Raw genomic sequence first — 144,179 nt, forward strand, 5'->3', positions numbered from 1 at the left:
TTCCAATTCAATTCCAATTGTTCAATTCAAAAGTTCAATTCCAATAATGCATTCTTTCTTATGGATACTCCTATCACCTGCCAACTTATTGGGTAGAGATTTACTTTGCAAACAAAGTATTGTCATTCATTTTTTGTCTAATAACAAGCTTGTATTGAATGCACCTGATGAAAAAATTGTTAACTCTGATTTTGTAAAGTGTCCCAAGTGAATACTTTCCTGTTTTTGTAAAGGTTTTAAGGGAATACTGTACTGAGGATTTGTCTGATACCTCCTCTGAGAAGGATGATAATTTGCCTGACCTCCCTACTCCTGATTCCTTACCTTAAGAAGTTTGTGCAACTTCCTCTACTGATGTTGGGTTGTTGAAATCAGCTAAAAATCAGTCTTTATTGCTACTAGAGGAGTGAAACCACCATCTGTGCCTCAGTACCCTCTATCTAAAGAAGCAATTGCAGAAATCCCTCCCATAATTAATTCATTGATTAAACAAAGACTTCTTCCATTCAGATCTGAAGCCAATACCTCTATACTTCCAGTAAAATAAAACAAAACAAAACAAAAAACAAAGAAAAAAGCCCCTAAAACTGACACTGAAGGTAAGCCAATATATATTGATTTGGTCAGGATTTGAGAGTGAATAATAATGATGTGATTCCTCTATACCCTGTTTTGTCTAACCCCAGAACTACTGTATCTTTTATTCCTTGTGATATGTTAAGGGGGAAAAGGAGTTTAATTTTAAAAGGGTTGGACTTATATTTTCTGAGTGTGGACACCAGGAATTTCATTCAATTACACAACAAAGCATGCACTAGAAGAAAACATATAAAAAGATATCTCCTCCACTCCTTTGTAGAAGTGAGGATATTACAAATGTTGTCCGTGATAGAATATAAGGTTAGATAAAGAACCAGGAAGAATACCCACCTTGAGAAGCTGAAAAGAAAAATCAGGATTAAATGAAAGAGAAAATACAGTATTCACCACACACACACAATTCTTGAAAACTCTGCATTTTTTAATGTTCAGTCTAAGTATTACCATCCTCAAAAAGAGATTTGATTTACCCAAGTAATTAATGCCTCCTAATTACTTTATATTTAAATTGTTCATATTTTGTATTTTTTAACCATTGATTTGTGAACATGTTATATCTCTGTACTTTGCAAAGAATATAAGCCTATTCAGGCAGGGACTATATAAATTTGTATTTGTTACATAGCACATAGCACTGACTGACAGGTAATTGGGCTTACTAAGTCATTGTTAACTAATTAACAAAGAATGAAAGAAGGAAGGATGAGGAAGAAAAGTCATTTTTCCTAAATGTTACATGGCATTCATGTCAACCAGGATAACTTTTAAGAAAGGGGTCATTAGATTTCAATGGTGGCCTTCAGGTGGCTTTAATGTTTAAGAAATCTCATAATCTTGCAAGATCAAATCAGTGTTTGTATACATCACTATCATCTTTCCCTCTGATTGAAAGTTGGAGTCATGGATTTCTCAATCTCCATTTAAGAAGAGGAAATAGGAAAAATATTTCTTTAGACCTCTCATTTCCCACCCAGATGCATTCATTTTGGATTCTCTTAATTTTTTTTCCACGCTCTCAGGCCAAGTTCCTTTTCCCATCCTTAGCTTTATTTCTGTGCTATCTTCTTTCTTTAGATTCTAAGGTCTTTATGGGCAAAAACTTATTTTTTTTAACATTTAAATGTCAACTACTTGTTCCAGGAACAGAGTAGGTATTTAATAAATGTTTACTAACTAATTGCCTGAAATTTTAATTTTTTAGAGTGGTAGAGAAAGAAAAAAATTAAAAGGATTGATGGGTGAGCATGTGATAAGGAAGTAAACATTTGTGGACTAAATATTGAAGAAGTTTGTGAGTAAAAAAGATGGGGTTGGTTATGTATTTCAGTGGAACTAAAAAGCTGAGTGTTTTGTTTTGGATTGATAGAAGTGAACCTGTTGTTGTTAAACATAGAAAGGGAAAGTGAAAAATAGTGAGAGAAAGAGAGAGAGAGAGAATAAAAGTGGTTAATTTTAGATATGTTTTAGCTTTATATAAGATATAGATCACTACTTTCTTTAAGAGTAAAGAAATAAAAAGAATAGCTAAAATATATCAGCTATTTGCTAAGTTATATTGCTAGAAAGTAGAGGAGATTCAGGGTAATGGTCTCAGACTTTCCAAGAAGTATGAAGGGTGGTCATCTGTTGTATGCAGAAGATAAGAAAGAATGTGGGGACATAAAGAAGAAGGTAAAGATTCACAATAGTCTGTGGAGAATGAATTATATAATAAATGAGAGTGGAATAAAGGCATACATTTCTCACTAGTCAGGGGGAAATTTAGAGAATTTAACAAAAATTTATAGTGAATGAAGTAAGTGTATTTTAAGACTTTCTTTATCTTGAGGTGTTTGTTCAGTTCAGTAACTCCTTCACAATTTTAACTTTGGAATCTCTTCATTTATGTGAACACTTCTCATATTTTCTCCCTATGTGTTCCAAATATCCAGTTATAAATCACATTTCTGTCATTGTCCTGTTCAGCAGCTATCTATTGTAGGATTAAATGTTAAGCTATCGTATTTGAAGGCTGTAGTCCACTTCCAAACTATATGTCTTCATTATTTTACATTACTCTCTTACACACTCAGCATTCCAACACAAAGGGTATTTTTGTTATTTTGTATATATATATATATACATATATATATATATATGCATATATATATATATATTGTAAGAGAATAAAGCAGATTCATCATGCTGGATGACCAACTTGAATGGGGGAAGGGCAGGAAGGATGGAGAATTCCAGTGAAACAACTGAGGAGCTGAGAGAATCCACGCAGTTAACTCACTTCTCTTTGGGGAACCCTCCAGAGAGGTTGAGTTGAGAGAACCCCTGAGACTTGATCGTGCTTCTGTGAAGCTAGAACCTTTGAATCCAGTGGAACTCGACAGGAGTGGATAGGACTTTGACATAAAGCTATGCATCCTATGAAGATCTCCTCTCTCCCCCCAAAGCAGTCCTTGAACTTTATATTAAAATTATGACTGTTAGAAGTCAGGGCAACTATCACAGTTGACCCCAGAGGGATTCAGGCAGGCAAAGCCTGGCCCTGCAGGATTTGGGGAGAAGGGATTCAATTGTTAATCCTTAGGGACTTCCTATTTCCTACTTTCCTATTACCTTATCCCACAATCTCACCCTACCTTTTGTGTGTTCCTCAAGAATAAATAGCTATTTCTATAGATCAAGTGCCTGCTCATAATATTTAGGGATAGGGACCTGAAGTTTTGGGGAGGGGAGCTATATTTCCTCCCCAAGGAAGAAGAAGCAATTCAGTTCTGGATTTTACTTCAACCCATTATCTCAAGAAATTATAGTTGGTGTATCTGAAGACTGTGTGGGTTTTACTAGGGAACAAGAGGGGAGAAACAATCTATCCCCTCTCACCACATTTTAGCTCCATTGCATCTTGACCACACTCTAGTCCTGAATTGAGTGTTGGGGGACTCTGTTTCTCCCCTTCCATTACAGTGGCACCCCAGATTACAAAAGAATCCATTATCAAATGTCACTCCTGGCAATTGGAAGAGACTGAATAGAGCAGCCATCTTGGGGATATGAAATTCTAAACAACTACCTACAAAGATCTAAGTAGACACCTTGGTCCCTGTAAAGAATAAAGACTAATACAAATAACTGAGTGGTGGGAAGTACAGAAAAAAAGAGACAAAATGTTTTAGAAAATTTTATGGACTTTATTGGTGGTAGCCATTTTGGCACACTAGTATTAGTCTATATTTTGCATTATCATTAACATGTTTAGTGATATAATAGGGGCCACAGTAAGCATCACCAGATATTGGGATTATATAACCATGGAAATATCTACAATGTGGCCAACCTTCCCAGCTCTTTATGGTACCATTGTGGTGATCTGGCTACAGCACCATCAAGAAGGGAATAAAAATAATAATGGGCATAGATATCATCAACAACAACATAGATAACAGACTAGATAAATTATTTTCCCAAATGGCAACAGTTACTGAGATATGCCAGGAATTCACACTGAAAAAGAATGAGAAACTGGGGAAGGAAAAGGAGCTAGAGACCCGTGATAATACTAAAAATACTGGAAATGGCAATGACAATAGCAGGGACACTAATGCACCTACAACAACAACTTTAACAGTAGGGGTGTGCACTGAAAAAATAATGGTAGATGAATAAACAAACACTGAATCCATGCAGCCTGAGAAAGTCCCAGGGCACAAAAGATCATGCCTCTCAGGAATTATCTAAAGTGGGAAGGGATGACAAAAAGAAACCAGTGAGAAAACTATTGTGATAATTTAGATAAAAAGTGATGAAGATCAGGTTTCAGATTTGTGATTAGGAAAAGGAGACAATGTGACAGATCTTAACAAGGTAGAAATTGTCAGTATTTAACCACTGTGGAGGTATGTAGGGCAAGAAAGAAAAGTGCAAGTCTGAAAAGATTGTGATATCTTTGAGAGAAATTGTGGAGTTATACGTTAGGGGGATTTGAGTGGGAAAGACCCCGAGCTTGATTTTTGACCTACTGAGTTAAAAATGTTTCCTACACATTTAGATTGAAATGTCCAATATATATAGCTTGTTTTGTGGGATTGAAACTTAATGTCAAGCCAGGAACTGGATATGTAAGTCCCAGAAGAGATATATTAGTGAAAACAACGGGAACTAAGGAGCTTTTTGAGAGAGGAAGTTCAAAGGAGACAGGAAGACTTAAGATAGAATCGTTACGCAATACCCACAATTAATTAGCACAATATAGCTGATGATATAATGAAGGAGAAGGGATTAGACAATCTGCAAAATTAGGATTTAATACTGTTACAAAAACCCAGAGGGAAAAGATAATCTATAAAGAAAAAAATAATGGTCATTTCAGATTTACCTGATAGTAGAACAAGATGAGGTCTAAGAAAAAGTCATCAGATTGGGTAACACACAGATAACTTCAGGGAGGTATTTTCAATCATGTGATAACATTGAAAGCTAAATTTCAAAGTTTTATGAAGTGAGAGAAAGAAAAAAATGGAGAAAAGATGTGAAGATATTTTTCTTCCCTGTCCTCAACCCTCCACAGGTCTACTACTATGATTTGATGGGAAGGTAGGGCTAACAAAATAATTTTTTAGGGGGGGGACTTTGACTTTTCTGAATGAATCAGAGAAGCAACCAGTAGAAATGGAGTGACTAAATATTTAAGAGAGTGGACAGAAGATAAAATACTATAAAGAGCATCAAGTAGGTCAATTTCACTTGAACACCGAGTCAGAGGAATAATGAACGAAAAGGGTCTTAAAAGAGAATTTGTAGTCGGATAGTGAAGGGCCTTAAATGCCTAATGGTAGTAAATATAATAGAAATTCTCACCCAAAATAGTGTTGTGCTTTCACTTGTAAGTTGTCATTAATAAGCTCCAGGTTTGTTGTAAAGAAATTAAAGACAGGAAGACATAGGAATTTATTTTACTAGTTCAAGGAAGAGACAATGAGGAACTAGACAAGCATTCACTATGTGACTATTAAGAAGGGATGCATTCAAGATAAATTTTAAAGGCATAAAAGATAAGATTTGGAAATTTATTTGATTTGCCTTTTATCAGGAACCATTAGTACATTAGCCAAAAGCTATCTGATGAGGATTTCAGATATTGTGACAGTAAAAGATATGAATTACAGGAAACCCTTAGGTACTCCTCATACCATGCCCTTTAGGAAAGTGTTTACTTAGTCTATCCATAAAGCCAACAATACGAATACACATTACATATAAATATTATATATTATTCATGATTTATTGTGTAATTGATTGTAATTAAATTTTAAAACAAAATAAGCAACTTATAAAGTGTTCTTTGTCCCAAGATACTGCAATGTCTTACTTGAATGATGATTTGCAGAAATGAAAAGACTAATAAGCCACCCTGCCATTCCACATATACCCATATTTATTCTCCAGTAGAGTTTGGCTAATACATATGGCGGGGGGAAGAGATAGTAAATTGGTTTAATGGAAATAAGGAATTTCAGATGAGGAAATGTATTCTGATAAAGCAAGTGGATTCTTGTTTTGCAACTTATAGTCATGTAAAATTACCAATGAGAATGAGAGAAGAAATTACTTGTTCATAAATATACAGCCAGTATATCTAATTGCAAAGATCTGAACTTGGATTTTTCAAAATCAGAAGATAAAATTCTATTAACTAAATGATCCTGATTTGTATCCTTTGTATGTATATATTCAGTGGGAAGCCAGGAAACTGCAAAGCAAGCCCCTGAGAACATAGCCCTCTGCTCCCTCTTGCTAACCCCTTTGTGTGACTTCTCTCTCTCTCCCTTTCCCTACTAATGGACTTGTTATGATTATTACTCTCTCCCCAATACAGGAGAAATAATATGAGAGCAAATACTTGTAGGATCATATAGATATATTCCACTTTAATCCCCCTAGATTATTCCAAAAAAGATGGCATTTACAGAATTAAAGCCCAAAGATTATTGCCCAAGACCCCTCCTCTCACTCAAGTACAGATATGCTCCAAGGCCCTATAATAAACACTGGCCAAATGCTTGAGCATCATAATATATCTTTCCTTACAGTTATCACACTCCAATGAATTTGTTGATGAACAGAAACCAGGCAGCTTTGCTAGGCACTTCAAAGTAACACAGGAAAAACAGAACTTGTAAATCAAGGAAAACCCCCAAACATGCCTACTTTGTCACCTTTTAACTTTACACCTAGATAAGACATATATATATATTCATCTCCTAAGCAATTGTGATTGATAGAGAAAGCTGATGAAAAGCATAATGATCCTCTCAGCAGGTCAAGGGGTACTAACCTACAAAGGTCTTTATTTATGTTATTCATATACATCACAGAGTGTTGTAGAAATGTAAATTATCACAGAATTTTTTCTTGTAATAACATCACAAGAATGTTCTTTAGGTGATTTGATAATTTCCAATCAGAATGTACAATGTCACATATGTAGAAAATTGATTGTGGGTCAAAGAAGTATGTAGCTGAAAACCTATATAATAAAATGAACCACTGTATATGGCAGAGCACCATGTGTGATGCCTGCATATGTGGTTTTGAACATATAGTGTTGCTCATCTCCATTATTTGACCAGAAAGCCACACCTAGAAGGAGATAGACCTTGGACCCTCAGAGAGACTGCTGGATGGATCTCAATATTCTCCAATCTCAATATTCCCCAAACATGCACATATATGAATTTATACATATATTATATAATCAGATTACCCTTCTAAATGTATATTGTTTAAATATTTTAACTTATCTTCCATTTTCTGTGTTGTTCTGCATTTTCACATATGATTCTATTGAAATGAGATATCTGTTATATCTCATGACAAGTTTTGTTTCTTTTTTTTTTTGGTAAATTTGGTTTTTACTTCCACTGTTTTTACTGTTTTGTGAGGAAATTATATTCATAATCTTCTAACATGTTCTGTTCTTTCTGTAATTTCACAAATGAGTACATGTTTTGAGAAGTACACAAAAGTCCCTCAGTTCCTTATTTTCTAATTAGAAATTTTTAAAAAGGATATGAAAGCTATTTTTGCTTAATGTAAATTTATGTCCTCTGCTTATATTATTGGAACTGTTTCTATATTGATAAAGCTGGCTTCTTCCAATATTACTTCATTTCTATTATTATTCAACAAAGACCCCGATATCAACATTTAATTAAGTATTGGTACATGAACTCTGAACTTTGTGATTTTTAGAGTCTTCTGTTCCTTTATTTGCACCTTTATTGCTATTGTTGATGAGCTTATAATGGTCTATAAAATAAGGATTATTGATTTTTATTTAATAGTTTGCCATGATAAAAGAATTAATGAAATAAAGAATAATCTTATTTTGATGAACATCTTCATATTTAGACAAGTTGTTCTTTAAACAGTATTTCAGGAGAATAATTCACAAAGCCATTCTACCTTGAAAGAACCATTCAGAACAGATTCACTTGTATACTCTTCAAAAAGACAATTACTTTTCTGGCATCATGTTGAGTTAGGGTAAGAAGGAATTTATAATCCTAAAGATTTTATTATTTTTTTCATAATTTTATATTGTAATAGGTTCCTTTGATATAAACCTGATTTCTAAGAAATTGCTGGTACATGCTTTCATCTTTGTAAATTTAAATAAGCACATACCCATATAGATATATACATATGTGTCTGAATTTAATTAAAATAAAGTGTATATGTATATAAATCTGCAAAGTCAGACTATCCAAAAATAAAGGCATTAATTACTTTTTCATATATTTTGATGAAATTATTTGCTAGTTCATTTTATTGATATTTGGTAGAAAATCTTGCTTCTTTTTTTTGGCATATATCCCTTGGAGTTGTCTAAGATCCTTATGTTGTTAATAATAGAATCATTTATATTTTATCATTATACACTACAGTTGATACCATATACAATGTTCTTGTTCTGTTCTCTGGACTTTGAAATTGTTTCATATATCTTTCCAGGGTTTTTGTAATCATATTGTTTGTTTTTTCTTATTTCCCCTCTCTTCTAATACAATCATATATCACAATTTGTTCAGCCATATTGTGCATATAAATACATGTTGCTTACATTAGAAAAAATCACTGAGAATATAAAGTGAAAAATGGTTGTTTCAATCTGAATTTGCATTCCATTGGTTCCCTCTATGGTGCAGAATAGCTTTTTTTTTCATGAATCCCTTGGGATTGTTCTGGATCCTTGACATTTTAATAATAGTTAAATCATTTCCAGTTGATCATCATACACTTTGATCATACATCATACACTATGATCATCATACTGTTACTGTGTACAATGTTCTCTTTCTATTCACTTCAGTTTGCATCACTTCACAGAAATTATTTCAAGTGTTTTTGGGGATTTTTCACTTGGTCATTTCTATTGACAATAGTATTCCATCACATTCATAGACCACAACTTTCCCTACCATTCCCTAATTTATGGACATTTCTTCAAAGGGCTTCTACAAATATTGTGTACAGGGAGATTATATTCTCCAATTTTTAATTTCCTGGTGATAAAAACATAGTAGTGATATTGTTGGGTGAAAGACTATGAAGCTTAATGGGTCTTTGGGAATGGCTCCAGATTGCTCTCCAGGATGGTTATATCAGTTCACAGCTCCATCAATAGTGTATTAGTGCCTCCATTTTTCCACATCCCTTTAAAATTCATCATTTCCTTTTTTTTGTCATGTTAACCTATTTGATGGGTATGACTTGGTAACATTTATTTTAATTTGCTTCTTTCTAATTAATAATTATGTGGAGTATTCTTTCATATGACTAAATTTGTAGTTTTTATTTCTTCATCTGAGAATTGCCTGTTCATTTTCTTTGACCATTTGTAAGTTAGTAATTGCTTTGTATTTTTATAAATTTGACTCTCTGACTCTCTCTCTCTCTCTCTCTCTCTCTCTCTCTCTCTCTCAATTAAGCCTTTGACAGGGACTCTTACTTTTCCAAGTTTTTTTGTTTACATTTTAATCTTGGTGGCACTGATTTTATTTGTGCTGAAAAATTTTAATTTAATATTGTGAAGTTTCTCTATTTTACAATCACATATTTCTATAAATTTTATTTTGCCTTAAATTTTTCTCTTAGCCATATCTCTAAAGGGTAAACTATTTTGTGTTCCTCCAATTCTTTTATGTTAACATGCTTTATTTCTAAATCAAATGTTCATTTTGGCTTTTTGTTGGTGTATGGCATGAGGTATTGGTCTATGTATAGTTTCTGCCTTACTCTTTTCAAGCTGTCCCATTAGTTTTAAAGTCAAATATTGAGATCTTTCTTTTTTTCCAAAAACCTGGATATTTGGTTTGGTATGATGTTCTTCCAGTCCCCTGCTCAAATTCCAGTGCATGATTGATTTCAGGTGCTCCAACCAGAGCCCTTCTTTCACTATAACTGCAAGCAGCCAGTCTAATTCCCCTCTGTCAGCAACAAGGATTCCACTTTCATAGACTCTCAAGGGAGATCACTCCCATGACTACAACTTATGGGGTTTCAGTTCCTTAGCAAATACACTCACCAGTGCATGATCCTTCCGCATTTCTCTTTTTCTAAAGCTGCAGCCTCAGATAGAGCAGATGTCAAATGTGTGTTTCTCTGGCCTCCAAAATCCCTCCTTTGTGAGCAATGAGAATTAAGAACCTGCCCTCAGTGTCTGGCACCTATTGACTCCAAGGTGAACAAAACTTCAGTTCCCAGGCATAATAGAGGACTTGATTTGATTCTTTTTCCTAGTTTGAGGACTCATCAGAGGTAGCCTGATTTGCCTGGACTACAGTGTAGAGGATTGTGTAGAGGACTACAGTAGAGACTCCTTTTCAGATGTTATTCATACTAGGTAGAATCTGGTCCTTCCCAATCCCATTGAAGCTGGACCTTGTTGGTCTGAGTTCCTCTCACTGTTGCCAATCCTGGTTCATGTCATCCTCTGTTATGACTACAATATTTAGGACAGATTTTCTCCTAGTGATTCCTGTTCTGTAATGCATTGGCTCCTGCTCTTACCCTGCTGAGACTTCTTCAGTGTTCTCTCTTTATACCTGAGTAGTATAAGTTGCTTTTTTGTTTGTTGTTTTTTGTAATATTCTATAATTAAATATGTACAATTGTTTATTGTGCTTTCTTAAATTGTTCTCCAGGTACTTTATGAATTTTCAGTTATTTGAAAAGATGTCTCCCTTTCTATTATTGCTTCTTGAATATTGGTATTGGGTAAAAATGTTTTTGAACTTGTATTCTGTAGCCTGTTTTTTTAATGAAGTTATTATCTAGATATTAGTATCTTCATTCATTCCCTAGGATTTTCCCAATAACATTATCATATCATGATCAATCAGGCATTGTTTTTACCCATCTGCATCCAAATTTAGGCCTTTATTTTTTAATCTTGTCTTATTTCTTTTGATAATGTTTCCCAAACTAAATTTAATAGTGGGAGTGTAATATTTTCTTATTGTTCTGCCATATTTATGAGGAAAAGTTCTTGTGTATTCATGATATTGAAAGAGGTTCATTTATGCATGTACTTTGTCATTTTTATGATATATTAGTGTTAAACTTTCTTAGAACTTACATAAATCTATTGAGATAATAATGTACTTTTAAGTGTTTTCATTTCTAAATAATAATAATTAATACTCATTGATATTAATTATAATTTTCCCATTTTCTATTTTTTATCTATTCTTACATTCCTAATTTAAATCCTGCTTGGGTATAATGAATGATTTATTAGATAAATCACAATAGTCTATTTGAAAGGGAATTTTCTAAATTATTTGAATCAGTATTAACTAATGTTAAATATATTTCAAAAACTCATTTTTTCTTTCATAGAAGGATCTTCCATATGATATAACCACTTAAGTTTGGTCTAGTCTTATCTAAACTACTCTAGTAATGGAGATCTGATGGTAAAAAGCTTTTGCTTAGATGACAGGAGAAATATATCTTATTTCTAATTATTATCGTTAGTTGCTATGTGACTGTAAGTAGGAAATTTTCCTCAGAAAATCCATTTCTTTGCATATAAAATTGAAATAATTACCCCTATCCAATTTAATCTTAAAGAGTTGTGACTAAAATACTATCTATAGTGTTATATAAATGTGAAATATCACTATTACTACTAGTAGTATTACTAAAACCATTTATTTTGATAGATTCCTCCTTTCATCAGTGTGTCCTCTACCACTCCACCAGCTAATGATGTAGCTGATATTATAACTTATCTTTATCATCATTCATTTCCACTTTTTCATAAATATTTGAGAACTACCCAGATATAACTGATTTTCTATAATATTATAGCCATATTATAGTAACACTGCAGCTATCTGTTTTATTCAATATTACTATTTTATCAGCTTAACTCTTCTTGTAGTCTTACCAAACCCCCCAAATATTAATTTTCTTATCAATTCTTTTTTTTGCAAGTTTGGTCTTATAGTTTTTCATGAGTACACCACTGTATGTTTTCCTTTTCAATTTCACATTATTCTTGACTTTATATATAAATTGTATAACTTCCAAAACTGTGGTATTCTATGACACATAACCATATTAAATAACTAAGAAAATGTTGGTGCTTAAGAGATTATTATATCCAGTCACACAATTAGACAATCTTCCACAGGTGTTACTAATAGACAGTGATCTGGGTACAAACTGAATAGTCATATGCAATTGGGATATATTTAATAAATTATTCAATATTTTCTATTATCCCAACTATCCATAGATATCATAATTTGAGGAAAATATTTCTTCCAAATATTTTTCTTTTTTAGTGTGACTAGTGAAATCAATTAATTTCCCATGTCTATGGATTGCACTGAGGACCTGACTGTATTCTAAGACTTATTGAGGGCTATGTCATCTATAAATAGGAACCTTTAATTAAAGATGTCACCAATACAGGATCATTTGGTCTGTATACAAGGCATCTTCCTTCACAGAGTTCATATACCTGATTACAACATCTTTCCCCATCTGTGTTAGAATTTTTGTTTGAAAGCCAATACAATTTAATAAATTTATCTCAGTGGTACAATTTGTCATTGAACTTTCAAAGATTTTAATGTGCATAGGGGAGATGAGTATAATAATTGTTTTCATTTCTCCTGAAAACTTTAATAATACATTTTTGTTATTGTGAAATATGTAATATATTGAGAAAAATCAGTTGTAAGTTATGACTGGATCCTTATTGTGTTTCCAATGAGTATTTTCTTTATACAAAAGCATAATAAGTATGAACCCTATACTTCCCATCAGAAGAAAGACAATATAGCACTCATCAAAGAGTGATATATGAAATTAATTCTTTGATCTATGAACTTCTGCAGCTCAACCTATGTATATATATATATATATATATTACTCATAAAATATTTATAGAGTTGAGAAAACAGATATGAAGATCAATATTTACTGAAATAGTATAAATTTTATTTTATTGCTAAAATATCATCTATTAACCAAAATTTACAGGTATAAAATTATGTCAAGCAGAAGTATTAGGTTTGTTTATTTAAATATAAAGTGACATAACATGAATGTTTCCCTTCATTAGACCATATGTGTATATGTAGATATAATTGAGAATACTAAGAGGTATTTTAAAATCATTTTTATTTTTGACAATAATAAACTTTTGTTTATATAGTTGGTAGCAAGCCTTTTCCTTGAAGTGCCCAGACTATACTCAAAATTACTAAAATCTGACAAAGTTTTGGGACATGGAATAATAAGTTGAAAAATTCACTATATCCTTGAAATTGTCATAAATTGGTATTCAAGAAGTACATATTCAAATTTATCCATCTTGGTTCATTTCATTTGGATATATTACATCCAGAAAATCCATTATTTTATTATCTAAATTGCCTTCATGAAGAATAATTCATTTAAGAAACTGATATCAGTCCTTGGACATAGCAAGTACCAAATAACATAAGAGAGAATAAATTAATTTTATTTCAAAATAGAAGACTCATCAATGTGAATGTCATCCTTGAATAAGAGATTTATATACATTTAGACAAGAAATGTGTAGAACAGAAATGAGAAATTATATTAAAATATAAGAAATAATAATGATGACATTTAATTGAAACAATTGAAAGTTGGTTTATTTTTAAGGTTATTTTATAATGAAATATAAGCAGTACACAACAGGGATAACATGACATGGTTTAGAATAATTTTATACATTAGATTACCAATTGAGAATTAATTGGGCTAAGAGTTCCAAAGAAGCACAAACCTACCTTATCCAAGCAGTTTTATTTGATAAGGATACAGACATTATGACCAAAATTAACACCAATTTATTATATCAAAATGTTTCTAAGGTCAAATGGGGGAGATGGAGCAAAAATATATAAGTATTGGCTTATAGAACCAGGAGAAATACCATATAATACAAGCAATTTATAGAATAATAGGTGAGGCCCAAACTCAATTAAACCCTCTGAGCATTTAAGATGAAAATGGAAGGACAACATCAATCAGAAGAAATATGAAAAAGATCTCTCTAAATTTTTTTCTAACAAATTGTTTTATAATCAAAGAGTCAAACTATGTCTCTCATCTATATATCAGAAAAATTAAAGAATTTTAAAAAAATCTAATATCAGAGATTGCCTTGCTGAATGTTCTTATTATTGTGAGTTTCAAAATAGGTCTCATTAGGAACACTTGTCAATTTTAATCACCACTGTGACAGAGGAGATCCAGTGAAGAGTAAAAGGTAAGAGTGATTTACTTTCCTCAATGGGATCTTCCATAGTCTATATGAAAACATTTCCTCACTAATTGCTTCAGTTACTAGAGCATTAGTTCCATCCATTTTTTACTGGAGGAAATCCAGCATTACTTAAAAGAATTAAGCTTGACTTCCCCCTGGGGAAAGACCAAGTACTTAATGCAGATTTAAACCTTCTTAAAAAAGACTTTATATTAGTGGAGGAGGAGGAGGAAGAGAAAGAGGAGAACTGGAGGAGGAGGAAGAGGAGGAGAAAAGAAGAGGAAATTAAGAGGAGAAGAAGGAGGAGGAGGATGTGTTCTACAATGGAATCTTAAAGGGACTTTTGCATTTCATGGATGGGCACATATGTATTGATTATGATGGCTATAAAAGTAGAAAAATGCAAGCTATATTAAATGATAAATTAGACATTAGAATTCTTTTTTTCTTGACCAAAATTTTAGTATTCTTTATATTTTGTCTTAGCCTTAGGCAATTTTGGGAAGTGAAAAAATGAAATAGGTTCTTTTCTAATCTTTTGCTCACCTTTCACTTATCCTGTTTTTACTTCTCTGCAACACTGCCAACCATGTCATTATGTACCAATACATTTTTGAGTCTTGTGGCTACTATTGTAATATTAAACTTAGAAGTGATTCCAACCAGCTTATTTTTCCATGTTTTCATTATTCTTCAGAGTAAAGTTCTAACAGATTTTCTCGGGACTTTGATAATTTATTAAATATTCTGCTATGTTAATGATTTTCAAGGTTTTAATGAATGAAATATGTTATTAATCTCAGGTAACTGCTCTTATTTTTACGGGATTGTCACTGCCTGTAAAAACAAAACAGACAGAGATTTGCGTATTGGACAATGCTGGACTTGGAATGAGGAAGACTTTAATTTCAAACCTGAGTCTGACAACTTGGTTTCTATGGAACCTTATGAAAGTCAGTTTATTTTTGTTCCAAGCTGCTCCCTATGACTTTCAATATTATCATTTTTGGGACATATTGTCTTTTTCCCCAACTCCAACTCTCTTCTGAATTTCTCTATTTTTCCCCAAGAACACTATCATTCTCCCAGTCACTTAGGCTAATAACCCAGTGTCACCTTCAATTCCTCTTTCTCATTAATAATACACATACACACACACACACACAGTTACCTTTCACTTTCACTATAGTTAACAGAATTTTTGTCATTTCTAACTTAAAATATTTTTTCTGTTCCCCTTTAAACATTCACACAATTATCACCAGAGTTTAAGCCCCTAACTTTCTCCAGGACATTTGCAATATTTTCCCAATTATTTGCTGTAGTTTATATCTCATCACACTTGTCAATTTTTATATCCAAAGTGTTTTTAATTCACTTATATATTTATTTCTATTACTTCATCACCCATTTTATTTAATTATTACTTTATATAGTGTTAATTCATTCATTAAATTTATCTCTTTTTAATAGAAACTGAGGATTTTTGTAAACACATCATGGTGGCATGTAATCTGAGTGTCAAAGAAAAAAAAAGTTGTTTTTTTTAAATAGGAAAGGATAGTGTGCATTCTTAGACAAAGAACCCATAGTCTTCAAACACATCAACATGGTTTTCTTAAAACCCAAGGTAGACAAAATCCATTTTCTAAACAATAAATCCCAGAATTTCTATAGTTCATATAGTATCTAATTTTAACAGCATTACCTTTTTAACAAAGTGCTTTATATCCTGAACCTTTCTTACTTTTGCAGGATTATTAGATACATTCACCATCATGTACTCTAGATCCAACCAAACTGACTTAGTACTGGTGCTCATAAAGGGCCCACCATTCTCCAACTAAGTATATTTTAAAAGTATGGATCCTATATCTATATTGCATACCCCTTTTGCCTTCTTTAAAAATCCTTATTTTCCTTCAACACTCAGCTCACATACCACCAACTCTAATAGAGTCCATGAAATATTAACTAATCTCCTTAGCTCCTAGTAAAAAATAACCAATAAATGCATGAATTAAAAACATATAAAGTAATATCTAAATAGGAACATTAATGAATAATTAACAAATTAATGAATGAGTGAATAAGCAATAGAATAAAAAATAAACAAATGGACAAAAAATACATCCATTTGAAATAAACCTTAGGTTAACATTATATATAGATATATAACATAGACACAGATAAATGATAAAGAATAGCCTACTAATTCCTAACTCCAGCCCTCAATCCCAGCCAAAGAAAAAACTCATGGAAAGTGGAAATTGTTTCTCTTTTGTGCTTTTATCCCCTGTACCCAATATAGTACCTGGAATATAACAGGTATTTTATAAATATTTTATGAATGATTTTCCACTAATTCTTTAATAATTTGAATCTATAATAATTGAAGGAAAACCCTCAGATATGAGTTTCCTAGGCTGAGAAAAGCACAAATATGCAAACTCTTCACCTCACCAAAATGACTAATGCATGAAAATTCCAGATACAATAACCATAGAGTGAGAATAGAAACATTTTAGAAAAGAGAAGTGTTTCAGGTTCATCAAATCACAGTGTATAATCAATTCTGTATAACACCTATACAGATAAATAATAATAATAATATGCTATTAAAAGAGGAAACAGATTTTTTTCAATTTTTACTTAGTGCAAGGGAACTAAAAATTACATGGAGTGGACACTCAGCTAATACAATTTGCATATATAATTTTGATATGAGGTGACTTATTAATGTAACAAAAGAGGATAATAGAGCACTCACTGTATGATAGTGAAAAGGTTGGGGATAATATTTTCCATTCAAGTTATTAGAGAAAGTTTCGTGGAAAAGATGTCATCTAAATTTGACCCCTAACTTTTGAAATTAACTGTATACACATAAGGGATGGGAAAAGGAAATACTAGTGGACAGAACAGGGATTTAGTTAATGGAAATAAGTATTTTGCAAAGAAATAAAAGTATGAAGGTCTTGACACAGGCAAGATTGTCAATGATACTGGAAAATATGACAGAGTCAGAAAAAGTCTTAATGTGAGTAATACCTCAAATTTGTACTAGCTCCTTGTGACACAAGGTATGTGGTATCTCTGTGCTTCAGGTTCCTCATCCATAAAATAAAAGGGTTGAACTCAAGGATCTCTTCAGTTCCTTTTTATTGTAAATATATGTTCATATGGGTGAATGATAGGGACATAAGACTCTAAAGGGAAGTTCAGATAAACTAGTAAAGGATTTGGATACCAAACTAAGGAATATAGAATGTTTAGTAAGCATACGTGTAAACCAAGCTACTACAGGATTTTCTGATGATCAGCATGGATTGTTAGTTTGAAAGATGAGTTAAGCAAAATTATATAGAATACATTGAAATGGTGAAATATTGACTCCAAAGAGACTAAATAGAAGAATATTTTGTTAGACTTTGTCAAAATAATGAGAATCTTACCTAGGTTGCTGACAGGGGAATGAAGATTGGAAATATATATGGGAGGTCAGTGGCTTGCAATTAGATATGATACATCTTCAGGACTTAACAAATAATATTCATGGAGGAAAAAGGAATGCAATATAACACCAGTTTTCAGAGCATGGCTTCCAGAGAGAATGGGATATCACAGAGAAAAACAAAAGAAGAGAGGGTAAAGTACATTTCTTGAAAGTTTTAATAACCACATTTTTCTTTCTCTTTCCTTGTCTGTGAATGAATCTGCTAATAAATCTTATTAGTTTAAATCTCCATTGTATGTGTCATCTCTGCTTGTGTGGCATATAAATTACAATAGATATGAGCTTTAAGAACCAAATTTCTCCAAAATTAATTATCTAATTTAGCTAATATATCATTTTAAGTAAGAATAATCTCAATAATTTTATTTTAGCAAAAAATATTTTCCTCAGGAATCTTATGTATATTTTATTTCTATATTATATGTTTATATAAATATAAAACCTTTGACATCAATGGCATGCACATCAAATGCACAGGTCCATGTGCCACATAAGAGAGACCCCAAAGGAGTGTGATAATATTTAAGACACAGAGATGAAAAATGATCATTAGATCATTGATTTGTAGCTAGAAAATTTTAGGGAGACCACTGGTCAATTAGATGAGTTCATTTTCAGGGAGTACAAGAGAGAGGAACAAGTAACAAAAAGGAGGGGACAGTATCAAACACCATAATATATGCATATATATATATATATATAAAGGAAGATTCAGTCTAGAAAAAGAACACTGTGTTTCACAACAATTAGGTCATAAGTTATCTTTGACTAAAAAATTTTGGCAAAAATATTTGCAGTTAGAATTCAGATAGATATGAGATAATATTTAATGAGGATGATAATGAATTGGAAAAATCAAGTATAGGTTACATTTTATATTTTTTTCAATGAAGGATAAAAAATAGATATGTATAGTTTAATAGTTTAGCTATGTAAAATGATCTTTTTTTTAGGATTAGTTGAAATTATTTAAAACTCAATACAAAATCAAAACAAACTTTAGGTTGTTTAACCTGACATATTTCCCCAAATTTGTTGATTTTATGACTCTCTGTGGGGCATGTTTCAAATCTATATTCATTCCAAAATTCGTCCTTTGTGTTCTGAATGATTGACAATAAACGGAACTGAGACAGGCTCAGCACTTTTGTTATCCTCTTCAACTTTTTACAATTCATAATTTCATTTCTACCTTCCTCTCTGCTTTCCACATCTTATCCAATCCATAGTATAAATGTCCCAAGTGTTTAATGATAAAAGAAGACAAAGATACAAGCACATGCCACTAACACACAAAAAAAAAAATCAAAAGAATGAAAAGTTATCGAAATCAATTAGGTCATAATATATAATATATAATTTATGGAGACAAAGTTCCTGTCTCAAACCTCTAATGACTCCAGTAGAAAATAAAGTAACTAATAACAATCTGTCTTCCATTTTTAATTAATCAATTAGCTATAGTAATTTCTTATTGATTCTCTTTAAAATGCCTTGAAGTTGGGAATCATGTTTTGTACTTAACCTAAATCTCATGCAGAATAAAATATGTTTCTACAATGAAAAAGAGAGTAGGGCATAAAATTAAAAAAATGATAGATTTAAATTTAGAGAGAATCACTAGCAGTCATCTATTCTACTGTTTTCATTGTACATGTGGAGAAACTAAAATGCAGAGAGTTTTAAGAAGGAAAGGGTAGACACAAGTATTTATTAAATGCTTATTGTGTGCTAAGCACTATACTATCCACTTTATGAATATTATCTCCCTTGATTTTCTTGATAACCCTGGAGATAGGCACCATTATTTTAAAGTTAAGGAATCTGAGGCAGTCAAAATTTAGGTGATTTACTCAGATTCAATGTCCAAGGTTGGATTTTATCTCAGGTATTCCCATCTTAAGATTCAATATTATTTTTACTTTATTACTTACAGTTGTCTAAGTTATACACTTAATTCAGTGTTTCTCAGCCTGTGCATCGCAACCCCAGCGGGGGTTGAATGGCCAAAACACAGGGGTCACCTAAAGCCATCAGAAAATACATATTTCCCGATGGCTTTAGCTGCTGAGAGACTGTGCTACTTTACAAGAAGATCTCGGAAAGAAGGGAGATCCTGCTGTCCACACATTGTACTAATATTAGTTACTTATCAGCATCCCTCCCCCTATGAGGGGTGATGGATTTACCCTGTTGCCTGGAGACTGGACTCAAACAAAGACTCAGAGAGAGCACAGGGGTGCTTGCTCCAGAGGGGTTAACAGCCAGTCCTGGAGCAGATAACTCCTGGAGCAGATAACCCCAGCAAAATGAAGCCTCCGCTCGAGCTGGAGGGAGACAACAGGAAGAAGAAGGCAGCATCTGTGGACCCCCTCCCCAGGCAGGACTTATCTCCCGCCCCAGTGCTCAGGCTGCCTCCTGCTGGATTAATATTTATTAACATATAATTAAATATTTTTTTGTGATTAATCACTATGTTTAAATTATGTTTGATTTGTAGCAATGAGAATATATAATGCATATCAGGTATTTACATTCAGAATCATAACTGTAGCAAAATAACAGTTTTGAAGTAGCCACCAAAATAATTTTTTGGTTTGGGGTCACCGCAATATGAGGAACTGTATTGTAGAGTCACAGCATTAGAAAGGTTGAGAACCACTGACTTAATTAAATATTTAAATTATTAAATAATCACTTACTTGTTCATTTAAACACAGGACACCAATTCTAACAAATTCTTTTTCACCTATTCTGTTTCAACATCTTGTTTCAGATTAATGAAGGAGATTTCTCTGAATTTTTTTTCATTTTTTTTCTGCTCATAAGTCCCACCCAGTTAGTTTCAGAGATCAAAGCATTTTGATTTCCTGACAGGATGTGAGAATTAAACTTAACAAACATCAAGCCATGTATGATCAGGAAAGGCAAATGTAACTCTGAATTTCTGGAGTTTATGTGAAGTTTTTAATTCTCTCCTTTGGAGATCATTGATATAATTAATTTGAGTTTGAGAATTTTGAGAAATGAATAAATAATTTGTTGGCTTGAGAACAAAATGAGACAGTAGAATGGGTTTTTCAGAAGTGTTTGACTCTGGTATCATCTGAGGCCACTATAAAGGATTATTTTGAATGATGAAACTTTTTAGCTACTAGACTGGTATATCCATAGCTTCTACTTTTGTCCCTATTTATTTTTCTCCACATATCTATTAACTCTAATTTTTCTAAGATTTCATTCACTTCTCTTACCTCTTTCTTATTTATTTTTGGTTCAATTTATCTAGATCTGATAAAGGAAGGTTCAGTTCTCCCACTAGTATAGTTTTACTATATATTTCCTCCTTCAACTCCACTAGTTTCTCCTTTAGAAATCTAGATGCAATACCATTTGGTGCATACATGTTGATTACTGATACATCCCTCATTTTCTATACTGCCATTTATCATGGTGTAATTACATTCCCTGTCTCTATTAATCAGATCTATTTTTACTTTGGCTTTGTCAGATATCATGATTACAACTCCTGCCTTCTTTTTCTCAGTTGAAGCCCAATAGATTTTTCTCCAGCCTTTAACCTTTTTCCTGTGTGTGTCTACCTGCCTCATGTCTGTGTCCTATAGGCAACATATGGTAGGATTTTGGATTCTAATCCACTCTGTTATTTGCTTTCATTTTAAGGGTGAGTTCATCCCATTCACATTCAGAGTTATGATTACCACCTATGAATTCCCCAACATTTTGATATCCTCTCCTAGTTCTGCCCCTATTTTTATTTTATTTCCTTTTAAATCAGTGATTTATTTTAAATCAGTGATTTCCTTTAAATCAGTCCCCGTAATTCCCACCCTTAATTTACTCCCCTTTCCAACGTCTCCATTTCTGTTCCCTTCTTATTTTTTAGGGTCTATTCAATTTCCTCCCTTCTCTTTCCTTCCCTTTTTGTACTCCCCAACCCCACCTCATGGTTTTATCTTTTAACTTTCCCTGTAGGATAAGATAGATATTGATACCCCAATGGATCTAGCTGTTCCTCCCTCTCAGAACTGATTCCACTGAGAGTAAGGCTTGAGTATTACCTATTAACACTCTCTTCCTCTCTTCCTTATCATAGCATTCTTCCCCTCCCCTTCCCATGCTCCTCTTTGTGTGTATATATAAATTATTCCATTTATCATGTTACTTCAAGTTTCTCTCTGTGCCATCTTCTATTCCATGCCGTATTTCCTTTTTTTTGCATATCATGTTAGACCATGTACTACCCTAACCTCTACCTATGAATAACTCCACTAATTACTATTGTAGTTAATATAATTTTGAGAGTTACAAATAACATTTTTCCATTTAGAAATATAAACAATTTGATCTTGTTGAAGCCTTTAAAGAAGAATTTTTTTTCTTTCCCCTCTCTTTTTTTTGTACCTTTTCATGTTGCTCTTGATTTTTGTGTTTGGATATCAAACTTTCTGCTTATTTCTGGTCTTTTCTTTAGAGATATTTGAAAGTCTTCTATTTTGTTGAATGCCCATACTTTCCCCTGGAAATATATAGTCAGTTTTGATGGGTAGGTGATCCTTGGTTGTATTCCCAATTCTCTTGCATTTCTGAATATCATATTCTAAGCCTTGTGGTCCTTTAATGTGGAAGTTGCCAGATCTTGTGTAATCCTGATTGGTGCTCCTTGATGTCTTACTTTTCTCTTTCTGGTATCTTGTAAAATTTTCTGCTTAGCTTAGAAGCTTTTGAATTTAGCAATTACATTCCTGGGGTTTGTCTTTTGAGGATTTAGTGTAGAGGGTGGTCTATGGGTTCTTTCCAAGTCTATTTTTCCCTCTTGTTCAAGAATATTGGGGCAGTTTTCATGGATAATTACTTGTATAATTTCAAAATTTCTTTTTTTCTGGGTTTTCAGGCAGACAAATGATTATCATAGTCAGCCATTTTGTCAGTGGGATATTTTATGTTTCCTTCTTCTTTGTCAGTGTTTTGACTCTGCTTTATTAATTCTTACTGTTTTACAAATCATTGTTTTCTAATTGCCCAATTCTGGTCTTTAAAGATGGGTTGTCCACTATAATCTTTTGATTTTTCTTTTCAGCTTGGTCTAGCCTGATTTTCATGGCTTTCAGCTGTTTAATTTTGTTCTCTAATTTGATTATAATTTAATTTTATTTCTAGGCTACTTTCTCAATTTGGGAATTCCTGTGTTTTAAATTATTATTTCTTTTTGAACTATTTCCCATTTTTTTAGCCAAAAAACTTCCATCTTTCTCATAATCTCAGATGTAAATTCTTCAAGAGCTTGTGGCCAATTTATATTTCTTTGGAAGGTTTAGATACATTTACTTCTTTGTCTTCTTCTGCTGTTTCCTTTGTAATCTGGAATTTCCTCCATAAAATTTTTAAAGGAGTGAGTTCTTTTCTTTTGTTCTTCTTTGTGGTTGGAGGTTGTATTTTCTGGACATTGCTGGCCATCACTATTCTGGTTTTTCCTTCCATTTCTAGTCAGAAGTCTGAACAAGAAGCTCTCTATGTATGGAGCTAATGAGCATGGTTTTTGCTTGAGGTCACCTCTCAAGTTTATTGGTTTCTACTGTGTTCTTCCCCTGTCTGCTCTATCTCTGTACCCAAGGTCTGCAGTCTTCAGCCTCCTGGGGACTCATGTCTAGCTGCCCTTAGGAGTAAATACCTGGTGAACTTATTCAGGTTCCAAGTGCCTAGAATTGACCCTTGCTCACTTGCTTTGATTCTGGTGTGCTAGTTCTATCTGACTATGTAGGTGGGGTGGGGGAGGCTTAATCAGCTCATGTTTTGCTGGGAGCTATTTCACCCCTTATAGAGTGGAAATGCTCAAATCCCACATAGTTCAATGCTAAGCCCTACTGTGGCATCCCTTTGTTCATCTGAACTTGGGTTTTTTTGGTTTTTAGAGGTAGTCTATATAGGTTTGGTGGTGAGAATAGGAAGAGTCCTGTTTCTATGCAGCAGCCATCTTAACCTGAAAGTTCATAGCTTCCCATTTATCATGACAAAGCTAACTTCTTTCCATCAAATGGGATCCTCTATTAGAATATCAGTAGAATTATAAACATGATTTGGAAAAAGATAGGTTATATAATGGGTCATTTTCATCTCAAAGGTTTATTGAATATAGGGAAATAGATAATTAGATAGGCAGACAGACAGACAGACAGATATATATATAGAGAGAGACAGAGAGAGACAGAGAGAGAGAGAGAGAATGTGAAAAATATTAAAGTGTTTTGAAATTTGAGTTTAAAAGAGAGAATCAAAATATGGAGTTGAGATGTTCCTGTGTTTTGTGCCAAGTATCAAGGTTCTTTTACTAGAGAGAAATAGAATACAACATTGGTGTAAAATGAGACTCAATGTTATATACTTTAAGGTGTTAATCTGAATGGGAAAGATATATCAACAAGTAATCACAATTGTTATAATAATTTATGCAAAAATGCATACAAAAAGGAATAAAAATAAAATTATACATATACATAGCAGTAGTCTCTCGGTAACCGAGGAAGACAATTATTTTTGTGCATTTTCATCTATGATAGATGAGTGTGCACAAAGACACTTGTGCATGAAGGAGATTTAAGTGGAAAAGTTGATGCACAGAGACAGTCCCACTCTCTCGACATTGGAAGCCTGGGTTCATTGGCATGAAAAATTGTTACTACTAGAGACTTCCTTAGCTGCATTGGATGGCCGTGTTGTTTTTTGTGCTCCAACATACCCTGAGCACTCCACAGTGTTTTGCTGCATCACCATCTCAGCCTTTGAACCTTCTTATTGGTTTCTTCCTCCTGTTCCACCAAAGCAGTCTTCACATGCAGGGTGAGCAAGCCCCTGGTTCACCAGGGGTCTAAGACCCAATGGCTACTCTCAAAAGGTTTAGCCGGCCTGTTAAAGCCTTTGCCGGGGGTGTGGCCGCTGCCGCATGCTAGCAGCTACTGGGAGCCACATGTGAGAGCTGGATGTCAGGTGGGGGTCAGAGGCTGGAGAGCTCCCCTAGAAGGACATGACAAGCCCTCCATTCCAGAGATACTACCCCTCCCATAACACCCCAATCACCCCATACATATACATACACATGTGTATATACACATATATGTACAATTTTTAACACAAAAGTGAACACAAATTAAGAAGCATTGACTTAAACAGTTCCTATGGAACAGTCACATTCAGCATTGGAATGCTAAGGAAAACAAAAATAGCTCCTACTCTCAAGGACCTCATAATCTAAAGGAGGAGACAACATGCAACGGACAATGTATAAGCAAGATATAGAGAGGATAAATTAGAAATATTCTTCGAGATAAAGAACTAGCATTAAGGTGTACCAATAAAAATTTCTTTTGGAATGATGGATTTCAACTGAGACCTAAATGAAGACATGAAATCCAAGTAGTAGAGGCAATGCAGAAGGGGAGAATGCTGGGTATGGGAAAAGGCAATGAAAAGGCATAGAAATAGAAAAGAGAGTGCTGTGTTTGAAGAAAACAAGAATATCAGTATAACTGGTACAAATACTATAGAGAGGGTAAAGATAACTTTATAGTTGTGACAAATCTAAATTGATTTGGTCACCAGGGAAAATCACAAATAATAAAATACCCAAGTCAGCTGGAAATCATGGTGATTTTAATTAATATAGAGAGAAGGAATTAAAGAGAAGAGAGAGAGGAAAGAGTAAATGTAAACTGCTCTGGCTCAGGCTGAGCTAGGCAGCAGTTAAAGGCCTTGGCCAAAGTGACCTCCCTGAATCCAAGAGAAAGGAAGTCGGTTTTACCCAAGTCACCATGAGAGTGTCTCAAGGAAGCTGACTGAAGGAGCTCCTCCAGGCTGAGTTCCTTACCTGAATTCAACCGTATGTCCAAATCTCTGAATCTCAACTTTTCATCCTCTTTTATACACCTTTCACTCTTGTGTCTCCTCCTCTAAATTTTCACATCTACCAATCCCAGCAGACACTTTTCTTCAGGACTGCTCATTCTTTAGTTCTCACCTTCTTTGGTTAGATTTTTTCCAGTACTGTCCACTCTTTAGTTCTCACCTACTCTGATTAGATTATAGCTTTTGAGCTATTTCACACTTCTTTGTTAAGTTTACCTTTTGTTAGTTACTTGACCTTTCTGTGATAAATTTAAGCTTCATAGGTACTTAACATCTTTTTGTATTAGATCTAAAAATAAACTTAGCTTAACATTTCTAGCTTTACTATAAGGTGAGAACTAAGTACCTTCATTATTCAATCAGGAGATTACAACTTTACCTTCCCCTAAAGTAGGGTCTAAGTATGGTGGAGTAATTTAAAGTTTACAAGAGGGAAGTAAGATGTAAGAAAACTAGAAAGGTCAGAGGAGGTCAAATTATGTAGGGCTTTCATGCCAGTTCATCTGAAAATATATTCTATAACAACTTAATATTTTCATTGATCATCCTCCATTTCTGGAAATCTCTTAATCTTCCTCTCAATCTCTTAGCTTTTCAATCTTCCTTCAAGTCCTTTAAAAATTCTATTAGAAAATTATGCATTTATTAGTATGTTAAAGTTCTCATCTACCTCCCTCTCTCTCTTCCTGACTAGAGAAGGTAATTTAACAAAAAGAAATATGTACATATAAAACTATATCTTGATTGTTTATGTTTATCAGTTCTGTCTCTGGAGCTAGACATACATAATTCATTATTCAAACAATATTTTTGATGGTGTATATAATGTTCTTCTGGTTCTGCTCATTTTGCCCTTCTTAATTTCAAAAAAATAGCCTGCTTGTCATTTCTCATGGTGCAGTAGTATTCCATCACAATCATATGTCACAAATTGTTTAATAGAGTCCTAAGTAAAATCCTACCATATACAGTAAACCTTTCCCAAGTCTCCTTAATGCTAATGTATTATCTATTATATCTCCAATGTAATTATTATTTATCCTGTTTGCATATTGTTCTGTGATTTCCTTGAGGTTAAAGACTGACTTTTGCCTTTCTTTGCATCACCAGTAAATACCAGTGTCGGGCATATAATAGACACTTAATAGATGCTTATTAATTGATGACTAAAGATAACTATACTCCCTCCTCTTTACCTTCAAGAAAGAAATTTTGCTTTGTATTTCATGCAATAAATTGAGAATGTGGAATGATGAAAATTTAAGTGACAGCTAATGACCTTTCATTTGATATGAAGCTGATTTCAAATCTCTTATGAACTTGGATAGATTTTTGATGGAACTAAAAAATGTTTGTCCACAAGACTACTCCTAATATAATTGAATCTATTTGTACATTTACAATATTATTATACTGTACATGTATATTATATAAAATTATACATTATAAAAATGGTAATTTTAAATGACAATTCAAATATTTAAAAGCCTCTTATAATTTGTTAATTATTTTCTAAATGACAGGTAAAAGTATGTAATCACATAGACCAACATGATGAAAAATTAAATGTGCGTACTTACTAAGAACAGGAAGTGAACTTTTAAATAATGTAGCCCACTCTTCTCTCTTCTCTAGAAGAGAAAACTGAAGAAAACAAAAAATATTTCTTACATCACATGGCTAGGAAACAGAGGTAGATTCTGTTTCAAAGCCAAGATTCAAAATAAAGATTTTTTCTTTTATAGTATTTCAAAATTATGGATATAATTAGTCTGACATGAATCTTTTACATACTTTTCTTCTGACTTTTAGAATTTCATTCATATTTGTATTTTTCAAGGGAAAATAACTTAAACAGAGTTAGCAGGACATTTCTGTATTTGAATATAAATATATATATATATGTATATATATATATAAATTTATTAAATGATAGCAAAAGGAATAGAAAAAATCCAAACTGGTATTCATAAATTAATGTGGTACATCAAATCTCTTGGTGCTAAAAATTATACAAAATTCCACTTATTTCTAATAGAAACTGGCATTGCCAAGCATATTTTCTGCATGATAAAAAGTGCACATTTTTTTGAGAAAGAATGATAATCTACTTCATTTTATATGAAATGGGCCAAAGAATACCATTTGCATCTACATTTGCTGTTAGATAATGGAGACACAGAAGACTAGGAACTCCTATGGAGAGATAATTTTCACAATGCTTAAAAAATGTCATAATGGTTATTCGGAGCTGTAGGTAATGTATCACTTGTGAGAAACAGCAAATTATATGGCAGAAAACATAAAGGTAATGCAATGGAAATCATATCAATAGGTAGAAAAAGGAAAATCTTTTAGTTACAACATCATCAAAAAATTATGCACAGCAGGAAGAGTTCATGGAAATAGACTAGATATGTTAGAGAATAAAACAATGCAGTCCATATCCTAGGTGGCCTATATAAATATATTCATTTGTATAAATCACTTTTCTAGGAACTTGACATAGAAAAATATATTTCAAATTTCAGATTATTCAGAATGATTAGAACATACAAAATATAAATTACCTGAATATATAGATTACATATTTACCATATATAGTAATAATGGAGCATCCATTTTCAAAGAGAATATAATTAAGTAAAAGTCAGTTCAACTATAATTGACATAATTACTTTTATTCTTTTTTTAAAGTCTATTTAACTGATTAATTTAGAATATTTTTCCATGGGTACATGAATCATGTTCTTTCTCTACCCTCCTCCCACACCCCTCTCATACTCAATGAGCCATTCCACTGGGTTTTACCAGTGTCATTGATCCAGACCTATTCCTGTATTATTAACATTTGCACTAGGGTGATCATTTAGAGTCTATAAACCCAATCATATCCCCATCAAACTATGCAATCAAGAATTTGTTTTCCTTGTGTGTTTCTACTCCCACAGTTCTTACTCTGAATGTGGATTGAGTTCTTTCTCATAAATCACTCTGAATTGTACTGGATCATTGCATTGCTACTCATAAAGAAGTCACTATATTTGATTGTGCCACAGTGTTTCTGTCTCTGTGTATAATGTTCTCCTAGTTCTGCTCCTTTCACTCTGCATCAGTTTCTGGAGGTTGTTCCAGTTCACATGGAATTCCTCCAGTTCATTATTCCGTTTAGCACAATAGTATTCCATCACCAACAGATACCACAATTTGTTCAGCCATTCCCCAATTGAAGGACATCCCTTTATTTTCAAATTTTTTGCCACCACAAAGAGAGAGGCTATGAATATTTTTGTACAAGTCCTTTTTCTTATGGATCTCTTTGGGTGTAAAACCAGCAGTAGTACGGGTGTATCAAAGGGTAGGTAGTCTTTTAGTGCCCTTTGGGCATAGTACCAAATTGTCTTCCAGAATGGTTGGATCAATTCATAACTCTACCAACAATGCATTAATGTCCCAATTTTGTCACATCCACTCCATTTATTACTTTCCTTTGCCTCTACTCTTTCATTCTGAAGAAAGCAAGAACTCAGCAAAACACAGAGGAATAAAAGCAGGCATCACCTACAGAGAAAGGAAGGACTCATGAATAAAGGTCTCTGAATCTCTGAAAAGTATGATGAGCACTTATTCAATACCTTTACCCATAGTTACATAAATAAATCACTTGGAATGGAATGCCATGATATTCCTAACTAAGCATTTATCACTGCTGCTTGGTGGCTAAATAATGATTGTTATGATGAACATTTACTTTGAATAAGACTAAAACTAAAAGTGTAGAATGTATCTAAAATTCCTCATGAAGTTTTTGGGAGATATTATAATTTTCCTTTTGGAAAAATTTCCTTTAAATTATTTGATTCCTTTTGGTTTTACTTATTATTATAGTAGAGAACAAAATAGGTCATAATTTCTTGAATATATAGATATACTCATATTATTGTGTTAGATTTTGATTAATTGAAATTGAAAGCAATGCATAATTATTTGTTTTGTTCCTTCCATGTTGAAAAAATATAATTTATATTTAAATATTTTGTGCCTTACCAAGTGCTTTTATCTTCATATCCTTGAAAGGTAGTTAAGGGAGGAATTTTTATTTGCTTTAAAAGATGAAAAAAAATTGAGTCAGAGAGTTTCAATTATTTGTCCACTGACAAGCTATAAAAAAAATCACAGTCAAGGGATATAAACCAATTTTAAAGTAATATTTAATAATCATTCATTAATATCAAACTGCCACTAAAATTAAATTTGAAAGCCTTTCCTTATTGAAATTGCTTTAAAAGTTAAAATATGGGTGAAAGGAGAATAGGAGCAAATGGTTCCTCCTCTATATTTTTTGTCCTGGACCTAAAACAGGAACATATTGTTACTGTTTTATACACAGAATAGGTTATAAATCCACATGTATACATAGGGGGAGTCTGTGCTATATATATATGTATGCATTTATATATGTATCTCTATAGATTCATAATTTTTTCACTTACTACTCTCTATCCATTGGCAATGATAACTAATATTCTTTTAACCTCCAAATCTAATTTTAGGAATAAGTGTCATGTTGCTATTATTGTACTAGTGGGGGATCAGGAACAAAAGCTTGACAGATAACTGAGATGGAGGGAACAGATAAAGAAAAACAACACTTCCCTCCCAGGCAGAGCTGTCCCAGAGAAAATGGAGTTGGATCTCTCTCCAGAGATGAAGAGTAAGAGAAAATCTCCTTCATTCTCTGGTTTCTATTCTCTTCTCTACATAATTGTTATCTGTGATCCCCTTAGTACATTGAATAAAAGATGTCTAATTCTTCTTTAAGTTATAAGATCTATTTTTAAATTAACAGGTCTGGTATGGTAAGTTAGGGAAAAGGGGAAACAGGAGGTCCCTATTCTATTTCCACCTAAGGTTTCTTCAGGGGCTGAGGCTTAGGTCTAGGGACTAAGTCACAGAGGATCTTAGGATCTTTGTGGAGTCAGGCTGATGTAATTTCCTGAGACAGAGATACAGTTTTGAAGGAAAATCTTCCAGGTGGATAGTCTCTTGCCTTTCCTAAAGGGAAAAAGTCTCTATTGACCACTTATAAAGAAAGATGATTAATATGGGTCTCTTCAGATCAAGGAGGAATTCATAGCCAAATAAGATCAGTGAGATTTGCTCCTTTCCTCCTCAGTTCAGAAGGACAAGAAGATTCTCAACTGTTCACCTTCTTTTCTTAGCTGGAGATTCCGGTCCCATCCCCCGTTGGCAGTCAAAGTTCTATTTCCTTCTTACATGAGATTTCATTGTAAAATCCAGTCTTTGCAATATATTGTTTCTCTCTCTCCTCCACACTATGGATACTCAATACATTTTTTAGAAAGTTCATAAGTATATCAAAAGCCAAAGACTATGTATGTGTGAAACAAAATTATGTCTCTCAGCATATAACTAAACCATTACCTGACAAATGCATAATATTATGTATTTCCAAGCTAAATTTCAAGATATAGGTTTTTAGTACCACACATGTGTAAAGAGATCATTGAATTCTAGAAAAATAAGGGAAGATTTTATAGAGGCAATAAAACAAGCTGGATCACAAAGGACACTTTGCACTAGGATATCGAAGAATAGCATCGTAAATACCATGATATAAGCAATAAAACAAAAATATGCATGACATATCAATATTAAACTACATCTTCTTCCTAAAATACTCTAGGAACTCTGATGTAAATTAGATAAAAGAGATTATGATTTTAGAATTAAACAGATTGACTTACCATTCAATTTTTTAATTTTTTTCATCTTATTTTTATACAAAACACAATTCCATATTGGTCATTGTTGTAAGAGTAAACTCATGTATATCCAAAATCCCCAAATAAAATCATTAATACACCAATGTGAAAGATCACTCCTACAGTTCTTTCTTTGAAGGTGGAAAGCATTCCCTCTCATAGGTATTTCAGGACCTCCCCAGATAGTTGCATTGCTGAAAGAAACCAGATTTTCACAGATAACCATCTTCTAGTATTGTTATTATTGTGCACAATGTTCTGCAAATTCTGCTTATTTTGTTCTTCATTAGTTCCAGCAGATCTTTCCAGCTTTTTCTGAAATCATCTTGCTTATCATTTCTTATACCACAATAGTATTCCATTACCAACATGAACCACAATTTTTTCATTCTCCAATTGATGAATATCTCCTCAATTTCCAATTTGTTGCCATCATTTAATTTTGTAAAAAGCTATGTGACAGTGGCAAATAAACCATAGATTTTAACCAGAAAAATTCCTTTACATTCCCCAATACCTGCCTACAGCAACTTTTTGTACATAAAATTCTGTCTTCTAACCCATAATAGCGGCTAAAGCTTCTCTGAGTTTTATCCAATCTAACTTATCCATTGAAATGTTCTAAAAAAATCACTGGGGGAAAATAAGAGAAGTGCAAAGGTACACATTACCCTAAAAGTGTCACTTAGTCCTGTTTGCATAAGTTCCCCATTGGAAAGTGAACTAGCATTCTAGCATCTTTTCTAAGAATATCCCAAAAAGGCTTACAGAGAGATGAACATGACAGAAAAGATTAAATAACAATAATAATTTTAGTGTATCTAGGTGGTATAGTGGATAGAGTCTTGGGGATTTGGAGAGTTTATAGACTGATCTTAGATGGAAATGCCTATTTAACAATATTTATAATATCTCAAACCTTAGAATTTTGAGAGATATTAAAAAATAAAATATTTTAATAATAAATTTGCTTTGAAAGTAACCTAGTACCAGATTTTTATAGAGAAAGAGGCAATAGTAGTCTTCTATCCTGTACATCTACTTTGCAAGGTTGTTATAAAGATCAAATAATATTTTAAAAATCACTTGATTTAATGACTGGAACATAGTAGATATTATAAAAATGTTTCCCTGTTCTCTGTCTTACCCTTCACTCTCTTTTCTCTTTGCAGAAGGAATTATAATTATTAATTTCAAGATCACTGGCATATACAGGGTAAGAACTATTTTGTGCTATGGGCTTTTTAGTAGTTCTACAATTCATCTTACATAGATGCCCTCTTACTTTGACTATACTAAGATCATTCTAACACCAGACTTGACAAATGAGACTTTTGCTCTGTCTCAGGAGCATTTGATAGATTTATAATCTTAGGCAAGTGACCAAAGTTTTTTGGACATCAATTTCCTAAATCAAAAAGAAAGGTTAATGATAGTAGTTGAAAAAGAGATTTCTAGAGAAACTTCCAGATCTAAGAGTCTCTACAATTCAATTCAACAAGTTTATAGTAAGCAAAGTACTTCTCCAAAGTGGTACTTATGTAGGAGTAGTTGAATGCAACTGAAATAATATATTATAATTTTCTGATTTACCACTTTTCAAACCATTTAATTCAACAAACATATCTGAAGTAATGACTCTTGTGAAAATACTAGACTAGAGTACTAGAAATTAAAAATAAAGGAGAATAGAATTACTTAAGAAACTCAAATGTGAATTGATGGAAGAGATTAAGTTATATAGAATTTGTACAGTACATATTTTTCTATACCAGAGCTATGCTATAGTTATAAGGATTTCTTGTGTCATAACTTAAAAGTAATGTTTAACTTATTTCAAATTTATCCCATACTTTGAAAGAAGGAGATGAATGAATTAATGAAGAGATATTATTATGGAGTATTAGCTACTATACAATTTTGGACAAATATTTTCATAAAATCTCTTGGGTCTCAGATTTTCTTATGTAAAATGTGAGTACAATACTAAATTTAACATTGTGTTAAATTAAAGGTATCAATTTAAAATTATTTTAAATTTGACATAATAAGGAACAGTTCAGGCTCACCAAAGGATACCTCCAAACAACCACAAAAAGAAAGGAAAAAAGTGTCAAAACAAATTTTGGAACAAAATGATCAACAGAAGACTGAGTGAAGCAGGGTGTCAGCAAAAGAAGAAAAAGAGGAATAGCAGTAAGGACCCATATTACTGTGGTAAGAGGTGGGTGTAATAGAATTATCAGTGTGTAGTGTTGCTGTGTACTGTAAACACAAGCTGAGGAACTTAGGGGGTTTCCTGGTGCAAATAAAACCTGAAGAGGTTGAAGATTGGTCCAGTGCAAGCACACACAGAAGAAAAGAAAGATCCACTTTGTTTCTCAAAATAGCAGGGTGAGCTTGCAGCTGAGGAATGGAATCCCATTAAATCTAATGCATATAGTTCCTGGAGGAACTCAGGAACATCACTCCCTCCACTCCAGATATATAGCTGAACCTTAATAAAAAGGCCAGATGAGGACCCAAAAAATGAGTAAAAGCAAATAAAAGAAATGATTCTCAAAACCTATTTCAACAAAATGGAATACTGAAGTACAATCTCAGAAGAGGGCAACAATGTCAAAATAGAAATGTCTGAACCATCAAAGACAAATGTAGAATGATATAAAGCCCAAAAGGAAGTTTCAGAAAATATTTAAAAGAGGACCAAAAAACAAATTAAAAGCTTAGAATTAAAATTAGAAAAGAAAATGAAAGAAAAAGTCAATAGCTTAAAGTCAAAACTCACTGAAGTTCAATGCCTTAAGGAAATACCAAACATCAAAGAAGAAAATAACTCTAGAAAAGGAAATATAAAATGATTCTCTAAAATTCAGAATTGAAAAAATGGAAGTTGATGACTCCATTAGACAAAAGGAAAATATGAGCATTAAAATTCATTCACATTCAAAAGCATGAAAAAAAAAAAAGAAAACCTGAAATATCTTACTGGGAAAACAACTGACCTGAAAATAGATATAGGAGATATAACCTGAGAATCATTGGACTGCCTGGAAGTCATGATTAAAAAATGAGCTGGGATAGCATATTTAAAGAAATGATCAGTTCTTTAACTTACATTCATGAACAAGAGGGGAAAATAATAAGTTGACTGTATCCATTGTGATATTGAACGCGTAAGCCAAGAGAGAGACGTGTGCTTGGAAGCACAAAGAGGAAGAGATAGTGCTAGAAGAAGGCAGAGTCCATTTAAAAACCCCTCTCTCCTCATGGCCCAGGTGATGACCTCACCTGCAATTATGGGGAACTCTGGGAGCTACCAAGGACTCCTGGGAATTGGAGTCCGGGGTTCAAATCTCTGTTTACACACCATTGATCACTTCCTAAAGACATCATAAATTTAACAATCCAGGGCTATTACAGCCAAATTTCAGAACTCCTGATCCACCACAAAAATACTGCAAGTAGTAAAAAATCAAACAAACAAATAAATAAACAATTCATATACTGTGGAGCCACAATCAGGATTACACATGATCTAGCATCTTCTATATTAAAGGCCCAAAAGGAATGGAATATGACATTCCACAAAGAAATTGATCTAGGTCTACAGCCAAGAATTACCTCTAGGAGATAAAATACCCATTTAATGAAATAGAGGACTTTCAGGTATTACTGACAAATTGACCAGATTTGAAAAGAAAATCTAATGATCAATCTTGACCCTCAAGAGAAGCATAGAAAGGTAAAAAGAAAAGAAACTCTCAAGGGCGTCAATGGAGCTAAACTGATCACATTCTTACATGGTACTGTTAAAGAGATTTTCTTAATCTCTCCCTCTTTTTCCTTAAGAGGTTGGAGCATAGGATTTCTAAGTAGATCAGAACTGATAGGACTCAGTGAGCCAGAACTGAAGATTCTATTACCAGGGATACCAGAACATAGGAGAGGAAGTAGCCTGTCCTCTGACAGGAAGTTAGGGGAGACACTTGGTCAGTGAGGAGAAAAAGAAAGCAGTCTTTTGCCTCCAGGATCTTGAGAGAGCTGGAGGTCTATCTCTGAGGAAAGAATCTGTTGGTAATTGACTACTGTCAGTTGGGCTGCTATAGAAACTGATTGAAGGAGTGAGTGAGTGGTGGCTATCTATTATTTTAGGGAGTTAGGTAATTAATGAGTAATTTGTATATAGAGTAGAGTAGATTAGGCCTGGTGTACCAAGTAGAAGAACCTGTCCTGAGGAGACAGAGATAGTTTTAGGAAATTTTAGGTAGTATTAGGGATTTTAGGTATATTTATGAGGTATAATATTAATGATATCTCTTTCCTCTTTTCTTTCTATCTGTACTTTCTTAAATTAAACAAAGGTTCTATTAAACTACTGTCCTCCCTTTGTCAAACTCATAAATTTAAGCCTTATAAGACTTGAAGAACATTAGTTACCCAAACTATTTAAGATACTTAAGGTATGGAAGATACTTGAGAATTTAATCAGTATTAGGGCAGTGAATAAGATCATTCACAGAGAGAAGGGGAAAAGTTAAATATGATAGTATGACATCTAAAAATAAGGGGGGAAAGCATTAGAAAGAGAAATACACTGGGAAAAAGTAAAGAAGATGAAAATGGGGGTAAATTATCTAACATGAGGAGAGGTATTGGAATCAATACAGCAGAAAATAGGGGTAGGTGGTGGCAGAAAGTGCTTGAACCTTAATCTCATCAGAATTGGTACAAAGCATGAAGAAAATCCTCAAACAGTCAGCTATGGAAAGCCATTTGATCCTATAGGGGAGTAAAAAGGGGTGGGAAAACAAAGAAGGGGGGGGAATGAACAATAGAGGGGTTGAAGCTAGGAAAGTTATAGCCAGAAACACAAATATTTGAGAATAGATAAAGGCTGAAAGGAGAAAAGAAAGATCAACAGGGTGGGAAACAAGATAGAAGGAAACACACAGTAATCATAATTTTGAATTTGTGTGGAATGAATTCACCCACAAAATGGAAAAGTATTACAGAGTCTATTAAAAGGCAGAATGTCACAATATGCTATCTATAAGAAATACATTTAAATCAGGGAGACACAATAAAGAAAAATGTTGTACACAGTAATGGTACAATGACCATCTTGAATAACTTTATTATTATCATCAGTGTGAAAAGAGAATGGGTAAACATTTTCTGAATAAAATTAACTTCACAGTGAGAGCTGCAGTATCATAAGGTCAGAGCCTATATACATACCCAGCATGGTTTGGAATATTAAATATCATAGCCTAGATATTTTTAAACCAGAGACAATTGGGTAGGTTAGCAAGAATCCTCTAGTTTAAGGACATAGATTAAAAGTCAGGTTAAAGCTCTTGGTTAGATCTTGGGGTAAGCCTCAGCTAGATTTTGATGGGTCTTGCCATGGTTCCCCTTTAGGGTTATAGCAATGTTAAGAGAAACCTAAAGGTAAAATGCTCAGTTTCCTTTTGTCATAAACCAGTTATAACTCAGACAGCACATATGGTAATATACAGGACAGTTGACAAAGAACTAACATTATTTCTGTCACTAGTATCTCACATCTAATTCTACTTGAGAACTTTTATGATTATTACATCTTTTACATAGGTATTCAAATAATTAGATCTTTCTCTTGCTATGATCCACACTGTTACAGCTTACCAAACTATTATCAAGGAAGCCTTAAGACTAATTACAAGTGATTAAAAGCTACTTAAATAAATTTAATATTACAAATAAGAGTATCCAGGACAACTTGAAGGACTCATGACCAAAAAAAAGAAGGAACTGATAAAGTCTGAATGCAGACTCATGCATGCCATTTTTCATTTTATTTCCTTCATGAAATTTTCTACAGTGTAATATGTGCCTTCTTTCACAATATAATATTATATTACAGCATATGAACACCCTAAATATATATCTCACATTGTCTGCCTTCTTGGGAAAAGGGTAGAGGTTAGAGGGAGGGAGAGAAAATGGACAGCATGATGTCAGAAAATAATTATTAAAATCTATACCATCATGTAATCTGGGGGAAAACATTTAAAATACAATGAATTTAGGAGATCATTAATTTTCACAATACTAATTTCTATATAAAGTGTAGTTTCTATACATTAACTAGGTCTTAAAAATCTATCCTTTGGCCACTAATCTCCATAGGAAATCAAAGTTTTGAATGAAGATCATGTGATCGAGACATAGAGAGAGAGGTTTTACAGGACTTGTGGACCAAGATGCAGGGCTGGATATCTAGCTCTAGATGTCTGTCAAGGGAGGATTCCAATGGAATGTCCCTGCTTGGTGGCAGTTTGAGCTGACTGGGGGGAGGGGCTTTTGGACTTTGTCTCTGACTGGGAGACACTCTCCCTGGAGGTTTAAAACTGGCTGAAAGACTTTTGTGAGGCTCATTTGATTTTTTTTCTCTGACTCTGAGAAGTTGAAGTTGACACTGCGAAGAGAAACTTACCTTTGAGGCTGACTTGGTCTCTGTTTCTCTGGCTCTGAGCAGTTGAAGTTAACACTGAGAAGAGAAACTTGGCTTTTAGACTTTGTCTCTGACTGGGAGACACACACTCTCTCCCTGGAGGTTTAAAACTGGCTGAAAGACTTTTGTGAGCTGATTTGGTTTTTGGATTTTGTCTCTGGCTCTGAGCAGTGGAAGCTGATCTGGGGAGAAGCTTGGAGAGACTTTGAACTTTGTTTCTTTCTGGGGTTAACATGAGAGACCCGGCTGATTTGTGAAGAAGAAAGAAGATTTTGAAAGGGCTGCTGTTCTCCATCTTCCTAACTATCTAAGAGTCACACTTGTGACTCCCCAAACCCTAAATCTTATCTCATTTATATTAGGAAAAATCCTCATCCCTCTTACCTCAGTTTCCCATCCTGTTATCCCAATAAACCCCTGACTGAGAAAGCAACTAAAGTATCTTTATAGTTCACTCAGGAGGGAGGGAAGAAGCAAAGGCTTCAAGAAGATTCAGGAGGTGAGAGAGGCAAATGGAGAAGTTGGTTAAGGGAGGGAGTGAGGGAGGAAGGAGGTTAGGAAATAGATTTATCCATCAGCAATTAGTAGGGATCAATAGTCAGAAACCCCAGAACAAATCCCAGAGCAGTCCTCAGTGTACCAGCATCCCTGTGTGTGGCATCCTTCCATTACATATAAGCAGGTTTAGGTTACTGTAAAAGCCCTCTGTAGTCACAAGCCAGAGAACAACAGTCATTGCAGGAGAAACAGGTTGCCCTCATTTTACCTTCTCCATTTCAACAAGTAATAGTTTCCAATCAGTTTGCATCACTATTTATTTGTTATAATTACTCACCACAAAATTTAGAAAAATATTCCTGAAACTTAAACAAATAGGTCTGGTTTGAGTTTGATTTTCTTCTCCATGGGAACTGACTGTCAGAGAATACATTTTGAAACTTCTGTATAGCCCAAGATTTAAATAATTACAAATTTTCCTCATCAAGTAAGGTTGTGAGAAGAATAAAGTTCATTATTTTCCAATAATATTCATGTTGTTTTTAACATTTTAAATTTATTCATTACTATGGAAATAACCTTCTGTTCTCCTGACTTTATGGTCACAATGTCATCAGGTAATCCATAGTCAATTATGTCTGTTATAAGTCTTTTTGCTACAAGCTGACAAGAACAGATTCTCAGGATGGAAGAAGAGTTTGTTTGGAGCAGGAAAAATATCCTGCTGTTGCATGAAAATATATTTAATGACATTATAAGAATGATTTGTTGAGGAAATACTTATTTAAATATGTTGCTGAATTTTTACCTCATTTAATATGGTTGAACTTTCCCACTAAATTAATCTCAGTATTATTTTGCATTTTCAAGTACTTATAAAATAATTGAAAACTAATGCTTTTTTTTGATTCAGACTATATTCAAAGAAGTAGGCATATTTGTGGGGGTATTCATTTTAGGAAGTGCATTGGCAAGTATCAAAGTTTTTAGAGGAGGGTAAGCACAAAAGTAAGTGGTCCAGATGTCACGACAATATAAGAAACATTTGAAACATCAAAATATGTACAGTTTATTAAACTACTTTAGAAGGGAAAGATATAAATGTTAAAACATTTGTAGGGTTCTCCTACATATATACATATGCACATATGTTAAAGTGTACATATGTTAAAGTGATAAGAATTCACTCTTCAATTAGAAGGAATGGAAGAGACCATGAAGTCCAATCCTCTTATTTTCTAGATAAGGAAACAGGAGTCTATTTGATTAGTCCAAGTATCATTTAGGCAGTAAATACATAGCTTGGATTTGAAACTAGCTATACTGATTCTAGAGCAAGGGGCTTTTTTCACTGTACCATATTGATTCCTATTTTACTTGGAACTAAGGGACAAAATGTATATATTTTGCAGAAAAGTATTTGTTTCAGATAGTTAATTTCTCAGAAACCATGCTAACTGTCCTTTTCTTCTTCTGTAAAAAACACTATACATCAGGCATTAATATCTCTCTAGAAGAGGCATGAGATAAAAAAAAAAAAGCTCAATTGTAAGTCTTTAAAATGTGAGAGCTATTGAAATCTGAGTACCACCAGTGGTTTTCATTAAATGAATTGATGGTCAATAATCTTATCATTTCAATTTAGGAACCCCATTACTTTAATCAGTGACTAATAGCTTATGCTCTATTAAGTTATGATTATTTAGGAAAATTTCTCATTTTGATTAGCAATTCCACCTTTATTCATCTCTATTCTTCCCTCCCACAATACGTTCAAATATGTGATGCCAGAGAACAAAAATACAAATTTTGAGTAATATATTGTTTTATTATATTATACAATTATACAAACTTCATGTGGCATAATTATTAGGTATGTTGAAAATTAGAAATCATTTTTAAACTCTGACCTTCTATAACTTTTAAATTTCAAAATTATGCTTATCCACAAATATATATTTTTACAAATTCAAAAACTAATAATTAAAAAAATGGACAATTCTAATAATTTCTGAGAGAGTCTACTCCAGACCAAAAGTAAATTTAAAAAATAAAATTAAAAACAACTAAATTGAATAATATGGAGCTAAGGAACATAAAAAGTAGTATAGAATTAATATCACCTTTAAAATGGGAAGTCTTATGTTAAATACACTTTCATAGCACTTGAAACTTTCTACTATTCATCTAGAGCTGATTTATAATGGCTCACTGGAGTCAGTTGTTAAATTTTCATTGAGAACATTTCAGAATTGAGTCATATTGTGAATCAGTTTGATTTATTTCTTTGTTGTTTGCCTAGAGGCAAATTGATATAGAAAAGTGTTAATCAAGTAAAATAAACTGAAAAACAACATGGAAGCTTTATTTATTTGTTTGTTTCTCTATATATTTATTTATCTGTTTATTTTGGGGACAGTTTTTGTTTAATATTTACCAGCATACCTTAGGCTATCTTACTAGGGAATGAGGGACTGGTGCTGTCTTTTCTTACATTCAAGATAAAAGGAAATACTGTTCTGAGTTAAAAAAAAATAGTTTAATATCATATCTAGGACCTAACAACCTGTAATTTTCACAAATGAATTCCTTCAAAACCAGAGAGCATTTCAAGTGGTCTGAACCAATATTTATTCAGTGGGTCCTCTTACTGCATTGGCCATTCCAAATAAAGACTATATAATTCATCCCACAGTAGGACAAAGAGGCTAGTTTTAAAATACATAAGACAAATTCCAAAGAATATCCTTTGCAATGATGCACAACACAGTTTTAAGCTTAATATACATAATGGACACGTTTTCTATCTTTTTAATTTTTTAATACAAATAAAACAATAAAACAAATGCTTTTTGTAGCCTTTTTCTGGTTCATGGAGTGTGATTGCTTACACTGAAAATTTATCAGTTCTTATGAGTGAGAAAGTTGGCTCTATTATACTTTTGTATCTCTTTCCCCTCCACCACAAAAAAAGAGAGAATAAGCACTTATAATTGATTAAAAAGGAAAGTTATCTGGGTTTCAGCATCTTCAAGAAAACTATAGATCATGGACATGCAGTTCATAAAAACTTCATTTATCTAAGTGGAATGCTCTGTGCTGTAGGAATGAAGAGAAAACTTTAGGTAACTTCATGGACCTATGAGTAAACCATTTTTCTCCCCCAACTCACAGTTCCCTTTTTTCTCATTAGAACACCCTTTAAATCTAGTTGTATCCTGTCCCACATTATATTCATCCACCACTTTCTTGCCGTGCTCTGGAGCTCTGTTGTTCATAATTACAAAACTTTCTTATCTTGATCTCTTCTCATTTCTCTTGGATCTTTTTATACTCGAAGAGATCTCATTTCCTTTGTATATGTTTTCTAGTATTGGTTATATCTTTTCAAAGATATCATGATAACTGACAACACTGGTGCTCCATAGAAAATCAGAATAATCCTCATTTCCTCCTTCTTATTCACCATTTCCTGCTATCATTTGGAAATTTCTTCTCATGGAGAGTCTCTGCCTCTCTGTTTCTGTCTGTCTCTATTTTTCTCTCCAAATTTGTAGGTAGAACTATCAAAGACATTTTAAGCATTTTTATCTTCTAAGCCTCTGGTTCTTCTAAGCCCCAACCCCTGCCTTATAGTAAGAGTTTTCATCATTTATGTTGCTGTTTTCTCAAATAATTTAATCTTCCAAACTACTTAACTCTCATAATTATTAGCCATCTCAGTCACACACAAGATAATTTTACTACTTAACTTGTGAACATCCATGTGTCCTAAATTAATGTTTATGACCTGTGAAATTTCTTTGGCTAATTAGGATCTCATCAAGCCTTATCTGTCTACATTTAACACTCATATACCATATCATCCTCACCATGATCTTCAGTCCCTTTATCCTTCAACTCCCAAGCTTCAGTTATCATGGCTCTGAAAACAAATCCCATATCCATCAATGAAGTCCAATCTTCTGAACTCTAATCCCACATAAATAATCAATCACCTATGGTATTCCAAACTAGGTATACAGGAGGCTTTGAAGACTGAATTTTCTTGAAGCAACATTATATATCACCCTAAAATATATCTTTCTTAGAAACTTTCCTATTTCTTTTAAGAACATTACCATCTTTCCAGTACTTATTTTTTTTTAACCTTAGAGCCATCTCTCTCCCACAGCTTGCCAATTCTTATTTTGTCTCTTCCCAGAATATAACTCAAAAATCCTTTCTTTTCTCCCCTTACAAAACTACATCAGTTTGGCTCCCATTGCCTCTTGACTGGACTATAACACTTAGATCATAACTATTCCTCTATACTTTTTTTTTCTCTTAAAGCTCTAATCTATCCTCACATTTGCACAAGCATTTTTTCCAAAGTGTATAATCACATCCCCTTACTAAGTAAATATCAGGTGTTAACCTTTACTTTTGGTTTAAAACAAGCTGTCATTAACAACTCTATCCAACTTACCCTCATACTTTCCAGTCTAATGTCACATTAGTGCACTCTCAAACACAAATATTATTTTTTATCATTACTGCTTCATGAATCTGTCTCTAGTGTCTGTGAATGTATAGACTATCTCATGCATATGGAATTCAAACCTTTTTCACCTTCATATATTTTATTGTTTGTTTTCTTTGTTTCTCAATTGAAGTACCATGCTTTATGGAAATTCTCTCCTAAGGTCCCTAACTTTGAATGACTGTACCTACTGACTACTATCCTACTACATTTACCTTGTAAGTTTTTGGTAATATTTGATTCCTGCTTATGGATGTTGGTGTGATTTGTAAAGTATTTAAGGCAAAGATTATTGTAGTTTTATCTTTATGTTGATAGCACTAGCACAGTTTCTTGTGTATAGATTATACTTAACTAATCCTGATTTACAGACTGCTTTACCTATAGGATATGCTCTTGCCTTTTATTTTAAGGTGCTGTTCAATCAGCTTTTATTAGCAATTAGCAGCTACCTGTACAAGGTACAAAGTAAGTGTGATCTGAGCAAAACTGTTGCCTGAGGAATATTGTTTGGGCCAATGCCTACTATTTTGCATCAAAAACTATTTCATGTCTTCTCCTGATATAATTTCTAAACTGATATCTTACTCCTATCATAATTAAATTAATAATCAAAGAAATAAGGTAAGGAGTGTATGCACAAAAATGGCATGCAAAAAGAAAATATGAAGATATTAAGAACCTAAACTATCACCATTTATTGTTTTATCTTTCCTTTCTTAGTTATGTAATTTTTAGTTTAAGAGAAAAACCAAGTGCTCTCTGAATATCATGAAGTAGGGATAATTTACCTATTTATGGACGTTATACTTATGGAGGTGGTTACAATAGACAAGTCAAGTCTTGAGGTAGGAATAGTATATGTGAGTTAAGAATATTGTGGATGTAGGGAATAATTTCAATATAGTCATAAGATTGGGATAATTATCTTTTTTCAAATTGAAATTGCTTTTTGTACACTTATCATGTCATTCATAAAATAAGCATTGATTGAATTTCAAATAATTATGTAAATCTAGTATCTACAGATATATTCGATAAAACAAAAATGGCATTAAAATAATAAGTGTATACCAACAATGCCAGATTGTACAATGGAAAATTGACACTATGCCAAGACCACACAGAGCTTTCTGATTATATCATATTCATAAACAGGTAGAATGGAATTCTGGACCTAAAGTCAGGAATCTCTGACTCCAAATCCTGTCTTATACATTATTTAACTATGAGAGTTGCTAGACGTATAACCATGAATAAGTCACTTTTTAAACCTCTATTTGCTTCAACTTCTTCATCTTAAAAATGGTGATAATAATATCATCTACCTCTCATGTTATAAGTATGAAATAAGAAAATAATTGTAAAATACAAATTGTAGAACATGACAAATAGCAAGTGATATTGAAATGTTGGAGGTAATGATGATGATGATGATGATGATGATAAAGATGATAATGATAATAATAATGATTCTGGACAGGTACTCAAGTTATGTCTCAGTTTTCTTACCAGTAAAATGGGATAGTTATATCAATTAACTCTTAGGGTTGTTGTGAGAAAGAAATGAGATATTGGCAAATCACTTTGCAAACATTAATGTTCTATATATTTATTTTCTCAAAAATAACAGAAAGATATCTTTTAGATTCCAAGGCAAACTGTTAAACATCATAGTAATAAAAACCTATACTTCAACCACTGATGCCACAGCAGTCAATGCTATTCAGACCTAGGAAAAACTAGGAACATCTTGTAGAAATAACACACACACACACACACACACACACACACACAAAGATATCACATTGTCAAAGAAGACTGTAATGTTAAGGCGGGAAATCAAAGGATAATTGGAATAACAGACACATTTGACATAAAAATAGAAAATGAAGGAGAGCAGTTTTGTCAAAATAACTCACTGGCTATAGATAGAACACACTTTTAACAACTGAAAATGACTCTACACATTGAAAATACAAAGCCATTATGGCAACAAAATCTCATTGATTATGTAAATTCAGATTTAAATTGATAAAAGTAGGAAAAACATTCATAACCCAAAATAAAAATGGTTAAGGGACATGAATAGGCACTTTTCACACAATGAAATAAAAACTATCAATAAGCACATGAAAAGGGGTTCTAAGGCCCTTCTGATTAGAAAAATCAAATCAAAACAACCCTGAAGTACCACCTTACATCTAGCAGACTGGCCAATATGGCAGCTAAAGAAAGTGATAAATTTTGGAGGGGACATGGCAAAATTGAGCCACTAATACCCTGCTGGTGGTGTTTTGAATTGGTCCAGCCATTCTGGAGGGTAATGTGCAACTATGTATAAAGAGCTTTAAAAGAATGCCTGCCCTTTGGCTCAGCCATACCACTGTTGGGTTTATACCTCAAAGAGATGATAAGGGAAAAAAAATACTTGTGCAAAAATATTTATAGCCTCTCTCTTTGCAATGGCAAAAACTTGGAAAATGAGGGAGTGTCCATCAATTGGGGAATGGCTGAATAAATTGTAGTATCTGGTAGTGATGGAATATTATTGTGCTGAAAGGAATAATGTATTGGAGGAATTCTGTGTGAACTGGAACAACCTCTAGGAATTGATACAGAGCGAAAGGAGCAGAACCAGGAGAACATTGTAAACAGAGACAGATGCATTATGATAAAATCAAATATAATAGATTTTCTCTACTAGAAAGAAGTTTTCTTTTTCTACTAGAAGCAATGCGATGATGCAGGACAATCCAGAAGAACTCATGAAAAAGGACATTATCCACATCCAGAATGAAGAACTGTGGGAATAGAAACATAGAAGGAAAAACACGATTGATCATGTAGTTCAATATGGATATAATTAGGGTTTTGATGTTAAAAGATCACTCAACTGCAAATATGAATAATATGGAAATAGGTTTTTGAACAATGATACATGTATAACTCAGTGGAACTGCTTGTCAGCTCCAGGAGATGGGGGAGGGGGGGTTGGGGAATCTTGAATCATGTAACCATGGAAAAATATGCTAAATTTAAAAGAAAATAGGAAAAGGCTAAAAAAAGAAAAAGAAAATATTCATAATATATAATATTGACCTAAATAACATTCTTTTTGAAGATGAAGTGGAAGAGATGAATAGATTTAATAAAATAGGTCTGAATAGCCATGGGCAGAAATTTACAATATTATATTGGAAATTGTTATAAAAAATTCCAAAGAAAAATAAGAGGAAGAAATCAAAATGGCTTTCTGATATGTCTTTAAAAATATTTGCAGAAAGAAGAAAAGGAAAAAGGAAAGGAGAAAGGTAAAAGATATGCCCAAATGAATACAGAACTTCAGAGGATTTTAAGGAGAAATAAGAGGGTTCTCTTAAATGATTAATGCAAAATGGAAGAAAACACCAAAATATCTCTTTGAGATAATGAGAAATATTGAGTGAATTTTTCATTTTAAAAATGAGCAGGAAAAAGATAAAAATGGGACAAACTTCACTGAAGTAAAGGAGATTCAAAAAAGAAATAGCAAGAATATTCAGAAGAAATTTCCAAGAAAGAGCTTAATAGCATAATGACCTCAATAGTATAGTTATTCAGTCAGAGCCAGATATCTTGAAGAATGAAGTCAAATGGGCTTTAGGAAGGATTACCAGAAGAAGTTATGGAATTCCACCTAAGCTATTTAAAATTCTAAAATATGATGAAAATTTTAAAAGTGCTACACTCAACATTCCAGTAAATTTGGAACACTCAAAAGTGGTCACTAGATTTGAACGTCAATTCATATCTCATTCCTAAGTAAGGGCAATGTCAAAGAATGTTCAGATTACTGAATAATTGTGCTGATATCACAAGTTAGCAGGAGTATGCTTAATATTCTGCAAGCTTAGCTTCACAAATATGAATTAAGAATTAAAAGTACTGGCTGATTTTGAACAGGCAGAGGAACTAGAAACCAAATTGCCAACCTTCACTGGATTATGAAGAAAGCAAGGGAGTTCAATAAAAATATCCTTCTCCTTCATTGACTAAACTGAAACTTTTGAAAATGTAGGTTGCAACATTTTATACCAAGTCCTCTAAAAATGGGGCTACTCAATCATTACACTTTTCTTTTAAGGAACCTGTACACAGGTGAAGAAACAATACTTAGAACTGCATATGAAACAGTTGGTTGGTTTAAGATAGAAAAAGTACAGTAGGGTTGTTTATTGTTACCTTATTTATTTGATTTATATGCAAAGTACATCTTGTTAAATGCCACATGACTAATCAAAAGCCAGAATTAAGTTTGCTGGGAGAAATATCAACAATCTCAGATATGTAGATGATATCCTCTGATGGCAGAAAGTGAAGAGGAATTAAGCTTCTTGATGAGGATGAAAGAGGAAAATTTAAAAGCTGTCTTGAAGCTTAACATTATAAAACAAACAAACTAAGATCATGACAACTGGTCCCCACTTCCTGGAAAATAGAGGGAAAATAAATGGAAGTAATGTCAGATTTTATATTCTTGGCTTAAAGATGACTGCAGATGGTAACTATAGCCATGAAATTAAAATATTATTGCTTCTTGGAAGGAAAGCTATGGCAAAGCTGGATAGCATACTAAAAACAGAGAAATCACATTGCCAACAAGGTTTATATAATAAATGCTATATTTTTTCCAATAGTATTCCATGGATAGAATGTACTATAATGACATCTAAACACTGTAAAATCAACATTTTCTAATTGTAGTGGTGGAAATTACTTTTGAGAGTCCCCCAGATACCAGGGAAATCAAATAAGTTACCTCTTAAAGAAATTGTTTCAGACTGTATCTTGGAAGGAAAATACTGAAACTGAAACTTAAATACTTTGGTCACTTAATGAGAAAAGAGGACTCATTGGAAAAGAACCTGATGTTGGGAAAGATGGGAGGAAAAAGGAAAAAAAGGGTAGTGGATTATATGGGAAAGTAGTTTAATGGAAACAATAAGCATGAACTTTCATAGACTTTAGAAGATAGTGGAGGATAGAAGAGTCTAGTTTGCAATGATTCATGCGGTCATGAAAATTTGGACAGAACTGAATGACTGAACAATAAAAACAACAACAAAATACTTTCTAGAAATAGTATTATCACAGGTGTATCCATTGCATAACAACTTGAACATGTTGGGAAAATGGTGAAAATGATAAATATTTTTCTACTCAGTAGTCTGGTTATTATATACATTCATGAACTCAGTGCTAAACATCAACGTCTACCAGACTTTTCAAAGAGAAAGCCTTGTTGAGCTTCAATTTTTACTGACTTTTTTAGCTTTCATCTTAAATCAAACACTGTCATTAAAGGTCTTGGTTTAATCCATTAAAAAATATAAGCCAGTTGTCACTCAGAGTGATTCCTAAGTCTGTCATTTTTCATATTAATAAGAAAAAACTGTCTTCTATATGTGTTTCTATATTAATATAGATTCTTAATCTATCCATGTGTATTATCACCCAAAACATCTTTATTTAACTTAGGGTTATAACTGAAATTAAAAGGAAATTAAAAGGGTGGGTCCGAGAAACAAAAGACAATAACCACAATAACCACTGTTCCTTTCACAGTCCTCTTTCCCATGCCAGTGCTTAACGAAGCTCACCTTCTCCTAGCTGCATTTCCTGAGCTTACTGTGTGGTCCTACTATGGGTCCAAAAGTCTTTTTAGCCACCTCCTCCAACATAATTCCAAGGCGAAAGAGGCTTATTTCCTTTCTAGAATCAAATGTCACTCTTCCATGTCCCTCTGATTTAGTGAGCTGGACCTCAGTCAGAATCAGAGGCCAGACTTTTGGACACCAGGAGTCATATGGAAGAAGAGGCAAGTGTCTCCCAGGAGCTAAGAAGCCATGAGACTTCTGGCATCCTCTCAAAGTGTGCATGATAAGACTTGGGCCCTGTTCCTAATTCAAAGGGTGAGGTTGAATTGTAGCCTCAGAATATGAGCTGTTTTCAAATTCATTATCAAACATTCCCCTTTAAAATGAAAGACTCATCTTAGGGTACCAAGGAAAGGAAAAAGGATACAGAATAACTTAAATTCTCACAATAGCAATCACTGTTTCACTGCTCCAGGAACAATTACACAGTAAAATAATTAATTACACCTGTAACTGGGTTAACTACATTGGCCTCTTCTGTTGGAAAAGGCAGTACTACTACTAAAGAAGACAAATAATGTCTTTTTTCCATGTTAACAACAGAACTGAATGAAAGGGAGTGAGTTTTTGAAACTCATTTTTGAAATTTAGAGTGCTTTTAATGATGACACGTTCTTCACTGATGCATAGGTTTACATTGTAATCATACAATATTAATGGTGATCATGGAATACATCAATCTCAGAAGAATTAAATGAACAAATGATCCAAAAAGCAAGGGAAATATTCATGGTAGAGATGTATAGCCTGTAATATTTTGCCAACTTAGAGCTGACTTTCAGAACTGGTGGAGACAAGTCAAATTAGTAAGCATTTATTAAGTGACTATGTGTTAGTCATTGTCCTAAGCACTGGGTATACAAATAAAAGTTTTAAAAAATAGTATTGGCTCTTGATAGAGCTAACATTTTAATGGAGGAGACAATATAAAAAATCTTCATACAAAAGTGGATAAGGAATAAATTGGAGACAATCACAGAAGAAAGGGACTACCTGTAGGATTTAAATTAATGTTCAAAACTCCAAGTATTATATTTTATAAAGTTTATTAATAATCACTAGGAGTAAAGGAATTAAAAAAGTATCTAACAAAATAAGACCATGTGACTAAATCCCCTTGCCTGTTAAATAAAATGGTTGCTGGCAGCCTCTGCCATTGCAGGAAAAGAGCGTGAGAGGTAGGGCTACACCAAACATATCCTCCCTATGTAAGCACATAAAGTGAGAAGGAAAATAGGGTGCTGGGAATAATATTTTTAGGATAACAGATACTAATTATGCATACTAATAAAGAAAGAAAAGCTTTATTGTATCAGGTTGGATTATAACTTGAAACCAGAGGATTCTAGGAAGAGGAGTCAAAGAGGAATACAGTTCCAGGTATATGGAACAACTATTATGTCATATGTGAAGAACACCAAATGAAGCCAATATCATTTGGATGATACAGCAAAGAGAAGTAAGACACAGAAAAAGCTAGAAAAATAGCAAGGGACCAGATTGCTAAGTGTTTTTTTTAAAGGAATAGAGAACTATCTATTTCATCATCAAAGTAACAGGGACATATTGGATTTTATTGCAGAGGGTGGGGAAACCCTCTGAGAAGACCCATGCATTAGAAAGATCAGTTTAATAGTTAAGAGGATGAGATAATGTTCTTGTGGCAGGGTGTTATGGTATCAATGAAAAAATCATTGTCAAAGAGGTAGCTCATTACAGGTAGTGGATTTTTTAGCATTTCTAAATTCTCCAAAAAAATGTTAAAACAATACCTAAGATTAAAAACTGATGTGGCAAAATAAACAAAGAGAAAGAATCTGACAATTTTCCAGTTAATAATAACTTGGAAGATTGGCAGAAAAGGTCAACTTCACAGCTCAGTACATGATGCAGCCCCATCTGAAAAGCCCAAAGCCTAAGCAGAAGCTAGGATGTATAAATATACCCATTGCCATTCAATCCAGCAGTAAGATACCTCCAAATACACTGCCAGGAGTCCTTAATCACCGCACAAGTCAGCAGTGAGACTCTGTAGCACAAAGATATCCACAGAAAATGATGTCCATCCTAGGGTAACTAAATCAATATTGGGAGGCAGTTTCTATCCCTCTCAGTCCAAGAGTGGTACAGAGCCGTGAAAACTTGTCAGAAGAAGATTATAGACCTATTAGCTGTCACTGGGTGCAGGACTCTATTGCATTGTTAATTTGTGGTTCTGAGAAAACTTCATTGAAAAGGGGTGGGATTAGCTGAAGGACACTAGGACACAGTACTAGGGTGGAGAAGCATTTGTGGACAATCATAGAGCAGAGTACAGATCAGGAGATCAATGACCACACATTTCCTTAGATCATACCACCTTGGAATAACTGAAATCTACAGATACCCATTACCAGTTCTGAAGTTAGCAACATGAAAACCTGAGGCATAAGATTATTCCCTCTGTATCCCCAAAACAGAGCCAAACTTAAAAATAAAAAGAAAATTTATGGGAGAGACTAGAAAGATGAGAGGAGAAAAAAAACCCTAAATATACATAGTTATTATGGTAGCAGGGAAAAAGAAAAGAAGAACACATTAGCTATATACAAAACCTCAAAGAAAATTGTAAATTTGCCTTAGGCCCTAGAAGACCTCAAAAAGATTTTAAAAATCAAATAAGTTAGACAGAGGAAAAATGGAAGTGAAAAGTAATCATAAAAGAATAAAAAATTTGGTGGACACAAAACATTTTGAAAACAATAACAATTTTAAAAACAGAATACAGAGAAGGGCCAGGAGTCAAGATGACAAGTTAAACACCACTAAAGTCCAGGCCTCTAAAAACCTTCCACATCAATCAAAAACAAAATGCTTTGAGGGGAAAGAAAACCTAATCTAATAATGAGACAGAGCTGGGTCATTCTCCTGCTGGATTCAACTTAAAAGGTACACCAAAAAAAAAAAAAACCCTCAAATTCTTGAACTCTTGAGTTCATGGGAAAGGAAGAAGGAAGGTCCCAGGACCCCTCCCCCACCTACTGTGCTGAGTATCCGGCTGTCCCTGGAATTTATGTCTGGCAAGGGCTTTAGTACAGAGGGAGTGCCTAGCAGGCACAGCTGTGCCAGGCTCAGGGTGCTGAACATGAGTGGCAGGGAGGCAGTTGGAGGGGAAGCTCAGAGAGGGCAGCCTAGACAAAGCCAAAATATTCCCTCTTGCCCCTACCTTTTCTCTAGGTTTTGTTGTTAGGGTAAAGTCTGCTCTGCAGATCAATTCCTCCCTGGCTTGATCTTATCAATAGGGCAGATAAGAAGCCTTCAGAGGCCAGGGAAGCTCAAGTTGAAAGTTAAAATAGATCTGATTTAAAGAGAAAGGAAAGGTAATTACATCCTGATAAAAGGCAGCATAGATAATGAGGAAATAGCAGTACTCAACATGTATACACCTTCTTTTCAATAGTACATGGTATATTCACAAAGATTGACTTTATACTAGGGCATAAAAACATGGCAAACAAATGCAAAAAAGCAGAAATAATAAATTCAACCTTTTCAGATTGTAATGCAATAAAAATAATAATTAGTAAGGGTACATGGAGAGGCAAATCAAAAATTAAGTGGAAATTAAATATGATTCTCCAAAATCAGTTAGTAAAAAAACAAATCATAGAAACAATTAAGAATTTCATTGAAGAGAATGATAATGATTAGACATCACATCCAAATCTATGGGATGGAGCCAATCTATGGGATGAGCAGTACTCAGGGAGAAATTTGTATCTTTGAGTGCATATATTAACAAATTAGGGAGGGCAAAGGTCAATGAATTGGGCAAGGAAATTAAAAAAAAAAAACTAGAAAGGGAACAATTTAAAAATCCCCAGAAATAAACTAAATTAGAAATTCCAAAAATGAAAGGAGAAATTAATAAAATTCAAAGTAAAGGAACTATTGAGCTAATAAATAAGACTAGGAGCTGGTACTTTCAAAAAACAAATTAAATCAATGAAATACTGATTAATCTAATTTTAAAAAAGGAAAGAAAAAACCAAATTAACATTATCAAAGATGAAAAAAGGAGGCCTCACTTATAATGCAGAGGAAATTAAAGAAATCATTAAAAATTATTTTGTTCAATTACATGGCAGTAAATATGGCAATATAGGTGATATGGATGAATATTTACCAAATTTTATAAATTGCCTAGATTAACAGAAAAAGAAATGGAATACTTAAATAATCCCATATGAGAAAAAGAAATTGAAGAAGCCATCAAAGAATTCCCTAAGAAAAAAACCTCAGGATCAAATGGATTCTGTGGGATTTGTTAGGGGAAAGAACAAGAATGAAACATATAAATAATCAGGTTTATTTTGGGGAAGGTTGAGAGGGAAAGAGAGGGAAAAGGATAAGGAAAATTATTATAATTAATCCCAAAATTAATTTCTATTTTAAACCTAACTTATCTAAGTTTAAACAATTATTTCCCCAACACAAATGGAGTCCAATCTATTGAGCCAAGATATTCAGATGAAACTGTCCAATAGAGAAGTGGGTCGTTAGTCCTCTCTCTAGCTGCCAGCAGCCAGTCCAAGCAACATCCCTCTCTCTTCAGGTGGTATCACCAAAAACAGCCGGAAACCTGGTATATAGATGGAAAAACCTCCAGTGCCCAAACCTCCTTCAGGAGAGAAAGCTTTCTTCAGTTGATACCTTGTAATCTTCACCCAGATCTTGACCCTGGGCTCCCATGTGACTTTCCATCACATGCCCCTATCAATCACTTGGAAATTTACATTGAAAAGTCCTTTTGCAAACTTTCTTTTCATATTACAAATGAAGACAGAATCCATGGTATTGGCCTGGCTATTAAGACCAGTTTGCTCAAACAGCTGCCAGACTTGCCTGTGGACATCAGTGAGAGGTTCATGAAGATCCATTTGCCTCTCAGCAAAGACTGGTATGCCACAATCATCAGCCCATATGCCCCAACACTGACCAGCACAGAGGAGACCATCGAGCAGTTCTACTCTGACCTGAGTGCCGTCCTGCACTCAGTGTTCACCAATGACAAACTGATACTACTGGGAGACTTCAACTCCCGTGTCGGCCAGAACCATGAAAGATGGAAAGGAGTAATCGGCAAACACGGCGTGGGCAAAATGAACAACAATGGCCTACTGCTACTCAGCAAATGCTCAGAGTTCGAACTCACCACCATGAACACTGTGTTCAGAATGGCGAACAAATCTAAAACAACGTGGATGCACCCTCGATCAAAACAGTGGCATCTCATTGACTACATAATTGTACACCGGTGAGACATCCAGGATGTACAGATCACCAGAGCCATGAGAGGTGCTGAATGCTGGACAGAGCATCGAAGTAATGGTCTTCAAAACCCAGCTATGATGTTCTGGACACGTCATCCGCATGGACCCACAGCGAAAACCAAGACAGGTATTCTATGGTGAACTGTCAGCTGGACTCAGGAAACAAGGTCAACCAAAGAAAAGATTCAAGGATCAGCTAAAGTCAAACTTGAAGTGGGATGGCATTTCACCAAAGCAACTAGAACTCGCTGCCTCTGACAGAAGCAGCTGGAGAACCCACATTAACCATGCTGCCACCACCTTTGAAGATGAACGACATCGACTTCTTGGCACTGTGTGTGAACGCCGACACCAGGCCACAACCGCATCTCCCGTAACAACTGTCGTCCCATGCCCCATGTGTCACAAACTCTGTGCCTCAGCCTTTGGACTTCAAAGCCACATGAGGGTACATCAATAGATGATAATGCCCAAAGACAATTGTCATTCTCAGTTACCGAGAGACTACCACTACCACGACTAGTTCCTATTACAATTCACAATTGAATTCTATCAAATACTCAAAGAACAACTAATCCCAATATTATACAAACTATTTGACATAGTAAACAAAGAAGGAATTCTACCAAATTCATTTTTTGACTCAAATATGGTATTGATTCCAAAGCCAGAGAGATAAAAAACAGAGAAAGAAAACTACAGACAAATCTCCCTAATGAACATAGATGCAAAAATCTTAAATATACTACTAGCAAAAAGACTCCAGCAAGTGATCACGAGGGTTATTCATAATGATCAGAAGGGATTTATACCAGGAATTCAAGGATGGTTCAATATTAGGAAAACCATCCACATAATTGACTATATCAACAAGCAAACCAACAAAAATCACATTATCTTAATTGACGCAGAAAAAACCTTTGGCAGAGAAAACAATAACATTCATTCCTATTGAAAACACCAGAAAGTATAGAAATAGAAGTGCCATTCCTAAAAATAATAAACAGTATATATTTAAAACCATCAGCAATGGGAATAAATTAGAAGCCTTTCCAATTAGACCAGAAGTGAAACAAGTGTGGCCATTACCACCTTTGTCCTTTGTTACTTAATATTGTTCTAAAAACACCATAAGTAACAATTAGAGAAGAAAAATAAATTGAGGAATTTAAAATATATAATGAGGAGACAAAACTATCACTCTTTGCATATGATATGATGGTCTACTTAAAGAATACTAGAGAATCAACTAAAAAGCTAGTGGAAATAATCAACAATTTTAGCAAAGGTGCAGGATACAAAATAAACCCACATAAATCATAATCATTTCTATATATTTCCAACACATCTCGTCAACAAAAGTTAAAAAGTGAAATTCCATTTAAAATCACCCTGACAATATAAAATACTTAGGAATCTATTTGCCAAGACAAACACAGAAACTGTATGAACACAACTACAAAATGCTTCTCAGACAATTGAAACTAGATCTAAACAATTGGAAAAACATTGTCAATGAGTAGGATGAGCTAACATAATAAAAATGTCAATGCTTCCCATATTAATTCACTTATTTAGTGCCATACAAATCAAACTACTAAGAAAATTTTTTATTGTATTAGAAATAACCATAACAAAGTTAATTTGGAAAAAACAAAAGATCAAGAATATCAAGGGAAATAATGAAAAAAAATGTGAAGGAAGGGAGTCTAGCAGTACTAGATCTTAAACTGTACTATAAAGCAGTGGGCATCAAAACAATTTGGGACTGGTTAACAAACAGAAGGGAGGGTCAGAGGAATAGACTTTGGGGTAAATAACCTAAGCAAGACTCTGTATGATCAACGCAAAGATCCCAGTTTTTAGGAAAAAAATCCACTATTTGACAAAAACTTCTGGGAAAATTGGAAAACAACATGGGAGAGATTAGGTTTAGATCAACCTTTCACATCATACACTAAGATAAATTCAGAATGAGTGAATGACTTAAACACAAAGATGGGAACTCTCAGTAAGCACATGATAAAGTATACTAATTACTTTATAATTATAGAAATGCAAAGCAAAACATCTCTGAGTTACTACCTCACATGTAGCAAATTGACTAAAATGATAACAAAGGAATGAAATAAATGTTGGAGGGTATGTGGCAAAATTGGGTCATTAATTCATTGCTGGTGAAGTTTTGAATTGATCTAACCAATCTTGGAGGCAATTTGGAACTCTGCCAAAAGGACTTTAAAATACTGACTGCTTTTTTGATCTAGCCATACCACTGCCGGGTTTATACCCCAAAGAGGTAATAAGAAAAAGATTTGTACAAAAATATTTAGAGCCAGGCTCTTTGTAATAAAATGGCAAAACACCTGGAAAATAAGAGGTTGCCCTTCAATTGGGGAATGGCTGAACAAATTGTGGTATCTGTTGGTGATGGAATAACTATTGTGCTGAAAGGAATAATAAAATGGAGGATTTCCATGGGAACTGGAAAGTCCTCCAGGAACTGATGAAGAGTGAAAGGAACAGAACTAGGAGAATATTATGCAGAGAGATGGATACACTGTGGCACAATTGAATGTAACGGAATTCTCTACTAACAGCAATGCAATGATCCAGGAAAATTCTGAGGTACTTATGAGAAAGAACACTACTCACATCCAGAGAAAGAAGTGTTGTAGTAGAAACAGAAAAAAATAACTGCTTGATCACATGGTTAGATGCGGATATGATATTGGAATGTAGAGTCTAAATGATCATTTTAGTGCAAATATTAATAATATGGAAATATGTCTTGATGAATGACACATGTAAAAATCCAGTGGAATTACTCGTTGGCTATGGGAGGGGTATGGCAGGAGGGGTGAGATAGAATGTGAATCATATAACCATGAAAAAATATTCTAAATTAATTAATTAAATTATTAAAAAAAATAGAATAGACCAAATGGTAAAGATATAAAAAAAACATTAAGGAGAAGAATTCCTTAAAAAAAATCAGAATCTGCTAAATTGAGGAAGATATAAACAAGGTCACTGAAGAAAGGAAATCCTTGAAATTTGAATTGGACAAGTGGAAAGTAACAACTCCATTAAATACCACCTCCCCAAATCATGAATTGAAATTAAAAGAAAAGATAATTGAAGAAAATGTAAGTAATTTTGGTGGAAAAACAAATATCCTGGAAAATAAATCTAGGAAGGAATTTTTTTAATTAGTAGAGTACTATATAGTCACAATTTTAAAAAATGTGTAAACATAATAATACATGAAATTATCAAGGAAAACTTTGCTAATGTTCTTTAAAAAGGGGGAAAATGATTAAATATATCTACCTAAAAGTTCCAGCAAACATTATCCATCATGGGAATTAGGTAGAAAATTTCCCAATATGATTAGGGATAAAGCAAGGATGCCCATCATCACAATGATTGCTCAATATTGTACTACAAATGCTACTTATTGCAATAAAATAAAATTAAAAAAAAAGAATTGAAAGGATGTGAATAGGCAATGGGAAAACAAAATTACAGCTTTTTCTGGATGATCTGTTACTATGCCTAGAAAATCAACTAAAAACTTGTTGAAATAATTAACAATTGGGGAAATGAGTGCTAGGAGCTAAGGTAGTAGTCAAAGTGTTGCTTATCTTACCCATAGCCTTTAAAGCATAAAAATAAGAATTACCAAGCCAAAGGGACGTATCTTACTGGAGTGAGAGAGAGGAGTGTTGTAAATGCAGGATGCAGGAGAGGATTAAATGTTGAGGGTGATTGGATTGACAGGCAAAGATCATTGGAATGAGGGAGAAAAGAAGCCTTGGTAAACAACCAGGGGGACCTGGGTGAGAACCCAGTTGAAGAAGGGGCTTTTGGACCTGAGGTATTGGGTTGACAAGAGTTGTCTTGACTTGCTCAAGATCATCCAAGAACCAGCTCAGAGAATAACCCAGACAACCAGATATGGAGACTCCCAGAAAGAGATTCTTCTTTGCTTAACATCTTCATCAACATCAGAAGGGAGATTCAGGTCCTATTGGACCTGAGAGGTCTCAGACTCAATAGGTTTGAGCCTGTCCTCCCTAAAGACATTCAGCACTTGCCTTATTCTTGTTCTAATTTCCTTAATACCCTAATTTAGGTTAAGATAGGAACTAGGTATGAGAAGGAGAATTTCTGGTTTAGCCCCTGGGCTTCCAGGAAGAAGGACCTTGGGGAATAAGAATTTAGGGACATCTTTCACCCTCTACCTGACCCCCCTTCCTTTATACCGTGAACCATTAAAACTTTACTTCATCAGACTTCCGGTCAAGATGGCGGCTTAGAGGCAGTGAAAGTTCAGACCTCTAAAAACCCTTCCTTACCGATCACAAACTGAATGCTCCTAAGACACCGAAATTCAAACTGAACAACAGGACAGATCCAGGGAACCTTCCTCCTGGACCTGGATCAAAAGGTACTGTCCCTCAAAAGCCAGAACCCTAGATCACTCAGACCTAAGGGGTAGGCAGAAGGAAGGTCCCAGGACCACCCCCCCAACCCAGAGTGCTGAGCCCGCAGCAGTAGCAGGAACCTTGGGGCCTGCAAAAGGGCCTCAGGGCTGGCTATTCTGAAGGACTCACCTTGAAAACAACCTGAGCCAGTCTCCAAGGCATCCACCACAGACAGCAGGGAAACATAGAGAGAAGGGGGAAGCCTGTAGCCCCCTGGCTGGGTCCTTCCATCTGAGTCTCAAGGGAAGTTCCAGCTTTAGGACACCAGCTGAACCCAATCCCAGCAGTAGTCCTCAGAGCTTCTGAAAGGACAGAAACCTCAGGGCAGGCAAAGGGGTTGCTCCAAAGGGCATTCCTTGAAAGTAACCTGGGCCAGTCTCCAGGCATTCAACACAGACTGTAGAGGAGGAGGTTTTTTTTTTTTTTTTTGGTTTGGGGATCATTAGGCCCACACCAGCTGAACTTAATCCCATCTAGAGCCTTCAGAACCCAGTGAGGCCACAACCCCTCCCCCCTTAGAGAGCAGGGTCTTCTGAAAGAACAGAAACCTCAGGGCTGGCAAACTCACTGAGATACCTTGTGGACAGTGCTGTGCTAGGCCCAGAGCATGGAAGTAAGGCAGCAGAGAAGCAACTGAAGGGAACTGAAAGCAGTAACACCTGAAAAGCTAACAGGCAGGGGAGGACAGAACCTGGGCCTCCCCAGGAAGACAGAACAGCTGCAGAGAAAGGACAATCTGCTTGGGGCTAAAGCCTTGAACCATCAGACAGATACACAAAGAGCCAGTTCTCCTCACTCAGATAGAGATGGCAAACAGTACAGAAGTACAAAAACTGCCAAAAACTAAGAAAAGCAAGAAGAAGGGGGTGACTTTGGACACATTTTATGGAGCAAAAATACAAAATACAGAGGAGATAGAAGAGGAAACACAAGCAAATGATCCAATACCCTCCAAAGGAAATGGAAACTCTCCACAAACTCTTGAAGAATTTAAATCAGAAATGATAAAAAAGATGGAAGCCTTCTGGCAGGAAAAGTGGGAAATAATGCAAAAGGAATCCAACAATTTGAAACATGAAGAAACACAACTTCAAATACAGTTTGACCAAACTGAAAAGAAAAAAACAACAGGCTTTAAAGGTCAGAATCAGGCAACTGGAAGACAATGATCTTACAAAAGAGCAAGAATTAATAAAGCAAAGCCAAAAGACCAAGAATTTAGAAGAGAACATAAAATATCTCACTGACAAGGTGACAAACTTGGAAAATAGAGGAAGGAGAGACAATCTGAGAATAATTAGCCTTCCAGAAAAACCAGAAATAAATAATCATCTCAATATTATGGTAGAAGGTATCATCAAAGAAAACTGCCCAGAGTTTCTAGAACAAGGGGGCAATACAGGCATTGAAAGAGATCACAGAACACCCTCTACACTAAATCCTGAAAAGACAACTCCCAGGAATGTAATTGCCAAATTCCAAAGCTTTCAAGCAAAAGAAATAATTTTACAAGAAGCCAGAAGAGGGCAATTTAGATATAAAGGAATGCCAATCAGGGACACACAAGATATTGCAATTTTCACTCTGAATGACCGTAAGGCCATGATTTTCAGAAAGGGAAGAGAGCTGGGTCTTCAACAAAGAATGAACTATCCATCAAAACTGACTATCTACTTCCAGGGAAAAGTTTGGGCATTCAAAAAAAATAGATTTCCAAGTTTTTGCAAAGAAGAGACCAGAGCTGTGTGGAAAGTTCGATATCGAAAAACAAAGAGCATTGAATACCTGAAAAGGTAAATATGAAGGAAAGGGAAAAGGAGAAAAATGTCATCTTTTTCTTTTATTCAAAATCTCTTCTATAAGAACTACATTTATATCAATATATATATGTATATATATTAACATGTGGTGAAAAATGTAATGTGTAACTCTCAAAAATTACATGCATCATCAGAGTAGTAAGAAGAATCATGCATAGGGAACATTTGGGGCATCAAGATGATGTGGAGAGAGGGGGGATAGAAAGGAAAAGGGAGAGGGGAATCATTGATGGTACTAAGATATACTCCAAGAAATAGGTGGGGAGAGAAAAAAAAACCTAAATAAAATAATCTTTATCACAGAAAGATATACAAGGGAAGGGGAGGGGAAGAAAACTATAAAAAGGAGAGGAAGAGATTTTTTACTTATACCTTACTCTCAGTGAAATCAACTCTGAGAGGGAAGAGCATCCAGATCCATTGGGATCTTGAATTCTATCTTATCCAACAGGGGGAGGGAGAAGGGAAAACTAAGGGATGTATGGGGGAGGGAACACAAAAAGTGAGGGAAGGAGAGGGGAGAAGGGGAGGGAACAAAAAGGGAGGGGCTAGAAAGAGAAACATATCAAGGGAGGGGTCTAGGGGGATTGATTTAAAGTAAATCACTGGCTTAAAAGGTTATACCTAAGAAGAAAGGTCCAAATTAGGGGAGGATATCAAAATGCCAGGGAGTCCACAAGTGACAATCATAACTTTGAATGTGAATGGGATGAACTCACCCATAAAATATAGATGATAGCAGAATGGATTAGAATCCAAAACCCTACCATATGTTGTCTCAAGAAACACACATGAGGCGGGTAGACACTCATAAGGTCCGAATTAAAGGATGGAGTAAGACCTTCTGGGCCTCAATTGACAGAAAGAAGGCAGGTGTTGCAATCATGATATCTGACAATGCCAAAGCAAAAATAGACATGATTAAAAGAGATAGGGAAGGAAATTATATTTTGTTAAAAGGGACTTTAGATAATGAGGAAATATCACTAATCAACATGTATGCACCAAATAGTATAGCACCCACATTTCTAATGGAGAAACTAGGAGAATTGAAGGAAGAAATAGACAGTAAAACCATATTAGTGGGAGATCTGAACCAACCACTATCAAATTTAGATAAATCAAATAAAAAAATAAATAAGAAAGAGGTAAAAGAAGTGAATGAAATCTTAGAAAAATTAGAGTTAATAGAAATATGGAGAAAAATTTATAGGGAAAAAAAGAATACTCCTTTTCAGCACCACATGGCACATTCACAAAGATTGACCATACACTAGGTCACAGAAACATGGCATACAAATGGAGAAAAGCAGAAATAATAAATGCAGCCTTTTCAGATCACAAGGCAACAAAAATAATTATCAGTAAGGGTATATGGAAAACTAAATCAAAAATTAATTGGAAATTAAATAATATGATACTCCAAAATCAGTTAGTTAGAGAACAAATCATAGAAACAATTAATAATTTCATCGAGGAAAATGACAATGTTGAGACATCCTTTCAAACCTTTTGGGATGCAGCCAAAGCAGTAGTCAGAGGTAAATTCATATCCCTGAGTGCATATATTAACAATCTAGGGAAAGCAGAGATCAATCAATTGGAAATGCAAATAAAAAAACTTGAAAGTGAACAAATTAAAAACCCCCAGAAGAAAACCAAGCTAGGTACTTTGAAAAAACAAACAAAATAGACAAAGTACTGGTCAATCTAATTAAAAAAGGAAAGAAGAAAAGCAAATTAACAGCATCAGAGATGAAAAGGGGGACATCACCTCCAATAAGGAGGAAATTGAGGGCAATCATTAAAAATTACTTTGCCCAATTATATGGCAATAAATATACCAATCTAGGCAATATGGTTGAATATATACAAAAATACAAACTGCCTAGATTAACAGAAGAAGAAATCGATTTTTTAAAAATAACATTTTATTTGATCATTTCCAAGCATTATTCATTAAAGATAAAGATCATTTTCTTTTCCTCCCCCCCATCCCCCATAGCTGACGTGTGATTCCACTGGGTATTACATGTGTTCTTGATTTGAACCCATTGCCATGTTGTTAATATTTGTATTAGAGTGTTCTTTTAGAGTCTCACCTCTGTCATGTCCCCTCAACCTCTGTAGTCAGGCAGTTGCTTTTCCTCATTGTTTCTACTCACACAGTTTGTCCTCTGCTTATGGATAGTGTTTTTCTCCTAGATCCCTGCAGATTGTTCAGGGACATTACACTGCCACTAATGGAGAAGTCCATTACAATCGATTATACCACAGTGTATCAGTCTCTGTGTACAATGTTCTCCTGGTTCTGCTCCTTTTGCTCTGCATCACTTCCTGGAGGTTGTTCTAGTCTCCATGGAATTCCCCCACTTTATTATTCCTTTTAGCACAATAGTGTTCCATCACCAACATATACCACAATTTGTTCAGCCACTCCCCAATTGACGGGCATCCCCTCATTTTCCAATCTTTGGCCATCACAAAGAGTGCAGCTATGAATATTCTTGTACAAATTTTTTTCCCCATTATCACTATGGGGTACAAACCCAGCAATGTTATGGCTGGATGAAAGAGTAGACTTTCTTTTATCACCCTTTGGTCATAGTTCCAAATTGCCCTCCAGAATGGTTGGATCAGTTCACAACTCCATCAGCAATGTATTAATGTCCCTACTTTTCCACATCCCCTCCAGCATTCACTGCTTTCCTCTGTTGTCATGTTAGTCAATCTACTAGGTGTGAGGTGATACCTGAGAGTTGTTTTGATTTGCATCTCTCTGATTATGAGAGATTTAGAACACTTCTTCATGTGCTTATTAATAGTCTTGATGTCCCTTGCCCACTTATCAATTGGAGAATGGCTTGATTTTTTGTACAATTGATTTAGCTCTTTATAAATTTGAGTAATTAAACCTTTGTCAGAGGTTTCTATGAAGATTTTTTCCCCAATTTGTTGTTTCCCTTCTGATTTTAGTTACATTGGTTTTGTTTGTACAAAAGCTTTTTTTAATTTGATGTAGTAGAAATTATTTATTTTACATTTTGTGATTCTTTCTATGTCTTGCTGGGATTTAAAATCTTTCCCCTCCCAAAGGTCTGACACGTATACTATTCTGTGTTTACCCAATTTACTTATGGTTTCCTTCTTTATGTTTAAGTCATTCACCCATTTTGAATTTATCTTGGTGTAGGGTGTGAGGTGTTGATCAATTCCTAATCTCTCCCACACTGTCTTCCAATTTTCCTAGCAGTTTTTGTTGAATAGTGGATTTTTGACCCAAAAGCTGGGATCCTTGGGTTTATCGTATACTGTCTGGCTGAGGTCACTTGCCCCCAGTCTATTCCACTGATCCTCCTTTCTGTCTCTTAGCCAGTACCAAATTGTTTTGATGACTGCTGCTTTGTAACATAGTTTGAGGTCTGGTACTGCAAGGCCCCCATCATTTGTGTTTTTTTTTTCATTATTTCCCTGGATATCCTTGATCCTTTGTTATTCCAAATGAACTTTGTTATGGTTTTTTTTTTTAAATCAGTAAAGAAATTTTTTGGGGAGTTCAATGGGTATAGCACTAAATAGATAAATAAGTTTGGGTAGGATGTTCATTTTTATTATATTGGCTCGTCCTATCCATGAGCAGTTAATGTTTTTCCAATTGTTTTTCCAATTGCTCAAGTCTAGTTTTAGTTGTGTGGAAAGTGTTTTGTAGTTGTGTTCATATAGTTCCTGTGTTTGTCTCAGGAGATAGATTCCTAGGTATTTTATTTTGTCTAAGGTGATTTTGAATGGGATTTCTCTTTCTAGTTTTTACTGCTGAGCTGTGTTGGAGATATATAGAAATGCTGATGACTTATGCAGGTTTATTTTGTATCCTGCAACTTTGCTAAAGTTGTTGATTATTTCAATTAGTTTTTTGGTTGAATTTAAATAAAAGCAGAATTAACCATCATGACCTCAGACAAAGCAAAAGTTAAAAAGTAATCTAATCAAATGAGATAATGAAGGAAATTACATCATGATAAATGACACCACAGACAATTAAATAATGTAAATACTAAACATACATACACCTAATGGCATAGCATCCAAATTCCTAATGGAGAAATTCATGAGCTCTTAGTTGAAAAAGGAAATTGTTGCTAGTGGGAGAGCTCAATATTCTGCTCTCAGAAGTAGATAAGCCAAAAAAAAAATAAATAAGAAATAATTTAAGGAGATAAATAAGAGAATAATAGTTGGATATGGTAGACATCTGGAGCAAACTAAATTGATACTGGAAAGTAATGTACCTTTTTCTCAGCATTACCTTTCTAAAAATTGAAAATATAATAGAACACAAAAACCTCACAGCCAAATGTAGAAAAACACAGATATGAAATACACTCTTTTCAGAACTCAAGACAAAAAAATTGCATTCAACACAGGATAAGAGAAAGACTAAAAGTTAATTAGAAATTGCATAACCCTGTCATAAAAAATGAATGGGTCAAAGAACAAGTCATTGAAACAATACATTTTATTAAAGAGTGCCAAAGAGGAGATTATATACTCAAATTATGAGATTTAGCCAAACATCTACTTAGGTGGAATTTATATCTCTAAATATTTATATCAATAAAACAGAGTAAGAGCAAGTCAATGAATTGGACATTCAATTAAAAAAAACACATTTAAAATCCCCAATTAAATATCAAATTCATGAAACAAAGAGAGATAAAGTTGAAAGAAAGACCACTAAATTAGTAAGAGAATAATTGGTTTTATGATTAAGTAAAAATAGATTACTGTTAAGTTTTCTTTAAAAATAGAAAGAAGAAAACCAAATTATTAATATTGAAAATTTAAAAAGATGAAATCCCTACCAATTATGAAGAAATTAAAGCAATATTGGGAGTATTTTAGAGGAACTGTGATCTGATACAACCATTCTGGAGAATATTATGGAACAATACCCAAAGTTCATAAGACTATACATATCCTTTGACTCAGCAATATCACTACTGGTTTTGAATCCCAAAGCGTTTAGAGATAAAGGAAAAGGACTGAAGTACACAAAAATAATTTATCAGTTATTTTTGTAGTAACAAAAGAATTTGAAATTGAAGAAGTGTCCATCAATTTGTGAATGACTGAAATAGCTATGGCATATAGTTGCATTAAAAATAAATCTATTGTGCTACACTAAATAAAAAATAGGGTAAATTTAGAAAAATCTAAAAAGACATCAACTGATGCAAAGTGAAATCAGCAGAATAAGGAGAAAAGTGTTTACAGTAAAATAAATATAATACAATAATCATCTTTGAAAGACTAAAATATTATTTGATATAAAGAATAACCTCAAGGGATGCATGGTTTTAAAAAAATGCTATTCACAGTCAAAAAAGTAACCATTTAGGTATGACTACAGATCAAAGTAAACCATTCTTCCTTTATTTCCTTCATGAGTGTTTGATTGTGTATGTGATATGCATCTTCAGTTATATGGGGAATATAAAAATATGTATTACATGAAATCACAGATAAGGCATTTATGCAATTTTTTACCTCTTTTGGTAAGTGGAGAGGTAGAGAGAGAGAATCTGAATCAAAAAATGCCAGAAAATATTGTCAAAAATTCTTTCTACATGTAGTAGAAAATGGAATTCAAATTACAAAAATTAACAATAATGAACAAATTTAAACAATCTGCAGGATTAAATTAAACTCACACAAATCATAAGCATTTCTATACATTGTCTCTCTCTGGAGAAGGATGGCTGGCTGATCTTGTGTCTATATTCGTGCTTGGACAGATCTTGTGGTGAGTGATTAAAGACTGACTGATTTTTCTCTTACCGCTTAGGCCTGGGTTGGCCAGGACTGGCCAGGGCCGGCTTATCCTTTTCTCATTATTCCCCTTTTTCTCTCTTTCTCTCTCTCTTAAATTCCTCATTGTATTATTAATTAAAAATCTCTATAAAACCCATTTGACTTGGATATATTCATAATTGGGAATATTTCCCTGGTGACCACCTTAAATATTTGATTTAAAACAAAACACTGTGATGAAAACATATTTTCTGGGGTCACAATTTATTCACCCACTCTTATATCTACTACAATTTATATCTTCCACTATTTTACTCAATACAGTTTACAACCTCAACCATTTTAACTATTACAGTTTATGACTTCAACTCTTTTAAATTTCACAGTTTACCTGACAACATATTGATGAAACACCCTCCCAGTTTATGGACAGACTTTTTGACATAGGGAATACATATATGGACCTTGATTTATCCAGAGAAAGAGACATTAGACAAACACGTAGGCAATTTGTTAAGAATTGTTGTTCAGTGGTAAAAGACTATTTTAGAACTAGCTGTCCTAATTGGGACTCTATGGACCTCGAAGAACTGAGGAGAGTAGCAACCTATGTTTATAAAGGTCGTGTAAAAAGACCTGAGGAAGACGATACATTAGTGGAAGATTTAAAGAAAGAAATTGAAATGTTAAAGAGACAATTGAAAAATAAGGGAGAGACTATAGACCCTTTGCGGGAATTCACAAACAAATCAGTAACTTGCCACTTCTGTGAGAAGAGGGGCCACAAAATGATGGAATGTAGAACCTTTCTTAAGATGATTGTAAGGAATACACAGTTTAATAATACCTTTAGAAATAATAACTATAGAAATGATGATAGTGGTCATAAGAACCAGAACAACTATAGAAATGATGATAATGGTCATAGAAACCAGAATTTTAGAAATTGTAATAATGATTATGGAAATAACTATAATGAATATTGAAATAAGAACTTTAGAAACCAGAATTATAGAAATAGGAATTGGGAAAATAATGGCAATGCTCCAAATGAAGAAAATTATAATGATAATACCCAACAACAAAATATGAGAAATAGAGCTCATCCAAAACATACTCGAGGTGCTAATGACCCTCAGAAAGGTGCCCTTCAGGAGGGTGCCCAAGGAACTTCCCAAATATAAAGAAGATGATTCTTCTTAGATTGTATTGATTTTGTTGATATTAATTAACCTTTTTCGGTTTTGTCTCCACTCCAAATAGTAGGAAAGAATGAACAAAGAACTTAAAACTATGATTGGAAAATTATGCACTGAGACATATTTAAAATGGCCTGAAATCCTACCTCTGCCCCTATTTTATCTTAGAAGCAGGCCTAGAGGAGACTTACACATCTCACCATTTGACATGCTTTTTGGACATCCGCCTATACAGGAAAAACCTTTTTCCCCTGCATATACATCACTATTAGGGGGAGATATGACTATTGTTTCCTATATACAGGAGTTACAGCACAAACTACGTGAACTTCATGAATCCGGAGCTGCAGTACAAGCCGGACCACTAGACTTTTCTCTGCATGACCTGAACCCAGGAGATAAAGATTATATTAAGAATTTCAAGCGTACTGGAGCAACTCAGCCTTCATGGGAAGGATCATTCCAAATATTGTTAACTACTCCAATATCTATAAACGTTTGAGAAAAGGAATCTTGGATTCATTGCTCACATGTGAAGAAAGCATCTTCTGCTGAGACTGATTGACTGTACCCTATCATATGAATTGGAGATAATAATCCATAGACAAATGGATGCTGTTTTTTGAGAACACATTGAATTACTGATTTTTTTCCTTATTTTTAATTATTTCTTTTCTTTATTTTGATTAGAATATTTGATTTTTTCTCATTTCTTGTACAAAAGGTACATATAATTAATATTTTTTCTGCAGTAATACAAGTATATATATATATATATATATATATATATATATATATATACTTGCTCTAATGTCAATGCACAAGCTTTAAACTATGGGAACCTGACATTTATTGATAAAATATTATAGGACTGTGATTAATGTTTATGTATCTGATTCCAGAAAATGGGATAAAAACAAGGAGCACAGACTTAACCGGAATAGTGCCAAAAAGAGCACACAGAAAATACTAATGTGAGACTCGAGGTTGCAATGCTTGACATACGTTAAGTTGTAGGACTTCCTTGTATCTACTACAATTATAGCCACACTCTTTTAAATGCCACAATTGCCAATAAATTCCAATAGCAAGAAATAGAGAAATTTCATTTAAAATATCTAGAAAATATTAAATGTCTAAGAATATGCTTGAAAGACAAACCCAGGAAATACATGGACACAATTACAACAGTTGGAAAAATGTTAATTACTCATTGGAGTCTTATCCAATATATTAAAAATGACAATTTGTTCTAAAATTTTGTTCATTCACTGGCCATAACAACCACACTACATAAACATTATTTCAAAGAACTAGAAAAAATAGTAAAAAAAATCATCTGGAAGAACAAAACATCAAGAATATGAAGAGAACTAATTTTTTAAATGTTAAGAAAGGGTGGCTTAACTTTTCCAAATCTCCAACTATATTTTTTGTTTCCTATAAATCAATAGTAATCAAAATAATGTTGTGCCAGTTAAATAAAATATTGGGGTAAAAGAATAGATACACAACACATAGTAGAAAGTTACCATAGTAATGTAGTGTTTAAAAAACACAAAGGCCCAAGCTTTAGAGGCAAAAATTGACTTTTTTGATAAAAACTGCTGGAGGAAAAAAGGAGAACAGAAAATAGCCATATTAACCAGCATCTCACACTGAGTACAAAGATAAGATCAAAATGGGTATCTAATTTTGCCACAAAAGGTAATACCATCAGCAAATTAGAGAAGTGTGGATTAGTTCTCCTGTCAGACCTATGGATAAAGTCAGAATCTGTGACCAAACAAGAGATAGAGAAGAAAGTAAAATGTGAAAAGAATAGTTTTGATTATATTCAATTCAAAAGTTTTTGCACAGATAAATCAATGCAACCAAGACTAGAAGGAAAGCAGAAATCCGGAAAATTTTTATAACAAGTTTCTTTGAAAAAAGTCTCCATTTCTCAAATATATTGAAAACTTATTAAAATTTATAATAAGTATTCTGCATTTGATAGTAAAAGTATGTGAAAAAATATTCAGAAGCAGCAATTAAATCCATTTATATTCATATTAAAATGGTCTAAATCACTATTGCTTTAGGAAAAAGAAAATTAATATAATTCTGAGATATTACCTCATACCTATCTTATTAATAAATATGGCAGAAAAGTAAAATTATAAATGTTGGATGTGATGTTATAAAATAAAGAAACCAATGCCCTATTGGTACAGTTGTTAACTGATCCATCTATTCTGGGAAGTAATTTAGAACTATGTCCAAAGGTCTATCAAATTCTGTATACTTTTTGATCCAGCAGTATTAAAAAAATGGAAAAAGCAGTACAAAAAAAAAGGAAAGGTATCAATATGATCCAAAACATTTATAGCAGGGTTTTTTTGATCACAAAGAATTAGAAATTGATTTTATATTTGAAAAGTCATTGGAAAATGACTTAACAAGTTGTGGTATAGAATTGTAACTGGATATTGCTGTGTTTATAATGATGATTTCAGAAAACTGGAGAGACTTACATTTACTGTTACAAAATGAAGTAAGCAGAACCATGAGAACATTGTACACACTGTAAGTGTTGAAATTTCTCAGACTTCTGAATGTTAAAAATTTCTATATTGAGGAATCCTCCATTGGAACAAATTTCCTACCGGGAACATTACCCATTTTGATGTAAGATCTCACCAGGATCAAAAATGGGAGGACCTCTACTTCACCTGTACTTAAGACTGCTTTAGGGGAGAAAATTCCTTGCTAAACAATTAAAGTACTTGAACCCATGCTTATGATGAGGCAGGGAGTTCTTTGAGCCATGCCTGTTTTTAGAATTGATACAATGGGATGCTAGGTACCTATAAAGGTCGGGCAACTTGTAAACTTGCCAGGAGCAAAGAGGTGAAATCTTATTCAGAGGTTTTCTCTTGAGGAGATTAATTGACTCAGCTGTGTTTTCCCTGGATCAGACTTACTGAGGGGATTAGCAGCAGTGTTTTTTCTGATTCAAACTTACTAAAGGGATTAAGTCCACCCAGCAATGTTTTTAGAATGGGTTGTCTTTTGGAAAACGTCTACAGTGATTGGTAGATGTAAGGACTTAGGGGAAGTGACATAGGAGAAAACCCCCTATATAAGAAAAAGCAGAATCTCTTGAAGGACAATCCTTTTGGAGAAATCTCTGATGAGGATCACTTGGGAAGAATCTCTTGAGAGAGGCTCTGGAGAAGGGAAGCTCTTGGAGGACAATCTCTAAGGAGGTCTCGCTGGAGCTCCTCTGAGGGGACTCTGTCCTTCTGGAGGCTCTGGAGAGAGGCCCTTTGAAACAGTCTCTGGTTGGATCTCTCTTTGGTGAAGTCAGCTGAGATGGAGCTGGCCTGGTGTCACTAGAATCCTTGCTTAGACAGACCTTGTGGTGAGTGATAAAAGACTGACTGATTCTCTCTCTCTTAAGACTCAGGTCTAGGCCATGTTGGCTTAAGGCCCTTCATATTTATACTTTTCTCTCTCTCTCTCTCTCTTTCTTTGATTACTCATTGTATTATTAATTAAATTCTCTATAAAACCCAGTTGACTTGGGTATATTCATAATTGGGAATATATTCCCTGGCGACCACCTTATATTTGATTTAAAAACCAAGAAGCTGTAGTGAAACATATTTTCTGCGGTCACAAATTTACTCATACACTCTTATATCTATCTACTATAATTTATATCTTCAACTCTTTTAACTCACTACAGTTTACAACCACAACAATTTTAAATCTTACAACACAAAAATTAATATTGTATGATTTTAAACTATGAATGACAACTATTATCAGTAAACTAATGATCTAAGATAATTCCAAAGGACTCATGCTTAGAAATGCTATCACACTTCCAGAGAAAGACCTCATGAATTCTGAATACAAATCAAAACAATATTTTTTTTCTCTTTTTGTTATTGTTTTATATGAATCTTCTTCCACAACATGACCAATATGTTTTGCATTATTGTACATGTATAACCCAGAACAAAGTGCTTTCTCTATTAGAGAGGGGTATGGGAGTGAGAGAAAAAAATAATTCAAAAGTCAAAATTTTGGAAAGTTAATGTTAAAAATTGTTATTGATTATAATTGGAAATGTGAAATATTATGTAAAAAGCATTTTCAAGAGCTCCCATGAAATGAAAAGAATGGGCACCAATAATATTCCAATATTGAGAAATACCAGGTGAATAGTATGAATGTTTTACTAGTGTCTACAAAATATTTTAATAACAGTAAAATCCTCAGATAATTGGATACAGACTTTTGTTAGTTACTCTAAACTGGATCTTCCTGCTGTCCTGAATTCCTGTTCACTGTCTTTGATCTTGTAGGTAAGGGATAGAGTAAATTTCATGACTTAACTTTAATAAGATAATAAGAAAAGAAGAGAATTTGGAAACAAGCCCTGGAAGAGATTCTGAGAAGGAGAAAAGGATTGTGGGAGTTTTCTACTGGCATTAACTGTCATTCACTCTCTCCCCAGATTTCTACTGAGCTGGAAGGAGGTTTTTTTCTGACATATTTTCTCTTGGTAGTCAAAATCTTGTGGAGGGATTAGTGACTCCTTGGTTGAGAATCTTCTTTGGAGTGGACTATTTTCCTGAGGTACAGAGACCATCTGCCAGTTATCCACCTGCCAGAAATCCACTTGGCCAAGGTAATACAAAGATTGTCAACTGGTACTTTGTGTTATATGGTGCAGCCAACCCCAGGCTTTAGGGAAGGGCTCAAATTCACCTATGACTCCTTTCATTTTCCTCTTTTGTTAATCCCTAGTATGTAGATTAGTATAGAATCAGATAGCCTTTGGGGACTTAGATAAGAGCAGGAAGATAGAAGAAGGGCTTGAGAAGACCAGAAGAGTGAGTCCTGTGAGAGGACTAGATTGGGAGTAGAAGATATAGCTGTATAGATTTAGGACTATATTTATAATTTCCCTACCCTTTATAAACTTGGTTTTACTATTTTTAAAAGTTGTGCTTTACTGATCCTGGGGAGGTTCCTAGGTGGGTTTATCATCTCACATCCATCTAGAAAGGTTACTTATTTCATATATCCATTTTTATTCCATAAATATATCAAACTCACTATATTAATAATGGAAATTGAACTCTCACATTCCTATCCCATCTCTCCTACCAAATTCTTTGTTTCAAGTGAGAGCATTACTTATCCTTCCTGTCAATCAGGTCTGTAAATTTTAAGTCATCTTGGTCTCTTTCTTCTTTCTAAGTATATCCAAGTACTTGACAAGTTATACAGATTTGACCTTAACAACATCCACTCAATTTGTCACATTTACTTTCATGGTTTGCAACACTATTGGGATAGCTTCCTAATTTGTGTTTCTACTTTTAATCTCTTCTTTCTCTGTCATTTTGTAAATTGATATTTTTAAAGCACAAGTATAACAATGACATTCCCTGTTTCTTAATCATTCTTTCTTTTAAGATAAACTATAAACTGCTCTCCTGACATTTAAAGTCATTGACAATTTGAGTCTGACCTACTTTCCCAGATTTATTTCACATTATTCCCCTTTAACATTCTATGTTCTGGTGAAATTGGTCTATTTCCCATTCCCTGAAATTAAAAAAAAAATCATATTCCATGCTGATGTCATTGTTATAGCAGCCTCAAAGTCTGAAATTTGTAGCTTATTAACCTTTGTATTTTAAAATTCTAGGGTTCCTTTGGCACTCAGATTATTTTCAAACTTCTATAGAAAAAAAATTTCATTTCCCCAATTATTTTTCCTCCTTTTTCAAATTTTTGTGGACCAATTATATGTTTTGGGACTTTATCCAATAATAGATCATTAACATTGAACTTTTTTTTTCTTTTCTATTCTTCATTCTTTGCAAACTATCTTGTATGTACCAGGGGTTTAATAGATATTTGTATAGTATAACTATTTAAAAAAATAAAGGGACTTATATGACAACTTAAGATATTTAAATTTAATTGCCTATGTTACATCATTTGATTCTCAAAAACATCTCATGAAGTAAAAAATACAGATATTTCTATTTCACATAAAAAGAATCTTATGGTCAAAAAGTTGGTGAGTTGAGTATTATGATATAATTACTAGATGCCAGAGACAGGATTCAGATAACTTTATCTTCTAATTCCAAATCTAATGTTCTTTCCATTTTTATATATTATGTATCTATTATAATTCTATTAATACAGAAGCACAGGTTAATGGAGAATTTTAACCAACTAAAAGAGAGTTTACTATATATCACCTAAAACTATAATGTGATGATCATAGCTTTCAGTTTTCTGGAAGTCATATATATTCAATCTCATAAAATATTTGTTATGATACCAAATTTTAATTTGTATATATATTTAGAACTAAGTTTGTAACATTTTTCCCAACTGGAATTCCAATTTATTTTCTTTGTAGATGAACAAGCAATTCCATTCCCCAAAATTGTATATAAGCAATTAAATTTTATAATCAATGCCAAAATAAACAGTTTCAAATAATCACAGGTTCAGAGAAGAAAGGGATCTTAAAGGCCATCTAGGCTGACCTCTCTCTCAATATTTTTGGATGAATAAACTGAGGTTGAGAGATGTTAAGTGAGATCCCTGAGTCCACAGAAGTCCAGAATCTTATTTGAATGCAGGTTTTGTGTTTCCAAATTCCACATATTTTCCAAATTAGGGAGCCAATGGGATAATTTGTCTTCCTGGTAAAACAATTATTCCCACCATATCTTCTTCCTAGCCAAAACCTCTACTCACCAACCCTGAAATGACTGCTTCTGGGGGATAAATTTACTGGATGCTTTGCTATGGGCTTAAAACAGTCTAAATCTTATTGTGAGGGCAATGGAAAGTTTCCCAAAATTAGACTTAGTTTGAGTGTGCTATAAGAGTAGAAGATTTCAGTCTTTAGGACTACTATTCTGGAACATTCATAAGCTCTAAGTTCATAGGAAGAGACAGAGAACAAGCATGCAAAGTAATGCTTTTCAAATTTAGTTATCCCTTTCAAAATAACTTGTATCAAATCCTTAGTAGGAAAGTAAAGACTTCATGCTGATAAATTCAGAGAGCAGGTTTATAAGGAAAAGCAACTAGATGATATTCTCCCTTTTTAGTGTAGTACTAATTTCATCATTTGCTATACTTCTTCATAAGGGGTGCAAAGCATCGTGTTTCATTTTAATAGTATTACCAGGTAGAGCAGAGGGCTGTAAGTGAATATGTGCACAAAAAGATATCACTATGTAATACTTTGTTTAACTAAAGTAGCCATGTCTAAAGAGAGCAAAAAATAAATGTCACTATGAAGCTAGATCCTTTAAAGTAATACTTGGAAAAATGGTAGAATACTTTCATGATAGATCTAAAGACTAAAACCATATGCCAAAAAAATGTCAATGTTTCTCTATCTGTAACTAAAATGTTGGATTTACATTATAACAGAAAATTTCCTTTTTATCTACTTTGCTCTCTCCATGGTAACTAAAACTACAGTTAGTAGACAACTTATTTTAAATTTTTCCCCAGAAAAATAAGAATTAATTGAAAATGTGTAGCTAAAGAGTGATATTAACATAAAGGCAGAATGGCTTAGTAGGTGAAGTTGAATTTTGGGTAAGGAAGACAAGAATTTCAAGTTTACTTCTGAAATATACAAAATTGACTATGTGCCCCTGGTCAAGTCACTCCACTTCTAAATATTCCATACAACTTTTTAAAAAATGTTAAGTGGCAGAAATGGCATAGATTTCCATTATCAGAGTTAGGTTCTCTTAATAATGAAATCATTTATCCAGGTTTGGATTATCTCAGGATGATATATGTATTTTAATTCAAAGGAACATATATTTAGAACTGAAAGGAGACTTGGAGACCATATAATTTAACATCATTTTGCAGATGACAAAATTTAGGTGAGGCAGAGGAATGACTATAAAACTTTCCCTCAAGTCACATAGGTGAAAAGTGACAGGGACAGGATTTGAACTCAGTTTCTTTGATTCTTGATACATCCATTACCATTTGTGACCTAGCACAGATCATGAATTTAGAGAATTAGATTTGAAAGTATAGAACAGTTACAACTAGAACATAAGACAATCTCAATTGTTCTTGTTTAAACCCATTAAAAGTATCTTTCCATAAAGTGGAAATTCATAATATTTTCTCTGGGAAAATAGGATAATTACCTAGCATAATGAGACACATATGGCAGGTCCTGTTATTTTATTTTATTAGCAATAGGTAATTAAATTATAAATAGATTAATTATATTAAAAACAGTTTATTCTCAAGGGGACTTCCTGTAACCCTTCTGAAAAATAGATTTAAATTTCTTGCTAAAATTATGTGAATCATGTTCTCTTTTTGAAATGTGAAAACTGCAAGGATTTGAAGAAAGCTAAGGGTAGAAAAAGTTAATAACCCCTTAACTTATGAATAGGCAAGAAGAAATTCCTGTGTAATTCCAGATGAATTTCATTGATAATTGTTTACAATTGTAATGACAAAAGTCAAACCTGATTTATAGGCACAAAAAGAAGCTAAACAGAATCCAATTAAACAATTTCCCAACTCTACCCCTTTTTTTGATCAGAGTGTCTTGCTAAACATGTGTTATATACACACATTTGCTCCATTGCCCATGTAAAGATCACTTATCCAATACATAGGAATGTGTTTATCCAAACAGAGGCTCTGCCTTGATTCCTGGGTCCACATATATATATATTTCCCCAGGTTTCCTAGATTGAGGTTATTAGTCAATAGTGACAAAATGAGCACATTATATATGAGCACTTCATGACTTACAAAAGACTTACATGTTTTCTGCCATTGTAGTAGCTGAACCTGAAAAATTCCCTTTGCAGAAACTAAGTCACACTATGGGAAGAGTGTCTAGTATAATGCAATACAAAGAGACATGAAAAAAAGGAATAACTTCTCAGGTATTAAAGGTTTCAATCCCAGGAATGAATGGAGGACCATGCAAAATATCACTTGTTTAGGGAACATTCTTGAAGTGAGCATGGTATAATGGATTTAAGTCAAAAATAATTTCTTTCATTTCCTGCCTCTAATATATACTACCTATCTGACCATGTGTAGTCATTTAAACTCTCAGTGCTTCAGGCAAGTGTCCATGACTGAGTGAGAAATGAATGCTCTACCTTCTTATGTGGAAGGAATTTCTGCTCTGAAGAATTTCAACATCACAGAGCACTCCCTCTGCCCCTCAGAAAAAAAAGGAAAAACACCTCACATTTCTGTGGCAGTGTTGGGTAGATGGCTTTCCTAGATGTTACCACTTTTATCTGCTGTCTGTAAACTATTTTGATTTATTTCAGATTTCTTTGTAATACTATTTTAATTAATGTATTTAAAATCATTCTTTTTTTCTGAGAAATGATCCAAAGGTTGTACAAGAATGTCAGTTGTCCATGCAGCAAAGAAAGATGAAAAAAAGATCATGTAAATGCTAGTGTCCGTGTGTATATGTATGTTATGACACATTAAAAGTTTTTATATTCCTTAAAGAGAAGAGGAAGAGTAGAATATGCTGAGAAGGCAGACATATAACTGTTGAATTCACACACTGAAGTCCTTTAAAAGACCTAAATCCTTCCTAAAGGAAGGATTGGACAGCTATTTCAGTAATGACTAAACTATCAGAGTAGAATCGTATCTCTCTAGGCCTTAAAATATCCAAATCATCAGATAAAAGAGATTAAGGCCATGAACCAATACAAAGAGATATTTTTGCTGAACTGAGTGTATCCCCTATAAAAATTGTGATTCTCCAAAGGAAATCCTTTTGTCACACTATAAGAAAATTTGTACCCTAAAGGCCATATAGGTGGAAATACTACAAATGTGTCAGGTTTCTGACACATGAAAGGGAAGATGATTGCTAGATAGACTCATAGAGCCTATATTTTATATATATTAAAATAGGGGAGGGGGGTGGATTCTGTGTTACTGAGCCCAGATTCTTGAAAGCCCTGGATAATTACTTTAAGGGTATAGAAAGTACCATGGGCATTCACATCAGGTTTTTAACAACCCAAGATGAAGGTAAAAACTTTCCACCTGTGTATAGAGCTCAGGAAAGGCACTGACAACAGTGGTGATTAAAGACAGAAGCATTAGAGTTTGACCAAGTGTTTAAGGGGACCTGGTAGCACCTTCAACTGCCTCAAAAAAAAATGAACAAACTTTCAATGAATTTAAACCCTTAGCTTCTGTCCTAAAATCAATACTGTGTATTAGTTCCAAGGCAGAAGAGTGATAAGGGTTAGGCAGTGCGGGTTAAATGACTAGCCCAGGATCACACAGCTAGGAAGTATCTGAGGACAGATTTGAACCCAGGACCTCTCATCTCTAGGCCTGGATCTCAATCCATTGGGTCACCCAGCTGCCACCCCTCATCCCTCCACCCCTCTGTGACTTAAAGTGCATAAAATTATTCAAACAAGGGGATGAAAATGTCAGGAAAGACAATTGTTGGAAGAAATGAAACTTAATATGATCTCTATGATCCCAACCTAGATAGTGGAAGCTAGTATAAAAGAAGGTTTTTAAAAAATGAATCTAGATATCTAAGTTTGCATTAAAAGGAAACTATTTAGTTTCCCACATCTGGAATTAGAGTACTTCAAATTCAAAGATTAAGAAATTCAGCCAAAGAAACTGAAGTATGAAGTATGAACCAGAAAGGTTGATAGGCCAATTATTGATAATATGAGCAGGGTGAATATCCAAATTCTGTAAACCTCAAATTTCCTTAGACTTATAAATGTTGGAAATTTCACCATTGGGATATTTCATAATTGGAAAATTTCTTACTGATAGTCTATTGGAATGGGAACTCCATTGGCATGGGAGGTTCCTTCTCTTCCCTTCTTAAGATTACTTTAGGACAGAAACCCTTTGCTGAACAATGGAAAGGACTTTGACCTATGCTTAAGCATAGAACAGGAATTTCTTTGAGTCTTGATTGATTTTAGAATTGATACAATGGAGATACTTGGAATAAATCTCCACCCTATTCAGTCCTAATAGGATTGAGTAAAGGCTGCAGCCTAGATCAAAATTTAATTATTCCAATCTCTACCATACTCAAGTTAACAGGATTTAGAAAGGGCTGTAGCAAAGGAGTAAAGATTTAATCATTTGAAAATATAACCTTCAACAGACATGTGCAAAAGCCAGAAACCTCTGGGTGGTCCTGGGTTAAGCTAGAGCCTCCATTGGCACAGGGAAATTGATGAAGAGTGATTGGTAGATGGGAGAACTGAGGGGAGGAACTTGGATGGTTTCCTTAAAGATAGGGGGTCTGGAGACTCAAAGGGGAAGAGAGAGGAGTCTTGGTCGGTGTGGTTCCTGTGGGACTCTGAGAAGGCTTGCTCTGAAGGAAGCTGAAGGTGGGGGCCTCTGAGACTGTTTCTCCATTTTGGACACGTGAGTAATAGGGACTGATCTCTTTTCTTTGCCCCAGCTATCTAAGGGCTTGGGCCTTTTGGCCCAGCTAAACAGAAGGGGTATTTAAGCCCTATTCCCTTCTCTCCCTTTTTCTCTCTCTATCTCTAATTCCTTTCTTACTCCTATTGTAATTAAACTCCAAAAAAGGCTGACGGCTGACTTGAGTTTTTCATTTAGGAATTACATAGCTGATTCCTTGGCGACCTTAAATTAATATATATCAGTCTTTTAAAGTGATTCCCTTGTTACAATTCTGAATTCAATAAGAATGGATTTTGACCAATGACTATACTTTGACCCATCAGAGTAGAATTCATAGGATTATACATAAGAGTAAATCTAAAAATTGATGACTAGTATAAATTGGCTCTAAGGAATCTAGACCTCTCAGTTTCAATGTAAAGGTCTAAATATATAAGGCATATATTTCATATTACATTTGGTATTTACACTAAAGGTCATAAGTATCATCAAAGAATTGTTTATATCTTTCTTGTTGGTCCAGACCTAAATTGTGTTCCTAAAGAATTAATATTAAAGACAATAAGCTGAAGTGTCTTCAAAATCCTGAATGATATTGTAGGAAGCCTGCAGAATCACAAGTCTTGAATACCCTGACCATACATACATGCTTCTAATTCAGAAGCATTTAAGAGGATGAGACAAAATTCTGGGAGAACCTAAAACAACTTTCTGCAAATCAGCACTGCAAGGTGATGTTGTCATGTTTCAGCTAAACTGGACCCATTTTGTTCTGGGCCCATTTGTACCTTGTCAATCCTCTTTCCTTTTCAGAGGCTAGTGGGGCCTAAGAACCAAGAAATTAAGATAACTTATTCATCACAAGTTTTTCCATTCATCACTAGATGTCCTCTAGATCTTGAAATGTTCCATTAAAATTTATACAAGGAAACAGAATATTCTCAAATTGGTGGTTAGATGCATACTCTGGCTGTAACTGCTTACTCACAAACTTTAACTCTTGTTCATCCCATGGTCCAAAAATCAAGTTTCATCCTAAGAGGTAAATTCTACTCTCTGGAAATACTTAAAGAGACTAAAAACCTGATAACACCCTGCACTGGGAAATTCACCTTCAAATAACCTAGAATATAAGATTCCCCATACCCAAAAAACTGTGATTCACACTTTTAATTTCAATAAGAGTATAATATTCACTAACCATTTTTTACCCTTCAAGTTCTCACATTCATTCCCTAATTCCATTTTCCATAGCTACTCAGTAACTATCAAAGGCTTGTTTCCTATCTCTACCAATTATCAACATATCAGAATATCCTGACTGCTCCTTTGTAGTCTTGGGCAGGGGGATAATCAGTCACTCTGAGCAACTCTAACCCCTGTCAAGCAAGATTATCAGCTGCTACTTCTTCAGAATCTATCAATCTCACGGATGTAGGAATTCAAGAGGTTTGAATTAGGAAACCCCCTGCTCCTGAAGATCTTCTGAATAGAGACCTTAGTATTAAGTTAACAGTTTTCTCTGCATATATAGATTGTAGAGCATGAGAATTCCCTTAAAATATTCTCTTCCAAAATTTCATTAAAACTTTGGTCTCTTTTATATGAATGAAATTCCACAAATCTGAGGAAGCATTGGAAAGAGGTGATAGTCAAAAGCATCATGAACTAATGTAGTAGAATACTCATAAAACTGTTGGGAATTGTTGCTGAATTGTGTACCCCTTTCCATGCCTTAGTATTAGTACAAAAAAAGGATGGGAAAATAATAATGTTGATGCTCTACTAAAGACTTATTGAATTAAAGTAGATCCATAGAGGATGAATAGCATTCTTCATCATTATTCCTCTGTAAGCATAGTTGCTTGTTGCATTGATCAGAATTCTTTAGTATTTAAATGTAATTTATTTTTGCAATGCTATTATAGTTTAAAAATAATCTTTTGGTTCCAATCCACCTTGTGTTAACTCAAACTGATATTTCCAGATTTTGCTTCTTAGGTTACAATAATATTTTACAATATTCAAATATTTTATTTGTTCAGCTTTCCTCAAGTGGATCAATTTTTTTTTCTATAACTGTGCCAGAATATCAAAATGATTTGAATTATCAGTTTCATTAAAGCAGATATCACTATTGTTTTTCAGTGGATACTATCAGATTCCCAGGGGAAAGTATAATCAGTAGAAATCTATCTTCATTGCATCTCAAGATTACTGACATGTTTCCACATGCCAAGTTATAAAGATAGCTGGTCAGATAGAGGAACCAAAGAAGAAAAAGTAGCCCAGGGAAAGAGTAAATTGCACTGTAATTTATTCACGGATCACAGAAAGGCCTAAAATAGAATGTGATAATGTACTTTCATTTGATAATGTAGACTGTAGTCTAGTAGGAAACAAGGAAGGGAGGAGGAAGAATACTAGAGAGAGTGAAATTATAGATAGTAATGTTAAAAAATCGATAATAGATTTAAGAAATAGAAAAAATAACACATTTTGCTCTATGTTCACAATAGCTTTTGCTTAGGTATTTTGTAATAGATGATTTGCCTAGACTATAGAAGGAGCACTCCAATTGGTCTTCGAACTAAAATCTTTCTTCTTTCTAATTTGTTCTTCAGTCACTTGTCAAAGTGATGTTCCTAAAGTGGTAGTATGTCATTCCCTGCTTAGTATCTGATGGCTATCTAATAACTCCATGATCAAATGCAAGGTTTTCATTTGAAATTCAAAAGTCTTTGTGACAGAACTTAGAGACAATGAGTAGGGGGAGGAATGTAAAAAGGGAAAATTGCCAATTCATAGTTGACAGATAATAATTCAACAAAAATAATTATTATTTAAAGGTTCACAAACAAAAAAATAGATTCAAATGAATAAATATTCTAATGAATGGGTCAAAGTAAAAATCTTTAAAATATTGAAAATTTTGTGTAATAAAATGATATTATTTAAACAAAATTAAATTTATGGGATTTAGCATATCTTAATGAGATCCATTCATATTAGAGATGGATATTCATATCAACTCTCTTTATTCTTCCCTGGTAATGAATATAAGCTTGAAGTTATGCTAAGCTTTGAGCTTGCACCCATCATATGACAACCACTACAACTATTCTTTCACTTCTTTCTTCCACAAAGTTAAGGAATTTGAGTGAATAAAATTTATTTTGATCTTTTAAGCTCTACATTTCTAAATTCTTTTTAGTCTAAAGTAAGAAGGAAAGAAGAAGAAAAATCACATTTAAGAGCTGAAGCAGGCATATATTAATTATTGAATTGGAAGAAAGATGGAAGAGGATCTAGAACCACATTGGCAAAGACATGGTGTGCCAGAGGGGGAATGCTCTGTTCCCCCTCTCCACTGAACCTGAAGACAATTTTCATGGGCCTCTCCTCTCTTTCCAGGAGATCAATGTGAGTACTTCCTCCCTTCACTCTCTGGGGCTCAATGGCAGTTTGAAGGGGCAGTTTGGGCATATGATCTCTAAAAGGTTTGCCAATATTGATCTAGAGCAGTGGTTCTCAACCTTTCTAATGATGTGACCCCACAATACCATTCCTCATGTTGTGGTGATCCCAAACCAAAAAATTATTTTGGTGGCTACTTCAAAACTGCAATTTTGCTATAGTTATGATTTGGGATGTAAATACCTGATATGCATTATGTATTCTCATTGCTACAAATCAAACAATTTAAACATAGTGATAAATCACAAAAACAATATTTAATTATGTGCTGAGAAATATTAATCCAGAAGGAAGCAGCCTGAGTGCAGGGGTGGGAGGTAAGTCCTGCCTGGGGAGGGGGTCCGCAGACTCTGCCTTCTTCCTGTCGTCTCCCTCCAACTCAAGCTGAGGCTTCACTTTGCTGGGGTTACTCAGCTCTGTCATCCACTCCAGGAGTTATCTACTTCAGGACTCGTTCTTAACCCCTCCGGAGCCAGCTCCCGGGTGCTCTCTTTGGGTCTCCAGGCAACAGGGTAAATCCATCACCCCTCATAGGGGGAGGGCTGCTGATAAGTAACTAATACTAGTACAATGTGTGGGCAGCAGAGTCCCCATTCTTTCCTGAGATCTTGCTGTAAAGTAGCGCAATTTCTCAGCGGCTAAAGCCTTTGGAAATATATATTTTCCGATGGCTTTAGGCGACCCCTGTGTTTTAGTCATTTGACCCCTGCTGGGGTCGCAACCCACAGGTTGAGAACCGCTGATCTAGAGTGTCTAGAACCACCTTGGGCAAGCATCAGAGCTTAAATATTACCTTTTCTAGTTGACTATTTCTATTATTCTGATCCTTCTAGCCTATGGACATTGGTATTTTTAGTCACAATTTGAAACTTTGCACCTGTGTCTCTTATTCAGTTGTATAATATACAGTATTGGGTATTTGTGTATATCTGTGTGTTGGAGAGACAGCAAAAAAATATTGAGCTGAACAGAAAGAAACAAAAAGGGTAACACAGAGAGAAAGAAAAAACAGAGGAGTAGAGAGTGAGAGAGATAGAAGGCAGAGACAGAGATAAATACAGAAAGAGAATCTTTTTGTGCTACTTACTAAGTATGAGTCTTCACTTACTTTTGTACAATGGACAGCAGCTTCATTGTACAACCATAAATAGTAGATCTAATACCAACTTACTATATCATAAGTATGGAATGTCAATTTCATTTCCTTCATGAAAATATACTTTTATTTTGCTAAATATATCTCAAAAATACATAAAATATATAATTATCATTTTAAAATGAGTTTCAAATTTTATCTTTCCCTCAATTCTCCATGTCTTGTTAAGGAAATTTCATTTTGATTACATATGAGACCATAGAAAACATTTCCATATTAGCCATGGTGCAAGAGAAAACAACTAATTAATATGTTAAAAATAAAAGTTTTTTGTTTTAGTTTTAGGTTTTCTTTAATATGCTTTGATTAGCATTCAGTTCATCATATCTCTCTCTGGAGGTAGATGGAATTTTTCATACAGGTAATTTGAAATTGTGTTGGATCATTGTCTTGAGCAGTCTGCCTAAGTCTTTAAAAATTGGTATTCCTTATATTAATATTTTTATTACTGTGTAAAATGTTTTAATGGTTCTTTCACTTTAGCCAATTTGATAGACATGAAGTGATATCTGAAACTTTAATTTTTTAACTTAATTAATTAATAGTGATTTAGAGAATGCTTTTTCAGTTCTTATTAATAACTTTGATATCTTCTCCTGAAAACTGCCTGTTCATTTCCTTTGAGCATTTATAATCTTTGGAATGACTTTTATTTTCCACAAACTTGGCTCAGTTTTCAATACATTTAATAAATAAGGCCTTAATTGGAAAAACTTTCTATTAATTACTTCAACACCTTTTCATATTTTCCTTCTAATTTGGGCTGCATTGGTTTTGCTTGTGCATTAGCTTTTTAAAAAATTTTTTATATAATCAAATTTTCATATTTTAATTCCAATAATCTTCTCAATCTCTTTTTTGGACACAAACTCTTCCCTCATCTATAAAATGTCTCCCTTAATATACTTTACAATATTACCCATTAAGTTTAAATCAGTATGTTTTAACCTTTACTTAGTATGTAGTGTAAGATATTGATCTATACCTAGTTTCTGAAAAAACACTTTCCAGTTTTCAAAACAGTTTTTTTTTAATTAAATAATGAGTTCTTATCCCAAAAGTTTGGATCTTTGGTTTTACACATTTGAGGTACTATAGCCATTTACTATTAGATGTTATGTTCCAAATCTATTTCAATGATCTACCACTCTATATCTTAGTCAGTGCCAGATATTTTTGATAATTAACACTTCATAATATAGTTTGAAATCTGGGACTTCTAAGGTGTTCTTCTTCATGTTTTTTTTTTCTTTGAACATCCTGATATTTTTTATCTTTTGTTCATCTAGAAGAGCTATTTTTTACTTATTCTAGCTTTATAAAATAATACTTTTGCAATTTAATTGGTATAGTTATAAATTAATAAATTAGCTTAGACTAAATTGTGATTTTTCATTATATTTGTTTGGCCTATCTCTGGTCATTAATATTTTCCAATCATTCTGACTTTATTCATATAAAAAGTATTTTGTAACAAGGTTCCTATAAACTCTGGGTTCATTTTGGCAGGTAAACTACCAAGAAATTGATAATGTCTATAATTATTTTAAAAGAAATTTCTCCTCTCTCTTAAGGATTTCAGGATTTTGCTTTAGTATATAAACATGTGGATGAATTATGTAGGTTTGTTTTATATCCTGCAACTTTACTGAATTTTTTTAATTTTTTCAACTAAATTTTAGTTAAGTCCCTAGGGTGCTCTAAATATAATAGAATATATATATATACGTATATATATATATATATGCAATGAAGGAAAAACTACTATTTGTGTGTGTGTATTATATACATACACATATACATGTATTATATACATACAAAAACAAAGAGTGATTTTTCCTTCACTGCATATTTTAATATATTTAAATCCCTTGTCTTGTATTGCAAAAGCTAATATTAGGAATATAATAATTAATTATAATGAATTCAAAACTATGTCATATTGAATAATTAAGTTCCTTGCTTTACTCCTTATCTTACTGGGAAGGCTTCAGGTTCATCCTCATTCAAGAGATTGCTTGCTCTTGGTTTTAGATAAATATTAATTGTTATTTTAAGAAAGGTTCCACTGATCTCTATGACTTCTAATATTGTTTAAAGGAATGGCTGTTATTTTTTGTCAAATGCTTTTTCTGTATCTGTTAAGATGACCATAAAATTTTGACTATTACTGTAATTTGTATGGTCAGTTATGGTAATACTTTTCTCAATATTGAACCAACTTTGCATTATTGATACAAACTCAACCTGATTAGAGTGTATCATCTTTGTGATACATTGCTATAATCTTACTTGTTAATATTTTATTAAAATATTTATATTGATTTTTATGCAAGATATTGATCTAGAATTTTTTCTTGCTTTTATCTGCCCAGTTAAGGTATCAAAAATGTATTATGCCAAAAATGAATTCAGAAGGCTTCCTCCTTAAACTATTTTTTCAAATAGATAATTTAATTTTGGGATTAATTGCTCCTTAAATGTTTGATGAAATTCTTTTTGAGAATTCACTTCAAAATAAATCTTAGAGATTATTTTGGAATAGTAGAATGAAAGATGTAATACTAATACATTATGTTATAGATTTTTCTTTTTTAATCTGATATAGATTTTACATGTGTAATAATATAAAGCACATTTTCACATTAGTCACTTTGTAAAAGAGAACTCAAACAAACAAAAATAAAGAAATAAAATAAAATATAGTTTAAGTTTTCTACTTTCCTTCTAATTTTAATAACATTGGGTACCTAATCTATATTGATTTGACCTTTTCAAGAGCAATTAATATTTTTCCAGTTGTTTAGATCTGACTTTATCTATATGAAAAATATTTTATAAATATGTTCATATAGTTTCTGGGTTTGTTTTTACTTCTAAGTATTTTATATTATCAATACTTCACTAAAATGGAATTTTATTTCTATATCTTACTACTGAATTTGTTGGTAGTATATAGAAATGCTGATAAATTATGTGGATTTATATAATATCCTATAACTTTCCTAATTTTGTTATTTCAAACTTTTAGTGGATTCACTAGAATTTTTAGTATACCAACATATCATCTGTGAAAAAATATATGGTTTTGTTTCTTTTTGACCTATCCTATTTCTTTTAATTTCTTTGTTTTCTTTTATTGATATAATGTGTACTTCCATTGCAATGATGAATAATAGTGGTGATAATGGACATCCTTGCTTTGCTCCTGCTCTCATAGGAGAGGCTTGTTACTTATTTCCATTACAGATAATATGTGCTGATTGTTTTAGATATACAATAATTAATTTATGTAAAGTTCCATTTATTCCTATTTTCTTTACTGTTTGTAATGAAAATGTTTTTTTTTTATTTTGTCAAAATATTTTTTACTGCTTCTACTGAGATAATCATAGAGTAGAACTCAAAATGAAAGATATCCAAAACCATAGAATCCATAGATGGGATCCAAATACATACTGTAATATATTCTTCATTTTGTTTCCACCATGAATTTTTGTGTAGTAAAAGAAATATGTGTATTCTTTTACAACATGATAAACATAGAAATATGTATTTTGTGATTATATATTGTGACGATTGGATTTTAGCTATCTCCTGATTGTAGCAATGAAGATACTTAGTTCTTTCTTTATTGTGAAGATAAAATTGTAATCTTCTGATTTTAACAATGAAAGTATTTAACTCTTCCTTTATAGTGAAGAATTGTAAGCTACAATGTATTTTTAGATTTTAACTACAAAAAGATGTTAAGTGACTATAAAAGGTGAATTAATCACAAAAAGGTGTTAAGTAACTACAAAAGGTGAACTTAACAAAAGAGGTGTTAAGTAGCCCCCCAAAATATAATCTAACCAGAGAAGGTGAGAACTAAAGAATGGATAGTCCTGGAGAAAATCTAAGCAAAGAAGTGAGAATAAAAGAATGCGCAGTCCTGGAAAAAAGCCTCTGCTGTGATTTGTAGACATGACAATTTAGAGGAAGTAACACAAGAGAAAAAGGCCTTTAAATAGAGGAAAAAAAGACTGAAGAAGAGAGTCAGTCATCTGGGCTTGGAGTGAAGGCTCAGTCACCCAGAGCTGAAGGGAAGAGGGACATTCAGAGATTTGGACGTTCAGGCATGCAGAAATTTGGTCATGCAGACACTTGGGCACTGACTCAGAGGAGCGACCAGAAGGCAGACACTCACACATCTTTTAGACTGTCATTGTTGGTGATTGAAAAGCTGACTTAGTGACCCCACCTTTCTGGAGGTATGAAGCCTCCAGATAAAGCCCTTCTTCTTGAGACTCTCTTCCCCTGGTTGGGGCTTAGAGTTTCTAACTGGTATCAGAAAAAACTAGAGTTTTTTTCTCTCTCTCTTTCCTTAAAATCTTCCTTCTATTGTAAATAAACTACTATAAATTTTATTTACTTTAGTAATTCCTTTTGCAATTTAGAACCTGGTGACCACCTAATAAAAACACCTATAATAATATATTTCAAAGTCTAACCACAAATAAATTTAACAATATTTATGTGTATAATCACAACCTATATCATATAATTGCCTTTTTTAGGAGGGGTGGAAGGAGAAAATGAAGATGGATTGCAAAATGTCAGAAAATGTATATTAATTATCATATTGACCTTATGGAAAAAAATGAGTAGTTGTCCTTGTTTTTGCTCTTTTCAGTTTAGGAATCAGTACCATATTTGTGTTATAAAAATAATTTTGTAGGACTCCTTTTGCCTATTTCCAAATAATCTATGTAGTATTGTGATTCATTGTTCTTTATATGTTTGGTGGAATTCACTAGTGAATCCATCTGGCCCTGGGGATATTTCTTGGGGAATTTATACATGTTATGTTCAATTTATTTTTCTGTGATGGAACTATCTATGTATTCTATTTTTCTTCTATTTATCTGTCAATTTGTATTTTTATAAATATTTACTTGTATCAGATTGTCAGATGTAGTGACATGTGATTGAGAAAAAATAACTCCTAAGAGTTGTTTAAATTTTCTCTTCCTTGGTGATTTCAACCTTTTCATTTTTGATATTGCTGCTTTTATTTTCTTTCCCCCCCTTTTTTAATCAAATTAATTTATGATTTATCTAATTTACTTTTCATAAAAACACATTTTAGTTTTGTTTTTTAGTTCTTTGATTTTCTTACTTTCAATTTAATTAATCTCATTAATCCTACCTTTGATCTCCAGTATTTCCAATATTTCTTTTTAGAGATTTTTAATTTCTTCTGTTTCTAGCTCCTTTGAGTTCTATGCCCAATTCATTCATTTCTTCTTTCTCTAAAATATAAGCATTTAGAGATAAAAATTTCCCCCTGATTATTCCTTTTGTTCTATCCTATAAACTCTGAGGTAGTTTCTTATTGTTATTATTCTCTTCTATGAAATTATTGTGTTCCTGTGATAATAATTCTTCTATACCTCCTTTATTTAAGATAATTGACCTGTCTATTTCTCCCTTCTCCCAATCCTCTGTATCATCTCTTATTTTTGTCTCATCCTAATAAATTTATGCTCACATCCTTTTTATGTATATTCTACCTAATTGTCATAGTATTGATGAAATTTTTAGTCTACCAGGTGCCTAAGGAAATGTTTGATGAAGAGTCTATACTGGCCAACAGTATGATAGCCCTGCTATGAAAACAGATAAGTGTCAAAAGCACATCACAGATGAACTATGGAAGTAGCAGCAATGAGTTTCCTATTCTTATGTTAGAAGCTCTGGAGTAATAAACAGACTGGCCCAGATCTTATACTGTCTTGATCAAGGAGAAGAGTTGAGAGTTCTACTATTTTGGGCTAAGATTCAATCTCTTATTTGTCCATATATACTCATTCACTTACTAATCAGATGTATCTACTCAACCCTTTAAGCTAAGTTTGGACCTGATTTTTCTTTGGGATACATACTGTTCCTATCATAATATGGTCATATACAAACAGCTTTGATTTGTGTCTTTAAAAAAATTATTCTTCAGGACTTTTTTTTTCATAAAGGGTATTATTGTAAATTATGTCCTATTTATATGTTTAAATTATAAACTAATTTTTAACTCTGAAAAAAGTTTAAAGTTAAACTTTCCTACTAATTTGATACATAGGCATGAATACACATCAATGAAGGTTTACATGTTACAGTATTAAAAAACAACTTCCCATGCTCAAGGAATTTTTGGACTCCCTTGAGTCCAGAGGGGGTGAGGTAGCTGCTGAATGCTGGGGACTAGAACTGCCAATGACGTTGATTTGGGAGCCAGAGTCTAGAACATGTGAAGCATATATCTATATCTATATCTATATCTAGGTATAGATATAGATATAGATATAGATATAGATAGATATTAGTTTCCTTATGCTTTACTGCTGTTCCATAAATATTCCATTTGACTTGTGGTTACTTTTACATATTGTCTCCCCAGAGGAGCATGTGAAATCCTTTGAAAGCTTTCCCCCCTTCCTTTTGTATCTTCACTGCTTGGTAGCCTCAACTATTTGAACATCATAACCAGATATAGTTTTATGAATGGAAATTAAAGAAGATCATTATCACTGCTTTGCTGATGTAACCCAAGTGCTATAAGCCTTTCCATCTGACTTTTAGTAAAGCCAATCTATATCTACTTTTAAGATATGAGGTCCTTTAGAAGAGGTAATGGCTTATTTTTCTGTTTATATTCCCAGCATTTCATGAATGATTTTTCATTAATATATTCTTAGAGAATGACAGAAATCTTTAATATGAAGTTCTGATTATATTTCTTAAAATATTTTGGAGAGGAAAGCAAAACAGACATTTCCAAAACAGTTTTTAATGTACATTCATCTTTGTTCCTTTGAAAAAATAAATTAGGAGAGAAAAAGACCAGACCTTTAGCCATTAATTAAATTAATTATTTAGATAGTTGTGAATTAATTTTAATACATTATAATTAAACTGTATTATTTTTAGGGATGTAACACACAGATGTGCCCATAAATTTCTTTGCAAGGTAATATGCTCTTTGATGTCAAATGAGAATTTGAAAGAGTGGTATAAATAATTCTTCTAAAATATTTTCATAAGGATGTAAATAGAAATAAGAATATACATAATTTAAATCCAAAATGTAATAAGATATACCTCATAAAATACACATATTTCACTAAGTGCACAATTTTTATTAATTTCTTGTAAAATTATTCAGCTTTTCAACTGCATGTCCTTGACAGGTATTGAAATGTCTACAACTTAATATTTTGATCAATCAATCACATATCCTGTGGTAACATTAATAATAAAAGACCATTTTGCTAAACACCTTCTGGATTTAATTCAATTCAATTCATGCAGAATTTAATTTGTAGTAGTCAACTGCTCATGATCTCAGATACTCATCAATATACCTATTATTATCAAATATCCTTGGGACCAGACTATAAACATTTCAGTAGAGAAAAATGCCAATACAATAGTTATTATGTGTTTTATTTGGAAACAAATAATTGAGATCCAGAACAATAATAGTAAAAACTATCAAATGTCAAACATGAACATTAACCTTAGCATATGAATATCTGATTGGAAATTTACAAATAAATGCAAAATCTGCATTTTTTTGCAAGAAATTCCAATTTTCATGACAGTTAAGACATAATTTTTACTAGTTTCTCAAGCTCAAATCCAATTTGTTTGCCACTATGAAATAAAATTTCCTGGACATCTTATCATCTTTAACTTGGAAACCTTCAGTGACTCCTAAATACCCAGTGACATTAAATCCATGAATAACCATAATTTAAACATATTTTATCTTCTTAACCTTCACTATTATGGGAAATATTCCCAAAGCTTTCCCCTACTTATTTCCCTTTCTCCTTTTCTCCTTGTCCTCCAGTCTTATTGTTCTAATTTTTTTACTCATTTTGCTAACCAAACCTGATGCCTTAGAGTCTCCCTCTGCTCCTGATCCTGCTGCCTCAAAATCCTTCACTTAACAATAGGGATATTGCATATCTCTAAATAGTACAATTTTTTTGGATCTCAGGGCAAATCTTTAATGAAATATTCAGTACTACATTGATCTCTCCCTTTCTGCCTTTCTGCAGTATTTTTACAATATTTCCAGTCTGTGCTTTCCATTTATTCCTTTAAAGAAAGCTGTATAGTGTTATTTAATAGTTCTATGTTAAAATAATATAAAAGCAGATTTTTTGGAGCTAAAAGTGATACTAAAGCACTTATGGTTTATTTGGAGTCAGGAAATTAGTCTCCAAGGTATAATTGTCATTAACTAGCTCTCTTAACTATGTCATGACTTCATCTATCAGGGCTCAGTTTCCTTACCTATAAAATGAGGAAGTTGAATGAGCTGATTTCTAAAGTCCTTTCCAATTCTAAAGTATTTGGTTTATAAATATTGTCTGTCCAAAGACTATATGCTCCATACAAGAGAAGAGAAACAATTGTTATTGTGATGTGCAAAGCACTTTTGATCCTCAGAGCAACTCTGTAAGATAAGCTTCATTATTATCCTCATTTTATAAATGAGAAAACTGAGCCTGAGAGAAATTAACAGACTTCTCAGAGGAACACAGATATTTAGTATTTCAGAATGGATTTTAAGTTAGATCATCTTAAATTCAGCAATTATTGTGCACATAGACATGTAGGTATATAATTAAATAATTTTAATACTATATTAATAACACAGTTGGATTTCCCTAATGCCATATTTTAAACAAGTTTTACCATAAGGACTTTGTTAAATATAATAAGGCATTAATCAAGTTATCCAAAAAGTGACTTTTGACAGAGTTCTCTGTAACTACATTAGCACATGGTAAACCATTGATCTATAGCAATAATATTTAATTAACCTTTTGTTATGAGCACAGAATCTTAAGTAAGAATTTTACTTCAGGCAAATAATTTAATGGCCATGGCCTGAAATTTGCTCATCTATAAAATGAAAGGGTTGAAAAAGATATTTGCTGAAATTCTTGACTTTTTTATCTAAAATCCTATAATTCATTCAATGATAATATTTCTTGAAGATGTTATCAATGAATTTTAAGATTTTAATTCCAAATTTAATAAATGTAAAATATATAAATAAGATAATTATTTAAAACAATTTTGATATTATTTCATTGATATATTTTATTTTTATATTTTCAAAATTTTGCTTTTTATTCCTCCTTCTACATCCTTGAAAGATATTCCTTAAAACAAAGATTTTTACAAATAAAATAAAAGAGCAAAATAATCTGCAAAATCAATTAACTCATAAAAATTAGGAATTATTAATTTTCCCACCTGCACACCTTCAGCTTCTACAAAGGGTTGAAGTTATATCTAATGTGCCTTCTTTAATATTTCTTAATGTTTAGTTTCAATCTTTATACCTATATTGTTTCAAAATACTTTGTTACATTATTTTCTTGAAACTGTTCTTTTTTACTTTGCATTATTTTATGAGTCTGTGCTTCCATGAATTACCTTTTATTCTACTCCAATATTCCCTATTCTCATATTTAATCATTTTGACCCATTTTTATTTTTGTTGTCTTTTTTCCATTTGAATAAGTATATTTAGTCAATTTAGAACATAATTCCTTGATTATAATAATCACATTTATTTCCCCCCTTCCCTTCCACCCACTCTTCCCTCAGCCAACATGCAATTTCATTGTGTATGACATGTGTCCTTGATCGGAACCCATTTCAATGTTGTTGTTTACACTAGGATGTTGATTTAGAATCTACATCCCCAACAATATGCCTTCAACCCATGTATTCAAGCACTTGTTTTTCTTTGGTGTTTTTACTTCCACAGTGTTTCCTCTAGTTGTGGATAGTGGCTTTCCTCGTGGGTTCCTCTGAGTTGTTCAGGGTCATTGCATTCCCACTAATGGAGAAGTCAATTACATTCGATTGTACCACAGCGTATCAGTCTCTGTGTACAATGTTTCCTGCTTCTGTTCCTCTCACTCTGCATCAATTCCTGGAGGTTGTTCCAGTTCCCATGGAATTCCTCCACTTTATTATTCCTTTAAGCACAATAGTATTCCAATACCAACAGATATTACAATTTGTTCAGCCATTATCCAATTGAAAGGCATCCCCTCATTTTCTATTTTTTTGCCACCACAAAGAGTGCATCTATGAATATTTTTGTACATGTCTTTTTCCTTATTATCTCTTTGGGGGTACAAACCCATCAATGCTATGGCTGGATCTTTTATCGCCCTTTGGGCATAGTTCCAAATTGCCCTCCAGAATGGTTGGATCAATTCATAACTCCACCAGCAATGGATTAATGTCACAACTTTGCCACATCCTCTCCAACATTCATTACTTTCCTTTGCTGTCATGTTAGCCAATCTGCTGGGTGTAAGGTGTATCAGAGTTGTTTTGATTTGCATTTCTCTGATTATAAGAGATTGAGAGCACTTTTTCATGTGCTTATTAATAGTTTTGATTTCTTTAACCGAAAATTGCCTATTCACATCCCTTGCCCATTTATCAATTGGAGAATGGCTTGATTTTTGTACAATTGATTTAGCTCTTTATAAATTTGAGTAATTAGACCTTTGTCAGACATTTTTGTAATAAAGATTGTTTCCCAATTTATTACTTCCCTTCTAATTTTGGATGCATTCATTTTGTTTGAACAAAACCTTTTTAATTTGATGTAATCAAAATTATTGATATTACATTTTGTGATTTTTTCTAGCTCTTGCTTGGTTTTAAAGTCTTCCTTTTCCCAAAGATCTGACATGTACACTATTCTGTGTTCACCTAATTTGCTTATAGTTTCCTTCTTTATATTCAGGTCATTCACCCATTCTGAAATTATCTTGGTGTAGGGTGTGAAATATTGATCCAAACCTAATCTCTCCCATCCTGTCTTCCAATTTTCCCAGCAGTTTTTATCAAAAAGTGGGTTATGGTCCCAAAACTGGGATCTTTGGGCTTATCATAGACTGTCCTGCTGAAGTCATTTACCACAAGTCTGATCCTCCTTTCTGTCTCTTAGCCAGTACCAAATTGTTTTGATAACCACTGCTTTATAGTATATTTTGAAATCTGGAACTGCAAGTCCTCCTTCCTTTGCATTTTTTTTCATGATTTCCCTGAATATCCTTGATCTTTTGTTTTTCCAAATGAACTTTGTTATGTTTTTCTTCTAATCCCATAAAGGAGTTTTTTGGTAGTTCAATGGGTACGGCACTAAATAAGTAAATTAAGTTGGGTAGGATTGTCATTTTTATTGTTAGCTCATCCCACCCATGAGCAATCAATATTTTTCCAATTGTTTAGATCTAGTTTTAAGTCCGTGGAGAGTGTTTTGTAGTTGTGTTCATATACTTCCTGTGTTTGTCTCGACAGATAGATTCCTAAGTATTTTATATTATTTAGGGTGATTTTAAATGGAATTTTTCTTTCAAATTCTTGCTGCTGAACTGGATTGGAGATATATAGAAATGCTGATGACGTATGCGAGTTTTTTTTTTTTGTATCCTGCAACTTTGTTAAGATTGGTGACGGTTTCGACTAGCTTTTTTGTTGATTATCTAGGATTCTTTAAGTTAACCATCATATCATCTCCAAAGAGTGATAGCTTGGTCTATTCATTGCCAATTTTAATGCCTTCAATTTATTTTCCTTCTCTAATTGCTACTGCTAGTATTTCTAGTACAATGTTAAATAATAGGGGTGATAATGGGCATCCTTCTTTCACTCCTGATTTTCTTGGGAAGGCTTCTAGTTTATCAGATTGCATATGATGTTTGCTGATGATTTCAGATATATAATGTAGATTATTTTTAGGAAAGACCCTTCTATTCCTATGCTTTCTAGTGTTTTCAATAGGAATGGGTGTTGTATTTTATCAAAGGCTTTTTCTGCATCGATTGAGATAATCATGTGGTTCTTGTTGGTTTGCTTGTTGATGTGGTCAATTATGTGGATAGTTTTCCTAATATTGAACCATACATGCATTTCTGGTATGAATCCTACCTGGTCATAGTGAATAACCTTTGTGATGACTTGCTGGAGTCTTTTTGCTAGTATTATATTTAAGATTTTTGCATCTATATTAATTTGGGAGATTGGTCTTTAGTTTTCTTTCTCTGTTTTTGACTTGCCTGACTTTGGGATCAATACCATGTTTGTGTCGTAGAATGAATTTGGTAGAACTCTTTCTTGGCTTATTCTGTCAAATTGTTTGTATAATATTGGGATTAGTTGTTCTTTGAATGTTTGATGGAATTCATTTGTGAATCCATCTGGATCTGGGCATTTTTTCTTAGGGAGTTCTTTGATGGCTTGTTCAATTTCTTTTTCTGATATGGGGTTGTTTTGGTAATTTATTTCTTCCTCTTTGAGTTTAGGCAATTTATTTTTGTAAGTATTCATCCATTTCACCTAGATTGCCATATTTTGTTGCCATATAATTGGACATAGTAGTTTTTAATAATTGCCTTAATTTCCTCTTTATTAGAGATGAAGTCTCCTTTTCATCTTGGATACTGCCAATTTGATTTTTTTCTATCCTTTTTTAATTAGGCTGCCTAGTACTTCGTCTATTTTATTTGTTTTTTCAAAGTATCAGCTTCTAGTCTTATTTATTAAATCACTAGTTCTTTGACTTTCAATTTTATCAATTTCTCCTTTGATTTTTAGGATCTCTAATTTAGTCTTCATCTGAGGATTTTTAATTTGTTCACTTTCTAGTTTTGTTTTTTTAATTTTCATGCCCAATTCATTGACCTCTGCCCTTCTTAATTTTTTAATATATGAAATCAAGGATATAAATTTCCCCCTAAATACTGCTTTTGCTGCATCCCATAGGTTTTTAAAGGATGTCTCATCATTGTCATTTTCTTAAATGAAGTTATTAATTGTTTCTATGATTTGTTCTTTAACTAACTGGTTTTGGAGAATCATATTGTTTAATTTCCAAATAATTTTTGGTTTGCCTCTCCATGTACCATTACTAATTATTATTTTTATTGCACTATGATCTGAGAAGGTTGCATTTATCATTTATGACCTTTTGGACTTGTTTACAATGTTTTTATGCACTAATACATGGTCAATTTTTATGAATGTATCATGTGCTGCAGAAAAGAAGGTATATTCCTTTTCGTCCCTTTTTATTTTTCTCCACTTGTCTACTAACTCTAATTTTTCTAATCTTTCATTCACTTCTCTTACCTCTTTCTTATTTATTTTTTTGGTTTGATTTATCTAGTTCATATAGAGGAAGGTTCAGGTCTCCCACTAGTATAGTTTTTCTGTCTAATTCATCCTTGAGTTCCTCTAGTTTCTCCTTTAGAAATTTGGTTGCTATGCCATTTGGTGCATACATTTTGAATACAGATATTTCCTCATTGACAATACTGCTTTTTATCAGGATGTAATTACCTGTGAGGGGCACCTCTAGAGTGAGTAAGGGGCACCTCTAGGTCCTTGGGAGAAGACTAAGACCAACAAAGACCTACCCCTGAGAGAAGCTACACCAAATACCCCAGCATGTGGGGGAGTGCAGACTGTGGGCAGTCCCAAGAAGGTAGCTCAGAGAAGAGCTCCAAACACAGAAGGCTGTGAACAACAGAGGCTGCAGAGATTTGAGAGCTTGCCTCAGGCAAAATCCTTGCTCCTTAACTCCATACACAGAGAACATGCCCAGCTCACTCAGATTTCTGACTAAAAAGGGAAGGTAAAAGCTCCGCTGTGATGGCAAATTGTGTAAAGGACCAACAAAATCTCTCCAAGAAAAAAAAATAGGCATTGACCCTCAAAAAGAAAAAACCCAGGCTATAGAGGAAATATAGGAGGAAATTCAAACACATCAAACACAGACAAAACCTTCTAAAAATTTGAAATTGTCCACAGTCTCTGGAAGAATTTAAACTGGAACTTATCAAAAAGTTGAAAGCCTTCTGGAAAGAGAAGTTGGAAATGGTTTAAAGAGAAAATCAAAAAATTATAGCAGACAATCAAAAAAATAAAGCAGAAAACCAGGCTTTCAGGACCAGAATTGAGCAACTGGAATCCAATGATCTTGCAAAACAGCAAGAATTAATAAAGCCTAGTCAAAAGACTGACAAAATAGAAGAAAACATAAAATATCGCACTGACAAGGTGAAAGATCAGGAAAACAGAGGAAGGAAAGACAATTTAAGAATCATTGGTCTACCTGAAAAGTCAGAAATAAAAAGAAATCTTGACAACATACTATAAGAAACCATCCAAGAAAACTGCCCTGAAGTTCTTGAACAAGGAGGCAAAATAAACATTGAAAGAGTTCACTGAACACCCTCTACACTAAATCCCCAAAAGACATCTCCCAGAAATGTAACTGCCAAATTCCAGAGCTTTCAAGCTAAGGAGAAAATTCTATAAGAAGCCAAAAAGAGACAAATGAGATACCAAGGAGCACCAATCAGGATCATACAAGACCTGGCAGCTTCCACACTAAAGGTTCGCAAGGCCTGGAACTTGATATTCAGAAAGGCAAGAGAACTGGGTCTTAAACCAAGAATCACCTATCCATCAAAACTGACTATATACTTTCAGGGGAAAGTATGGGCATTCAACAAAATAGAAAATTTCCAAGTATTTGTAAAGAAAAGACCGGAACTAAGTGGCAAGTTTGATATCTGAACAAAAAGATCAAGAGAAACATGAAAAGGTAAATAAGAAAGAGAGGGAAAAGGGGGAAAATGTTTTTTTAATTGAAACTCCCTGTTTTAAAGGCTACAATTAGATCACATTTTATATATTAATATATGGGGAAATGTTATTTTTAACTCTCAAAAATTTTATTTATTCTCATGGTAATTGGAAAAATCACTCATAGGAAAAGATTGAGTATTAAGGGCTATGGGATGATATGCCAAAAAAGAAAAAAGGGGGGTGGGGTATTGAAGATGGTGCCAAGGGATACTTGGAGAAATAAAATAAATTGGATAATATTTTTTACACAAAGATACACATGGGAATGGGAGGGTGTGAATCTTAAAATTTCTCAGACTCTACCTTGGAACATTTGGTTAAGGCTATTCCCCATTTTAAACAATGAAGGTACTTAGTCAGGAATGTATGTGAGAAATTTACATTACTCCACCCATACTTAGGCATACTTTAGGGTTAGATAAAGTTGTAAATCTCCGTACTGCACAATGAAAAGGTACTTAACTCATACTTATAGTGAGGCAAAAGCCCTTAAGCTAGGTCTATTTTTAGATCTACTACAAAAGGGTGCTAAGTACATATGAAGGTCAAATTAATAACTAAAATGTCAGGCAACTTGCAAAGGACAACCTTAGCAAAGAAGTGTGAAATAGTCAGAAGTTTTAGTCTACCCAGACAAGATGATGACAAGATGTGAATTAAGAATGGTCAATCCTTTAGAAAATGTCTACTGTGATTGGTAGATGTGAAAATTTAAGGGAGGTGACATAGATGAAAATTATCTTTAAAAGGAGGTCAGAGGCCTCTGGATTTAGTTCAGCTTAGGAAGTTGAATTGTGCTCTCTCCGTGGCTAAACTTAGTTGAGCTCAGGAGCTGAATGGGACGGTCTCTCTGAACACTAGTTTTGCTTGGAAAGATCTTGTGGTGAGTGATTAAAGACTGACTTAGTTTTCTCTCTTAAAGAGAAAGGCCTAGGCCAATGCGTAGGCCCTAGCCTTTTCCTATTAATTCCTATTACTCTGTCTCTCTCCCTTTCCTTAATTCCTTCATTTATATTAATTAAAATCTCCATAAAACCCAGTTGCCTAGGGTATTTCATATTTGGGAATTTTTCCCATTGTGACCACCTATTTTTGATTTAAATCTAGACACTAAAAATTATCTTTACACTTTGGCAAATCACAGTCTTGAACCCACATTTTCATGGTCACACTTTATGGCAACCACTCTTTTGTCTGTAACAAGGGGAAGAATACTCTTATATGAAGAAGAGGAAGAGAGTGCTAATAGGTAATACTTAAACCTTACTCTCAGTGAAATCAATTTTGAGAAGGAAGAGCATCTAGATACATTGGGATCTTAAATTCTATCTTATCCTACAGGGCAAGTGACAATGGAAAACTTTAGGGGGTAGGGGGGATGGAATACAAAAAAGTTATGGAAGGAGAGGGGGGAGGGAACTTAATAGACCCTAAAAAAAAACAAGAAGGGACCAAAAAGGGAAGAACCAGAAAGGGAAGCATATCAAGGGAGGGAATTAGGGGGGTTGATTAAAAGGACTGGTTTAAAAGGACATAGCAAAATAAGAAAGGACAGAACTAGGAGAGGATATCAAAATGCTAAGGAATTTACAAGTGACAATCATAACTGTGAACGTGAATGGGATGAACTCACCTATAAAACGTAGACGAATAGGAGAGTGGATTAGAATCCAAAATTCTACCACATGTTGTCAACAAGAAACACACCTGAGGTGGGTAGATATTCACAAAGTCAAAATTAAAGTTTGGAGCAAGACCTATTGGGATTCAACTGATAGAAAGAAGGCAGGAGTTGCAATCATCATATCTGACAAAGCCAAAGTAAAAATAGACATGATTAAAAGTGATAGGGAAGGTAAATACATCCTGATAAAAGGGAGTGTAGACAATGAGGAAATATCACTAATCAACATGTATGCACCAAATGGTATAGCATCCAAATTTCTAAAGGAGAAACTAATAGAATTGAATGATGAAATAGATAGTAAAACTATAGTAATAGGAAACCTGAACCTACCACTATCAATTTTAGATTAATCAAATCAAAAAATAAATAAGAAGGAGGTAAAAGATGTGAATTAAATGTTAGAAAAATTAGATTTAATAGATATATGGAGAAAAATGCATAGGGATAAAAAGGAATGCACCTTCTTTTCAGTAGCACATGGTATATTCACAAAGATTGACCATATACCAGGTCATAAAACATGCCATAAAAATGCAGAGAAGCAGAAATAATAAATGCAACCTTTTCATATCATAACATAATAAAAATAATGATCAGTAAGGGTATATAGAGAGCCAAATCAAATATTAATTGGAAATAAACAATATGATTCCCCAAAATTGGTTAGTTAGAGAACAGATCATAGAAACAATTAATAATTTCATTGAACTAAATGACAATGATTATACATCCTTCTAAACCCTATGGGATGCAGCCAAAGCAGTACTCAAGGGAATATATATATCTGTGAGTTCATGTATTAACAAATTAGGGAGGGCAGAGTTCAATGAATTGGACATGCAAATCCAAAAACCTGAGAATGAATAAATTAAAACCCTCCAGAAGAAAACTAAATTAGAGATCCTAAGAATTAGGGGAAAATTAATAAAATCAAAAGTGATAGAACTATTAAACTAATAAATAAGACTAGAAGCTGGCATTTTGAAAATAAAACAAAATAGAAAAAGTACTGGTCAATCTAATTTAAAAAAATGAAAGAAGAAAGACAAATTAATAGTATCATAGATGAAAAGGGAGAACCCACCTCCAATGAAGAGGAAATTAAGGCAATCATTAAAAACTATTTTGCCCAAGTATATGGTAATAAATATGGCAATCTAGTTGATATGGATGAACAAAAATATAAACTGCCTAGATAACAGAAGAAATAGAATTTTTAAATAATCTCATGTCAGTAAAATTAATTGAACAGGTCATCAAAGGACTCCCTAAGAAAAATTCCCAGGGCCTAATGGATCCACAAGTGAATTCTCTCAAACATTAAAAGAACATCTAATCCAAATACTATACAAAGTATTTGACATGATAAACAAAGAAGGAGTTCTACCAAATTCCTTTTATGACACAAACATGGCACTGATTCCAAAACCAGGCAGGTCAAAAATGGAGAAAGAAAACTACAGACCAATCTCCTCAATGAACATAGATGCAAAAATCTTAAATAGGATACTAACAAAAAGACTCCAGCAAGTGATCAGGAGGGCTATCCAGTATAATCAGGTGGGATTTATACCAGGAATGGAAGGATGATTCAATATCAGGAAAAACATCCACATAATTGACAATATCAACAAGCAAACCAACAAAAATCACATGATTATCTTAATAGACACAGAAAAAGCCTTTGACAAAATACAACACTCATTCCTATTAAAAACACTAGAAAGTATAGGAATAGAAGGGTCTTTCCTAAAAATAATAAACAGTATCTATCTAAAACCATCAGCCAACATCATCTACAATGGGGATAAACTAGATGCATTCCCAATAAGATCAGGAGTGAAACAGGGATGCCCATTATCACCTCAATTATTTAAAATTGTACTTGATAAATGGGCAAGTGACATGAATAGGCAATTTTCGGATAAAGAAATCAAAACTCTCAATAGGCACATGAAAAAATGTTTTAAATTTCTCATAATCAAGAAATGCAAATCAAAACAACTCTGAGGTACCACATAGCAGATTGGTAACATGACAGCAAAGGAAAGTAATAAATGTTGGAGGGGATATGGTAAAATTAGAACATTAATACATTGCCAGTGGATCTGCTAATTGATCCAACCATTTTGCATGTCAATTTTGAACTATGCCCAAAAGGCTTTAAAAAACTTCCTGCCCTTTGATCCAGCCATAACACTGCTGGGTTTGTACCCCAAAGAGATAATAAGGAAAAATACTTGTACCAAAATATTCATAGCTGTGCTCTTTGTAGTGGTGAAAAATTGGAAAATGAGGGAATGCCCTCCAATTGTGGAATGACTGAACAAATTGTGATATCTGTTGGTAATGGAATACTATTGTGCTGAAAGGAATAACAAACTGGAGGAATTCCATGTGAACTTGTATGACCTCCAGGAATTGATGCAATGTGAAAGGAGCAGAACCCAGGAGAACATTATACACAGATTCTGATACACTGTGGTACAGTCAAATGTAAAGGACTTCTCTGCCTAGCAGCAATGCAATGATCCAGGACAATTTTGAGAGACTTATGAGAAAGAACACTATCCACATTCAGAGGAAGAACTTTGGGAGTAGAAACACAAAAGAAAAAAGAACTGCTTGTTCATATGGGTTGATCTGGATATGAATGGATATATAGATTCTAAATGAGCACCCTAGTGCAAATTCAATAATATGAAGATAGGTCTTGATCAGTGTCACATGTAAAACCCAGTGAAAGTGTCCTTCAGCTATGGGAGGAGATTGGGGGAGGGGAATGTAAAAAATAGACTCGAATACAGGACTACAATCCCCACAAGCCTTTGCTCCACTTCCCCAGAATGCCTTGTAATCTCACCTGGGCCGAGATCCAGAAGGTATTTAAGCTGATTCAAAGGCTTTTGAGAGGTGAGCTCTTTTTGGACTTCCGTTTTGGAGCAGGCAGTCTCTTGCGTGATGTGAGGTTATTTTGTCTAGGCCTCTGGCCTAGGCACATGTTTCTTACTTGTATATTTTTTAATCTTTAACCTTTAATAAACCTCTAAAAAATATAATACTCCTTGCAGAGAGAAACTAATTTCTACCTGCCTCAGTCTCCCCATCTCCCCTAAATTTTAACTGTTACAGATGGCAACCACTAGATTGGATGAGAACTTCTCAAAATTTTTTTAGCCTAGAGAATTTTTTTTAAAGCCAAGGTTCTCCGAGATGCTCTTTAGAAAACCATCTTGATCAGCTCCTGCCTGTGGCCCTCTCCAGCTCCTGCTTCTGCTCCTGGCCTCTCACCTGTGCCCGAGCTGTGCTCCAGCTCCCAGCCCGACCCACCCTGGTGGTCTGTCTCTCACCCATCTGGCCTCTGACCCAGCTGGCTCATCACCCAGATCCTTGGAGCAGATTGCTGAGGACTCATTGCGACCAGCTGGTAACAGTATTGGCCATGTGGGTGGAGGGGAGAGACGAGAGGGAAAGGAGACCCGGTAATTTTCCCTTAGGCTAAGCCTCCACGTGGATGGGGGTATTGGCCACAGGGGTATCAGTGCAGGGGAGAGAGAAAAGGGAGAGGAGAAGAAACAGACTTTTCAAACAGAAACCTAAAAAGTAATGGGTTTAAAAGGATTTTTGACTCTTCTGGCAATTTCATTGATTTTGCCTGCCTGTCAGGGAGCAGACTCAGCTCAAAGATTCAACTTTAACTTTGGGGAGGAAAATGGGTGGCCCAGTGAACTGGAAGCCAGGCCCAGAGATGGGAGGTCTCTAGTTAAAATCTGGCCTCCGATGCTTCCCAGCTATGGGGCCCTGGATGGATCCCTTGAACCCCATAGCCTAGCCTTTACTACTCTACCTTTGGACAATAGACATTTAAATGGATAATTAAAAACAAACAAACAAACAAACAAAAAAAACAACCCAAGGAACTTTGAAGAGACTAAAGGCTATATTCTAAGACATTTCAGACTCTAATGGTTTATAAAAAAATCTCTGTATTCTATTACATTTTTTGTTTAAGGTTTAACTTTGTGATTTTAAGTTCATATATTACTGGATTCAATATTATTCTGCTTGAACTGAAGGTTGATTGAATTTAATTTGAATGTACTGAGTTTTAAAATTCTGTTTTTTTTTCCCTATAACTGTGCTGAACAAATATTATTGAATAAGCCCATATATGAAAAAACAGCTTTTTTCTATTTTGCTGAGGATAGATGGACTTCAGAACTGGTTATAATTGTATTAACAACCTTTGGAATTTTAATGTGCTAAATACCTCAAATGATTTGATTTTAAGGGGTTTTTAAATATGATTTTTGGAATTTTTTTAAACAATCTGGTTATTTTTGCCTGCCCCTACCACGAGGTAAGGCCCATTAGCTGAAGTGAAATACATTTTATAAACCCCCAACCTTCCCACATGTGAATGGAAGTTGGGCAGTTAATTTCAGGGCATTTGTACCCTTAAAAAGCCTCCAAGAAAAAGGAGCACCCCTTTATTTATGCTCTTCAGCTCACTATTTTACTTCTACCAGAATGATATATAGATTTCTTGATTATGTTCTTAACCCTAGATGAGTTTTACTTTGTTTTAAAAAAATATGTTTAAATATCAAGGTTGAAGGATTGCTATGTTTGTAAAAATTGTGACAAATGTCCATCAATTCATAGGTTTTAAAAATGTCATACAGCAACTTATGTGAAATATGAAAGTGTGTTTGTTTGCTATTGTAATTAATTGGGCTATTGAGAATTTTGGGGATTTTGATATCTACATATTTGTATCACTGTATTTTTAAAGATAAAAAAATTGTTAACCTTGTTAAATTCATTTGCCTTCTACTCACAGTGATCATGGCCAGATACAAAGAGGAAAGGGATCTCATTTTTTGGTGAGAAAGACTTGTATTTTATATTTTCTTAGCTGACACAGATTGTCAATGATTATAAGCTATATTTTTGAATTTTTTAAAGCTCTTTTATTATTATATTTTTCTTGCATGTGCAATATACTTTTTCAGTTTTTTTATTATTTTTTCTCTCCTTTTTATATTTGAAGCACATGTCACCAGCATTAAGATTTTCTTTAACCTTTTGATTTTCAGTGCTACAAGTTTAAGATACATTTGCTAATGCATGCCCTAAAAAGCTTGTGACTATGAAAATGATGCCACTAATCATTTAAATAAATTATGGGACTTTGCTTAATGATTCTGTCTGATTCCAGGACAAGAGATACACACAAGAGCCATTTCATAGGACCAAAGAAAGGCCAATCTAGGATGGATTGATGCACTTCTAGGCCAATACAAAGGTCTTGAACCTAGTGTGAAGACTCAAGGTTACTATGTTTAACATGTGTTAAGAAATAGGCTTTCCTTGTATCCACACTCACCCTGAAGATACTCACAGAGGAGTATCCCACAAACCTTGGCTCCTATAATCTGGTCCCCTTTTCTGCCTCTTAATGTGTGGTACCTTTCTGTAGTCCTGGCACTGATTGGGTAAATGCATCATTACTTAGATCATTTTGATTGGGCCCTGATTGAAGGACCTGTTATAGGTTTATTTTTCTTCTACTTGGAATTTTTATACATAAGACTTTGATAGTCTATATTTTCATCCAGAAATTTTTCTTTTCTTTTGGATTTTCTGATGTCTTTTTAATATCTCTTGCCAATTGATTCATATACCTCATACCTCAGCCATGCATCCCTAACTGATTCTGAATCTTTCAATCACCCACAACACGGGGGGAATGTAAAAAAAAATCATTATTTAAGTTGCAAAGTTTAAATTCCTTTTGAGAAGAATTTTAGGTAAAGAAGATACTACCTCTCTGAATCCAGAACTGAACTGTTGGAGAAGCCACCATGAAGAAGCCTCCAGACCACAAGTTGCACAAAATTGAACTTTGGGTGTGGTTGATTGAACATTTATTTGTATGTATACTTTTATGCCAAAGGGGACTGCCCCCTAACGGCTTTTTGTCAATGTGTTCAGCAATTATTGGTTTTATTCTTTTTTTCTCTTATCCTCACACTATTGTAATCTTTTAAGTTTATTATGTTTTTATGATCCTTTTGGGGAAAAGGAATTTTTCCAAAATGATTATTAGGGGGAATGTAAAAAATAGACTCAAATACAGGACTACAATCCCCACAAGCCTTTGCTCCACTTCCCCAGAATGCCTTGTAATCTCACCTGGGCCGAGATCGAGAAGGTATTTAAGCTGACTCAAAGGCTTTTGAGAGGTGGGCTCTTCTTGGACTTCCGTTTTGGAGCAGGCACGTCTCTTGCGTGATGTGAGGTTATTTTGTCTAGGCCTCTGGCCTAGGCACATGTTTCTTACTTGTATATTTTTTAATCTTTAAACTTTAATAAACCTCTAAAAAATATAATACTCCTTGCAGAGAGAAACTAATTTCTACCTGCCTCAGTCTCCCCATCTCCCCTAAATTTTAACTGTTACAGGAGGGAAAATACATGAGTCTTGTAACTATGGAAAAATATTCTAAATTAATTAAATAAAATTTTCCAAATTAAAAAATACAAATAAATGTGAGAGTATTAGTCATCAAAAGTATATTTGCTTGTTGCCATTACCATTTACAAATTGTAAAAAGGAATCAATAACCTGAAATTCATTGGAGAAAAAAGAATCCTAGAAAATATGAACCTATTCCATTGCACAGGACAGTGTTACCAAAATGAAATCCCTATTATTCTCCTACTTTAATAAGAATAGATTTACATTAAATAAATAAATGTAAAAAATAGAAACTAAGAAACTTGATAACTATATTTAGAGTCATAAGATTATAGTTTTAGAGTATGAAGGGTCTTTATAGATCTTCAATCCTCTTCATCTCATTTAACTGGTGAACAAACCAAGGCCTCTTGACTTTAAGCTGACTTTCATATTCACTTAAGTTGCCTAGGCAGCTTAATTTTTCAGTGCTCATAATTGACCCTATCTGAGTATTTACATTTCAGAAATCAGTCAAGGTTGTCAAATCAGGGCTTGTCTTATTGCTTATCTGATTTTCTCGACTTTAGAAAGTGATGGAGTAAATGTCAATGATGTAAGCAAAATTTCAGTGTTTTCTACATACATTTCATCCCTTACAGACACAGTTATTGAACATTTATTGGCACAACCTTGGTAGTATATACAATTTCCAAAAAAAAATAGATAATTCAATATCCAGTTTATGTCCATCTTTCTCTTTGAATTCAAGATAAAGACGTGGTTAAGTTAGGGAATCAAGGATATTTTCTGATTATTGCCGTTGGTGGAGTATGTGTGGAGAAAGATGGCAGACAGTGGGACTTGGACCAATTGGATATAATCCTCTACAATATTTTTAAAAAAGAAAACAAAATCAGGACATTTTGTTTAGACATATCATAATGTAAAAGAATAAGCAGAAAAAAATTATAAAAATAATTTCAAAATGAGACCTTAAGCTGTTTACTGCTTATCTTCTATAGTCCCAACTAAACTTATAGGATTCTGGAAAAGAAAATTAAATGCAGAAATCATAATGGAGGTGAAGATGGGTAGATACATATTAAATTCATTTAGGTCTAAAATCAATGGTGTATGCATTGTGAATATTAAAATAAAAATTTTATATGATGTTTTCTAAGTTTCAGCTAGTTTGTTTTTTTTTTTTCTGGAGCTATGAAAAAGTCCCTTATATTCAGATAATGAAGACAATGGAACGAATACTTCAGTCCTTATGGTCAGGGAGACATAGGCTTATATACTGCCCTTGACACTCAACAATATTATAATGATAGGCAAGTCTATTAATTCTTAAATAATCAGGGTAATCTCTAAAACTATAAATAGTGGTGGCATGGTTCTCACTGGTGGAGGGAATATATAGTAGAGAGTTCCTTACACGAATAAAATTATAGATATGGGGCAAAAAAATCTACTAAATAAGAAAAATTGCTTAGGAGTATATAAATAATATATTACATTGTAATTTTTTAGAGGAGTCTTGGTGACCTAGTCAATAACAGAGTATCTTAATAAAGAAGGAGGAAATAGCATGACTTACAAAACTCTGATAAGTAACACTGGCGGTAGTGATCTTTATGATGCTCCAGAGTATTAGCTTAATGAAATATGATGTCAGTTTAACATCATAATACTCTTTTGCTACACGTACAGATTTTACTGCTTGCTGTTTTCTACAAAGTAAAATGAGTTCTTAGTATTTAGCAGTTATCTATGTCAGTCTGTTAGATCATTAACATTTTGTTGGGGATTTTTATTTGGGATTTTAAAGAGGGATACTGGCATATAAAATGCTAATGGGTTTTAAATGAATCTCAAACATAATGATCCCAGAGGTCATGTGATGGTAAGGAGATGTTATATTTAGCAGTTATTCCTTCTGATCTTTCAGGTTTTTCCACTGCATTGAATCTGACAAAATATGCTTGTATTCTTCCTGTATATAAAGAAAAATAACTTTTGACAATTTTATTGTTTTCTGACCTAATATCAAGGAGTTCTGAAAAAGCCCAACTCAGTTCACAGCAGCATTTCTATTCCATAGTTGTACCTGCCTCCAATCAGGCAGGAAAGTACTATTCAGTGACACTAAGACTTCTGCCAAGAGCTTCCCAGAAACCCAGAAACTAATGAATGCCAGTGAGACATTTGCAACTCAGAGATGGAGCTCTATTAGGATAATGCTCATCATTGCCAATCTCCAGTCACTGGCATTTATCTCAATGATCTCATCTTGGCCTTGTATTACCTCAGCTGACCCATCACTATTTTTACTTTTGGATGACATCTGAGCTGAAGGAATATAAGTGGACTTACATTTTGGTGACTATAATGAAAAAAAAATTTTTTCTTGAATTCTGAGTCAATTTACAATAAAGTAAAATTCTAAGAATCACCTCAAATATCCAAAGTAATACTATCAGGTTTATTAAGAGTCACAATCCTAAACCAGTAACCCAAAGTGGCTGTTAATGTTAAATAAATAGTCAAAAAATTTCTAGTACCTACTATCCTCAAACCACTCTACAAGATACTGAAGAAGATACAAAATATAAGAAAATGACTGCCTAACAGGTGATATATGGCAAAAAGGTTGCATGTGAGTTTGTATTCAAGCATAGCTTCTAATTTTAGGCATTAGAAATGCAATAAATAAACAACTACAATTTAAGAAACAAACAAACAAACAAACAAAGAAGGAAAGAAGGAAAGAAAGAAGGAAAGAAAGAAAGAAAGAAAGAAAGAAAGAAAGAAAGAAAGAAAGAAAGAAAGAAAGAAAGAAAGAAAGAAAGAAAGAAAGAAAGAAAGAAAGAAAGAAAGAAAGAAAGAAAGAAAGAAAGAAAGAAAGAAAGAAAGAAAGAAAGAAAGAAAGAAAGAAAGAAAGAAAGAAAGAAAAAAGAAAAAAAGAAAGAAGGAAAGAAGGAAAGAAAGAAAGAAGGAAAGAAGGAAAGAAAGAAAGAAAGAGAGAGAGAAAAAAAGAGAGAGAGAAAAAAAGAGAGAAAGAAAGAGAGAGAAAGAAAGAAAGAGAGAGAAAGAAAGAAAGAGAGAGAAAGAAAGAAAGAGAGAGAGAAAGAGAGAAAGAAAGAAAGAAAGAAACAAACAAACAAACAAAAACAAACAAATAAACAAACAAACTAAGGAAGAAAGAAACTAAGGAAGGAAGAAAGAAAATAAGGAAGGAAGGAAGAAACTAAGGAAGGAAAAAAGAAAGGAAGAAAGTCTTTCTAGGAGGTCTCCAATCTTGACCAAGTCTTTATTCTTCAAGTTCCCTCACTTTAGCCAAGCTAGCTTCAGGCTGCAGTTTCTCTGAGTTAAGATTAGATAACAGAGGGACTGCTTGCTTCTTTGTGTGAATATTTAATTCACACACCTTCCATGAACAATATACTCACCCCAAAAATTATAACAGCTATTTTTTGTAATGACAGAGAATTGTAAACTGAAGGGATGTCTGTCAATTGAGGAATGGCTGAAAAATTGTGGTATGTGCCTGTATTAAAATACTAGTTTGCCATAATAAATGACATATAGCCACACACAGTAAGACAGATGTACTCTATAGTCCAAGTGTTTCTTCTATCTATCCTTCATATTTAGAATATCCTCCCTTATGATATAAGGCTTCTAATTCAAATTACATCATCTTCAAGAAACCTTTCACAACTCAGTGTGATTCTAATGCCTTCCTACTTAAAATATTTCCTGTTTTTCCTACATATAACTTGTTTATAAACATTCATATGTGTATCACTTCCATTAGTTTGGGAGCTCCTTAAGGACATAAAGCAATTTTTTATTTACTTTTGCCCCCTTTTCTTTCTCCAATCATTGATTGTTATAACCCTAATTTTGCTGATAAGCAAATTGAAACTCAGAGATTTTAAATGACTCATCCAAAGTCTATCTTTTTTTTTTTAATTTTTATTTGGTCATTTCCAAACATTATTCATTGGAAACAAAGATCATTTTCTTTTCTTCCCTCCCCACCTCCCACTACCTCTCCCACAGCCGATGCGAGATTCCACTGGGTATCACATGTGTTCTTGATTTAAACACCTTTCCATGTTGTTGGTATTTGCATTAGTGTTCATTCAGAGTATCTCCTCAGTAATATCCTCTCCACCCCTGTAGTCAAGCAGATGCTTTTCATCCGTGTTTTCACTCCCACAGTTTATCCTCTGCTCGTGGATAGTGTTTTTTAGATCCCTACAGATTGTTCAGGGATATTGCATTGCCACTAATGGAGAAGTCTATCACCTTCGATTGTACCACAAGGTATCAGTCTCTGTGTAAAATGTTTTCCTGGTTCTGCTCCTTTCGCTCTGCATCACTTCCTGGAGGTTGTTCCAGTCTCCATGGAATTCCTCTACTTTACTATTCCTTTTAGCACAATAGTATTTCATCACCAACATATACCACAATTTGTTCAGCCATTCCCCAATTGATGGGCATCCCCTCATCTTCCAAGTTTTGGCCACCAGAAAGAGTGCATCTATGAATATTTTTGTACAAGTATTTTTCCTTATTAACTCTTCGGGGTACAAGCCCAGCAGTGCTATAGCTGGATTGAAGGGCAGACAGTCTTTTATCGCCCTTTGGGCATACTTCCAAACTGCCCTCCAGAATGGTTGGATCAATTCACAACTCCACCAGCAATGAATTAGTGTCCCTACTTTGCCACATCCCCTCCAGCATTCACTACTTTCCATAGCTGTTATGTTAGCCAATCTGCTAGGTTTGAGGTGATACCTCAGAGTTGTTTTAATTTGCATCTCTCTGATTATAAGAGATATAGAACACTTTTTTCATGTGCTTATTAATAGTTTTGATTTCTTTGGCTAAGAACTGCCTGTTCATGTCCCTTGCTCATTTATCAATTAGAGAATGGCTTGATTTTTTGTACAATTGATTTAGCTCTTTATAAATATGAGTAATTAAATGTTTGTCAGAGGTTTTTATGAAGATTGTTTCCCAATTTGTTGCTACCCTTCTGATTTTAGTTACATTGGTTTTGTTTGTACAAAAACTTTTTAATTTGATGTAGTCAAAATAATTTATTTTACATTTTGTGAGTCTTTTGAAGTCTTCCTTGGTTTTAAAGTCTTTCCCTTCCCAAAGGTCTGACATGTATACTATTCTGTGTTCACCTAATTTACTTATAGTTTCCTTCTTTATGTTCAAGTCATTCACCCATTCTGAATTTATCTTGGTGTAGGGTGTGAGGTGTTGATCCAAACCTAATCTCTCCCACACTGTCTTCCAATTTTCCCAGCAGTATTTATCAAATAATGGGTTTTTGTCCCAAAAGCTGGGGTCTTTGGGTTTGTCATAAACTGTCTTGCTGAGATCATTTAAGCCAAGTCTATTCCATTGATCCTCCTTTCTGTCTCTTAGCCAGTACCAAATTGTTTTGATAACCACTGCTTTATAGTATAGTTTGAGATCAGGGACTGCAGGTCCACCTTCCTTTGCATTTTTTTTTCATCATTTCCCTGGATATCCTTGAACTTTTGTTCTTCCAAATGAACTCAGTTATGTTTTTTTTTTTTCTAATTCAGTAAAGAAGTTTTTTGGTAGTTCAATGGGTATGGCACTAAATAAATAAATTAATTTGGGTAGGATTGTCATTTTTATTATGTTAGTTCATTCCACCCATGAGCAATCAATGTTTTTCCAATTGTTTAGATCTAGTTTTAGCTGTGTGGAAAGTGTTTTGTAGTTGTGTTCATATAGTTCCTGTGTTTGTCTTGGCAGATAGATTTCTAAGTATTTTATATTGTCTAGGGTGATTTTAAATGGTATTTTTCTTTCTAATTCTTCCTGCTGAAGTGGGTAGGAGATATATAGAAATGCTGATAAATTATGCGGGTTTATTTTGTATCCTGCAACTTTGCTAAAGTGGTTGATTATTTCGAGTAACTTTTTGGTTGATTCACTAGGATTCCTTAAGTAAACCATCATATAATCTGCAAAGAGTGATAGCTTGGTCTCCTCATTGCCAATTTTAATACCTTTAAATTGTTTTTCTTCTCTAATTGCTACTGCTAGTGTTTCTAGTACAATGTTAAATAATAGAGGTGATAAGGGCATCCTTGTTTCACTCCTGATCTTATTGGAAAGGCTTCTAGTTTATCCCCATTGCAGAGGATGTTTGCTGATGGTTTTAGATATATACTGTTTATTATTTTTAGGAAAGGCTCTTCTATTCCTATATTTTCTAGTGTTTTCAATAGAAATGGGTGTTGTATTTTATCAAAGACTTTTTCTGCATCTATTGAGATAATCATGTGATTTTTGTCAGTTTGCTTGTTAATATGGTCAATTATGTGGATGGTTTTCCTAATATTGAACCATTCTTGCATTCCTGGTATGAATCCTGCCTGGTCATAGTGGATGACCCTTGTGTTGACTTGCTGGAGCCTTTTTGCTAGTATCCTATTTAAGATTTTTTGCATCTATATTCATTAGGGAGATTGGTCTATAGTTTTCTTTCTCTGTTTTTGACCTGCCTGGATTTGGGATCAGTACCATGTTTGTGTCGTAGAATGAATTTGGTAGAACTCCTTCTTGGCCTATTTTGTCAAATAGTTTGTTTAATATTGGGATTAGTTGTTCTTTGAATGTTTGATAGAATTCATTTGTGAATCCATCTGGACCTGGGGATTTTTTTCTTAGGGAGTTTTTTGATGGCTTGTTCAGTTTATTTTTCTGAAATGGGGTTGTTAAGGTAATTTATTGCTTCCTCTTTTACTCTAGGCAATTTATATTTTTTTAAGTATTCATTCATATCACCTAGATTGCCATATTATAATTGGGCATCTTAGTTTTTAATGATTGCCTTAATTTCCTCTTCATTAGAGGTGAGGTCTCCTTTTTCATCTTGGATACTGTCAATTTGGTTTATTTCTTTCCTTTTTTTAATTGGAAGGACTAGTACTTTTTCTATTTTATTTGTTTTTTCAAAGTACCAGCCTTATTTATTAAATCAATACTTCTTTGACTTTCAATTTTATTTATTTCTCCTTTGGTTTTTAGGTTCTCTAATTTAGTCTTCATCTGAGGATTTTTAATTTTTCACTTTCTAATTTTTTAATTTGCATGCCCAATTCATTGACCTCTGCCCTCCCTAATTTGTTAATATATGAACTCAAGGATATATATTTCACCCTGAGTACTGCTTTGGCTGCATCCCATAGGTTTTGAAAGAACATCTCATCATTGTCATTTTCTTCAATGAAGTTCATTAATTGTTTCTATGATTTGTTCTTTAACTGGTTTTGGAAAATCGTATTGTTTAATTTCCAATTAATTTTCGATTTACCTCTCAATGTTCCCTTACTAATTAATATTTTCATTGCATTGTGATCTGAGAAAGTTGCATTTATTATTTCTGCTCTTTTGCACTTGTTTGCAATGTTTTTATGCCCTAATACATGGTCAATTTTTGTGAATGTACCATGTGCTGCTGAAAAGAATGTATATTCCTTTTTTGTCCCTAATATTTTTCTCCACATGTCTACTAACTCTAATTTTTCTAAGATTTCATTCACTTCCTTATCTCTTTCTTATTTATTTTTTGATTTGATTTATCTAGTTCATATAGAGGAAGGTTCAGGTCTCCCACTAGTATAGTTTTTCTATCTATTTTGTCCTTGAGTTCCTCTAGTTTCTCCTTTAGAAATTTGGATGCTATGCCATTTGATGCATACATGTTGAGTATAGATATTTCCTCACTGTCTATACTGCCTTTTATCAGGATGTAATTACCTTCCCTATCTCTTTTAACTAGATTTATTTTTACTTTGGCTTTGTCGGATATCATGATTGCGACTCCTGCCTTTTCTTTGTCAGTAGATGCCCAATAGATTTGGCTCCACCCTCTTACTTTCACCCAATGTGTATCTACCTTCCTCATGTGTGTTTCTTGTAGACAGTATATGGTAGGGTTTTGGATTCTAATCCACTCTGCTATTTGCTTGTGTTTTATGGGTGATTTCATTCCATTCACATTCAGATTTATGATTAGTAGCTGTGTATTTCCCAGCATATTGATTCCTGCTCCTGTTCCTGCCTTTTCTACTTTCACTATTTCCTTCTACACCAATGTTTGCTTTTAAACAATCCCCCTTGTTCCCACCCTTATTTTACTTTCCTTTCAACCCCCCTACCTTCTTATTCTGCCCCCTTATTTTCCCTGTAGTCTTTCTAAAATTAACCCCCCTCCTCCTCCCTCTCTTGTACTGCTTCCCTCCCCACCAGACTATTTGTTACCCTTCTACTCCCTTGCAAATCTATTCTCTGCCCGCAATGGATTGGATTGTTTTTCCCTCTTTGATTCAATTTCAAAGCACATAAAAGTTGAGTATTGCCTGTCTCTGATCTCTTTATCCTTCCATTATATTGATGTTCTCCCCCCTCCCACCATAAGCTTCTTGATGATGAATAAATTTACCCCCATTTGTTTCTTTTTGCATTTCTTTTAATATTAACCTATTTTAAGCTCTAGTTATATATATGTATATATATATGCATACTCATGTGTATATATTTTTGCATGCATATATCTATGTACCTATTTATTTCCTTGCATTCTATACAGTTTGTCACTGTTCCCTCTAAGTGTATTTCTTTTTGCTACCCAGGTAATAACAACAGTTTTTAAGAGTTACCAATGACCTCTTTTCTTATAGGGACACATATCATTTTAACTTATTGAGTCTCTTAATTTTTTTTTCTTCCCCCCCCCTCTTTTTTAATTACCTTTTGATGATTCTCTTGAGTTCTGTGCTTGTACATCAAATTTTCTGTTCAGGTCTGGTCTTTTCTTTACAAATTCTTGAAATTCTTCTATTTTGTTGAATTCCCATACTTTCCCCTGTAAGAATATAGTCAGTTTTGCTGGGTAGTTGATTCTTGGTTGTAGACCTAGTTCCCTTGCTTTCCGGAATATTGTATTCCATGCCTTTCTTTTTTTCAGTGTGGATGCAGCCAGATCCTGTGTTATCCTTACTGTGGTTCCTTGGCATCTGAATGACTTCTGATTGGCAGCTTGTAATATCTTTTCTTTGGTCTGATAGTTCTTGAATTTGGCTATAAAATTCCTGGATGTTGTCAGTTGGGGATTAAGTACAGGAGGTGATCTGTGGATTCTATCAATCTCCACTTTTCCCTCTTGTTCAAGGATTTTGGGGCAGTTTTCTTCAATAATTTCCTGTAATATAATGTCCAGGCTTTTTCTTTTGTCATAGTCTTCTGGTAGGCCAATAATTCTTAAATTATCTCTCCTTGAACGATTTTCTAAATTCTCTGTTTTGTGAATGAGATGCTTCATATTTTCCTCAATTTTTTGCATTCTTTTGGTTTTGTTTTATAGTGTCCTGCTGCCTTGTGAGGTCACTTGATTCTAGTTGTTGTATTCTGGTTCTTAAAGACTGGATTTCATCCTTCATTTTTTGGTCGTCCTTTTCCTTTTGGTCTGATTTTCTTTGGAGGTCATCTTTCATCTTCTTCACCTCATCTTTCATCTGCTTTGCCTCATCTTTCATCTCCTTTGCCTCATTTTCCAGCTGGTTGATATTGGCTTTCAAGACACTATTTTCTGTTTCCAGATGACTTATCTTAGTTTTTAAGTTCTTTTCCCAATTGTCTTCAGTCTCTCTTAATTGTGTTTTGAATTGCATTTTGAGTTCTTCCAAAGCGTGTATCCAATTTGCTGGGATTTCTGATTTTTCCTTTGCTGATCCCTCTCCCTCTGTTTCATTTGCTCTTTGCTCATTACCTGTGCAGAAGCTGTCTATTGTAATTTCTTTCTTCTTTTTCTGTTGTTTGCTCGAGTTTACCCCTTCTTTGCTCCCCATATTTGGCTGTGCTCTTGCTCCTCTCATTTTGTTTTGGTTTTGGGGAGGTCATTCTCCCCTCTTGGAGCTTTGTCAGATCTCTTGGTACAGTCCCTAGGAAAGGAATGTTAGCTTCCCTGTCCTCTGGAGGCTTTTGATTGGATTGAGTTCAACTGGGTCGGGGTGTGTGTGGTATGAAGCTGTGAGGCACTGAAGACTCCTGGAAGGCTGGGCCACCCAGGCTCTCTCCAGTTCTCTCCAGCTGCTTCTCCACTGTGCACAAGTGCCTTTGCCTGCCTCCCTAAACTCTGAGGAGTTCTGATGGAATTAGGTTCAAATGGATTGGTTTGGATGTGCCCTGAGGCAAAGGTGAGACTGGAGCCTGATGGAGGGACCCAGCCACATCTCTGTCTCTCCCTGGCTTTCTCTCCGCTGTCCAAGCTGGATTTTCTGAGCCCAGCACCCAGCTGCTCACAAGCTAGACCCTCCAAACCAGCACCTTTGCCTGCTCAGAGGTTCCCGCTGCTGCTGGGGGCTCAGCCCTCTGGGCTGTGGGGAAGGGGTCCTGGGACCTTCCTTCTGCCTTCCCCTTATCCCTGAGTATTCTCGGATTCCAGCTTTTGGGGGGTGTACCTTTTGATTTGAGTCCAGAAGGTGGGTTCCCTGCTTCTGTCCTGTTGTTCAGATTGAATTTCGGTGCCCTGGGAGCATTCAGTCTGTATCGGTAAGGAAGGGTCTTGCACAAGGTCTGAACTTTTGCTGCTTGCTAAGCCGCCATCTTGACTCTGCCCCCTCCAAGTCTATCTTAGCAGAAAACTCTACTTCTGTTTTTTGATGTCTAAAAGTAGTAGAGCATGTGGATGCAGATGTATTCTATTCTAACTCTAATTTTGCATTGGAACCAAATGAAACTGGCTGATAAAAAAGGTGGATCAAGTACAATAAATGAATAATCATAGAAAAAGATAAGTGATTAATAACTAGTAAATTTGTAAATTTCTTAGTTTGTGAAAATATAAATCAGTGGAGAAGAATTAAATTTATCTTATGTAAACCTTAAAATTTCTTAGACTTATAAATGTTGGAAATTTCACCATTGGGAAATTTCATACTTGAAAAATTTCCTATTGAGAGTGGGAACTCTATTGGAATGTGAATCCCATTGGCATGGGAGGTTCCTCCTCCTCCCTTCTTAAGATTACTTTAGGACAGAAACCTTTTGCTGAACAATGGAAAGGGCTTTGACCTATGCTTAAGCATAGAACAGGAATTTCTTTGAGTCATGATTTATTTTAGAATTGATACAATGGAGATACTTGGAATGACAGAACCAGGTCTTGGAAATTGCAATCTCCACCCTACTCAGTCCTAACAGGATTTAGGAAGGGCTGCAGCATAGATCAAAATTTAATTATTCCAATCTCTACCCTACTCAGGGTAACAGGATTTAGGAAGGGCTGTAGCAAAAGATCAAGATTTAATTATTTGAGAATATGACCTTCAACAGATATGTGCAAAGCCACAGACCTCTGGGTGGTCCTGGGTTAAGCTAGAGCCACCATTGGCACAGGGAAAATGATGGACAGTGATTGGTAGATGTGAGAACTGAGGGGAGGGAACTTGGATGGTTTCCTTAAAGATAGAGGGGTCTGAGGACTGAGGGGTTGGTTGGAGAGTTTTGGCTCTGAGTGTTTGGAGAGGTGCTCTGAGAAGCTTGCTATGAAGGAAGCTGGAGGTAGAGGCCCCTGAGACTGTTTCTCCATTTTGGTCATGTGAGTAATAGGGACTGATCTCTTTCCTTTGCCCCAGCTATCTAAGGGCTTGGGCCTTTTGGCCCAGCCTAAACAGAAAGGGTATTTAAGCCCTATTCCCTTCTCTCCCTTTTCTCTCTTCCTCTCTATCTCTATCTCTAATACCTTTCTTCATCCTGTTTGTAATTAAACTTTATAAAAGATTGACTACTGACTTGAGTTTTCATTTAGGAATTACACTGAATTCCTTGGTGACCTTAAATTAATATATATCAGTCTTTTATAGTGATTTCCTTGTCACACTTATAAATGTTGACAATATCATCATGAGGAAATGTGGTTAAAAAGGGAATATGAACTGAACAAGATATTTTGTGAGTTTTCTCAGCTTCTAAGACTTGGGCTTACTTCGTTTAGTTGTACTATTGGATTCCTAACAAGAAATGCAGTTGGTAATTTCCCATTTTGGGCCCGTAAATCACTTCTTAACTTAAAACAGAATTAATTGGTATGTGAATTGTGAATCAGATTTTCTTTGTTTAGCATCAGCAACCTTTAAATTGATCAATAAAAACTGAAAACACCCCTACTTAACACTGTTAGCCTTCAAGTAAGAGACTTCACAAATCACTTACTAAAGTGATAACTCCAGAAATCAAAGAACCCTCCTTAACACTAAGTAAGAGTGTTCTCAAGTCATTTTCTAAAGAGGGTGATAACTCAATTAGTCAGAAACTTCTGAAACCTAGGATAAAAGTTGATTCCTTAAGAAGCCTATGATAAAAGGTTGACACCATCAGAAGCCTATGATAAGAATTACCTCCTTCTGAGGTAAGAAATGAATCCCATAGACACTGCCCTAGTGGGTAGTGCTAAGCAATTTGGAAGGTTTCCTTGGACCTTGTAAAGAGGGGAAGGGATAAGAAGTCACTATAAAAGTCCTAAACTTCTTCAGTTGGAGAGAGTATTCAGCAAGCAGTCTTTTGGAGATAGTCTTTGGGGAGTCCTTATTGGCCTGAATCGGGAGCTTGGAGGATCTTGGACTGGGACTAAGGCTTGGAGATACAACTTTGGACTTGGCCCTTGGCTTCAACTTGGGACCTGGGCTCTTGGACTGTTTCTTGGGTGAGTGAATAGCTGATCTTCTTTTCCTGGCTTCTAGAGAGAGCTTATTTGTGGAGAGTCCTTCACTTCTTTGAGGAGGCCATGTATGTGGAACTCTGATTCTTCTGGTACAGAGTTAACAGGTCCTGCTGGGCTGAGCTGAGCCCTAGATCAATATTTAGTGTGATAGAGTAGACATCTTCTCTACCCTCTTTTTTCACTCTTTCCACTCTTTTGTAAATAAAGCTACTAAAAGTCATTTTGGCTTGAGCTATACTATTTTTTAAATCGGTGACCACAATATTATTTTAGAATACTCACATATTTAGTCAAACCCTTAATTTAATCCCTTACATGTATTAAACAAAATGTTTATATTTTATTTTTAAATTCAACTTATTCAAGATTATGTAGGGGACATTAACTTTTGGAACAGTAGAGAAGCATCTGTTATGGACATAAGTGTATAAGGGAAAATGAGTCCCTACAGGCTACTATTACTGCTGATAAGTGAAAGTCATGAAAAAGTCATAGCCATTATTAACACATAAAAGAGTGATATAATTTCCTGAAATAAATTTGCATCCATGGACAAGGAGATTTGAAAAAAATGTGCATTTTATATAGCAGGTTTGATTTTGAAATGTTTCTCTTTTATGGTTAGGGAAAATCTTTTGAATTTGCTATTTCAGAAATACTTTGGAATACAAAATGAATAAACACCTCAATGTTATCATTAATGTTAAATGGGTTACAATTGTTTTTATTTTCCTGGTTAGTTTACTTGAACAGGATTGTGGTCCTGAAGTCTTGATATTGATGAAGTTATTTAGCTCAATGATCTCTATGTCTCTTTCAGGGATATCATAGGAAGTCTGCAGCAAGACTTAAAAAAGTTTAGGAAAATGGATAGTAAAATTTTAATTTTCTTAAATTAAAAAAATAAATTGCATATAACACTGAGAGGAGAATGAAAGGAGAAAGTGAGAATTGGGGGGGGGGTTCACTCTCTTATCAGGTATTTTGCTAATGATTGTGATTGAGTAAATTTAAAAAAAAATAGTAATTATTTAGTGCCATATTTTCATAGTCATGAACCTTGATCTTTAGTATTAAAGACCATGACCAGTTACATGTAGATGTATTCAGGGAAATTTTCAATGAGTTTAAGAGGAATATGGATCATTGTTATTATTGATGCTTTGCAACAAAGTGTCCATAAATATATATTTTCTACATAGAACACCTGAGGGGGTGACTGAAGAAAGAGATGTCAGAGCAAATATCCAAGTTGCTAAGTGACCCTGTTTCCCTGAGTAGTTCTGAAAGCTGTTAAGGAAAATGGGTTATCAAGTAGTGACACATAATAAAATTCTACCTGAGGCTTAAATACTGCATGCAAATTGAGCCTATTTGAGATTTTTCTAATTTATGGTTCTAGAGGTTACATTCATTCACCTTCCCTAAGGAAAACAGATTTAATAGATCCCCTATATTCCCTTAATGCTCATTAAGTTACTACATCACAAGTCATGTGTTAAAATTTCTATAAAAAGATAAGCTATCAACCCACCAATAGAAGAACATGAACTTGGAATTTTTTCTTTTCAGTAGGGATGATGAGTTTGTGTGAATTTGTCTTTGTTCCAGTTTTTCTTTGTTTGAAGTCAATGTCCCACATCTTTAGGACAGTTGTTTAGGGGCAAGGTCTTTGGCAATGTGTATGACTAGAACTCATTGACTGATCAATAGCAATATTGATCCCATTACTTTGGCTTTCTCAGCATTCTATATTAACAACTGAACTAACAAGGTAAATATGTATTTACATATCAACATTTATACATGTTTTGGGTAGGTATCCTCCTAACTCACTAAAGGGTTTGAGGCTTGTGGGTTACAATCAACCTGTTTTAGCCTACCTGCTGTGACTAGTACTAGTACTAGTGCTTAGCAGGCACTCACAGTAAAAATGTCCATTCTTGCTGAACAATCTGAGACTCCATATCCCTCAAATGTGTGAAGACTTCCCTCAGTGGGGGGATGAATGAGAACAGTTTGTTCAAATGGCCAATAATGCAGCTGAATCAGGTACACTGAAGTGGTTATAGTTTGGTCACACATAAATTCATCTGCTGCATCCTAGACTACTGTCAGTCATCCTAATTTTTGTCTTGTCACTAAATTTTGATGACTCTGGGAAAGAAAGGCCAATGACTTTGTATAACTCTGCTTCACTTAAAGCCAATTCATATCCAAGTCAGGACATTAACCCATGTTGTAATTACTCATCTTAAAGGACAAACTTAATTTCAATAAATACATGAAGACATTGAACTTATGTGTAAACCATTCTCAAAATATTATGGAATGTTAGTCTTTTACTGAGGCTATACATTTAAAAACAATAAACCTCTATAAAACTCATAAACTTGTACATAACTCTGATATATGGTAGAAATAATAATGTGATGAAGCATATTTACTTATTTTTTCCCATAAAGTATATGTTCATTCAATAAAGATCACAATAACATACAATGCAGAAGAGAATTTTTAAATTTCATCAACTTTTGGCTGTACAAAATTTGATCACACAATTTTAACTGATATTAGGAAAAATAAGCATAAATAAGGAATATAGTATGACTGTCAGAATAAAAACTCTCTGGAGCTTGTAAATTTTAGATTTAATTTAAAAACCCACAAGACCATCTATTAATTCATAATTATTTATTATGTAGTAAAAGTTGGAGTTGGAGAGAAATAAAGGTACATAGTCACATTGTCCTGCTTAGCTAATCTGAGTTTGCCACTCATCTGATGTCTCCGTTAATTAGACAAGAGATGCTGTGCTAGGGAAAAGTCAAAAGGGCATCGCGTTGTTTCCTAGCCAAAACCCACAAAAGATGCCTCACTTGGCAACTAGACCAAGAGCCAAGAGTCAAAAGCCCTGCTGTTTTTTCCAACCCTAATTTATAACCCCTGCAACATCACTCCTACTGGCTCTATGTTTGGATAGACTTAACTTCAGTCTGGGTCAGAGGTGAGTCTTCCAGATACCAAGTCATCAAGAACAAGAGGCAAGTATATTCTAGGATTCCAGAGAGTTTGAGGCCTCTAGAGTCCTCCCATAGTATGCATGCATGCCCAATCGAAGGGTGGAGTTGAGCTCTGGAAGCTAAATAGATTTTCAAAATTTTCCTTTCTAAAAAGAAAGAGGGATAGAATTTATTTTGAATTCACACATTCCCAAAGGGAAAATATGTAGGTTTGTAACCAAGAATAACTTACTTAATAAAACTGAATACATTCATCTAGGGGGGGAAATAAACATTTAATGGAACAGATGATGTCCTAAGATGAATACAGATATTAGTAGGCTAGAATCTGAGCTAAATCTAAGATTAAATTTTATATTGATAAATGTAAAATTTCAAATTTGAGATCAAGAAGTTTATTTTTTTTATTACAAAATGAAAAATGTACAACTAGATTTTAGTTTTCTGAAAAAAAAATAGTTCTAGGACTTTGAGTGAACTTGAAGTTCTATGAAGAGTCAAAAATATGTGAACATTCAGGCTGCATTAAGAGGGGAAAAAACACTAGATATGTGGAGGAGAAGAATAGTCCCACTGTATTCTCCACTAGTCAGACTATATGGGTTTATTTAGTTCTGGACATTATATTATAAAATGCAAACATTATAGATCAAGAAAGATAAAATAACCTGGAGACCATCCAAACCAGGGCAACTGTGTATTAATAAGTGAGCCCAAATCCTACTACTGATAGCCAAGACAGAAGAGTAAGGAGTGTGCTGAATTCATCTAACCCACCTCAAATCAACCACAAAAGGAAAAAAAATGTCTGAAAAATTTTGGGGCTGTGGGACCAACAGTAAATGGAATGAAGAATTTCAGTCAAAATACATAGAATAGCCACAGGAAGGACGCATCTTACAGGAAGAAGAGGTAAGAGCAATGGAATCATCAGAAATAGGAGTAACCTAGAACAAGTACCTATGCCTGAGGGAATCATAAGTGGATAGATTAGCATCAGTTCTCACAATAGGAAGTTGAACTGGAAGCTGAAGAATGGAATTCAGCTAAATACATTTCACATGGCATGTAGGGAACTCAGAAAAAATAATTCCTTCCATTCCATAAGTGGACTTGAACCTCAATATATAGGCAAGATCATTAAAAGAGCTCCCCAAAATTAGTAAAACCCTAACTTTGGAAAGCTATTTTAGTAACAGAATACAAAAATACAAGCTCAAGCTCAGAAAAGACAGCAATGAGAAAATGGAAATATATAAACCTTCAGAGGCAAATGTGAAGACAGCTCAGGTCCAAAATGAACTACTGGGAAGAGTTCTAAAAGTTGATCAAAATCAAATAACAAATGACTTAGAAGAAAAATTAGAAAAAAAAAATTATAATAAAAGGAAACAGCTGAAAACAAAAACTCAATGAAGAAAATTAATCTCTTTAAAAGGAAATACAAAAACACAGGAATTAATAAGGCATTGTAATAAATAATAATAAGGGACTATATTGATTGGTGACTGACATCTAAAGATCAAGCAGTTACCTTCTTTCTTTTGTCTATTCCCTCCTCTCTCTATACCTCCCATCCTCCCTCTTCTTCCCTTTTGCTTCCCCTCCCCCTTCCTTCTTCTTCTTTCTAAATCACTCAGGGGGGAGTTTATGATGTTTCAAATGAAATACTCTTTATCTTCTTTATCTTAAGTAAGGGGTTTATTTGGAGAAGACAGGAAAGGTTAAAGAATGGAAGTAAAATGGTTGGAGATTTCCCGATTACTACAATGAGTCTTAGATTGGAGGATATTGGAATATAGTTCAAATTGAGAGAAATGTCTGATAGGTCTGGAAGTTCAGTCACTATCATCCACAGAGCAAGTCAGATAGATATCTGAACTATTGTCCTTTTCTTTTGCCTTCAAAATTGCCAGACCACCTCCTTTCTGTCTTCAAGGTTAAAAGACATTGGTTGGTCTGTTCCTTTCCCTCCAACTGCTCCTCCTGGTAACATTCCAAATAGAACCTCTAGTTTGACTGAAAGGTCACCACTCAGCCACTGCTTCTGCCTCTTTGCATGCTTCCCAATTTCTCTCTTCCACAGTATATATATATATATATATATATATATATATATATATATATATATATATATATATATTCTCACTGGAGTTATTCTAAGGGGAAAAAGAGAAACTAGATGATTATTTATTTCATATACCATGGTAGATTTTTTGTTTGTTTGATTTTTAGTAATGGATTAGACTTAATGGTCACTGAAATTCACCAAAATTTTGAGATTCTCAAAATACAGAAAGTTATTCTTTATTGTTTCATTGTTGTACAAAGTAGATTTACTTAACTGTTCAAATTCAGATTAAAGTCAGGTCTTTTCTATCAAAAAAAATCTTTCTGGAATTCACCATAGTTCCCTTAAAAACCCATTATTGTGTTTTGTCTGATTATATGAGACAAAAGAATATAGATAAAAGTTTTCAGAAAGTTACTGTTGATAATTTTCAGTGAGATATTATTTTAAATGGGTGAAGTATCCTTTAGTAGAAATTTTTGAATACATATTCATGCAACATTTGGAATGATAAGAAGCTACAAATATTTCTGGTGACTTTAATGGAAAATATGTATGCAGATTCTGTCATTCAAATACTCTTTTCACTTTATCATCTTTCACAGGGCTTCATATCCAAAGGGAAAAAAGAAAATTACAAGTACTTTCTATTCAATGAATAAACATAAGGACAACCCTTACAGCGTTTTGCATATTGTGGTAAGGTAAAAGGGTAGTAAGAAGGTAAAGATTCCATATACTATCAGTTTATTTTTCCTGTATCTTTCATCCTTTGTATTTTAGTAGCTAATGCCTATATTTCCAGTTCTGTCTCCAGAAATGTATGAACTCAAAAAGAGAAAATAAAGCAAACTTGAAGTGGATTTTCTCTCTCTAGTTAGAGAAAATGTATAAAGACATGCATAAACTTGTTCTAGTACACACAGTTTATATGCATATATAGATTAAAAAATGTAGTGCTTCTAAAAATTGAAGAAAATTATTTGAATGGAAAGTGTTTTCTTTTGATAAAACCATTACTTAATGAACTGAAAAAAAAAACAAAAAAAAACAAAAAAAAAACAGTCCTACCCTGTATTAGATAGGAGGTAGCTTGTTTTTCCTAGTAGCAGAAGGACTAGAAATACCTGGTCACTACCCCCACTCCCTCACCTCAGCCAGCAAAAATCTCATGAACTAAGATTAATTTTATCCTAACTGCTTTGTGTACTGAAGATTCTAATTTCTCTGATCACAGAAAGGAATCTGAATAATGGTTCAATAAATTTTCTATAACCCCCATTATAAACCTGATCCTGGGTATAGGTACACTAATACATTTTAAGGATTTTGCTTTAAACTCCCCACCAAACCCCCTCCTCCCCCAAAAAAGGACCATAGGAGAGTAATGTAGAAAAGAGAGCATTTAAGCCTTCCTTACTCTTCTTGGACTTTCATGCAAACAAATATTAATCTAAAAGAAGCTAGAAACAAGGTAAAATGTTTGGGATGTATTCTTTTCTTTACTATACATATCTGCCAGAAACAAATATGTTGCTCCTCTTTTGTACAAAGGAAATGTTTGTCCTAGTTTTCCTGAGATTTTTTTTTTTCAGTATACAGAGGGGTTTCCTATCTGAAGCTAATTCTTTAATTTTGTCATAATGTCAGAGAATCATCACATTATTTATTGGTTAAAGACAAAGAGATCTGTATCAGAAATTTTGCATGTATTTTAAAAAGGGTAGAATTTACCTTTGTGCCCTTGTTGAAGTCTGATAATATATTAGCTTTTCCCAGGGTAATTTTGTTTTTTAAATCCTGTAACTGACAGTAAGTGAAAGCAAATTTGGTCAGTAAAAGTTCAGAAACAAGAAAATTTACTATAAAAAGGCAGAATAATTACATGATGATAAAAAGTTAGAAATATGATTTTCATCCACTAATTTAAAGCCACTCTATAATATAATAATATTCCAATCACTCTCTAAACCCTAAGGCAGCAGAGGTATTATTATACCAATTTTACAGATAGATAAACTGAAGAATGGAATGCCTTGCAAGGGTAATGAATTCAATACAAAGTCAAGCATACGCCCAAAGCTTTTCCCTAGCTATTCCTCCACCTGAACATTTAGTTCTTTTAAAAAACAAATATAGGTTTAGATAACCTATAGCCAATATGTAAAAAATGCAAACTTTGTGTTTGTGTGCAGGTTTCAAAAGGAAAAAAATGAAATAGGATCAGAAACCATTACAAGTTTTGGTTGAATACTTAGTGTCACCAAGGTCTCTATACTCAAATTAAATAGAGCAAGAACATTCACCAGATCTGATAGGTGGAATGAGGAATTAAAGGGATAAAAATATTTCTAGGTTGCTTGTGTCTGACTATCCAACCATATAGATATTCTTTGCAGTCCTAAAATAGTTTCTTCCATACTGTTGTTTATCCAAGATTCAAGGTCCTTGGGATTATTCTTCCTTTACCTCTCCTTCTTCTCCTGTTCTTAACTTTAAATTTCTTTACTTCCTAAATCAGTGATTGCAAACCTTTCAGAGACTGAGTGCTCAAACTGCAATCCTCATACTTCATGTAAGTCTCACTCCCCTCCCCCTTACCCTAGACAGGGGAGGTAGGAAGTACTCCCATTGGGCTGCTGGGCAGAGGGGCAGGTGATGTAAGAATTGTCCTCAGGTACATGTGGTGAGGGTGAAGCGAATAGCCCCTCTCCAGTATTTTTGCCATAGGTTCACTAACACAGCCCTAAACACTAATTTATAAGTTTTCTGGCATGGGCATTGTACCTCTAGAAACTCAGGCTATTATCAGGGAAACTATTATCAGGGAAATTCCTTTGCTCCCTTATACCATCTTACTCCCAACCCAACACATCTGACCCTGAGAGGATTATCCTCCTTTGATTGTCCCATTGATTTGAGATGGACACACCTCATCCATCTGTCCTCCAAGTCAGGAAAACCATCCCATGCCTTCAGGCAAACCTCCTCCCCCCAAACCCCTTTATCCAGAGTCAGGTCCTCACTACTATAAAAGAATATAACCCCCTTAGAATTGAGGCATTCTGGGAGCAACCCTCCAGGTTGCTCCACTCATGCTATTCTGCTATCCTCCTGAAGAGCAGATCTTCTACCCATACTGTTCCACTTAGGAGGCAGGCTTCCACCTATGCTGCCTCCTGGTCAGATTCAACATTACTTTCCAAATTAAGAAATTTATCTTTATTTTTAAGCCAAGTTTCAGAGTCTTGCATTCTTGCAAAAGGCATCCTTCCCAAACCCCAGGAGTTCACCTCTGAACTCCATGACAATTTCTATATTCCTCCATGAAGAGAGGTGCTATTGAGGCCAAAATAGTGAGGGGAGGCACCACAGTGTATCTGGGCATGATGACTGGTATGTCCAGTGCAGAAAAGCTTTGAGGTACACAGGAAGCCAAATTTGAGGTGCATTACTCTGCTGAAGTGCCACAGGCAAGGTCCAGCCTCAATCGCTACTCCAGGGGTTCCTGACAGTTGGTGAATGATCAGTCAAGAAAATAACAAATGGAAGACAGCTGTATCTTTACCACCATGGGAATGCTTTGCATCTGATAGCTGCTCTGCCATTCCCAGGCTTGATGTTTATTTTTATACCCATTTTCTCGGCACACAGATACATTACTTAACACACATGTCTAAATGGAGATAATTGGGAAAATGATACATTAACTTTTAATGAATCATTTTAGTAACATTCTATATTATTGTATTGTAATTACAGACAGCATAAAAGTTTCACACCTTTATATGTGATAAATGATTTTGTCAAAGGTGGCTCAATTTTCTCATTACCCTGTGAGGGGTTTTGAGCTTACAAACAAACAAGGACATTTACTTATTACCTTTAATCAAATGGAATAATTAATCAGAAATTCTTAAAGACAATTCAACAATCATCTCATTGAGGTTGAGGGGTATTGGGAACACAACTCAGATTTAATATTAGACTGGTCATTGTTCAGGATTTACTAGGGAGTTTCTGAGTTACTGGTTTGTGAAATCCAGTCACTGAGGCATATTGAAGCTTAGTGTACCTGTAGTGTGCTTGTACTTATTGTATGGGCCTTTATGATTGATTTGTGTGTTGGCTTCATGAGAATAAGTTTCTATGAGTGGGAAAGTTCTGGGTTTGGCCTGTAACTGTGGTTTTACTGAGGATTATGTGTCTAAGTAAAAATTAACCCATGATTTTGGGGTTGAATTTGAGAGTCTGATCTTTTGGTGAGGTTTTGGGGAATTAGGGTACAGGTGTTTTGCTCTTGCATTATTCCTTCTGAGACTAGGGGGAATAGTAATCATGTCAATTCCATAGGTAAGGGATATTGATGAGAGAGGTTATGCAAAGGGAACTGAGGGGGCAATCACTTCTTGCCAAGGGCCACTCTGTGTCCTCCTTAATTACCAATGGGACTCTGTCAAGACGTTGTAGCCTGATGGCTCCCAGCACTGAGGCAATATTTTTTTTTAGTAACCACTGCTTCCTGTATACTCTAAATGGAGAATACTTAGTTTGACCAAACTATAGTTAAAGATTAAGGGACCTACTAAGTACAATAAAGAAAAAAAGTTCAGAAATGTATTCTTCAAATATGATACCCTGTCCTCAATTTCCATCATTATGGCTGGATTGTACTTCCTTACCTCTACCTAATAGATTATCTACTTTTTTCAAGGCATACTTCCAGCATGAAATTCAAACTGATATTTTGCCTAAATTCCCTAATTTCTTGTGTTCTCACATTTTTTCCTATCTATTATTTAACTAATTTGCATTTATTTTATATTATAAATGTATGTGTATATGTTCTCTATGTATTTATGAATATATATGTAGTCTTTCTGATATAATATATACTCATTTACTTTTTCTTTTTCATTTTGTACAGTCAATCACTAACACATTTCTTGGGAGACAGTAGATATTTATTAATAAAGGCTCCTTAATGTTGTTTGAAAATTTTAAGTGATAGCCTTCAAATTTTGCCCCTTCTTTCCCTTCTGTAGCTTAGCTTTATATTTGTTTATAGCTTGTCCTTCATTTTCAAAGAAGACCAAAGACATGAAAATGTCAAGGTCAAGGTGTCAAGATATGGTATATTTCACGGTGGCTGATCACTCCAATACAAATTTGGAAGACATTGAAATTGGACACAAATAGTTGTTTAGAACTTTCGGGTAGAACTGGCACTTGCTCTGGACAGTTCTTGTTTCTGTTTTCATATTTTCATGTTTTCATGATTCTGTTTTGTTCAATTCTGAAAGATATGAATGCATTTCACTTACTTTGGCAGTATTGTGTCCAGGAATGTCCACATAGATGATGAGGTTGATGCATGTATTACCAGAGATAACTCAGTGTTTCATGATTTTTGGATAGACTGTCCAGGTTTCACAGAAACAACAGTATAATCAGGAAACAGTTCCTCAGTCTTTCAGTGTGGTATGCAGTCTGATATCTATTCTCTCCCATAGTTTCTTTCAAAGTCTCCAAACTTATTTATATCATTCAAAATTTCTCCATTTTCTGTGACCAATGGTTCCACTTGTGATTGATGCAATGAGTGATGTAGCTGGTAAAGAAGCTCTTTTTCTTGGTGCTGTCAGGTAAAAATTAGTACAAGTAGCAGAGAATCTATTCATATTCTGTTGCATCTTGAGCTCACAGGATACATTTATTATACAATCAACTGCACACAAAATGTGGTGCACCACCTCCCCCATCACTTTAAATATATATTTCTTGACCATAATTTCCCTGATGGGACTACATAGGTTTGCATTTTTTATGTGTGACTGATAAAATTTTTCACCTGTCTTCCCTAGTCTAAGCAAGCCTAGGGATAGTCCTGTATCCTGAAGATGAGGACATGAAAATGTTTTTAGATGTGGCCTTAAATGATTTGCAAAGGAAGAAATTCTTCAAGGAGGTTATGGCAGTTAGAGATATTTTTCTGAGGTGGCAAGGGGAGTGTTGGAGGAAGTTTATAAATCCCCAAACTCTATTTAATAAATATTAAGGAAAAGGTTTGAGGAAAGGTAACAAAGGTTCAGGATTAGGATCCCTAATTCTAACAGGGGGCTAAGCTTTTACCCACTTCCCTCTAGTTCACAAGAACTTGCTTCTTGCTCAGGTTACCCTGAGGCTTCTTATTACTCCTTAATCTATAGTAATTCACAGATCTATTCTAAATACATTACACTAAATTATAATCCTCTTATTTGTAATCAAGTTTATCATCTCTGTTAATTTCTCTCAGCTTTGAATCAGTCTCTCTACCAACTGCCAGACCTTCTGGGTCTAGTTAGGCTTTTCGGCCTAAGCAGCCTTCTGACCCTACACAGGCCTCAAAAATTGGCTGACTCTGTCTCCAGCCATAGAGGAAAAAAACAGACTCTTCCTGTCTCCTTAGATCTCTTTCAGCTTTAAATCAGTTCCATTATTCACTCTCTCTGCCCACTGTCTGCCCTTCTGGGCCTAGCTAGGTTTTTCAGCCTAAGCAGGCCTCAAAATGGCTTGGCCCTCTCAGCCACCACACAGAAATAAAACAGTCCCTCCCTTTCTCTTTTTCTGTTGATTTCCCCCACAAATTTATTCCATAAACATTAATCTGTTCTCCTCCTTTACCTGCCACTGGATTTTTTCAGTGTTCAATGGAACAGAAACCCCATCCTTCTAGGGAAAAAAAAAAAACTCCAGGAGATCCCCTGCTATGTAGGTTGGCAGTTGGAAAACCCAGTTGACTCAAGCTATCCAGAATTCCAACCGGCACCCTTCTCAAAATTTTGTCTGGCCTTAAAGAAACCTTACCCACTATTCTTAACCTGTCCTTAGCTGGTAAGGTCCCAATTACTTCAAATGGGCCTCATTAGCCCTATGGATTAGTTAATCCTAATAGGAGTTTATTTAATTCCAGGAAAATGGAGCTATCAGTATGGCTTAGTCATTTCTTTGAGACATATTGTGGACAGTGAAATGGATGGCTGGATGGCTGAGTTCAGAATGCTATCAGGGTAAATCTTGGAGTCTAGGAGATTTACACAAAATTTTTTTTTCATCTTTCCAGAAGATCTATTGAAAATGTTCAAAATGTATGACTTTCAATTCAGGACAACCTTTTTCTTTTTATTTGTAGTGTATGATTTAAATCAGTATCCAATAATTCTAAGTATTGTTTTATAAGATATATTAATAATCTCTTGAAGTAGAAGAAATGAAAGTGCAAAGTATAAAACTTAAGTATGACCACATATGAAAAATTCTCCTGCCTGGCACTCACCCAACCTCTACCAGTTGCATTCCCAGGAAAAAAGTGTGAGAAAGGGCAGAGTTACACTAAAAATGTATCCTCCTATGTTAACACATAACAGAGAAGGAACATGGGAAACTGGAATTTAGGGTCCTGGGGAGCAAAATTCTAATTACACAGTAGTCAATTAGAAATACCAGAATACAAAAGAAGAGATAGAAGAATTGCTCTTTTCTCTCATTTGGGGAGAATCCAACAAAGCATTTACTAGTAAAATGTTAAAACATATGGAAGAAATGAAATGGAATGATTCTAATATAATGAAAATGACCAAATTATTGGTCTAAGAGTCTAAGAGTTAGAAAAGATCTACCTGATACCTGACCAAGAATTGATATATGGGATACCGTAGTATTCCCATACTCAAAATGCCCTTTTTGACTAACCTAAAGTCTCAGAGTAGTCAATGTTTTTTATATCCTCTTCAAAGAGATTAACACTGTTGCCAAAGTAATTTTCCTTAAGCACATATGTGACCATGTGACATCCCATTCAATCAACTTCAGTTTGCTTCCTCTTACCTCTAGGATAAAAGATAAAATTCCTCTGTTTAGCTTATAAAAGCCCTTCATAACTTAGCCCCAACCTATCTTTCTAAAATCAATGAACTCACTCTCCCTTCCTCATGCAGTGATGTAGCCAAAATGGACTTCTCTTTCTTCCCCACAGATAACAATTCTGTTCTTAAAGTCCTTGCCCTTTCTGTCATGCCTGGAAAGTTTTTTCTTCTCACTTCCAACTAGAACAATCCTTTTCTTCATTTAAGATGCAGCTCAGGAACAAGATTCTGCATGAATCCTTTGATGATTTTTTTTCCCCATTTCCTCCAAATTTTAGCATCTGCCATCCTAAACAATTTCATACATATTTGTATTTATTTAATTTATATTTATGCTATGTATAATGTATTTATTGTTTCCCCTATTAGAATGTAAACTCTATATCAGGAGGGAATATTTTAGCCTTTGGACTTATCTCCAGAGCCTAGCCCAGTTTTTGGCACATGAAAAATGCACAATAAATGTTGATTGATATATTTTTAGAGATATTTCTCTCCAAATTCATCCTACAGATTTAAATGATCAATTATTTATTGGTTTTCTGTAGCAATATCAATCTCCCTCTTTTGAGTGAAATTTTAATTTAGAGAATATAGGTTCCTTCTATGTTAAAAAATACTTTGCAACTATTTTTTTTTAATGTAGCATTTTAATATCTAGGATTTTTAAAAGAAAAACTAATTTCACATTTTTAATGATAGATATTCTCTCATTCTTTTTTTTAATTTCCTCTTTTAAAGATGCCACCTTCCCTTTATTAATTCAGTTTTCTGTGTTCATTTTTCCCCAGAGTAGCTGAGTAGCTGATTCTGTCCAGAGCAATATTTCCACTACAATAATCTTCTTGTCAGTTTATCTCATTGTAGCAGCAAGCCAAAGTACTATTGAAGAATTCCTTGTGTACTTGTCCACAAAAAGTGAGGTGGTTATGTAGGGGGAAAGGATCACGGCTCATCTTGAGTAGCAATGCAATCAAGTATTTAAGCTGTCATTTTCCTAACATTTATTCTGAATACCTTTTCAGGACAGTTAGGAAAGTTGTGGCAAACTGACAAGCCAGTCAGCATACTGAGCAAGCACTTGACATTCATAGAGATGGACAATTTTTTTTTCCTCTAGAAAATGCTAGTAATGAAACAGCAAATATGAATGTATTTGTCCCCAATACTAATGATAGTAAGTGCTATCATGTAATGTCAGTATAAGGTAAAAAGGTTACGTCATAGTAAAGAGCGATCTTCTAAACATGAATCCAGTGGTGTAATCAGACCAATTGTATTTCCTGACTCTTCTCAGAGGAATGGATATATTCATGGTAAAGTGGACTCAATTCTGATCACTTCTTAACTCACTCAAGGATTATCTTTAACAAGTAACCAATGATCATGGAAGTTTAACTAATTATTATTATTATCAGTATCTTTTTGATTATCATTATCTATTTGAAATAAATTTAGAAGTCATTTTAAGAAGACAGGGCAATTTTGGTGTTTGCAATCAATTAGGATCTGTTGTGATCATAGAGATTTTTAGCTAGAAAATACTAGAGAAAGGAGTTTGGGGGAAACCCTCAGGTGATTGTGTTCTTTCCCTTTCTCATTATCCCAAACCTCCCTACTCCCCAGAATGCACTCCAGGTACCCAGATATGTATTGCTGGCATAGCCTCTAAGATGACCGTCTGAGAAGAATAAACTTGGACTGGTGCATCTGTTTCTCTGGGTAGACTAGTTTTAAAGATAGAATTGTGCAAACTCAGATGAGTTCCTGCTCCAATTCCTTAAGCTGAGCAAGAAAGCTTCTTGATACTTCTCCTACCAATTTCTGTTCACTTAGGAGAGCAGGATACTTTGGGATACATGTCATATTTTAAGTTTGGTTATGTAGATGGTATGCGTAAAATGTGAACATGGGCTGGGGGAACATTCCAGATTAAGACACATTAAATTAGCATAAAAGGAGTTCATTACTGCTTCTGTTAAAAAAAAATGCTCCCCATAGAGCATCAGACCATGGCCCCAGGCACAGAATCATAAGGATATATTGAAGTGACTTCATCAGTACAGCACTCTCTCTTCATTAATATGTCACCTGAGTTCATTCCCTAGTGCTTAACAAACTCCTATTCTCATTTACTATCCCAGTCTCTAGAATACTGAATCCCAAATTACTAACAATCCTTTCTCCAACAACTGCTGTTTGCTCTGTCCTCCTTGCCCATTTTAACTCTAACTTCATCACAGCAAATTCCATATCGGCTGGCCCTCTGGAACTCCTACTCCACAATTAATGACATTTCTTTCATCTGAATAACTCTTTCTAATACTTAATCTAGTCTCCTTTTACTTGCTTGCTACCTTCAGATACAACAATCTTTAAAAGTCTTTCAAGCACTGGATTACATATTCTCATATGCAGAACTTACAGGTTCTGGATAGGAAATAATCATTAGGGCACATCTTTCTAGACTGTTCCTTAAAGCACTTAGAAACTTCAATTTATTCCAATTTAAAGCCTAAACCACATGCTACAAGACAGACATCTATCAATTCTCTAAGTAATTCCTCTCACTTTTCAATGAGGTCAGCTCCAAACTGTTCCATCTTCCACTCTCTTATATTTTGCCTTCATGTATAATTTCCATATGTTTATTAATGTCCCCTCACCTTAGATTCTCCGTTACTTAATCTAATCAATTTACATTACCTACCCCTCCTTGAATCTTACTTCTCCTAAACTAATTTACCAACTATTGCACTTCTACTCCATCTGCCTTCTAGGATGTTTCCAGGTCAGTTTTGATACTTTAATGGCTTCAAATCTAAACGGAACTACTTTGAACCTTCATTATAAGGCTGAAGTTGTTTTTTTTTTTCAATTTTCAACTCAACCTTATTTGACATACATTTGAAAAGCCCAGACTTCCAGATAGACTCAGACAAATCTTTAAATTAACTTTTAATAAGTTATATATCAGAAAGATTTTTAAGTGTTCTGAACATTGTATATGTTTCAAGAAATTTGTGCATGCCCAGATATTTTAAAATATAAGCCCTATGTATGATACTATGGGGACACACTTCTTCAAGAAGATATTCTGTGTTCTTCTACCATGTGTCTGGTAACAGCCTTTTTCCTTTGACTGCATAGAAGACAGTTTACATGATTAAAACTAGCAGATTGATACAATCTGTCTTTTCAATTGTATCAGATTCAAAGTCCTTTTCACTCACAGCTCAGGTCTTGAGAAATAAATTAGGTGGGAAAATTTCCACCTTTTTAGGACTTGTTCCCCAGAGAATTTGACTTGGAGTTTTATTTATCCTTTTCAGTTCTAAGCAGAGGCAGTGCAGTTCTCACTTGGGAGCTCAAAACATGGTGATATTAGAGTCAGGATTCTAGGCCCAATGTTGCTGCTGCCACAGAACCATGAGAAAATAGAATCCTAGTTTGTTAGCATAGGGAATTTTTTGCTTTAAATTTAATGGAATGATGATGTATATGAACTGAGATAACCTCTGAACCTCTACCCCCTCTCCTTTGGTAACTTAAGGAATATACAGGGGGATTTTATATCCCAAGCATTTGGAAATTTTGTGTTTATTCTTGTTATGTCTTTGATGATTCCTTTAAAGGAAAGAGAAGGAAAGATTACTAAAAGCTAATCTGATGGTCAGGTAGGTGTGTGAAAGTGGGATAAAGGTGTATCTTAAAATTAGAGACTCTTAAATTGAGTCTCATATTTGATGTGGACTTGAGCCAACAGGAAAGACAACTCCTCCTTTCAGGGTTCCAGAGAACCAAGGTGGAGTAGTGAAATGGCAATATAGCTGACTTTCAGAATTGTGGAAATAGGATATAAGTACAGATGAAAGCAAACACCAAACATTTTATGATTATTTAAAAATATCGGTACAACTCTAAAGGGCTTTGAATAACTCAGCAAAACAATCTGAATGGGAATGGGGGAAGAGTACATACTTCGAAGTGGTGTTACACTTGGATCCATTTGTCCCTTTTCCTTTTGCTAAAAAATGCCTTGCCAAATCTCAACCCTATATGAGTCGCAAGATATAGCTTTGCAGTTTCTACAGGTTGACTGTTGAAAAAAGTTGGAGAAAGTCATTCAAATGTTCTGACCAGATAAATTTTACATTTCTTAATTGATGTCAAAGGGTTCAGCACTATAGCAATACAAATCTTACTTGCCTAAAATTGTTTTTCCCTTTCACTAAACAGAATATTTGTTCAAAAATCCTCTCTCCTCTTCTCTATCACGGTACTCTCCCAAACCCCCTTCTCTGCCAACAACTTTTCCAAGTTATTTATTAAGAATGTTGAGAGGGGGCAGCTGGGTGCCTCAGTGGATTGAGAGTCAGACCTAGAAACGGGAAGTTCTAGGTTCAAATTTGGCCTTAGACACTTGCCAGCTGTGTGATCCTGGGCAAGTCACTTAACCCCCATTGCCTAGTCCTTACCACTCTTTTTGCCTTGGAACCAATACACAGTATTGACTCCAAGACAGAAGGTAAGGGTCTAAAAATATGTTGAGAGTCTTTGGGAAGGCATTGTGGGAAGATGGCAGAATAGTATATGGAAATTCTTAATCCCCTTAATACCCCCACACAAACAACCAAAAATAAATCCACAAAATCACCTAGTTGCTAAGCCCCAAATCCTTCTTCTAGAAGGATACCATTGGAATATACAAACACAGGAGAAAGTTCCAAGGAGCAGGTATGTCAGTAGCAGATGCAGACTCTTCACCAGGGATGCTTACTGTTCCCTAATTGGGGCCTGAATGAGGAAATATTGAGTCTGCAAGCCCCAGACTTGAAGGACAGGACATCAAGTCTCACTGCCAAGAGGGGAGGGATGTTGGAGGACCAGACAATGTGGACAAGAGGCCTGCTCTGTCTGGGACTGCAGTAGTGGTAGAGGAGCTGTGAACAAGGAGCACACACTGTTGTCTGTGTTTGCTGAGGTACTGGGGTACTGCAAGCTGTGATCTCTCCCAAGGGAGTAGGTTCCCTGGATGTTGCCACAGAAGCTGTCCATCTGCAACTGTAAGCAGAGTAAAAAATACCATAAAACTCTGGAGTACTTGAGATTAATCACAGACTGTGGCTTGAATAGGGGACTGTTCAGCAGACACTGGGCTATAAAAATTGGAACTAAATAAGGTCCAGGACAAAACAAACAAAAATATAATGAAATCTAAGATAGCATACGTCAATACTGTAGGAAACATGGGAGGCCACCTAAAAGATAATAAAGAATCTATTGACATAGTTGCTAATTTTTTTTAAAGAAGTAGCAAAGGAGAAAGACCAAATTGTTGATAAGCTACTATGGGGATATAGAAGACCTGGGTTCAAACTTAGAGGACAGTGAAATAAAAATATGTACTTCCTAAATGTCTAATAAATGCAATATGTAACCATAAGCTCAAAAAGAACTTTTGGACAAGATTTTAGAAGACCTTAAAAACCAAATGAGAAAGGATGAGGAAAACTATGAAAGAAAAATCAATCAAATGGAAAAAGAGACTCAAAAGTAAAAATACACAGGAATATCATTTTTAAATTCCTAGCTTAAAGGTTTAAAAAAAAAAAACCACTATAGACAGGAAGGAGAAAAAAACAATGTAAATACTGTGGAGCTATAGTCAGGAATTAGAAAAGACCAAGCAGGGGTGACATTAAAAGAACATAGGACAGGGAGCACAGATTTTCATAAAGCAAAAGAACTGGGCTTACAACTAAGAATGGCATGTCCATCAATACTAAGTGTAATTCTGAAGGCAAAAAGTGGATATTTAATGAACTAAAGGAGATTCAACTATTCCTGGGGGGGGGAGGGAATTCAGAACTCAGTAGAAAATTTGATCCCTAAAAACATATGAAGATAATGATGAAAGATTAATTATATGTAATTCTTGTATCAGAAAATTTCAGCTAGGGCTCCTGTGAATAGCATGATTACCTGGGTATTTTAAAGGGTATGTATAAATAGGTAAATGCAATGGAATGGGTTAAAATGGTAGTGGAATAGAAGAGGAGGAGGTAGGATGGAATAGTTGTCACATATGGAAGAGGAATTAGTGGGGAAATTGCCATGGAAAAGAGGAGAAATGAGTGGAGGCCAGATAGTACAAGAATGCTACTCTCATCACATATACTCTCATACACAATAAAAAAAAGCATAAAAATCATCTTAACATATAGGATAACAGCAGGGAAAGAGGAGGAACTGAGATAGGATAAGGGAGACCAAGCAAAGGAAAGCCCCTTAAGCAACCAAGGAACTAAGAAAAGAAACAGTAGATTAAGAGAAAAGAGGGGAAGGGGATAAGAAAAGGTGGTAAACTGAGATGGTAGTACATATCAAGAATTAGGGGGATAAGGTGAGAGGATAAAGGAGAGACTCAGAAAGAGATAAGTCTGAGAAGGGATTTAGCAAAAAGAAATAGGACAAAGTGAGGAAAAACAGAATTAAGGGAAATATACAACTAGTAATTATGATGGAATGGAATGGAATGAATATTATAATGAAGAGAATGAATTCACATATAAAATATTAATAGATAGCAGAATGGATCAAAAATGAAAACCTGACAATATATTGTTTACAAGAAACACACTTAAAATCAGAGATTCATATAGAGTAAAAATAAAGGCCTGGAGCAGAAGATGTTGTACCTCAGCTGATACTAAGAAAGCAGGGGTAGCAATCATGATTTCAGACAAAGGTAAAGCTAAAATAGATATAATCAAAAGAGCCAAACAGGGAAACTGCATTATATTAAAAGGCACCATAGAAAATGAAACATTATCAATTTTAAACTTATATGCATGAAATGATATAGCATCTAAATTTTTAAAGGAAAAACTGAATGAATTATAGATAGAAATAGATAATAAAACAATAATGAGAGAGGATTTTAGTGTGTCCCTCTTGGATCTATCTAAAAAAATAAAGGAAAAAACTTCAAAGAGATGAATGACATCTTAGACTAATTAAGTATGATAGATATCAAGAAAGAACTAAATTGGAACAGAAAAGGAAAAAGCCTCTCAGAAGTACATGGCACCTTCACAAAAACTGTGACTACATTTGTACACAAAAATGTTATAACTAAATATAAAAAGCAGGAGTACTAAGTAAAACCTTTTCAGACTTTAATGAAATAAAAAGTGTATATGATAAAGAATCATGGAAAAAAGTAAAAATTAGAGACTAGATAACCTGATTTTAAAGAAGGAGTTCCTTAAAGAAAAGAAAATCATTCAAACAATAAGTAATTTTTTCAAAGTGAATGATAATAATGAGAAAGATACCCAGACTTATCAGATATGGCAAAAGCAACAATTAGAAGAAAATTCATATCTCAAAATGCTTATATTAATAAAATAGAGAAAAAGATCCATTCATTTGAAAGACAATTCAAAACACTAAAGCAATTAATTACAAAGCCCCTATTAAACACCAAATTAGAAATCCTAAAAATTAAAAGTAAAATCAATAATATTGAATCAAAGAAAACCATAGAACTTAAAATAAATCTAGGAGTTGGTTTTAGTAAAATTCAATAAAATTGATAAACAATTGATGAATCTAATAAAAAAATAAGAGAAGAAAATCAAATGACTTTCATAAGAAATGAAAAAGGTGATTTAGCAATGTTGCTAGTAGTTCTGTATGCTAAAGAAATTAAAGAAAAGGAAAAAGGATGAAATGTATAAAAATATTTATAACAGCTCTTGTGGTGGATTGAGAATATATACATTGACTGGGAAATAGGACAAATTATGGTATATGATTATCATGGAATAGTGTTGTACCAAAAGAAATGACAAATAAGATAAAAATACCTGGGAAGATTATGTGAAGTGATGCAAAGTGAAAAGAGGAGAACCAAAAGAATGTTATACATCTTAACAACAAGAATATAATGAACTCTGAACGACTTGCCTATTATCAACAGGGCAATGTTCTAAGATAACTCCAAGGACTCATGAAAAGAAAGGATATCCACCACTATAGAAAGAACAAATGTAGTCTGAATGCACATTGAAACATACCATTCTTCATTTTATTTCCTCCATGGCTTTTTCTGTAGTATAAGCAATATGTAGTCTTTCACAACATGATGAACACAGAATGTATTGTATGATATTATATATTCAGTTTGAATCATATTATCTGCCTTCTTGGGGAAAGGGAAGGAGTAGAAGGAGGGAGAGAATATGGAGTGCAAAATGCCAGAATATAAGTATTAAATTATATCAACATGTAATTTTGAAAAATATATATATATATATTAAAAATAAAGACTGTTGAATCCATTATCTTTGAGGTTATTCTTTTCTCTCCTTAATCTCCTACCCACTCTTCCTCTTCTTTTCATAGCTTATGGACATTATCTCCATTATCTTACCTTTACACTAGTCACTGAGAAAAAAATGCCCCTTCTGCCCACTTAAGTCAACAGCTTTGTCTACAGTTTTCACCTTATAATCTTCCATCTTCTCTACCAGATTTTCTCCACACAAAGCACATATTTCTCAATAATATTTCAATATCCCTTATGTAATGACTGCTTCCTTGCTTTCAATGGACACATTCAATTCTCCTTCATGATAGATCTTAACATCCCTGTAAACTTTTATCCTATGTCTTCTTTTTTTAGCCAAACTCCTTGAAAAAAATTTCTTTTCTAAACTCTCTTTAGCTTGGTTTTCCATTGCATTGCTTTGCCAAAATTATACTTTACAAATGTCCCAATGATGTCTTATATTCCATATCTAATAGCTTTTTTTTCAGTTCTGATTCTTTTTGACCACACTACAGCATGTGACTTTGGAATATGCTCTTTCCTTCCAGATACTCTCTTCGCTATGCTTTCATTGTAAATCCTCTTGGTTTTACTACTATCTGCATAACCACTCCTCTCTAGTCTCCTTTGTTGGATCATTATCCATATCCATATCTTTTCAAAAACTATGGTGCTATGTCAATATTTTTATTGGCCCTCTTTTTTCTCTCTATGGTCTCTTACTTACCAAGTCACATTATATTAATTTTCACCTCAATTCATATTTATTCCCATATTTATATATCTTGCCCTGTCATTTCTGTTCTAAAATTCAAAACTAGCCATTGTCTAGTTTTTTGAATTATAGTCATTTTGAATTATATATACATAGACATCTCAAACTCATCATATAGAAGGAAATTCACTTTTTTTCCCTCCTCAACCTTTATCATCTTTTAAACTTTCAGAAATGGACACCATTATGCTCCTTGTCAGTCTAGCTCACCATCCTAATGGCATCAGCAATACCTTTATCTTGTTTTATACATATATGTGTGTATATATATATATATATGTATATAACTTATAGCAAAAATACTTTTTCAACTCTCAAAAATCCCCTTGTATACATTTTCCAGTCACACAGTCATCACCACCTTATTTCAGGTCCACATCCATAGGCCCCTGACCTCGTCACCTGGACTATTGCAATAATCTATTTTTTTTCACTCTCTGGTTCAAGTCTTCTATCACTACCGTTAATTTTCTACACAGCCAAAAGTTATAGTCCTGAAGTGTCAGTCTGACTACGTGAACCTAATTGCCCAGTGAATAAGTTCCTTCATTTCTCTATAATAGTAAATATAAAATCACTGACTAGTATTTCAATGGCTCCTCAATCTGGATTTTCTTATTTTTCCAGTTTTCTGAAGTTATTTCACTCTATACATCCTGAATGTTCTTTTTTCCTTATATACAATCTTCTATTTTCCATTTCCTGTCTTTGTCATACTTGAACTTCATATCTAAAAGGCCCTCGTTCTTTAGCTTCACTTGCCTTCTTTTCTTTTACCTTATTGGAATCCCTAATTTCCTTCCAGTTTCTCTAATTTCTTCATGTAACCTTTCCAAAGCAATGGAGCTTCTATCTCTCCTGACTTTCAAATTTGTAGTTTTCCATTTTTGCAAATATGATATATATATATATATATATATATATATATATACTTCATTCATATGTGTCTTCATATACACATAGCACAATACTTGAAATATGTTTGGGACTTACAGAAAACTTGGTGATTATTACCAATAAATTGATAAAGTTTCTCATGAAAGGATCATAGATAATTTTAAAATCCTTTTTAAATAACCCATACCATCTTGGGGGGAATGTGTGTATGTATACATGCATGTGCATGTTGGCATATATGTGGATGGGGAAATAATACATAATAGGAAGCCTATATTTTACAGATAACCACACTGAGATAATAGATATAAAAGAGACAAAACTGGATCCAATAATTTGGTTTCTTAATTCAGTAGTAAGACTTTCATACCTACTTTTTCATACATTACTCTATGTTCCTGAACTTCTTCACTTTTCACTTATAGATCTGAAGTTTCAACAGTAAAAAATGACAAGCCTAATGTTATATTTTCCCATTTGTATTGCTCTCCTTCACATACCATCTGTACCTGAGCCTGTAGTGAAATAAATATAATCAAATACAAGTAAGGTGGGCATAAGATATGCCACAAGGACAGTCTAAAGTGCAACTTACAGCAATTTGGCATAGCAGTGTATTGCTAAGAAGTAAAAGCAGCAGATGGATTATGTTGACATACAGACATCTGAAATGAGGTAGTTCATTTCTAGTAAAAACATTGTATGGTCTCTGGGGTAAACACAAGCCAGGATCCACAACAATAACAATGAGTTGATAATAAGATGACATTCTTGAAATTGCACATGGATGAAATTAAATTTGGCCAGAACTTCATCTAAATCCCTTTTTTCCCTTTCACAAACTGAAGAATCTAGAGAGTATTTCCTGAAGCTACAGGAAGAGCATCTGTGATGTTTGTCATAGTAGTGAACTTTTGCAGGTGTCAAGGCTTATGGATACAAACAAACTCTAGTTCTTGTATGCTGAGAAGCAATGATATCCTGGATTGTTAGATATAAGCTCGGCAATGGATAAAATGTCAAACTTTTTGAGGTCAATGATTATATTGTATTTTTTTTTGCATTAGTCAAGAAAATGTCACAGTGACTAGAATATTAGACCTGTTATCTGGAAGATCGGAGTTCAAATATGATATCATACACTTAACCTCTGTGCAATTTCAGGAAAATCACCTGATCTGTTGACCCCAATTACCACGTTTATAAATAATGGATAATACAAAAGCCCCTAGCTACTAGATTTATTATAAGGATTAAATAAGATATTTGTAGAATGTCTTGCAAACTTAAGGTATTATATAAAAGTTAGTTGTAATTATGATTATTTTAGTCATGTCCTATAAATGTTTCTCTAAAAGGAATATAAAAGTTTGAAAGTTCAGATATGCTAGCATAATAAATGTAGAGTTTGAGGTAGACTTCCATGTCATCTAGTCCGACCTCCTCACTGTATAGTTAAAGAACCTGAGAAATAGCTAGATTATTTGATTTGTTCAAGGTCACACAGATAATGGGTGACAGAGCAGGGGCTTAGATCCAGGTCATTTGACTCTAGAATCATTACACGTTCCATTGTGCCATCAAATGCAAATGGAAAACAATTTAGTAATTTTTAGCTGACTGTCTGGGCCACTGTGTGGTTAAGTGATATATATATATATAATCACATTACAATGTATAGTGGTAGGATTTACACTCAATTCTTTCTGACTCAGAGGCTGTTCATTACATTATTCCCAAAATGCTTCCCTCTTTTTTTTTATTGTTATAGTGGACTATAGAAGGTTGGTTTTCAATAAATGCTTATTAACTGAATATTAATATGTGCATTTAATAGTAAAACTTAGATTTTGTCTGGTAGATGAAGTCATTCT

Source organism: Monodelphis domestica, chromosome 3 (assembly GCF_027887165.1).
Source record: "Monodelphis domestica isolate mMonDom1 chromosome 3, mMonDom1.pri, whole genome shotgun sequence".
NCBI classification, from domain to species: Eukaryota; Metazoa; Chordata; class Mammalia; order Didelphimorphia; family Didelphidae; genus Monodelphis; species Monodelphis domestica.